At 46.8% G+C, this 144,179-nt stretch overlaps 4 protein-coding genes, 1 long non-coding RNA gene and 1 pseudogene across 5 annotated transcripts; 4 read left to right on the top strand and 2 right to left on the bottom strand.

Annotated features, from left to right (window-relative positions):
* The first annotated feature begins 22,735 nt into the window (after positions 1 to 22,735).
* Positions 22,736 to 25,005, top strand: LOC130386252 (zinc finger BED domain-containing protein 4-like; annotated as a pseudogene).
* Positions 25,006 to 51,952: 26,947 nt separating this feature from the next.
* LOC130385134 (interleukin-10 receptor subunit beta-like) lies at positions 51,953 to 66,797 on the top strand. The gene is made up of 7 exons (XM_056593457.1): positions 51,953 to 52,047; positions 52,707 to 52,830; positions 57,859 to 58,022; positions 58,366 to 58,523; positions 59,722 to 59,860; positions 65,645 to 65,790; positions 66,367 to 66,797. The coding sequence occupies exons 1-7, from the start codon at positions 51,993 to 51,995 to the stop codon at positions 66,598 to 66,600; spliced, it is 1,020 nt and encodes a 339-aa protein (XP_056449432.1). The 5' UTR covers positions 51,953 to 51,992; the 3' UTR covers positions 66,601 to 66,797.
* A 758-nt stretch (positions 66,798 to 67,555) lies between these two features.
* arl13b (ADP-ribosylation factor-like 13b) lies at positions 67,556 to 81,568 on the bottom strand. The gene is made up of 10 exons (XM_056595134.1): positions 81,035 to 81,568; positions 77,776 to 77,846; positions 76,253 to 76,502; positions 74,313 to 74,418; positions 73,438 to 73,640; positions 72,687 to 72,804; positions 72,239 to 72,419; positions 71,638 to 71,760; positions 70,829 to 70,897; positions 67,556 to 68,557 (listed from the first exon to the last, which is right to left on the bottom strand). The coding sequence occupies exons 1-10, from the start codon at positions 81,091 to 81,093 to the stop codon at positions 68,481 to 68,483; spliced, it is 1,257 nt and encodes a 418-aa protein (XP_056451109.1). The 5' UTR covers positions 81,094 to 81,568; the 3' UTR covers positions 67,556 to 68,480.
* A 10,262-nt stretch (positions 81,569 to 91,830) lies between these two features.
* Positions 91,831 to 95,963, top strand: LOC130385759 (gamma-glutamylaminecyclotransferase-like). Its single transcript, XM_056594438.1, has 2 exons — positions 91,831 to 91,990; positions 92,650 to 95,963. Exon 2 carries the CDS (start codon positions 92,693 to 92,695, stop codon positions 93,173 to 93,175), a length of 483 nt encoding a protein of 160 aa, XP_056450413.1. The 5' UTR covers positions 91,831 to 91,990; positions 92,650 to 92,692; the 3' UTR covers positions 93,176 to 95,963.
* A 127-nt stretch (positions 95,964 to 96,090) lies between these two features.
* LOC130386427 (uncharacterized) lies at positions 96,091 to 96,640 on the bottom strand. Its single transcript, XR_008896123.1, has 2 exons — positions 96,326 to 96,640; positions 96,091 to 96,213 (listed from the first exon to the last, which is right to left on the bottom strand). It is a non-coding gene; the product is annotated as an uncharacterized LOC130386427 (long non-coding RNA).
* Positions 96,641 to 99,481: 2,841 nt separating this feature from the next.
* On the top strand, positions 99,482 to 121,220 carry LOC130385693 (TSC22 domain family protein 1-like). The gene is made up of 3 exons (XM_056594338.1): positions 99,482 to 102,104; positions 116,991 to 117,042; positions 119,014 to 121,220. Exons 1-3 carry the CDS (start codon positions 100,234 to 100,236, stop codon positions 119,329 to 119,331), a joined length of 2,241 nt encoding a protein of 746 aa, XP_056450313.1. The 5' UTR covers positions 99,482 to 100,233; the 3' UTR covers positions 119,332 to 121,220.
* The last annotated feature ends 22,959 nt before the right edge of the window (positions 121,221 to 144,179 follow it).

The raw sequence follows: 144,179 nt of genomic DNA, 5'->3' as shown, positions 1-144,179 counted from the left end.
CAGAAGAAGGGGAAGAGTCTCTGTGTGATACAGTTTTATGCTGTCTCTTCCTCTCGATGAGGTGTGTGCGTTTAAGATGTGTATGGTTCTGTGTGTCTTTGCTTGACCTTGCTTCCCAGGCCCTAGTGTATGCAGGTGTATCTTCTTGTGTTCTTCCTGATGGGGGAGAGCCTCACAGAATCTCCTGTTTGTGGCCCTCCTGTTCTGAGGATGAAACGGTGCATTGTCTGAGTGTTTACCATTGCTTGGAGGAGAAATGGGGCCTTGGTTCTGGCCTTCACCTGACTATGTTATCCAGTATGTGTTATGTGTTAAAAGCTGAATATATTGTATCGTGACTGCCATGTGTTGTGCTCCTCAAGCTAGGGTGGGAGTTAGCTATATTTATATGTGCTCAGCAGGTTATTTTGCCCAACATATCCCCCTCAAGTCGTCGCAAGACGACTTTTACTCATTAGGGGTACGAGGGATAGGACTTCAGCGCGGGACTACCATCATAACACTTTTAGAAAAAACAGAAAGAAGGCAAAATTATCATAAAAACAAACAACCATGAGCATGGGACTAAAATAAGTCGCTGGACCGGGTGTATGGGGAACCACGTGGGAGAAACGCCACCCATGCTTCAGACATGGGTATGCCATACACACCCCACCTAGGGGGTGGCATCCACCCCGGCCTTACATCGCGAACAGACAATACCAACAATACTGGCCGCAGATAATACACAAAAAAGAGAAAAAAAAATAAAAAATAAAAAAAATAAAAATACAACAAGCATACAACAATACTAAAACAAATATCAAACGATACCAAAAAACAACAACCAACAACAAAACTAACACCAAACCCTAATAATAACAACGAAATGCAACAATAAAACAAACAGTAAACAATAAACAAAAATGCAACAATCACACAAATACTACACAATAACAATCACAGGAAAGAAATGCAACCATGAAACGTGTCCCTAAATAATAGTAATAATAATAGAAAGATATGAGGTAGATAACGAATGGCAATCCCCCTCAACCCATCCCCAGATGACCACACACTAAGGATGTGAGGAGGAGTTAGCTGGTCGTGTAACAATAAGCAATCACACGCATGGGGTATTCGGGGTAGGCCCGGGGCACGGGAACAACTAAGAAACCACGGAATAGTCCTGAGCGTCATCACGGGCAGGTGGTCGCAAGGCGCCACCTGAGCATTAGACCCTTTTATTCAACTGCGCTCAGGACCTCATCTGATAAACGGGCAATAGAGGCCCCTGGAATCTCGCCCGTGTGTATCCCCGAGCTCCATCTAGTGGGACAGCGATATAAACAACAACATTTATGTTCCCGGCGTCGGTTGCGTAGACGCGGGCATAGATATGGGAGCGGCTAAAAACAGTGAAGCGTACAGAAGCGAATACAGCCAGGGGCGCCCTCAAGCCTTAAGGGAACGGGCCGCAGCCCCTGGTACCGGAACGCAGATCCCTGGTCCGGGCGACGTGGGTGCATCAGGTGGGAGGGGGGGTGGTGCCGTTGGCGGGGACGGGAATGGGGCAGCCCACCTGGAGAGGTTACTAGCACGTCACAGGCGGGGGGGAAGGGGGGTGTGTTGGTGGGGTTTCAGCATACGGTGGTGGAAACAGGACGCCGGGACCGTGCACCTGGAGAGGCCACTAGCACTCACGGGTAGATGTCCGGCACGGCGGGGACGCAGTCGATGGCGGGGGTTGGGTTCCGGGGTTTGAGGCATGCGTCGATCCATTCCAGGGTTACCGTAGGGCGGACCGGGTCGCGGTTGACGATCATGTTGGTCGTGTTGCATCCCCGGCGGTCCCGTCTGGGGGCAGTCCTTCGCCCAGTGTCCTAGGAGCCCACAAACGAAGCAGGGGTAGGACCGGGTAGGGTTTGTGTTTTGGCCCCGGGCCCTTCCTCTCCATTTGGATCCGCCTCTATATTTGGACTGTTGGTTCTGGTACATCCCGGGCCCCGTCTGTGTCGCTGGGTTCGAGAGTGGGTATGGGTACGGGTACGGCGGGGGTTGGGGCCCCCACACTTGAGCGGAAGGGGCTTGCACCTGGGTCGGAGGAGGCCCGCCTGGCTGGACCATGGGGTTGGGGGTAGGTGGCGGGGCTGGGGGCGTTGGGGGTGTCGGCAGTGGGGCCGCTACAGGCATCATACTCATGGGTCCCCATGTCGTCCTTGGTCTTTTGTGCAGCTGGGATTTTTCGGCTAGCTCCTTGATCTGCATCCTCACGAGTTGCTTCTTCAATTCCTCGTAATCATCATCCTTTTCAAGTCGTTTGTCTTCCTCGAGTCGGTGGTGGTGATCAAGGTGATCCACCCATTCCGTCCATGGCTCGGAGTGCAGTGCCACCACTGTCTTCAGTCTCCTCTGGACCGTGGGTGGCAGTCCCTGTATTATTGCCCGCTGGAATGTCTGTGTCGCCAGTTTGCTACTGTGTGGGGGACAGTCATTATTATCCGTCCACAATCCTTCGGCCCTTTCTATGTACTGAAAGATAGATTCTTCAGGTTTGATGGTCAGGCCGGAGATTCCCATTCTGCCTGCGTCGGCTGGGAAGAGCGCCCTGAGACTCTTCCAGAAGAGGTTTCGGTAAGCGTCGAAGGGGGTGTTGTCAGGTAGGGCCTCAGTCTTGGTCAGTGTCTCCAGTTCAATGATTCGTCTGGCACCGTGTGCCCTGCCGATGATGGCTCGTATGTCTCCCAGGGTCAGGAGATCGCCAGACGTCTCAGTTTCAAATCTTCTGATCCAGGCCGAGGCTCCTGCCGTGAGCGTTGGCAAGTGGGCGACCAGGGTGGCCATGTCCCGGTGGCTCCATGGTGTGTATGCTGCTCTTCCCTCCGCATCTATCAATAGAGGTGCCATAAAAGCCTCTTGTATACCTGGCCGGGGGCGGCGGGGCTCGCTCTTATTGGTACGGGGGTCCCTTAAGTGATCTGGGTCAGGGCTGAACTGGGAGGGGGTCATTAATGGGGAAGGTAGGGTGTATGAGGCGGGGGCTTTTGGCTGGGACTGAACTGGTGTTGTCGATTCTAGGGGACAGAACAATCTCGGCATGGGTAGGTGAGCCCTCTCCGGGGAGGGTGGGGGTGAGTGGCTGTCAGTGGGCCGGGAGGCTGAGAATCGCTCTCTGTCTTGGCTTCTCTGGTGTTCGTCTTGCCAATCCTCTCCGGGGGCTCTTCGTCGCTCGTCCGACATGGTGGGCGTGTTCGCCGCTTCTTCTTACAGCAGCCTGGTATGGGGGTGGTCGGGGTTGTGGACGCCTTTGCACTGAAGGCCGGATGCGGGGAGGTTTGTCTTTTTAGCTTTATTAGTAACTGGGATAGTTCTTCTAACAGGGGGTGATCGAGAGTTGGGGTTGGATTGGTATTGATGCTGTCTATTTGGAGGCGATGTAGTTGGGGAAGGGCAGGGTTGTTGTTGTCCAGCAGGGGGCGGTGTAGTTGAGGAAGGGTAGGGCTGGAGTGGTCCAGCAGGGGGCGCTGTAGTTGGGGAAGGGCAGAGTCGGAGTGGTCCAGTAGGGGGCGCTGTAGTTGGGGAAGGGCAGAGTCGGAGTGGTCCAGCAGGGGGCGGTGTAGTTGAGGAAGGGTAGGGCTGGAGTGGTCCAGCAGGGGGCGCTGTAGTTGGGGAAGGGCAGAGTTGGAGTGGTCCAGCAGGGGGCGGTGTAGTTGGGGAAGGGCAGAGTTGGAGTGGTCCAGCAGGGGGCGGTGTAGTTAAGGAAGGGTAGGGCTGGAGTGGTCCAGCAGGGGGCGGTGTAGTTGGGGAAGGGCAGAGTCGGAGTGGTCCAGCAGGGGGCGGTGTAGTTGGGGAAGGGCAGAGTCGGAGTGGTCCAGCAGGGGGCGGTGTAGTTGGGGAAGGGCAGAGTCGGAGTGGTCCAGCAGGGGGCGGTGTAGTTGGGGAAGGGCAGAGTCGGAGTGGTCCAGTAGGGGGCGCTGTAGTTGGGGAAGGGCAGAGTCGGAGTGGTCCAGTAGGGGGCGGTGTAGTTGGGGAAGGGCAGAGTCGGAGTGGTCCAGTAGGGGGCGCTGTAGTTGGGGAAGGGCAGAGTCGGAGTGGTCCAGTAGGGGGCGGTGTAGTTGGGGAAGGGCAGGGCTGGAGTGGTCCAGATTTGGCGGAGGGGGAGGTGTGGCTTGGGACTGAGTGAGAGAACTCAAAAAATGGCGGCCGTGGTGCTATAACTCTGTGTGACCTGTCTAACACACAAGAGCGGATGAGAGGCTAGGGGGTAACTCTTGTCACTTTTGGAGGAGAAGAACGAGAAAAAAGGAAGAAAAAACAGGGGGGGGAGCAAAAAACAACAACAGGGCCTAGAGGCGTCATTCAATACATCCAGACATTCCTCATAGCCAATAATCGTTATCTATCCTTTATTGATTAATCTGCTTCAACAGACTAAACCGTCAACCAAGCGGCAAAGAGATGTTGTTTAGTATCGCATAGATATGCGACAGGTCCAGCAGTAATTCAAAGAAACACAGTAAAAGAGATATCACTTATCCTTGTCAACTTATCTAGGTCTAGTTTTTAACGGCTCCAACAGTAAATGGAAGCAACACAGTAAAAAGGTTATTTATCATTGTCAATTTATCTATTTCCGCAGGTTAAGCCATAGACCGAAGCAATACGTCAGAGAGACATTATTCATTATTATCAATCTATCTATTCTTTCCTTTACCCGTTTTAACGGGCGAAGATAGAGCGGACCACGCATACACTCACTGATTCACTCACAGATTCTCTCTTTCGCGCAGACGTACACAGACACATATCAACAGACTTCTCATTCTGTGTCCCGCACCCATAATCATCAGATACGGCAAAATAGCGTTGAGCATAACAAAGCAAGCAAGCGTTGCACACATAGCCGGGTTATCATTAATTGATTTATTTCTATATTTAGCCGGCCCACAAATACGCTTGTTCTCTTTCTTTCTCTCTCTCTGGGCCTCTCACACACACACACACACACACACACACACACACACACACACACACACACACACACAGTCTCTCCGTCTCAACCTCTCTGGGCCTCTTACACACACACACACACACAGCCTCTCTCACGCATACACACACTGTCTCTCTGTGTGTCACTCGTGCCCCAGGCATACGGTTTCCTCTGCAAAGGGACTCTTAACCTTCTTTCCACATAGAATTATTTAATACACAAACAAAGAGGGGGACTCTAACCCTCTTGATACACAGGTGGGGCCTCTAACCCTCTTGATACACAGGTGGGGCCTCTAACCCTCTTGATACACAGGTGGGGCCTCGAACCCTCTTGATACACAGGTGGGGCCTCGAACCCTCTTGATACACAGGTGGGGCCTCGAACCCTCTTGATACACTGGTGGGGCCTCGAACCCTCTTGATACACAGGTGGGGCCTCGAACCCTCTTGATACACTGGTGGGGCCTCGAACCCTCTTGATACACTGGTGGGGCCTCGAACCCTCTTGATACACAGGTGGGGCCTCGAACCCTCTTGATACACAGGTGTATTTATTACACATCCATTACTTGGCCATCGGTAGTCTCGTATCACTATGACCGATTCTTATAGGCCCTAGGGTCTCGTCGGTATTCTTTCACCATGCAACGAGCCGATATTCGATGTGTCACGCGTTTAGGGTTAATCGGGTTTATGGGGAAATGCTGAGATGCAGTCCTATTCGTCCCCACGAGATATCCCGTAGCGAACCGCTCTCACAGTCTCACCTCCTAATGTGGTTCCTATATAACTATGCAGAGTTTGGATTTTATCAACAGGTTCTGCCTACCTTTTGTTGGGCGCGCGCGAGGTGAGACTGCAGGAACCGGTCCGGTGCTCCGGGGTCCCGAGGTCGCGCCGCTCTCCGTCTCTCGTTTCCCAGTTGCGTGTTCAATTCAGAAAAAATCACGTCGAGGGTCACCAAATTGTTGGGAAAAACGGTCTGTCTAGTTACTGGACCAGATGAAATGAGACGGAGAGGTAATAAAGTCTGTCGGCACGAGGACCTTGGATTTATTAAGTAAAGTGGCAACGGTTATACAGAGTCATAAAGCGTGAGAGATCGAATATGTCTAAGTCCCTAATCAGCGCTGATGGTTCGTCCAGAGCTTCGCCTCCGTGGAAGGTCTGCTTCAGAAGAAAAGGGGAAGAGTCTCTGTGTGATACAGTTTTATGCTGTCTCTTCCTCTCGATGAGGTGTGTGCGTTTAAGATGTGTATGGTTCTGTGTGTCTTTGCTTGACCTTGCTTCCCAGGCCCTAGTGTATGCAGGTGTATCTTCTTGTGTTCTTCCTGATGGGGGAGAGCCTCACAGAATCTCCTGTTTGTGGCCCTCCCGTTCTGAGGATGAAACGGTGCATTGTCTGAGTGTTTACCATTGCTTGGAGGAGAAATGGGGCCTTGGTTCTGGCCTTCACCTGACTATGTTATCCAGTATGTGTTATGTGTTAAAAGCTGACTATATTGTATCGTGACTGCCATGTGTTGTGCTCCTCAAGCTAGGGTGGGAGTTAGCTATATTTATATGTGCTCAGCAGGTTATTTTGCCCAACACTCCCGATCTCACCAGACCCTTTAAGCTAGAGGTGGATGCTAGCGCCGTTGGAGCTGGTGCGGTACTTTTGCAGGAGGATGCTGATGGGGTCGATCACCCGGGTTGTTATTTTTTGTGTAAATTTAACAAGCACCGGGTCAGATACTCGACTATTGAAAAAGAAACCCTTGCCTTGCTGTTGGCACTCCAACATTTTGAAGTGTATGTCGGGTCCAGTCCATTACCAGTTGTAATATTCACCGACCAGAACCCTCTTGTTTTTCTATCTCGCATGTACAATCACAACCAGCGACTCATGCTGGGGGCGTTGATCGTGCAAGAGTACAACTTGGTAATATGTCACAAGGGTCAGAGAATCTGTTGGCAGATGCTCTGTCTAGTTTATAGCCAAATAACTGCTGTAGTTAATTAGGTTACAAAAACCTAATGGTTTGTGTTTTAAGCGGAGGGGTGTTACCCGGGGATTCCACCGGACGCGTTACGCCAACGTTACGGCTGCGGCACGTCTTGGCCGCGACTTTGCCCTGCTTGCATTTCCACCGGGCGCGTTACGGCAGCGCAACGCTGCCTTGCGAGCCAGCCGTATTCACGCGAGATCACGAGATCCCGCGATAATCCTAAACCTAATGTACTCACCTTCCACTCCCAAAACGACTGCAATTAAATGCCAGGCTTTGTCCTTTCTGACATTGTTCTTATAAAAAGGATGATTTGAGACCCTTTGATTGATTGACTGCTGACCTGGTGCCACCGGTCATGACGTAATAATGTTGGTGTTTTATTTATTGTGTTTTATTTTGAAAATTGACCTGAATGCTCTATGGCTTTTACTTTTTCACTTCCTGCCCTGATCGATCTGCTCTGTTGAAATTGACGCGGTTCAGCAACGGCTTGCGGCAAAAATAGAAATGCTACGGAATGATAGCGCTGCGGCACGGCGAGCCGCTCCTGGGACGTTCCGCAGCCGCGCCCGGTGGAAATGGTCTCATTGATTAGAGTGGAACCTATCTGCTGCGGTGACCGCGGCCAAGACGTGCCGCTGCCGTAACGTTGCCGTAACGCGTCCGGTGGAATCAAGCCTTTACGGTTGCGGACCGACGCCCCGCCCTCATGGGTAAAACCCTCCGTTTGTCGATGGCCATGCAAATGACCATGTGTTTTTCTCTGCATGTGATTTGTTTACCATTATGTTAATTTTGATGTGCCTTTTCCCGGACGTGATTGGTTGCTGCATCGGAAAGCCGAGGATCCAGGAAGACAAAAGACGGGCGAGCTCAACATTCGCGGCAGCTTGTCTCGGATTTGCAGCTTGCCATTTAGGTCTTCGAATGCTTATCGGTTATTTGAATGAGGCTCTTGTTAGCTACCTGGGAACTGGGCCAAGGTAAGTTTGTTAGAAATTATCGAAAAACCGACACGCAGTTACACCTTTGTTAAGAAACACTAGGGGCAGGGGTGCTGTTCGACCCGTGTATTTTGGGAGCTTTTCTTTGGTTATATTCATTTCTTTGATTTGAACATCACCCAATGGCCCTTTTCCTTTTGTAGTTGTGCCTCCTCTGTTTGGGTTTAATTGATTACCCCAAGATCCGGGTTAAATAAAAAACGTTAAGTTAACCAAAGACATCTGGTTTTATGTTGCCCCCCCTTCGCCTAGCGGGAGAAGTAACACGCGCCCAGAGGCATTATGGTTGCCAGAGTCGTGACACCTCTCTGGGGCGACAGGTGAGTCCCTCTCAAGATTGGGAACATCTCGGACAGCCCTGTCACGCTGCGGAGAAATGCCAAGCTTGCCGATGTCTACACCTGTCTGGTGTTGGAGGACATGGAAGAGATTTCTTTTGCCAAATTGCAATCATTGTACATTGTTGGATAGTCGTAGGCCGACTATAGAAGATAACCGTAGAATCAGGCGCTCGTCTCATTCTTTGATGATAAGAAATACGCTACGCATGAATTTTGACTGGAATATTCAATTTATCGTCATTCATCATTACTTTTTCAGTTAACAGCTATTATATATAAATTCAATTAAAATAAAAAACTATATACAACAAAATATATAAATATACATATACTAATCTAAATGGCCATGTGCAACAGAGTTAAAAATGTAGTGTATTATTATTAGAGCTGTCAGTTAAACACGTTATTAACGGCGTTAACACAAACCAATTTTAACGGCGTTAAAAAAATTATCACGCGATTAACTCAATTATTTTATTTAAAATATTTTTTTTTCTTTGGCTCAAAACAAAGAAGCAGTAGCCTGACTGCTATGTTCAAATTACATTTTTTCAAAGCAGTCGTTTAATTGCACTATAGGCTCTTTTTTTGTATCGTCCTGTTTTGATCAGTATATGCCAACGTTGTTATCAATAAAAAATCATTTGCACAAGGCAAGCCGATGCACTTCACCATGTTGATAAGAGAATTAAAATGAGAAGAATTATGGGACAAAAAAATCAAGGGATATTTAGCATAGAAAAATAATTTGCGATTAATCGTGAGTTAACTATGACATTAATGCAATTAATCACGATTAAATATTTTAATCGCTTGACAGCTCTAATTATTATATATGATTTTCGCCAAAATAAAACTGCCTTGTTTAATAAGTGTGAATGGGAGCCACCCTTGGCCATACTGCAGATCTGCTGCGTATGGTCCTGTTCTGCTCAGTGTTGCCAACTTAACGATTTTGTTGCCATGTCTAGCGACTAACCCTTTCGGAGGAGGAGGAGGGAGAGAGAAACCATTGAGTGTTTTTACTCTCGATCTGAACCAGCTAGTAATACTCTTTGGTGGAAAAGCCGGGTTCGGGCGTAATATGGCCGAACTGCCGTCTCCTTGTATTCTAAGACAAGAAGGGGCTACAGAGAGTGCAGACAGGTCGCTCACTCTCTTAGCTGACGTCAGGGCCAGCAGCAAAGCTGTCTTGGCTGACACAAACCTGAGGGGCACCCGGTCAAGAGGCTCAAATGGTGCTTTAACCAGTGCGCGCAGCACCAGTGTTAAATCCCATTGTGGAGTGAGAGAGCGTGTCACGGGTCTCTCTCTCCTCACACCATTGAGGAAGCGCTTCATTAAGGGGTGACTAAAAACAGTTTTATACCCGAAGCCTTCGTGGCATGATGAAACAGCAGCCGCGTACGTTTTAACCGTGCTAAAAGCCAGCCCTCTTTCCATCAGTGTCTGGAGGAAAGAGAGCACACGTGGCAAAGGGCAGGAGATGGGATCACAACCCCTCTCCGTGCACCATTTCTGGAAAGCCGCCCATTTAGCCGAGTAACACGCTCTGGTGGAGTCAGCTCTGGCACCCTGGAGGGTCCGTACGACCTCCTGAGAGAGGCCGAGACCCTCTAGGCGCTCGCGTTCAGCAGCCAGGCCCACAAGCGCTGGCCGATCTCTGGGTAACCCTGCCTGTGAGAGAGCGTCTCGCCGCCAATGGAGTCCCTTCGGCGGCCCCGAGAACAGACGCTTGAGGCAGGGAAACCACGGTGCACTCGTGCGTTGCGGTGCTATGAGAATCGTATACAGCCGCTCCTCTTGGACTCGGTCCAAGACTTTGGGAATCAGAGGGACGGCTGGGAAAGTGTACAGGAGTGTGTTCGGCCACGGTCTGTGGTGCAGAGTCCAGTCTCCTGGTTGGGGACCCCCCCTCGACAATATGTCTTCCCCTCTGTGTAGGACACCGGGGATGTACGCTGCTCTGATGGAGAGCAAGTGTGTGTGCGCCCAGCAAAACAGCTGTCTCGCTATGCTCAGCAGCTGTGCCGAGCGCACGCCCCCTTGGCAAATTATGTATGCTGCTGTCGCCTTGTTGTCCGTGCGAATCATTACGTGTTGATTCGTCAACATTGGGTGTTGAGTCACTTTCAACACCCAACACGTGAGGAGCTCCAATGCGTTTATATGCATGGTCACGGGGGGCGGCCAAACGCCGCCCACTACGTGAAACTCGCATGTTCCTCCCCAGCCCGATAGAGGAGCATCCGTGAACACTGAGATGTCTGACGTTGTTCTGCCCAACGGCACCCCTCTCGTGAGAGTTCGGGGATCGCCACAGTGGGTCAAATCCGGGCCCACTGATAGGGGAATGGTCACTTTGCGCCGCCGTTGGCGCACCGGGTCGATGCACAGGCGAGAAAAACATCTCTGCAGCTGCCTCAGGTGAAGCAGCCCCAGCGGCACCACCGTGTGAGCGGCTGACATCATGCCCAGCAGCTTCATGACAGAGAGGGCTTTCACAACGCTGCTCAGGGAACAGCGGCGGAGGAGAGACCACAGCGTCTCCATCCTCTGCTGTGAGAGCCGTGCTCTCATTACAGCTGAATCCAGCTCTACCCCCAAATACATCACACGCTTTGAGGGGAGGGGGGAGCTTTTCTTCCAAATTTACGGCTACGCCTAAATTCGACAGGTGAATTACCAGCTTTTTTGTTTAAATAGCTGCTTCCTCCTTGGAGTGAGCCATCAAAAGCAGATCGTCCAAGTAGAACAGTACTCTCATTCCTGTTGCGTGAAGCGGCCAGAGAGCCGTCTTCACACACTTGGAAAACGTTTGTGGGGCTAGAGAATAGCCGAACGGGAGACGGTTGTACTGGTAGTGTGACCCTTGGAATGAGAAACGCAGGAATTTCCTGTGTTTGGGGATCACTGTTACGTGGAAGTAGGCGTCCTTCAAATCTATTGAGGTGAACCAGTCGCCCGGTATTACACACTGTAACACTCGTCTGATTGTTAACATGTGAAACGGCCTCTCCGCGATGCATTTGTTGAATTGGGGTTGATCGAGAATCGGTCTCAGCCCTCCTGTTTTCTTGGGTACCAGGAAATAACGGGAATAGAATCCCTGCATTTCCTCTCCCTTCGGGACTGTGGAAATCACTTTTTTCGCTAGAAGCTGCTGGATTAGGACAAAAGTGACAGCTGTTGATCCTTGGATGACAGCGTTGTTTCCACAATCCCGTTGACTCGTGGCGGAATGGAGGTAAACTGCAGGTAGTGACCCTTGATGATCAGCCTGTCCATCCATTTGGCCAGGGTGCATGCGTTCAGCCATTCTGAGTAGTGCTCTGAAAGCGGCTGTGCAGCCTATTGTTTTGATGCGGCTGTCATGGAAACGAGCCATGCTTGAGCCCCTGCCGCCGCTGCAAGGGTAGGAGTCCTCCCCGCATCCCATGGGGGGCTCTGCCCGAAAGGGCTGGGTGTGTGTCATTAGCAGAGGCATGCCCTGCCTGCTCAGCTTGTGACAAGAGTGTAGCTTCCTCTCTCCTGAGTGTTGGGACACGAAGAGGAATAACACTGTGACTGGGCAGCAGACTGCTGACACAACGAGCTGCGTGTCATTGGTAGACAGAGACCTCGTTTTAGCGCCCTCTCGCCACATGTCATGCCAGGCCTGATGTGGTGAGGGGAAAGTAATGTTGGGCTGGCCCGATCAATAATACAATGTTTATTGACGGCCTGCCTATATGTTTTTGACTTGCCTTAGGACAACGGATGTAAATTAGCAACTAAGCTAACTCCGGCATATTTATATTGATCCTCTGGCTGACATGTTGATTAATGTGCAATGTCCTAATCAAATAAATAAATAATAATAATAATGTGGTGGGAGATGCGTGTGAAACAGTTACGGCCGAGCCAGTAGGCACCGGCGTTAACTGGGGTGTGGGGAGAAAACAGCCGTCTTTAGTAAAGGGGTGTTTCTCGCCGTCACACGCTTCTCCCTCGCCACGTAATTGCCTTCGCCGGCGCTTGTGGGGCGGGTCATCGCCCCATGAGCCCGCTGCCCGAGGCCTTGCTGGCCGCTCGCCGCGGCCTGCGATGGAGGCGGGCGGGGCTGGTAAGCCGGGCGAGGTTGCCTTTTAAAAAGCAATGGGCTGGCTCGATCAATAATACGAGGGGGGTCTGCTGCAGCCACAGGTTCCTCTGTATGAGGTGCTGCCATGCCGCCGTCCGGGCCGCTGCCACCGCGCCGGTGGAGCAGAGGCAGAGGAGGACGCCGGCGGTTTTCGCCACGTCGACTGCCTGTTAGGCCAGACGTTGAGGGTCAGCCGCCATGGTGGAGATGTTATGTTCCAGCAGGGCGATGTTATTCATAACAGCCTCTTGCTGCATCATACACTGATGCAGCTGGGCCATCCGCTGGTCTTATTGAGCCCCGGCTTCACTCCAAAGACAGCACTAAGAGCGGGATCCAGCTGCGGTACCGCCCTCTAACCCCGGTCGGTCAGACCCTCCCCCTCGCGACCTGGATAAATGTTTTCACCGGGGCCCCGAGCTTCCCGGGCTCCGCCGCAGCCCCACTGAAGTACGGTCTGATGGCGGGAAACATCAGCCAGATCGGGTCGAGATGGGCGGGGCGTGTCGCGGCCTCGAGCCCCCAGATACCATGCAGCTGGTCCGGGCGTTGGGGGGCCTGAGGCATGGGCACCGCAAGGCCAAGGTTTGCGGCTGCCCTGGCAATAATGCCCGGTTCCAACCACTGGAAGTGAGGTGGCGGCAGAGACGGGCAATGCTGCTGCCCCGGGCCTCTCCATTCGGAGAGGGGAAGCCTGGGGAGATGCCCCCTCCTCGTCGCGGTCGGAGTCGTCCGACTCCGAGCTCACAAGGAGAGAGGGCATCGTCAAGCGGGACAGTAAAGTCATCGGCCCATTCAGCAATGGCGGCTCTGCACTGTCTGGGCAGCGCAGCATAATGCCGACAAAGGCAGAGCGGCGAGAGCGCCAAGACGGCATGTTCATGCCAAAGGCAGCCCTCGCACACCTCATGGCCGTCATAAGGCAAGATGTAACCAGTGTTACAGGTCTTGCGGATCGTCTTTGAGTCCATAATATCTATTTATTTACTTCAGTATGCTACAGGATCGTCCTGAAGAAAATGGGAGCAGAACGTCTGCCGGCGCACCGTTATGTGCGGACTGCGGATGTGATTGAGGCCCATGCTGTTGGTGGACGGGGATTATAAATTTTTCAGTGCTACGGCTCATGCCTAGGGAAAACCCAATAGCGATAGCCTTAAAAGGGCTATTGTCAATCCATTGGTCCAATCCAAAGATTTTAGAAACTAAAATGTCGGCCCCACTGTGTGACGTTACTCTCACATTTCTATGTGCCTGTTAAATTATCTCCACTATGATGATTTCGCCAATATAACATTCAATATGAATAATAATTTCATAGAGAAACTTGGTGTACAGTGTAATTCAATTTGCATATGGTGAAGACCTGGTATGTAAGGTGCACACACAGTTCTTTAACCTTCCAGTAAGTTCCTCAGGCCTTCCATGATCTCTTGTGATGAGATCATCGAAGATGATGAGCGGGTTAGGGGTGGGTGTGGGTTGGAGTGCGGTGGGTATGGTGGGGACCTGATATGTCAGGTGCACACACAGTTATCTTAGCACTGACCACAAGTAGCAAAAACAAGTACACACACACACACACACACACACACACACACACACATTTTAGTCATTTATTTATGTTCACATTTTACAATAACAAATCTTGAACACAAACACTGGTAGATGCACTCATCAAGCCCAGAATCTCTTTGACATGTCTGATCTCATTCTATGGATACAGGAAGCAGCGTCTCCTCCATATGTGGCGGCTGCCTATTAATACAGATATGGAGCAGAATTTCGCAAGTGCTTTAGCTTTTGGCTTCGGAATTCCAGCCATCTGCAAACCCCTTATGACGAGTCTGTGGACATGGCCAAGGCTTCCAAATATAAACACAAGTAGTTTGCAGGTGTACCCCAGTTGTGCAATCTCATTTCTGAGAAGTTGGTATTTTGTAACCTTGGCAAGGAATGCCTCCTCCAGACTATAGTCAAACGTACAGCTTACTTCTAAGATGGTGACTTAGAAGTCACCATCACACACACACACACACACACACACACACACCCTCCCCATGTCACCCGTTCATCTCCACTGTTGATAACCACCAGGTCTGCATTTCTCTGCAGACAGTCTTCTCTACTGTCCATCCAGCTTTTCTCAGTAGTAGAAATGAGGTAGAAACTCTGGTTGAAATACAGCCAGCCCAGTCGGGTCAAATCACCTAAAATAAAATCCTTAACGAACAGCTTAGTTTAGCAAATAACAAAGACGAGCTCCTCTGTACTCTGCTGTTCCCCCTGCTGGAGAAGGAGACTAACAACAGCTGCAGCACCACCATGCTGCCAGAAGGGGGTGGTCCTTTATCTAGTTTTATTTATTTTATTTTTATTTTATTGAATCCATAAATCAATAAAAGTGGATTTTTTTTTTTTTGAAGATAGTTTAATGACATAATTGATTTAAAAACGTTCCTAAACTCACCCTCGCTAAGTTTAGGACAGGACAGAGGAGTACAGAAGAAATTAGCTCTAAAACAGAACAAAATTCTCTCCAAACATAACGACCCACAGCCAACCCCCCATGAAAGAAAACATGATATGATCATTATTATTATTAAAAAGAGTACTTATATAACAATAACTTTAACTATAATTATCATAATCATCATTATGATTCTTTTTATTATTATTATTACGACTATAATTATTTGCTTTTTATTCAGCAAATGATTTAGACTCGCAGAGACGCACGGATTTGGAGAATACACAATAGTCCGAAGCTCAGTGACAATGTTGTGCGACTTTGGATCTGTTCAGGAGTAGGACACACACACAGACACATACACACAGAGTAATGTACACACAGATATATTCATACTGTGCGGCTATCATTCACAGTCCAGACAGTCTCCCTACGGTCTGCAGAATCCCTCCCCTTCTAGAAGAAACATCAGAAGACCTCCAAAGATTTTAGAAACTAAAATGTCGGCCCCACTGTGTGACGTTACTCTCACATTTCTATGTGCCGGTTAAATTATCTCCACTATGATGATTTCGCCAATAGAACATTCAATATGAATAATAATTTCATAGAGAAACTTGGTGTACAGTGTAATTCAATTTGCATATGGTGAAGACCTGGTATGTAAGGTGCACACACAGTTCTTTAACCTTCCAGTAAGTTCCTCAGGCCTTCCATGATCTCTTGTGATGAGATCATCGAAGATGATGAGCGGGTTAGAGGTGGGTGTGGGTTGGAGTGCGGTGGGTATGGTGGGGACCTGATATGTCAGGTGCACACACAGTTATCTTAGCACTGACCACTAGGGTTGCACGCCAAAAAATACGTACACACTAGGGCTGCACGATATGGGCAAAATATGATATCCCGATATTTTTTGGCTGAATGGCGATATACGATATATATCTCGATATTTTCTATAGAGTAGGTTAGATGTTTTTTATGTAAGTCAAAAGCCACATGTGAGATGTTGCAAGCACTTTTATGCAAGCACTTTTTTTTATTCATATGACTGCAACATGTGATTTTGTATCGTTATTTTCAACAGAATTGAATGAACATGTTAAAAAAAAAAAGGGACGTTTTTCACCTTCTTCACAAAATAATCACCTATGCAAAACAATATAAAGCTGTAGGTTACACACATTAGCTACCATTAAGAGCATTGGCTTCGTCGCATTGTCCTGCGTACTACGGTGAGGGTTTCATTGCGCCGTAACTTTAATCCCCCGCCCCCTCCCTTCTCCGTTCCATTTGGGAACATGTTTGGTTTCATTTCGCTTGTTTCGTATATTTTAATTAATTAATTAAGAGCGTCACCAGAGGGCGCCCCCAACACATTTGCCGATCGCCGGCCCTGGTTTCGGGGCAGAAGAAACTGTCACGGCCGGTGATGCAGCAGCACAGCCACAGAGTTTTACGCATTCCTCATACTGCACTTTGTGCCGCTGCTGACAATGGTGGAACAGATTTGTCGTGCTTCCACTTTTAGTCGCAACGGTTTTGCTACACTCTACAGATGACCTGCAGCTGCTGCTCATCTGTTTTTTTTAAACCCAAACTATTTCCACATTATGGAGCCGTTGTTTCTCCTCTTTGAAACAATTTCGTCTCCCGCCGCCGTCTCGTTTTCTTTACGGGTATCATCCATGCTTGTTGTGTTGTGAGGGGGCGGCGGGGGCGGGAATGAGGCGTCTTTGCACACGGCACGTTCGGAAAGACAGAGTGAGAGGGGGAGGGGTCAGGCTCACAGTCTCCAAGGCAAGCGCTGTAGACGCTTGAGCGAGAAACTGACCATTTTAACGCATATCGATATAAACGATATTGTCAAATCTTGTATCCCCTTGGAAATTATATCGATATATCGTACATAGCCGATATATCCTGCAGCCCTAGTACACACACACAGATACACCCACACACTTTAAATTCGGTGAAACCTACCCGACGAAGACCTCTAGGGATTTTGAGGGGTACATTGCCAAGCATGTTAAAATTGTCTCATCTCATTTTCTCATTTTCGTCCGCTTATCCGGGGTCGGGTTAGGGGGGGGAGCAGCTCAAGCAGGGGGCCCCAGACTTCCCTTTCCCGGGCCACATTGACCAACTCTGACGGGGGGATCCCGAGGCGTTCCCAGGCCAGTGTTGAGATATAATCTCTCCACCTAGTCCTGGGTCTTCCCCGAGGTCTCCTCCCCGCTGGACGTGCCTGAAACACCTCCCAAGGAAGGCGCCCAGTGGGCATCCTTACCAGATGCCCGAACCACCTCAGCTGACTCGTTTCTAAGTAAAGGAACAGCGGCCCTAATCCGAGTTCCTCACGGATGGCTGAGCTTCTCACCCTATCCCTAAGGGAGACGCCAGCCACCCTTCTGAGAAAACTCATCTCGGCCGCTTGTACCCGCGATCTCTTCCTTTCGGTCATCACCCAGCCCTCATGACCATAGGTGAGGATAGGAACGAAGATCGACCGGTAGATCGAGAGCTTTGCCTTGCGGCTCAGCTCTCTTTTCGTTACAACGGTGCGGTAAAGCGAACGCAATACCGCCCCCGCTGCTCCGATTCTCCGGCCAATCTCACGCTCCATAGTACCCTCACTCGCGAACAAGACCCCGAGGTACTTGAACTCCTTCACTTGGGCTAAGGACTCATTTCCTACCCGGAGTAAGCAATCCATCGGTTTCCTGCTAAGAGTCATGGCCTCAGATTTAGCGGTGCTGATCCTCATCCCAGCCGCTTCACACTCGGCCGCCAGCCGATCCAGTGAGTGCTGAAGGTCACAGGCCGATGATCCAATGAGGACCACATCATCTGCAAAAAGCAGTGACGAGATCCTCAGACCACCGAACTGCAACCCCTCCCCACCACGACTACGCCTCGATATCCTGTCCATGTATATCACAAACAGGATTGGTGACAAGGCGCAGCCCTGGCGGAGACCAGCACCCACTGAGAACGAAACTGACTGGCTGCCGAGGACGCGAACACAGCTCTCGCTTTGGGAGTACAGGGATTGGATTGCCCTGAGGATAGACCCCCTTACCCCATACTCCCGCAGCACCTCCCACAGTTTCTCCCGGGGGACCCGGTCATACACCTTCTCAAGATCCACAAAACACATGTAGACCGGATTAGAGGTCGACCGATATATCGGTTGGCCGATGTATCGGGCCGATATTTGTCATTTTTTAATCTATCGGCATCGGCCGATTTCTGTGTTTAGTAGCGCCGATTTATAGTCAGGCATGTCCGCGGGCAGCCCCGTGTTATTGGTACCGGCAGAACGCATGTGAAGGACCCCAACCCAAAACTTGTAATCCTGGGAGATAAGGTAAGGCTTAAATAGGCTACTTGCACAAGCACTTCCTGATTCGCCGTAATACAGCTCATCAGCTTCCGGTTCCAAGATGGCAACGTTCTACCCCCGGTGTTTACAGGAGCTGCCGACAATAAATATCACAGATGTGCATCGTTTATGTCGGGAAACAAAAACTCCGACAAGCAAATTGTAGAAGGGGTTTAGGCTGTATGCTGCGACCTACATTCACAGCTACGAAGGTAAGAAAACGACGTCTAACAGACGCTAGCTACTGTCAAAGTCTAATCTGTCAGTTAACTGTCACTGTCGAACGTGTATTACGATGCAGAAACAGCAAACGCCAACAAGATTTCTTAACGAGTGTTATATATCAGCCTTGATGTTTGCCTGTTGTGTTGAGTAATAATAGTTTAAGTACAGCCACGGTTTTGTGTATATAAAAGTAACATTACTTAGCTACCTAACGTTTCTTTCCATGTAGTAACATGTTATATAGATGTGATGATGCGAGTAACCCAGTACAATTGAAGCTTAATGAATTTGTATGTGTTATTTCATTCAGTGTCCAATAAAGACAAGCTGACAGTGCAGGTCAGTGTGAGTGCCTTGTGCTACAGGTCGATGGGGAAGAGGGAGGCACCACAGTTTTAGAGTCTAGGCAGGAAGCTGTGTTCATCCCTGTTCAGTGGTGTTTGTTCGGTTAAGCAGTAGCTAAGTGTAGTCCTCAAGGGCCACCAACTTTAATGTTTTTCATGTCTCCCTGTTTTTCACACAATTTAATATAGTCAAGGTAATGAGTACAAGGCTACAACTTTTCAATAAACAAGATATTTATTGTCGTTTGCACAGCAGAAGTACAGGTACATTGGAATAATTGTGATTCTTGGAGTCCGCTTTAAAAAAAACCACATCTTTATTTTAAGAGGGAGAGAATATAACAGTAAGCATTCAGGGTGGTAGGCTTTTTCTAGCACAGTTGAAGTACTTACCTTCATAAGAAACAAGTTGTTTTTTACACCCATGATGCTGAGGTTATATTTCTAATGATTTACCTTTTTCTCTTAGATCAAGCTTTGTGATTCATCAGCCGAGGGATGAAAAAATAAAGTTAATCTATGGGCTGGAGCAGCTGTCTCTGAGAGGAAAAGAAAAAAAGGATAGCTCAAAAACAACAAATACAAATGCAATGGCATCACGTATAATTACATCTGTAACTACTGTTGATGCACGTGCAGGTGCGACCACTTCTTTTTTTCTGGGCAGCTGATTTGGCTCTGGAAACACGGACCATCTTGTAGAGAAGGCTCAATCAAAGACCAAAAAGCTATCAGATGGTTGTAGCTGGCAAATCTATTCACAAAAGACATCGCATAAAAATGTTCAATTAGAAGTGCACATCAAAAGTATACATTGTTACCAAAATAATGTCAACAGTAACTACTAAGATTAAGATTTGATCGTATATATATATATATATATATATATATATATATATATATATATATATATATATATATATATATATATATAAAGCAGGGTGACCTGTATTTCTCCCATATATCTGTTTCAGCCTCAGTCACCTCCCTTACCTGTATTGTGACTTGTGCCACTACGCAACGGTTGCTCTACCGGATGGCGTCGTAACTAATCCCTGGCACTCAGCTGACAGGTTTGTTTCGTTTCCTCTTTGGGTGCAGTTCAATAACTGCACCAACTTCCTGTAAGACAACCTGATGTGTGTGGATATCCAATGCCCTAATGTGTTCTCTCTGCTCTCTTTTTAGAGTAGTGTTCTTGTCCGGGCCGTATCTTTGGGAGGCGCGGTTTGGTGGTTTGCCGTGTACTTGCATGTAGATAAGTAGGGTGTTACCTGCTCAATTCATACATTTTTACAATTGTTTATTGATAGTATTTTGTTCTAGGACCAGCATTGGTGGAGTTGGAGACGGTCACATTCTGGCGCTGGCGCTTCAGTGCTCCTATTTTCATATCATAGAATAATAACATGACTTTTTTCAACCATTTAAAAATAAACTTTTGTAGACTTGAACTGGAAACACGTCTCTGTAAGTCTTTACACAAATCTGTATTATAAATGTTTGTTTTTGTACTATTGGTGTGGTCATTCATATATATAAATTCTGATAAGACATGGACATCCCCAACTCCAATTACACCATCTCTCAACATGCCACTACCTGTGTCCTATTAATCATTCACAGACCTATTAAGAAATAATTTGGTACAGTACTATAAATTAATCTGTAACGTAAAGCTATTTTCTAACCAACAATGTCCCTGACTGACACATATTCCCGTCACGTAGGGACTAGGCTAATAACAGACTAATACAAAAAATGTGACTGTGAAAAAGTGACTTCCCTTGTGTAAATTCGGATGTCTGCGTCGGAGCCAGCTGCAGTCCAAACTCTCGCTGGAGACGTAACTCCTGTAGCCTTTCTCAGCTCCTGTACTTCATTTGAGAGGCTTTCAGCAGCGGATGCGGACATATCCATGGCAGTCGGTTCAGAGAGAGCAGTAGTCTTGATCGTTGAATAGGAGATCAACTTCATCTTCCGGAGGGGCAGTTTCGACGAACCGATCAACTCTCTCCCACACGCCGCGCCTTGGGGTTTCGACTGTATACTGGTTCCACTCAAAAAGGGTCGCTACGGCACCTTTTGCAAGTCTCCTTCGACCCTGAGGAGTAGTTGGCTCAATCAACTTGTCAGGACTAAAGTGTCTGCTACAGACCTTGGAGTGAGTGGTGATGACATATGCATCCCGGCGTATGTTCACAATCCATCGACTCCTCACGTCAGTTTGGTTCGGAAAGCCATGAAAACTTAATACCCCGTTGAATTTTGCTGACGCTGTACAGTGGGGTACACAGCAGTGCTCTTCGTAGGTTGTCTCCTGCCTCTGAAAAGGTCCAGTTTTTAGATGTTTGCGGTCTTGATCCATGTTTACAGTATCAAAGTCACCAGGCTAGCGCGATAAACACACAGACCGGAAGCAACCGAGCTGTATTATTTGAAACAGGAAGTACGTCACACAGCTTAGTGCATACACCCTATTCTGCTATTTCAAAGTTGTATGGTGGTAACATATTTACTAGGTTATATATGTTACAAGTAAACTATGAAGTGTTGCTTCACTTAGTGAAAGGAAAAAAAAAACGAAAAGCATTGAACCGTCGAGAGCTGTAACCTAAGGCTACAGCTGATTGAGTTCACAGGCTCACAGTTAACTTGTCCTTGCTGTTAGCTTGAAGGACTTTACTCGAAATCTAGTAGCAGCTTGCTTGCTTACAGTAATATGTTGGCCCAAATGTTATGAGTTCTGCTTAAATTTTCCTGTATTGGAGTCGAAAAATGTCCCTCTGTTCGTGGGGTGGAGGAGGCGGCATTATGTTGCGCTACGTTATGCTACTCCGCCCCTCTCACAGACAGCTCCGTGTTTGGAGACACAGAGCAGCAATGGAGCAGCTCAGAACGGTGTATGACATTTGTTCAGAAGCGTGGTTTAGGTGACGCAGACAATAGCCGAGTTTCCAACTTATTTACATCAAAGAAAATTCACCTCAAGAACATGTGCAGCTGCGTGTGTTTCTATCAACGTGTTTGCGAATAAAAATGGATCGTTAGCCTGATGAAGTGACGTGTTCAGACCGATGTCTGTATATTAGGCTGACCAAACGTCCTCTTTTCCCCGCACATGTCCACTTTTTACGTCCCGTCCGGGGCGTCCGGTTTTTTTTTATTAATTGATGATAATGTCCGGTTTTCGGACATTATCTCGTCGCATATTTGTTTTTGCCTCGTCGCATATTTGTGTTTCTGGGTCTTTCACATAACCTACTAGTTATTACCATTGTATATGTCTATGGTTATTACGGCCTTCCAAGTTCTGGAAATGGTATCTCCCTTACGTTCCACCTTCTTGCGCGAGCTGACTGTAGAGAGAGTCTGTCATTGGGCGACCGATCTCAGGGTTGCCAGAGCCACGATAATTATCCTCCAAATACGACCATTTTGAGCCTTTGGTACGTTACTTTGCCATTTCCAATCTGGCAACATTGAGCACCTTGTCGCTTCCACTCTGTTTACAACAGCACATTACATCTGCAGCCATGCCTAAACGTAAATGTAAGTTCACGGACGAACTAAAGAAAAAATACCCATGTTTTCGCCTCGCCCCCCCCCCCCCCCGCGACGAAGTGTCCTCTTTTTCACAAACTCAAATCTGGTCACCCTACTGTATATAGCCACAGTAAAGTAGTATAACGTTAATAGTCAAGAATGTGAGAAATCACAAAGGGTTTAGCGTTGCCCTTGCAAGTCTGTGCATCATGAGTTATTTTGTTATTTATGTATTTATGTGATTACTGCTAGATTATGGTAATTTGGTTTTAAAAGCAAAAGGTTAAAAACAAAAACAACACATAAGGGAAGGTTTTGTTTCTTTTACGCATTTTTCTAAATTAGTGTGTAATTGTTTTAATGTGAATAGAATATTGGAGTTGTACACTGATTTGAGGATGTCTGTTTCTTCTGTGTAGAAATTGCTGTCTGATGGCAGAACAAAAATCAAATCCAGTGTGGCAGCATTTCACAGAGCCAACACCAGGGAAAGGCAAGTGCAATATCTGCAATGGACTGGTGAGCTTGGGGTCTCAAAAAGGTAAAAAGAAAAATACCACAAATTTGTGGAGTCACCTGAGGTGCCACCACCTCCAAGCTTACAAAGATGCACAAAAGGAAAAAGAAGAAGCAGCTGCCTCAGCCAACGTATCTCAGCCAACGATAATGGACATGTTTGATGCCCAACGTAAATGGCAGAATTCAGATCCCAGGTCAAAAAAACTTGACACTTTAGTTACAGAAATGATTGCCACAGATAATCAGCCGTTTTCATTTGTCTCAGGTATTGGTTTTCAGAGGCTGGTGGCTGCAATGGAGCCCAGATACAAACTAAAAACTGAGAAGCACTACCGCACTGATGTTCTAGATGGTATCATTACGAAAGTGGAGAAGAAAATAAAAACACTCATTGCAGAGGATGCTGGCCCTTTTTTGTCTTTCACAACAGACTGTTGGTCAGGGGACACTGAAGCACTGATGAGTCTAACATGTCATTTCATTGATGACAACTGGGAAAGGAAACAAGTCATCCTAAATGCCAAGGCAATCTCTGGCTCCCACACTGGGGAGTACATCAGCAACATGTTCATCAGCATGCTGAAGCACTGGGACATCAGCCATGACAGAGTTGTGCTAGTGCTCCGTGACAGTGGTGCTAACATGGTAAAAGGCCTCAGACTGACAGACGTACCTGATCTCAGCTGCAGTGCACACACTATACAGCTTGTGGTGAACAATGGGATCAACAGTCAGCGAGTGGTGCTGGACGTTAATGCCAAGTTAAAGACCATAGCCAAACATTTCAACCACTCCGTGCTGGCAAAGCAGCATCTGAAAGATATTCAAAAAGAACTTGGACTTCCCCAGCACAGTCTCATTCAGTCTGAACCCACTCGCTGGAACTCAACACTCCACATGATGCAGAGGATGCTGGAGCAGAAACGCGCTGTGAACATCTATGCTGGAGAATATGGAAAATTTGCTACTCCAACAGCAGATCAATGGGACATCATTGCCAATTTGATTGACACACTGGAACCAGTTGAGGAAGTTACCCTCTAGATCAGCAGGTCAGATTCTTCCATCTCCAGTGTCATCCCAAGCATTGCAGTGCTGAAAATGTTGCTTCAGTCAGAGGGTCCTAACACAAGGGGCATAAAAACTCTGAGGGAGACGATGCTGCAAAGTTTGGAGAAAAGGTTCGCAAAAATCGAGGAGACCAAATGTTTGGTTTTAGCAACGCTGCTGGATCCTCGCTACAAGAATCATGTCTTTGGCTTGGACACACTGGCCAAGGCAAAACAGTGGATTAAAGAAGAGCATGCCATTGTGTCTGAGCAACTGAACATAGCCACCACGGAAGACCAAGGACCAGATCCAAAACAGAGAAGGGTGGGAGAGGAAGAATCACCTGGTGCCTCCAGTGCTCTCAAACAGATGTATGCCAACATCTTAGGGCCTCATGGAAGTACTGCTGAGGAGACTGATGATGAGCATCACATCTCTGAGCAGCTGAAGCAGTACCTCCGTGAGCCTTTGATTGACAGACAGACTGGTCAGCCACTGGAATGGTGGAAACAGAACACATCCCGCCTACACCTACTTGCACAACTGGCTAGAAAATTCCTCTGTCCACCCCATCCTCTGTTCCTAGTGAGAGAGTTTTTAGTGTCATTGGGAATATTTATGATGATAAAAGAAGCAGATTAACTGGAGAACATGCTGAACAGTTGTGTTTCCTGCATGACAACCTACGGTTCTTAAACTGGGAGTACTGAAAGCACTTTCAGAAGTGAGGAAGACTCAGGCACTGCATGTTTACAATAATTTCCTTTAAAACTTCTTCAATGTTTTCATACATTTTCTTAAAAACAATTTGGAATATGCTGCTGTTTTATGCTGCTCAGGGAAGCTGTTTTATGCTGCTCAATTTTTTACTTGAGGTTCTGTTTTATATACAAATGTTTGTTTTACATGTTTTATGTTCTGTTTTATATACACATGCACTTTAAACTGTGTCAAATGTCATTTTCATTTTGTTGCTGGTTGCTAGTGTGTTTGCAGTACTACTGTTTATTTTTTATGTAACATATTTTTATATTTTCCAAGTTCATTTATTTTTATATTTTCCAAGTTAATTTATTTTATATATAAAATATTTATTTAATTTTTCTTTAAATGAATATTTCAGTTAACACAAAACTGGTATGTATGACTCAAGGTTCAAGTCAGAGTTCAATAAATGTTAAAAGTAGAGCTGTCAAGCGATTAAAATATTTAATCGTGATTAATTGCATTAATGTCATAGTTAACTATGATTAATCGCGATTAATCGCAAATTCTTTTTATATGCTATATATCCCTTGATTTTTTGTCCCATAATTCTTCTCATTTTAATTCTCTTATCAACATGGTGAAGTGCATCGGCTTGCCTTGGGCAAATGATTTTTTATTGATAACAACATTGGCATATACTGATCAAAACAGGACGATACAAAAAAAGAGCCATTAAACGACTTCTTTGAACAAATGTCATTTGAACATAGCAGTCAGGCTACTGCTTCTTTGTTTTGAGCCAAAGAAAAAAAAAAAAGTTTTTTTTTTTTTTTTTAATAAAATAATTGCGTTAATTGCGCGATAATTTTTTTAACGCCGTTAAATTTGGTTTGCGTTAACGCCGTTAATAACGCGTTTAACTGACAGCTCTAGTTAAAAGATGTTAAAACAAATTGTGTGCATCTACTTATTATTAGTGTGACGCTTTAGCATGCAAACTAATGGGAAAACTTTTAGATATCGGCCCTAAAAATCGGCCCAAAAAAATCGGCAGCCCATATCGGCTATCGGTTGACCCTGACCTCTAAGTATCGGCATCGGCATCGGTTATAGAAAAACCCATATCGGTCGACCTCTAGACCGGATGGGCATACTCCCAGGCCCCCTCCAGGATCCTTGCGAGAGTGAAGAGCTGGTCCGTAGTTCCACGTCCGGGGCGAAAACCGCATTGTTCCTCTTCAATCTGAGGTTTGACGATTGGCCGAACCCTCCTTTCCAGCACCTTGGAGTAGACTTTACCAGGGAGGCTGAGAAGTGTGATACCCCGGTAATTGGCACACACTCTCTGGTCCCCCTTTTTGAACAGGGGAACCACCACCCCGGTTTGCCACTCCTTTGGCACTGTACCCGACTCCCACGCAATGTTGAATAGGCGTGTCAACCATGACAGCCCCTCAACACCCAGAGCCTTTAGCATTTCTGGCTGGATCTCATCAATCCCTGGGGCTTTGCCACTGCGGAGATGTTTGACTACCTCAGTGACCTCCACCAGGGAAATTGACGATGAAACACCATCAACCTCGAGCTCTGCCTCCAACATAGAGGGCGTGTTATTCGGATTCAGGAGTTCCTCAAAGTGTTCCTTCCAACGTCCGACGACCTCCTCAGTTGAGGTCAACAGAGTCCCATCCTTACTGTACACAGCTTGGATGGTTCCCCGTTTCCCCCTCCTGAGGTGCCGGATAGTCTTCCAGAAACACTTTGGTGCCGACCGAAAGTCCTTCTCCATGGCCTCTCCGAACTTCTCCCACACCCGCTGCTTAGCCTCCGACACGGCAGCAGCTGCAGCCCTTCGGGCCTGTCGGTACCCTGCAACCGAGTCAGGAGTCCTCCAGGATATCATATCCCGGAAGGCCTCCTTCTTCAATCGGACGGCTTCCCTGACCACCGGTGTCCACCACGGTGTCCGAGGGTTACCGCCCCTTGAGGAGCCTAAGACCCTGAGGCCACAGCTAGCCACCGCAGCTTCAGCAATGGAGGCTTTGAACACCGCCCACTCCGGCTCAATGCCCCCAACCTCCACAGGAATGCCAGAAAAACTCCGCCGGAGGTGTGAGTTGAAGATACCTAGGACGGGGGCCTCCTCCAGACATTCCCAGTTCACCCGCACTACTCGTTTGGGCTTACCAGGTCTATCCGGAAATTTCCCCCATTCCCTGATCCAACTCACAACCAGATGGTGGTCGGTTGACAGTTCCGCCCCTCTCTTTACCCGAGTGTCCAAAACATGCGGCCTCAGATCAGATGACACGATCACAAAATCGATCTTCGGCCTAGGGTACTCTGGTACCAGGTACACTTATGAGCACCCTTATGTTCGAACATGGTGTTTGTTATGGATAATCCATGACTAGCACAGAAGTCCAATAACAAACGACCGCTCAGGTTTAGATCAGGGAGGCCGTTCCTCCCCACCACGCCTCTCCAGGTGTCTCCATCGTTGCCCACGTGGGCGTTGAAGTCACCCAGCAGGACTACGGAGTCCCCTACTGGAGCCCCATACAGGACTCCATTCAGGGTCTCCAAGAAGGCAGAGTACTCTGAGCTGCTGTTTGGTGCATATACACTGTGCGCACAGAGTCCCTCAAAGAGTACTGCGATTTTGTGGATGTGGAATACAGGAGGATGCTGTCACACAGCGGCCAGGTGGCTCTCTCTATTCCCCCTACAACCCTTAGGTGCAGGGAGGCGACCCTCTCGTCTACCGGGGTAAACTCCAACACCGCGGGGCTCAGCCGGGGATTTATGAGTATCCCCACACCCGCCCGGCGCCTCACGCCCTTGGCAACTCCGGAGAAGAATAGAGTCCAACCCTTATCCAGGAGTACGGTACCAGAGCTGAGACTGTGCGTGGAGGTAAGCCCCACCAGATCTAACTGATAGCGCTCCACCTCCCTCACAAGCTCCGGTTCCTTTCCCCACAGCGAGGTGACGTTCCACGTCCCCAGAGCCAGCTTCTGCCGCCCGGGTCTGGTCCGTCGAGACCCCTGACCTTCGCTGCCACCCATGTGGCTGCGCACCCGAACCCAACGGGTCTTCCCACAGGTGGTGGGCCCATGGGATGAAGAGAGGGGGGGTGCCACGTAGTTTGTTCGGGCTGTGCCCGACCGGGCTCCGTGGCAAACCCGGCCACCAGGCGCTCGCCATCGAGCCCTCCGTCTGGGCCTGGCTCCAGACGGGGGCCCCGGGCTTCCTCCGGGCCGGGTCACATCTCCTCTTCTTACGTTATTCATTGAGGATTTTTGAACCATTCTTAGTCTGGCCCCTCACCTGAGACCACTCTGCCATGAGAGACCCTACCAGGAGCACAAGGCTCCAGACAACACAGCCCTCAGGTTCACAGGGACACGCAAACCTCTCCACCACGATAAGGTGACGGTTCCAGGAGAGGATGTTAAAATTGTGTTTTCTATAATTTGCAATGCTTGTGCCTCTGGGGATATGGACTCAGGTCCTCACCGCACACGAGTTCCCACGAGTTTGGTGTGCAATCAGGTTCAAGTCCCCTCCAAGTAGCAAAAACAAGTACACACACACACACACACACACACACACACACACACACACACACACACACACACACACACACCCTCCCCATGTCACCTGTTCTTCTCCGCTGTTGATAACCACCAGGTCTGCATTTCTCTGCAGACAGTCTTCTCTACTGTCCATCCAGCTCTTCTCAGTAGTAGAAATGAGGTAGAAACTCTGGTTGAAATACAGCCAGCCCAGTCGGGTCAAATCACCTAAAATAAAATCCTTAACGAACAGCTTAGTTTAGCAAATAACAAAGACGAGCTGCTCCCCCTGCTGGAGACTAACAACAGCTGCAGCACCACCATGCTGCCAGAAGGGGGTGGTCCTTTATCTATTTTTATTTATTTTATTTTTATTTTATTGAATCCATAAATCAATAAAAGTGGATTTTTCTTTTTTTGAAGATAGTTTAATGACATGATTGATTTAAAAACGTTCCTAAACTCACCCTCGCTAAGTTTAGGACAGGACAGAGGAGTACAGAAGAAATTAGCTCTAAAACAGAACAAAATCATCTCCAAACATAACAGGACCTACAGCCAACCAAACACAAAGTCCATCCCCCATGAAAGAAAACTTGATATGATCATTATTATTATTAAAAAGAGTACTTATATAACAATAACTTTAACTATAATTATCATAATCATCATTATGATTCTTTTTATTATTATTATTACTACTATAATTATTTGCTTTTTATTCAGCAAATGATTTAGACTCGCAGAGACGCACGGAGATTTGGAGAATACACAATAGTCCGAAGCTCAGTGACAATGTTGTGCGACTTTGGATCTGTTCAGGAGTAGGACAGACACACAGACACATACACACAGAGTAATGTACACACAGATATATTCATACTGTGCGGCTATCATTCACAGTCCAGACAGTCTCCCTACGGTCTGCAGAATCCCTCCCCTTCTAGAAGAAACATCAGAAGACCTCTACTGAGAACAGCTCAGTAAGTGAGTAATGGTTCCTTGCATACTTGTTGTTCACTTATTATACACATATACAGTAATACATACATCAATACATATAGTAAAACAGAAATACAGTATTACCTGCAGACCTCTGTCTCTAACTGTCCTCGAGTTGGGATAAGCAAAGAATGGCCTTCTTTTGTGCCACAGTCCAACAACAGATCCCCAACCGACAGTATAGGGTTTGTGATTGGCCTTTTCTGTCTAACGGTAACCCAATAGGAATCAGGGTGTTGCACCTTTTTGTGTGTTAACATGCAATGATTGAAAGGCATCTGAGAGCCTCGCCCTTGTCATGTGTTTTGATATACTGATGTATGTATGAACTTAACAAGAACAATTACTGAAGGACTCTGGTGGCTGTTTGGGTGTCTCGCTTGAGCCCACAAATAAAGTGTTGAACGAGAAGTCTTGACTCTGTACTGGAAACTGAACCTTGATTTGAATGAACTTCTTTGTTTGGAGAGTCAGCCAGGAGTAAAGAAAAGCACTAATCAGTAGAATACTTCCTCATTTGACTAGCTGGCAGGAGTCTACTTCTCTAATTGGCTAGCTACACAGAAGTGTACTTCTTCATTTGGCTAGCTAGCAGGGAGTGTACTTCTTCATTTGTCGAGCCAGCCAAGTGACTTCTTGGAATACACACAATTAGGGATGTAACGGTTACCGGTGTAACGGTATACCCCGATAAAAATGTTGTCAATAACAATTACCGTTTTCATTTCAAATAAAATTATTATCTCGGTGGATAACCGCACCCGCGGTTTGGAAACCGCGTGCTTAAATCTTTCCCAGCGCTTCATCCGAGTATCCTGAAGTTGCCGCGCAGGCGCACTGTGTAGCCTACAACATAATGTTTTTACGTTTCTTGAAGTTTGAATTATGGCGGAAGGAGGAAACGACAGCGCTCAAGACATCCATCAGCTTTCTAATAGGGATGTGCATTTCTGGCAAAAATACTATTCAATATTCGCTGAGAAGTATTCGAATAATATTCGAAAATCGGTCAATCAAGAACCCCCCACGCACGCACACACAATGACACAGGGAGAGGCTTTTCTGATTTGTATGAAATCAATCCGTTTATTTCACCAAAATTATTTCAAAGGGGGCTTAGATCGCTATTTATTTATTCATCTTACTGAACACAGCCTGCATGACGGTAAACTACACATGTTAAAAAAATAACTTGGTGTGTCTTTCATAGTCTTGATCAGCAGAGAAATAGTCTGCCAAAGACGTTGACGTCGCTTAGCAACCGAGGACGCTTGGGTTGAAGTTACCGGACTTCTTGCGGAGTGATACGATAGAAAAAAAATAAAATTATATGCTGTCATTATATGTCATTATATGCTTAGCTATGGTGAATTATCAAAAAAGTAATTGAGGGGTTGGCAGTATGTGGCCTGCCTGTCACCTTGGTCATTCAAAACGTAAGGTGGGGCGGGGCGGGGGGGTTTAATAGTATTTTATTATTATTCATTTATACCAGTATATTATATTATATAGATAGAACAACATATTTACAGTTGGTTTATTAAAAATGCTTTTCAGTAAAAGTCAATAACAATAACTCCAATAACAAATGATAATTTTATTCAAAATGTATTTATTCAAAATGCTTGAGTCAACAATTCCTGTAATGAATGAACAGCACAATGAAAGAAATAATGTTGCATCTTAACATCCTTCACTTAACAAGTTAACAATAACTCTGAACTCGAAATAACACTCACTTAGCCTCAGTAATGAACAAAATAAAGTCTGTTTTGTAGGGCTATTGGGGGGGGGGGGGGAATTAACCAATAAGCTGATTTACAATCATTGAAAATAATTAAAATAAATAACAAATGAGCTAATTTACAATCAGGTAGCCTATTGGAGAAAATAAATTAACAAATGAGCATAATACAAAAAAAAACCTCTTGTATACTCGAAGAAATAACTTAAAATATACAAAAAAAATAAATAAATATCAACACACCATCTTAACTTCCCTGCTTAATCCTAGTCTCCCTCTTCATCTGTTTTGTCCTCTTCGTCTGGTTTTTCTTCCTCGTCCTTCTTTGCCCATTTGTATTTTGCTGTAGAGCTGATCTTCCTCAGCAGTGTCTTGTGGCCCAACATGTACGTGTGAAAGTCCTTGCATGACATATCTTTGAGATTGTATTGCACAAATAGGATCCCTTTCGAAGATGGAACTGAGAGCTGGTTCCTCTCCTTTGTCCACTGGCTCTGCATCAGTGAAAACACTCTCTCCACATTTGCATTATGTGGAGAAAGTGCGAAGACAAACTGTGCCATCCTCAGCAGCTCCGAGTAGCATCCGATGCTTTTGGCCTTCTCGAAGTACTTGACCCACCTCTGGTGCACCTGCAGGCCCATGAATGCTTCATCCTCACTGCAGCTTTCCACAAATTTCTTTAAATTGGACACTTGGTCAAAGCATTTCACATCGTCAATTGCCACCCCTTTCTCCTCAAGGTACTTGATGCAGGCCTCCACATCATCCCACTTAGGTGCCTCGCTCATGTCCATCCACATGAAAGGTGTGAATTCTTCCATGGGCGCCATCCATTTCTCCAGGTACTCCAAGCATGAGCTATACATGCCTAGCACATCCGCCATGAACTTGTCACATCCCTCTCCAAGTCCTTCTCTGCGGTGTGCGGCAAGCAGTCCCTTGACTTTCAGGGACATGAAATTATTGGTCTTCCGTTCAATAACAACGTTGTGGATGCTGCTCAATATTTTCTTGATTTCCATGATGGAGTTGTCCTCCCTTTCCATCTCCTGAATGTGGCAGTGGAAGATGGACATGAGGGAGTGCATGTGCCACAAATACACCTCACTAAAAGGGTTTTAAAAAAAAACCTTGATCATCACAGGTGGCTTTTCTTGGGATAAAAAGAATGCTTTTAGAGCAGGGAACATCTGCAGCATCCTCTCTATTCCTGGGAATAGAGAGAGCCACCTGGTCTTGCTGTGTGACAGCATCCTCCTGTATTCCACATCCACAAAATCGCAGTACTCTTTGAGGGACTCTGTGCGCACAGTGTATATGTGGAAGTACTGGTAGATTTTGAAAATGATATTTTCAATGTCCACATTAAGCCTATCTGCCCCGTGATGGACACAGTTGTTAAGGATATGTGCTGGGCATCCCACGCCAATCAATGTTTTGTTTTGTAGCAGCCTCTTCAAATGTGCAAACACATTATTTCCCCCTTCGTCACGCCGAGTTCCACCAAAATTGGTGTTGCAATTGTCCCCGTTAAATGCGACGCATTTGGAGGCCAAATAGTTTTTCGTCAATGTTTGCATTAAGTAATTGGCGATGGTCGTTGCAGTCTCGTTGGGTGTATCTTGCACTTCAATTAGTTTACTCTGAACACCACCCGCCTTCCAATCAAAATACTGAATAATGATGGGGAAGATTTTCACCGCACCATGATTGCTCCCATCAGTACTTACACCACAATAAGGGATATCTTTTAGTGCTTCGTGCGCCACTTCTACAGAATGCGGTGCCAGTACACTATCAACAATAGCCTCGGTCTTAGTTCGGGCACAACTAAACTTTTTAGCAGTGTCTGAATCGGGGAGGGTCTTTTTGAGCAATGCACTAGTGCAGTCCATGGATCTGTAACTGTTGTGGTGTTTCACTGTGTGAAATGACCATGCAGCCTCCGCTGCATTCACTGCATCCTCGTTCCCTGGTCTGAGAAAGTACTGTGTGATCGAGCTAGCACTACCCTCGCCTCGGACAGCTGTTTTGTGCTTCTCGGTGTCCAGGTGGATGTTCAGATCTCTTGCACCTCCATTGGACACCAAGACATATGTGCCTGCTTTGCACACTGTGCACAAGGCTTCCCATTTGTCTCGACCCGGTCTGAAAGCCGGGAAACTCTTTAGTAATTCGTCGGTAAACGAGCACTTGCGCTTCGGCATGTTGCTTGCGTATGACTAACAGTCACGTTGTCTACGTTCTGATTAATAGGGCTGACAGCATAGGGGCGGGGATTAGGCTACGTCGCACGCAGCGCCGTGGGCAGTGCCCTAGTGCATGTAAATGTAATGGTCCAAAGAAGGTAATTTTAAAAACCAGGACATTTCCTCACTTTCTAAAAATAACCCGGGACACCCGGGACAGGATGTGAAATACGGACATGTCCCGGGAAATACGGACGTATGGTCACCCTAGGTATACTAACGAACCAACCATCTCTAATGTAACGTTGCACTACCACTAATAATAAATAATGAAAATACTGAACTTGTGTTCTGCTGCCTAAAACTACTCTGCACCCTGTTCCACGTCTATAACAAGCATATGTCGTGAAACACACAACTACTTGATATGCCTAGTAATTGTCAGTAGCTCATGGGCGTAATCATAAATGTGTGCTTTTTGTCTACTACACACATGTCTATGTGTCCGCTTGTTCATCAGGTTGGTCACCTTAGCTAAAATTATTTGCTTTAAGATGAACTGAACAGAAATTTGAAGTTTAGTTGATATAACAGATGTATTGTCTGCCTTCTCATTGGTACATTAACTAAAAAGGGCTGAACTTGCTAAAAGGGATTAAATTGTACGGTGAAAGGGGTGAAAGTGTTACAGGGCGCCTCCATGTTGGATTTCAACAATCAACTACGTCACTGGCATGGTAACCTACTCCTACTCTGTGGCTCTAGCAGCCATAGCAGGTAATGCGTCAGGCTCTTGAAGGGAAAAACGGTCTGTCTAGTTACTGGATCAGATAAAATGAGACGGAGAGGTAATAAAGTCTATCGGCACGAGGACCTTGGATTTATTAAAGGTTGGGTACGCGATTTGCGAAACGCCAGCAGATTTTGAAAATACACAACTCAAATGGTCCTACCCCCTCTCCTTCAACGCTGACTCTGACTCCACCCATTCCAAGTACCTGGACGCGCAATCATGCACGAGCGCGAACAGAGATGCGCGAGAGCGAGCCAGGCTAGCGTAGGTTTTCGTTTAACAACATGGCACTACATTCAGCTGTAAATTGCACCCAGTACCGCGGGAAGTAGGGGTTTTGGGGGTGCTGCAACACCCCCTGTCCGAGGCCCTGTCTTATCACAGAAAACGATAATTTCTAAAAACTCCGGCCAAAGTGGAGATTTCTGAAAACGCCGGTTATGTGTTGTCGTATCAACGGGGAGAAACTGGATTTTAGGTTCTGAAGCGTCACATTATGCACCAGGAAATGCTTAACGTCATGTGAGCGTCCGCTGTACCGTATTGGTCCGAATATAAACACAAACCCCATTGTAATACGACCTGTATTTGGAAAAAAGATTTGAAGACCAGATCTTGATTTCATGAATAAATAAATTGTATTAATTGAAATAATATACGAAAATAAAAAGGCATAGAATAAAACACTGCATTGCCACTAAACAGTAGTGCAAATAGGCCGTACTGATGTGTACACCAAAGACTTCCTGACACTCCTCTGCCCCGCTGTGTTCGCTCTGGCTGTGGTCGCTCCGAACTGTTTCGGCCCGTGGCAAAGCGAGTCATCCTCGCTGATGTCCCAATGCATGTTGAGACGCAGCATTTATTTAATGCTCATAGTGCTGAAAAAAGGTTATATGAAAAAGTGTGAGGGTAGCGGTGGTGCGCTAAACTTGTTCTGTGAGCAGCTGGATGTGAACCATGGTGTGAAGGAAGTGAACACAACGATCGATTTTCAACTGTGCGCGCATGCACTGGTGTAATTGAGCTGCGCTGCTATATATCTTTTTTATCAATGTGACGAGTTGCGAGTCTAGTGCAGGCCGGGTTTTTTTTTCCAGCACCCCCTGCTGAGAATACGTTCTCGCGGCTATGGTTGCACCAGGTGTTATAAACATTAAACGGTCACATAAATCATTACTATTTTTAGAAAATGTATGTTTGTTTCATATAATTGTATTGGAAGTCCTGGTTTTCACTAGGGTTGCCGCGGTGTGGACATTTTCACACCGAGTAATACACTCGTCTCAACACCGGTATTACCGAGTATAAATGGTATAAACTTTGAAACTAGGTCAACCGCCACACAAGCATCGGTTTTTAGACCCTTCTCGTCCTTCAGTTGCCGCCAACGTTCAAAAGCAGCGCCTAGGATTATTCTTGATTTCAGTTTTTCTCTTTCAGCGTTTTTATTATCAATTATTCTCTGAAAAAGAGTTTTCCTTCTCTTTGCTGGTGGTGGTGGTGGGGATGGTGGCGTCTTGTCTGCCATGGAAATTGTCTTCTACTGCTAGGTCCAAATGTGGATTAACTAGTTCCAGTAGATACCGCAGGATAACAACAAACAGGAGCTTGCTCTGGGTCACGAGTACTGCACGAAGGGGTCGCGTGCGGGGCGCGGGGGAGGGGGAGTGCAGTACGACCGTTTGATTGACGTACTTACTGTCCAATGCAACGAGGTGGCAATCCAAATGATTGGCTGGAGTTTTTCGAGCCCTGCCCGTTCCACAGATGATTGACAAGTTTAATTTTCATGTCAGTACTTCTGACTCAGTGGCTGTAAGCGTGTTATGATAAGGATTTCAAGTAATTTTGCAAAAATGGCCAAAAAAGCGAATTCCGTACCCAACCTTTAAGTAAAGTGGCAACGGTTATACAGAGTCATAAAGCGTGAGAAATCGAATATGTCTAAGTCCCTAATCAGCGCTGATGGTTCGTCCAGAGCTTCGCCTCCGTGGAAGGTCTGCTTCAGAAGAAGGTGAAGAGTCTCTGTGTGACACACTCTTATGCTGTATCTTCCTCTTGGTGAGGTGTGTGCGTTTGAGACGTATGTGGTTCTGTGTGTCTTTGCGTGACCTTGGCTCTCAGGCCCTAGTGTATCTTCTCGTGTTCTTCCTGATGGGGGAGCGCCTCAAAGAGTCTCCTGTTTGTGGCCCTCCCGTTCTGAGGATGAAACAGTGCATTGTCTGAGTGTTTACCATTTGCCTGGCGGAGAAATGGGGCCTTAGCTCTGGCCTCGACCTGACTATGTTATCATGTGTGTGTTATGTGTTTAAAAGTTGAATGTGACTGCCATGTGTTGTGCTCATCAGGCGTTAAGAGTTGACTATTGTAAGGTGACTGCCATGTGATGTGCTGATCAGGCTGGGGTAGGAGTTAGCTATATTTATAATGTACATGTGATGTGCTCAGCAGGTTATTTTGCCCAACATATCCCCCTCAAGTCGTCGCAAGACGACTTTTACTCATTAGGGATGCGAGGGATAGGACTTCAGCGCGGGACTATCATTATAACACTTTTAGAAGTGACAGAACGAAGGCAAAATTATCATAAAAACAAACAACCATGAGCATGGGACTAAAACAACTCGCTGGACCGGGTGTATGGGGAACCACGTGGGAGAAACGCCACCCATGCTTCAGACATGGGTATGCCATACACACCCCACCTAGGGGGTGGCATCCACCCCGGCCGTACATCGCGAGCAGCAATACCAACAATACTGGCAGCAGATAATACACAAAAACATACCACAAGCAAACCATAATACAAAAAACAAATATCAAACGAAACAAAAAAAACAACAACAACCAACAACAAAACTAACACCAAACCCTAATAATAACAACGAAATGCAACAATAAAACAAACAGTAAACAATAAACAAAAATGCAACAATCACACAAATACTACACAATAACAATCACAGGAAAGAAATGCAGCCATGAAACGTGTCCCTAAATAATAGTAATAATAATAGAAAGATATGAGGTAGATAACGAATGGCAATCCCCCTCAACCCATCCCCAGATGACCACACACTAAGGATGTGAGGAGGAGTTAGCTGGTCGTGTAACAATAAGCAATCACACGCATGGGGTATTCGGGGTAGGCCCGGGGCACGGGAACAACTAAGAAACCACGGAATAGTCCTGAGCGTCATCACGGGCAGGTGGACGCAAGGCGCCACCTGAGCATTAGACCCTTTTATTCAACTGCGCTCAGGACCTCATCTGATAAACGGGCAATCAAGGCCCCTGGAATCTCGCCCGTGTGTATCCCCGAGCTCCATCTAGTGGGACAGCGATATAAACAACAACATTTACGTTCCCGGCGTCGGTTGCGTAGACGCGGGCATAGATATGGGAGCGGCTAAAAACAGTGAAGCGTACAGAAGCGAATACAGCCAGGGGCGCCCTCAAGCCTTAAGGGAACGGGCCGCAGCCCCTGGTGCCGGAACGCAGATCCCTGGTCCGGGCGACGTGGGTGCATCAGGTGGGAGGGGGGTGGTGCCGTTGGCGGGGACGGGAATGCGGGAATGGGGCAGCCCACCTGGAGAGGTTACTAGCACGTCACAGGCGGGGGGGGGGGGGGGAAAGGGGGTGTCGTGGTGGGGTTTCAGCATACGGTGGTGGAAACAGGACGCCGGGGCCGTGCACCTGGAGAGGCCACTAGCACTCACGGGTAGATGTCCGGCTCGGCGAAGACACAGTCGAGCTCGTACTCAAAGTCAGGGGTTGCAGGGCGAGGGAGGCCATACTCACAGTCAAATTTTTCAGGCACCATCTGGTCGTCCAGGGGAAGCTCGTCCAGGCAATCCAGAAGGGGCATGAGGGGGGCTGCTTCGGAGTAGGGAGGGGGCTGTTGTTTCTCCTTTTCGAGGGCCGTGGTGATGAGGCGTGAGCAGAGGGTGCGGGCACAGGGGATGCAGCAACACCCGCAGCAGACCACAATCCCGACGAAGCAGGCCAGGGATGTCAGGACGGCCATGAGAAGGCCCTTCCACTTGCCGAACATGTCGGTCATCCATTTCTCCATGGGGTTGTCGATCCCAGAGTCCTCTGCCATCTGGACGGAAAGAGCTCGAAGGCCGGCCAGGGCCCTTGTCACTGACCCGTCAGGGGCCGTGTTGTTGGGAATGAAGGTGCAGCACTGAGCCCCAAACATCGAACAGACCCCCCCTTTCTCGGCTAACAACATGTCTAGGGCTAGACGGTTTTGATACGCCATTAGAGAGGTGGCGGCCAGTTGTGAGGCCAAGCCTTCTACCGCGTCGCGAGTCAGGTTGGATAGGCGCTGGACGTTGTAGTGAATGTAATTAATGCGATCTACGTTTTTGTTGGGGGTGATTGGAAATATGGCAGAGATAAGGGGTATGTTCTCGAAACCCGCGGCGATCTGATCTGCTAACTTAAACTGGTTTGGAACGCCCCGGGGAACGCCTATGCTATCCATGTACGTGGGGGTGTTCTTGGTTAGATCAAAGTGGTCGGTCAGAGCGGTGTCGCAGCGGTGTCGAGGGGTAGTTTGGTTATTGGGCCCGGGCAAACCCCGGGTAAAGAGCGTGACGGGCATAAGTAGGCGCACTATAATGCAGGTTCCGGACCATTGTGCCGGGAGTGTAAGTCTAAGGGTGAATTTGTCACAGGACCAGAATAGGTCTTGGCGTCCCAGGCCCGGTTCGGTCATGTTGGGCCAAAGCGTAACGTCGCGATGGAGTGGCACCACGACGGCGGTACCGCCCCAACATTCACCGCACCGACCCTGGTGATGCAAGAGTGGGTGTACTCCCCAGGGGAGTACACCGGGGGAATTGAGTCGTTAAGGCCGGGTGGAAACAGAGAGCTAAGGAGGCCGCAGCCGGCCGGTTCGGGGGTAACAAACAGAGCTAACATGCAGTGAGAACCGATGGGGTCGCTGGTAAAATCGAACAGTACTGGGGTCGAGATTAGATGGGGGCGAGCTGACGCACAGGCTACGCAGTCGGACAGCCCCTGGAATCGGTTCGTAGCAGCAATCCAGCTAAGCCATGCATTATCGTCTGCGTAGCCGGTCGCGAGCGCGATGGAATCGTGGGTGGGGAGCTGCCCCACGGAATCTAAATCAAAAATCGTGACCGGGCCGTCGCAAGTCATTATGGGTCGGACGGGGGTTTAGGAGTTGTCGTGTTGGCCCTGGAGGCTGGTGCGGTGGGTGTGGTGGGGGCCTTTCTGATGTTGATCACGGCGTTGAAGGGGGCAGTTCCTGGTCCAATGTCCTTGTTGCCCGCAATGGAAACATGTCCATGGAGATGTTTGTGGCCCTCCTCTGCCTCTTCCTCCTCTTCCTCCTCTGTGTCCTTGGTTTTGGTATTGTGGTTGCTGGTATTGTAACAGGGGTGGTGCGGGCGCCGGCACCGGGGCGGCCATTGTGTACCCAGGGTAATTGGTGGGTTGGTATCCCGGCTGCAGCCATCCAGGTGGCGGGGGCCCTTGACACGCCGGTATCTGATACATTGCGCATGGTAGGGGCATTGGTGCTGGCGTTATTGGTGGGGTAGGCGTCGGGGCTGGGGATTTCTCGGCTTGCTCCTTGATCTGCATCCTCACGAGTTGCTTCTTCAATTCCTTGTAATCGTCATCCTTTTCAAGTCGTTTGCCTTCCTCGAGTCGGTGGTGGTGATCAAGGTGAGCCACCCATTCCGTCCGGGGCTTGGAGTGCAGTGCCACCACTGTCTTCAGTCTCCTCTGGACCGTGGGTGGCAGTCCCTGTATTATTGCCCGCTGGAATGTCTGTGTCGCCAGTTTGCTACTGTGTGGGGGACAGTCATTATTATCCGTCCACAATCCTTCAGCCCTTTCTATGTACTGAAAGATAGATTCTTCAGGTTTGATGGTCAGGCCGGAGATTCCCACTCTGCCTGCGTCGGCTGGGAAGAGCGCCCTGAGACTCTCCCAGAAGAGGTTTCGGTAAGCTTCGAAGGGGGTGTTGTCAGGTAGGGCCTCAGTCTTGGTCAGTGTCTCCAGTTCAATGATTCGTCCGGCACCATGTGCCCTGCCGATGATGGCTCGTATGTCTCCCAGGGTCAGGAGATCGCCAGACGTCTCAGTTTCAAATCTTCTGATCCAGGCCGAGGCTCCTGCCGTGAGCGTTGGCAAGCGGGCGACCAGGTTGGCCATGTCCCGGTGGCTCCATGGTGTGTATGCTGCTCTTCCCTCCGCATCTATCAATAGAGGTGCCATAAAAGCCTCTTGTATACCTGGCCGGGGGCGGCGGGGCTCGCTCTTATTGGTACGGGGGTCCCTTAAGTGATCTGGGTCAGGGCTGAACTGGGAGGGGGTCATTAATGGGGAAGGTAGGGTGTATGAGGCGGGGGCTTTTGGCTGGGACTGAACTGGTGTTGTCGATTCTAGGGGACAGAACAATCTCGGCATGGGTAGGTGAGCCCTCTCCGGGGAGGGTGGGGGTGAGTGGCTGTCAGTGGGCCGGGAGGCTGAGGATCGCTCTCTGTCTTGGCTTCTCTGGTGTTCGTCTTGCCAATCCTCTCCGGGGGCTCTTCGTCGCTCGTCCGACATGGTGGGCGTGTTCGCCGCTTCTTCTTACAGCAGCCTGGTATGGGGGTGGTCGGGGTTGTGGACGCCTTTGCACTGAAGGCCGGATGCGGGGAGGTTTGTCTTTTTAGCTTTATTAGTAACTGGGATAATTCTTCTAGCAGGGGGTGATCGAGAGTTGGGGTTGGATTGGTGCTGTCTATTTGGAGGCGATGTAGTTGGGGAAGGGCAGGGTTGTTGTTGTCCAGCGGGGGGCGGTGTAGTTGGGGAAGGGTAGGGTTGGGGTGGTCCAGCAGGGGGCAGTGTAGTTGAGGAAGGGTAGGGCTGGAGTGGTCCAGCAGGGGGCGCTGTAGTTGGGGAAGGGCAGAGTTGGAGTGGTCCAGCAGGGGGCGGTGTAGTTGAGGAAGGGTAGGGTTGGAGTGGTCCAGCAGGGGGCGGTGTAGTTGAGGTAGGGCTGGAGTGGTCCAGCAGGGGGCGCTGTAGTTGGGGAAGGGCAGAGTCGGAGGGGTCCAGTAGGGGGCGGTGTAGTTGGGGAAGGGCAGAGTCGGAGTGGTCCAGCAGGGGGCGCTGTAGTTGGGGAAGGGCAGAGTCGGAGTGGTCCAGTAGGGGGCGCTGTAGTTGGGGAAGGGCAGAGTCGGAGTGGTCCAGTAGGGGGCGCTGTAGTTGGGGAAGGGCAGAGTCGGAGTGGTCCAGTAGGGGGCGGTGTAGTTGGGGAAGGGCAGAGTCGGAGTGGTCCAGCAGGGGGCGCTGTAGTTGGGGAAGGGCAGGGTCGGAGTGGTCCAGTAGGGGGCGCTGTAGTTGGGGAAGGGCAGAGTCGGAGTGGTCCAGTAGGGGGCGGTGTAGTTGGGGAAGGGCAGGGCTGGAGTGGTCCAGCAGGGGGCGGTGTAGTTGGGGAAGGGCAGGGCTGGAGTGGTCCAGTAGGGGGCAGGGGGCGGTGTAGTCGGGGAAGGGCAGGGCTGGAGTGGTCCAGCAGGGGGCGGTGTAGTTGGGGAAGGGTAGGGCTGGAGTGGTCCAGTAGGGGGCGGTGTAGTCGGGGAAGGGCAGGGCTGGAGTGGTCCAGATTTGGCGGAGGGGGAGGTGTGGCTTGGGACTGAGTGAGAGAACTCAAAAAATGGCGGCCGTGATGCTATAACTCTGTGTGGCCTGTCTAACACACGAGAGCGGATGAGAGACTAGGGGGTAACCCTTGTCACTCTTGGAGGAGGAGAACGAGAAAAAAGTAGGAAAAAACAGAGGGGGGGCAAAAAACAACAACAGGGCCTAGAGACGTTATTCAATACATCCAGATATTCCTTATAGCCAATAATCGTTATCTATCCTTATTGATTAAATCTGCTTCAACAGACTAAACCGTCAACCAACGCGGCAAAGAGATGTGGTTTAGTATCGTAGTTTATCTATGCGACAGGTCCAGCAGTAATTCAAAGAAACACAGTAAAAGAGATATCATTTATCCTTGTCAACTTATCTAGGTTTAGTTTTAACGGGTCAAACAGTAACTTGAAGCAACACAGTAAAAAAGGTTATTTATCATTGTCAATTTGTCTATTTCCTACAGTAAAAAAAAAGGTTATTTATCACTGTCAATTTATCTATTTCCGCAGGTTAAGCCATAGACCGAAGCAATACGTCAGAGAGACATTATTCATTATTCTCAATCTATCTATTCTTTCCTTTACCCGTTTTAACGGGTAAGGATAGAGCGGACCACGCATACACACCCACTGATTCACTCACAGATTCCCTCTTTCTCGCAGACGCACACAGAAACATATCAACAGACTTCTCATTCTGTGTCCCGCACCCACAATCATCAGACACGGCAAGATAGCGTTGAGCATAACAAAGCAAGCAAGCGTTGCACACATAGCCGGGTTATCATTGATTGATTTATTTCTATATTTAACCGGCTCACAAATACGCTCGTTCTCTTTCTTTCTCTCTCTCTGGGCCTCTTACACACACACACACACAGCCACTTCGTCGCTTTCTCTCTGGGCCTCTTACACACACACACACACACAGCCACTTCGTCACTCTCTCTCTGGGCCTCTTACACACACACACACACAGCCACTTCGTCACTCTCTCTCTGGGCCTCTTACACACACACACACAGAAACATATCAACTCTTGCGTACACGCGCACAGAGACGCACACGGTCTTTCTCACTCTGTCTCCCTTTCACCCATGCTCTCCTATTCTTCCACCCACGCTGACTCTCGTTCTCGACTCCATACACACGCACTTGCTCTCTGGTCGTGAAGGTGGGGGTGAGAGGTCTCTGCTATCCCTAGTCTGCGTCAGTTCAGGTGTCTGTCCGTCAGTCCCCGCATATGCTATGAATATATGGTCAAGAAATGTGCGTTGTGCTTCTTCAGGCACCTCAGATTCACTTATCAAGGGCGGCGAGCCTTAGGCCTCGAGGGTGTTCTTTCACCACGCAACAAGCCTAGTTTATCTCTAACCTTCTTACCACATAGAATTATTTAATACACAAACAAAGAGGGGGACTCTAACCCTCTTGATACACAGGTGGGGCCTCTAACCCTCTTGATACACTGGTGGGGCCTCTAACCCTCTTGATACACAGGTGGGGCCTTTAACCCTCTTGATACACTGGTGGGGCCTCTAACCCTCTTGATACACAGGTGGGGCCTCTAACCCTCTTGATACACTGGTGGGGCCTCTAACCCTCTTGATACACAGGTGGGGCCTCTAACCCTCTTGATACACTGGTGGGGCCTCTAACCCTCTTGATACACAGGTGGGGCCTCTAACCCTCTTGATACACTGGTGGGGCCTCTAACCCTCTTGATACACAGGTGGGGCCTCTAACCCTCTTGATACACTGGTGGGGCCTCTAACCCTCTTGATACACAGGTGGGGCCTCTAACCCTCTTGATACACTGGTGGGGCCTCTAACCCTCTTGATACACAGGTGGGGCCTCTAACCCTCTTGATACACTGGTGGGGCCTCTAACCCTCTTGATACACAGGTGGGGCCTCTAACCCTCTTGATACACTGGTGGGGCCTCTAACCCTCTTGATACACAGGTGGGGCCTCTAACCCTCTTGATACACTGGTGGGGCCTCTAACCCTCTTGATACACAGGTGGGGCCTCTAACCCTCTTGATACACTGGTGGGGCCTCTAACCCTCTTGATACACAGGTGGGGCCTCTAACCCTCTTGATACACTGGTGGGGCCTCTAACCCTCTTGATACACAGGTGGGGCCTCTAACCCTCTTGATACACTGGTGGGGCCTCTAACCCTCTTGATACACTGGTGGGGCCTCTAACCCTCTTGATACACTGGTGGGGCCTCTAACCCTCTTGATACACAGGTGTATTTATTACACATCCATTACTTGGCCATCGGTAGTCTCGTATCACTATGACCGATTCTTATAGGCCCTATGGTCTCGTCGGTATTCTTTCACCATGCAACGAGCCGATATTCGATGTGTCACGCGTTCAGGGTTAATCGGGTTTATGGGGAAATGCTGGAATGCAACTCTATTCGTCCCCACGAGATATCCCGTAGCGAACCGCTCTCACAGTCTCACCTCCTAATGTGGTTCCTATATAACTATGCAGAGTTTGGATTTTATCAACAGGTTCTGCCTACCTTTTGTTGGGCGTGCACGAGGTGAGACTGCAGGAACCGGTCCGGTGCTCCGGGGTCCCGAGGTCGCGCCGCTCTCCGTCTCTCGTTTCCCAGTTGCGGTTCAATTCAGAAAAAATCACATCGGAGGTCACCAAATTGAAGGGAAAAACGGTCTGTCTAGTTACTGGATCAGATAAAATGAGACGGAGAGGTAATAAAGTCTATCGGCACGAGGACCTTGGATTTATTAAGTAAAGTGGCAACGGTTATACAGAGTCATAAAGCGTGAGAAATCGAATATGTCTAAGTCCCTAATCAGCGCTGATGGTTCGTCCAGAGCTTCGCCTCCGTGGAAGGTCTGCTTCAGAAGAAGGTGAAGAGTCTCTGTGTGACACACTCTTATGCTGTATCTTCCTCTTGGTGAGGTGTGTGCGTTTGAGACGTATGTGGTTCTGTGTGTCTTTGCGTGACCTTGGCTCTCAGGCCCTAGTGTATCTTCTCGTGTTCTTCCTGATGGGGGAGCGCCTCAAAGAGTCTCCTGTTTGTGGCCCTCCCGTTCTGAGGATGAAACAGTGCATTGTCTGAGTGTTTACCATTTGCCTGGCGGAGAAATGGGGCCTTAGCTCTGGCCTCGACCTGACTATGTTATCATGTGTGTGTTATGTGTTTAAAAGTTGAATGTGACTGCCATGTGTTGTGCTCATCAGGCGTTAAGAGTTGACTATTGTAAGGTGACTGCCATGTGATGTGCTGATCAGGCTGGGGTAGGAGTTAGCTATATTTATAATGTACATGTGATGTGCTCAGCAGGTTATTTTGCCCAACACTCTGAGGCTGAAATGGCTACGGAAAGCAAACAACCAGGTCTACAGGAGGATCATCTTATTGCATTTCCCCTTGCTGCATTAATGAATATATAGGGCCATGGCAGCTGGGGTAATCATACATTTCCACAGGCTATCTTTGAATTGGAAACCAGCCCTTAATACATGGCTGGCAGCCTTAAAACTGACTAACCCTCCGATGTCAATTAGCCCCTGTCATGTCAATCTCCACAAGCTAGCACGCCGACCATAAAGTGTATAAATTATTACTCCGACGATATCACAGATCTGTGTTTCCAAGCTGCTAATTAAACCACGGCGGGTCTGTTAACAGAAGTTCCACAAATGTCCCTTTCTACTCACCCTGTTGTTCGCCGACTAGACGATTGCTGATGCAGAGGGAGTTAAACTCGAAGAAGTAGTTTCATAGTATAGGCCATAAGGTGAACCCTGTTACCGTTACATCCCGCTCCTAAGGCGTGCATCTACACAATCTTTAGTTCATAAAAACGAGTTATGCTACGATACAAAAAAAATGTTTGTCGCTGAAATTCCAGTCGATTCTCCTAGTGGCTATGTTTTATGCAGAACTAGTTTCTTCAGAGCGTAATAAGATTATGGTCGCGAGTGGTGCCATGGTTCTACACTCACGTGTAGAACCATGGCACCACTCGCGACCATAATCCTGCTACACCAATGAGGTAGCGGCAATTTTGTCAACAGAATTGCAAGATGGAGGCCACCACGGCTTCAATCGAGCAGTAGCGACGACGATGAAAACGCACTAGAAAGTCTTAAAAAAATCTAAATACAAACACTGTTATATGCACATTACTTCTGTGAAGCATGAGGGGTTAGATGATTTCATCACCACACGATGGAATACATTCAGGACAAGCACACAACGGTGACTCAGGTTGAGGGGTGAGTCTCGGGACATGGCTGAAAACTACAAACACTGACTGTTTGAAGATATTCCCGAGGACACTGGCTTCCATACATGCTACCGTAGGCAGGGACGCTGGAAGTGGGGGGGCTGGGGGGGCTGCAGCCCCCCCAGCCCCCGGCGAGAGGCTGAATGTGAAATTCAAAAACCCCCGCGGAAATAAATAGTCCGATAGTCAAATGAGTCAGAAAAGAATTTCGGATTTTTTCAAAGATCCTGTGGGTCATGGTTCCACCAAAAGGCAAAACACTACTACGAATGTAGAATGTGTCAGCATTCAAGTGTCTTTACCATCAAAGGATCATCAGACCGGAGGAGGAGAGCTTGGATGAGCCGGCGATGCTAACTGCTGCGGCGCCGTCGGTTGATTCTGTTGCTTCTACTAGCGGCGGGGAAGCTAGCACTAGCTACAGTCTGATAGAGGAGCCTTTTCAGCCAAAAGATTTTTCGTTCCCAGCCAGGCGTTTTGCCAATGAAAACTTCTCCAGATCTTTCAAGGCAGGGTGGTTTTCGAAATGGCCATGGATTCATTATCTGAAAGACACTGACAGAGCTGTGTGTTTTGTGTGCTGTTCGGCGATGGAGAAGAAACTGTGCAGAAAGAATGAGGGAGGGGGTGTTTATGAAGGGGGGGTTTGGCAATTGGCGAAAAGCAGGGGACAAATTTCGGGAACATGAGAAATCCAGTTTCCACTTGGAGGTAGTCAGCAAGCTGTCAGCGTTAAAACAAACGCCTATCAACGCGCTCCTCTCACAGGCTATCGCCAAGGACCAGGTGACTGCCCAGACTGTTCTGGAGCTGGCGTTTCGTTCCATCAAGTTTCTAGCTCGTCAGGGGTTGCCGCTGAGAGGAAAAGAACATCGGGATGGCACATTTTGGCAGATGATGTTAGAGAGGACGTACGACCTGCCTGCTGCTCGTGAGTGGCTTCTCCGGAGGGACAACTGGATGGGGGACAACATCCAAAATGAAATCATTGAGCGTCTTGCCCATGCCGTTCAGCGCGTTGTGGTGAGAGAGGCTTTTGGTTCCCCATACTATGGGCTAATTGCTGATGGAACCACTGATATAACAGCGAAAGAACAGTTCTCTTGTCACTTGTTTTACACAGATGACAATTTTATCCAGCACAGTCGGTTTCTTGGTTACTATAACGCGCCCGACACCACAGCAGAAACTCTTTTTGTGTGCATCAAAGACGTGTTTTTGCGTCTCAACCTTCCGTTAGAGAAGCTGAAGGGATATTGTTTTGATGGCGCAAGCAATATGTCCGGACGATTTTCTGGAGTGCAAGCAAGACTTGGAGAGGTATGTCAGGGATCGTTGTTTGTGCATTGCTGCAATCACTCCCTTGACCTGGCACTCCAGGAGGTTGCGAGAGAGGTGCCGCTTATATCGGAGACTCTTCAGTTCGTCCAGAGCGCAGCCAACATAATCAGGGAATCCAACAAGCGACGGACAACTTTTGAGTCCTGTTTCGGTGATGAGGATGCGAGATGTAACATCCTTGGACTGTGTCCTACGAGGTGGTGCGTGAGAGCCCTTGCAGTATCCAGGATAATCCGTGCATTTGGCCCACTTCTCAAAACCCTACAAACCATCCAGCAAGATGTTCGCGGCGAAATGAAGGCAAAGATATCGGGGCTACTGAAACAAGCCAAAAAGGGAAAGACCATGTTTGGTCTTCTTTGCTCCGAGGCCCTCTTCACTCCTTGCGAAGCTGTGGCTAAAGTGCTTCAAGCTGAGAAGGCCACAGCTGCTGGAGCGCTGGAATGCATAAAAACGCTGAGAGAGCGCATACAGGCCCTGCGCAACGATAATGCTATGGAGGAGCTGCTGAATAAGACCAACGCATCAGCAGCTAAATACGATCTGAAGATGCCTGACCCAACCACCAACCGGATCACGAAAACTCCATCCAGATACCGTGACACAAGGCAGACTGAAGATGCTGTTACTTCAAAGGGAGCGGCATCATGGAAAATGCAGTTTTTTGAGGCACTGGACCTTGTCCATGCTGAAATAGAGCGCCGATTTGACCAGAGTGGCATGACAACTGCCGCACTAAGGGAAGCAACTTTGCTTTCTGCCACAAACGGGATGGTTGGAACAGAAGAAGACCTGGTCTCTCTCAAGCTGCCGGGTAATATTGATGTGCCTGGTCTGCATATGCAACTTCGGATGCTGGTGGGGCTTACACGGCAGGAGAAATTTGGAACGCTCTATGACCTCGCCACTTTCATGTCTTCCCTGCACGCCCAAACAAGAGGTCTTTTCAAGGACGTAGGAAATCTACTCCATCTCGCTCTTTCCTTGCCCATCTCCGTGGCCTCATCAGAGAGGTCATTCTCTGCACTGCGCCGCTTGAAGACCTGGCTGAGCAACACCGTCGTACAGAGAAGACTCACTCACCTGGCCCTTCTACATATGCACCAGGATATTCTGGATACACTGGACGTCCCTGCTCTGATGACGGAATTCATCAGCACCACCCCAGAACGAAAGACCACCTTTGGAGTCATACCATCTACTTAAGGTAAGAAAATGTCTTTTAACTGCATATCGGTGTGGGCCCTTGATTAGCGATATCAGATGGTTGGTTTGTGTTCTCATTATGTAGTGGCCGTGCAGCTGGATTAGTTGGGAAAAAAAAATGTTGTTGTTAGACCTTTTGGCTAATAGTACTAATTTACTTCTTTTTTGTGTGTGTTCTTCTGTAGTTCTTTGAATGGGAGCAAGAGGAGGATGGTTTGTAGTTCACCACTGTGTGCGTGCTTGCATGCGTGCGTTTGCTTCGGAGTTCGGAGGAAGGAGTTTCTTTTCTTAACGTTAAATCAAAATCAGTTAGCCTCATCTAGGCTGTTATTTGTTCATAACACTGTAATGCATACTATCAGTACCTTGTGCGTGTAATTAAATATTTGAGGTCTTAATTAAAGACATTCTGAGAAATACTTGCATTTCATGTGTGATTCAATGAAGCACATTCACAAGTTGGCCTTATGGTGTATTTCTAAAACCTCTGGTCTAATACAGGTTGGTTGTGATGACATCTCATTATAGCCTTTATCACATGATTACTAGGCATATAAATAACCAAGTGTAACACCCTATCGAGAACGTTATTTATTTATGTTTGACCTTTCGCATTATGACGTCATCGGAACGTTTCTCAGCCCCCCCAACTGTGAATTACTTCCAGCGTCCCTGACCGTAGGTTTAGCGACAAAAACGCCATGTCAAAGGTGGAAAGACGTCTCGCCCGCGAGAGAGAGCAAGAAGTTACGAAAGACCACGATGTCTTCGAGCCCATTCCATTGACGCATAGCAGCACGATTCCGAGTCCAACAAAGGAACTGATCCAGGTCAGGCCTGCCAATCGCAGGTGGTCCCCCGCCGGAGCCCCCATCAGAGGGTTCTCTCTATTTGATCCTCCTTGTTGGACCATAAAGGTCCAATGGCAATAAAAATGTTTTCTCTTTTTCTAACATTAATATGAGTTCCCCTAGCCTGCCTATGTTCCCCCAGTAGCTAGAAATGGCGTTGGGTGTAAAACGAGCACTAGGTATTAGGGCTGGGCGATATGGGCCAAAATGAATATCTAGATATTTTTTTACTATATCTCGATACACGATATATATCTCGATATATTTTGAATCTCCTCTAGAGCACATCATAAATGCTCGATTCAACCATGTCTGGTATAATGTTACGTCAGTAATAATTCTAGTATTCCTGAAATATAAGTCTGCATGTAGATTACATGAAACAACATATTGTTTAAACTCATTAGTGCTTTGTATTGGAACAATTTAGAACTTGCACTTAAGAAAAGGAAAATCACATCAAGTTAGATTTACCAACACAGCATTTATTCAAACCGTTAATTATTTATTAACTGTATGCATAATAATTATTATATATACACTGCCAGACGATGGATCCAATGCTATTCTTTTTCAAAACCAAATCCTCAGTTTCCATCCTTTTTTCTCTCTCGCTGTTCTCACTCACCGGTCGGAGGTACACACACCTACAGCAGCGCGCCGCCCAGTCTACGTCACACACGCGCGTCCATGAGAATCTCGCGGACTCGCAACGGGCGGGGGGAGTGAGTGAGTGTGTTTGTGCCATTGCATGTTTTTACCTTTTGTGGAAGAGGGAGAGACGTCGGAGGTGCACAGAGCTTTTGGCCGTGATATTATACAATTATATTATATTATATATAGAGCTGTCAGTTAAACGCGTTATTAACGACGTTAACGCAAACCAATTGTAACGACGTTAAAAATTTTAGCGCGCGATTAACGCAATTATTTTATTTAAAAAAAAATAAAAATTCTTTGGCTCAAAACAAAGAAGCAGTAGCCTGACTGCTATGTTCAAATGACATTTGTTCAAAGCAGTCGTTTAATTGCACTATAGGCTCTTTTTTTGTATCGCCCTGTTTTGATCAGTATATGCCAATGTTGTTATCAATAAAAAATCATTTGCACAAGGCAAGCCGATGCACTTCACCATGTTGATAAGAGAATTAAAATCAGAAGAATTATGGGACAAAAAAATCAAGGGATATTTAGCATAGAAAAATAATTTGCGATTAATCGTTAACTATGACATTAATGCGATTAATCACGATTAAATATTTTAATCGCTTAACAGCTCTAATTATATACTATTATATATAGAGCTCCGGGAGTCGCAAACGGCAAACAATCACTTTCTCCTCCATGCTGCAGTTCACCCCGGACTGCACTGCACTGAGTTTGACGGTTGAACGCTGATTGGCTGTTTACGTTACACATGTCACTCAGTGGCCACGCTGTTGAACGCTGATTGGCTGTCATCACGAGAAATTAAAATACATTTCAACTCGAGCGAATTTGTCGCGCCACAAATCCTCGTGAACGCGCTCGCGTGGCGTGACAAATCAAAACTTGTTGCCGGTTTTCTCTCGCGAAGAATTCACCCGATACGCGTCTACGTTCACTTTATATGGGATTTTGTCGCCCCGTCGCGTTTGGTGTGAACGCACAATGAGTATGCCGGCGGCGGCAAAAAGAAACAGATTACGTGCCAATTTGTATTTGATGTTCGTGACAGGGGCATTTTATACATCCCCTGGAGAACATCTCGCGATACATCGCATATATTCGATATATCGCCCAGCCCTACTAGGTATCTTGCTCCGCCTTTGAATTTTTTTTAATTTTCGACTCGCCAATTTTGAATTTGGCCCCATATTTCGTCATAAGGGTCCAGGTTACCCACAGTTTCTCTGCTTTGCCCGCCCAGAGAATATGGCCCACCAATGAGACGATGAGCTACGACGGTGCGAGCGCCACATGTGTGTTTGTGTGAATACACACAGTGTAACGCAAGTGTTGTACACTTCTTTGTTATTTGGATACCTGTTCTGCTGTTGGTGTTATGGCACGTAACACGCAACATAAGGTAAGGTTTGCGTAAAGCTCCCATTTGGTGAAAAGACTAGCCTTTGTCGGGTTCTCTGACGTCTCTGGTAGTTCCACAACGACACTCGTAGTGGGGGTTATCTCGGCCATGGTGGAGAAGTAATTGGGGGAAAGGAACTTTGGCTTTGACTCCCTGTCCAGATTGAACCGCGACATGGAGGAGAAAGGGATTGTTGCCCCGGATTATCTCCTGCCGGAGGTGGTGGTGCTCCGGCGCCGGTGCCCAGGCAGCGGGACAATCCGGGGCAACAATCCCGGCCTTTGTGCGCACAAATGTACTTACACGCACACACACACTCCCAAACCCAGCCATCTATTTCCCCCTACCCCTAAATGTCTGCCTCCCATATGTCCACACATTTCACCACAATACCTCCTCATTCTATTCTGCTTCATATAAAACCAACGCAAACGGAACTAACTTACCAACAATAAAACATCCCTCCACCTTACCGAGAACCAGTCACTTCTGCTTTATTTACGATCTACCTGCCCCCTCTCCCTACCTGGATAGAAAAACACTTCCACTCGTTCAGACGCCGAAAGAGAGCAGAGAGCTCGCTGTGTTCACGTTGCCATGGCAGCCAGGATCAGAGTCCTCATAGTCGCCGCGAGCTTACTCCAATTCACCGGTTCGTACCAACTCACCTGTTTCTCAGTATCGTTAGCCTCACAGCTAGCCGTTAGCCTCATTGCTTGCCGTAAGCTGTTAGCCTCATAGCTAGCTGTTAAGCTATAGCTAGACGTTAGCCGTTAGCCTCATAGCTAGCCGTTAGCCTCATAGCTAGCCATTAGCCTCATAGCATTGCCTGAGTCCTATTTTAAAGGTTTGTGGATGTGATAAGCTGGTATAAGCCGTTTGAAAATCATTACTTACCTGTGCCTTAGTGACATCACAAGTGGGCGTGTCCACCTAGATGTGTGACGGATAGATGAGAAACGTTTGCTACATTCCACTGGGTAGGCGGGTAGACTGATCTACCCGTCACACATCGAGGTGGACATGACACTTGTGATGTCCAGAAGAGGCAGATTTTCAAAAGGGCTTGTAGCGGCTAATCACACCCACACCTGGTGGTGTAATATGTACACAGTCAATCAGCAGCGTTAGGAGCTGATTTTGCACCAATGAGGACATATTTATGAATGACGACATTGATTTGAGCTAATACATTACTCAAAATGCCAGACGAATTTTTTAAAGTTGTCCCTTCAAAACAAGACAAAGTGTTTTGTTTCTTTTCATTGGTTGGTCTGTGTTTGTGTTGTTTGTTTGTTTGTGTTCTCACAGAGGTGTCCTCACAGCTGCCCAAACCGGACAACGTGATGGTGGTCTCCTTCAACATGGGGACCGTCCTCACCTGGGACATCCCAGAATACTCCCCCAGCAATCTCACCTACACAGCCCAGATGAGGTTCTCTCTCTCTCTCTCTCTCTCTCTCTCTCTCTCTCTCTCTCTCTCTCTCTCTCTCTCTCTCTCTCTCTCTCTCTCCATCTGTGTCTGTGTGACCTCCAGGAACAGGAGGAATATATTTTTTTACTCCAGGGGTACTGGTAGGATGCTAAGAGCATCGTTAGCCTACTATAGCCTCAGTGGCTTGACCAGCTGTCATTCCGTCACCAGCGGTCATTATAAAACATATTGGAAATGTTTTATTAAAACACATCCAATGCCACTGAATGTCCAGCTGGCGCAATTTCGCAATACCCCAAAAACAGTTGTTACCGCCGATATATTACTCATAGACTATTGTTAGCTTTAAACAGCAAAGACAGAGGCAGGTTAGAAGTCAACAACAACGTAATTTATTGTAGCAATTTTAAATTCCAAAAATACATGCGCAGGCGAAATGTACCGATCCAACGCCACGTCACAAGGCATGTAATAAAATCAAATGATTCCATTGCTCTTGTGGTGGAGGTTGCTTTCGAGCTCCACTTGCTGTCTTCCACTGATTTTAATTCAACCATCGTGGTTACATTTCCTCATATTGATCAATGACAGAAGACATACTGTACATGAATCATGCTGAGACCAGCGGGTGTCAGAGAATTTCTGCTGGCGATTTTTGTTGCGATTGTTTGCATTAAGCCCTGTAGGCGCTTCGGTGAGGCTGTTATGAAGTTCACTTGGAATTTATTGGACTGTGTCCGGAATTTGTAGAAGAAAACGCTATTCCATGTGTGAATTAGGGCATATTATTTGGCCATAAACTGAGCCATTCGAAGTTTGAAATTCATGTGGTCAAGCCTCTGTCTCATCGGAGACTGTAAACGCGCTGTCAAAATATCAACTCGTCAGGTTCAAATGCGCTCATGGCTCTTAAAGGGGGTGGGAGATGGCACTCGCATTGGTTTATTGCACGTTACGCCCAAACCACACCTATGGTTAATTAGGCTAGTTCTGGGCAACCCTTTTTAGATTTGCATCGGGCGCAAGAGTAGTTTATCCGCCGGTATAATCGCAACTACGGCAGAGCCCCGCCCACAAAGCTACCTCCGTTTTGCGCTTCAGACCGTTAAAATAGGGCCCAAAGTCTGCTCCCTTTGATGCGCAAAGCATGTTTCAGAAATCAGCACATTAAGATAAATCTTCCAAGGAAGATGGCGGCCGTGAGGCTTGCCACAGTACAAGCAGTGTTCCTGTCTGTCATTTTATTGTCTGCGTTATTTGTTTGTAAAGTGTCGTGCATAATCCAGTATACCCGATCGGAGCTTCTAAACCTCAGATCCACCTCTCACAGTGATCTGGGCCCATCTACATCCTTGCTGGAGGAGAAATTACTGGAATTAAACATCTACAGCGCAAGCCACTCAACACCATGGCTGCTGGCCCAAAAGGGCCGCCGCTCCGGCACCTTTGCCAGGTTCAGGAGACGCCCTTACCGGCCACCTTCTGCTGTCAAACGTAAGATCCCTCCGGCACAAAATGGACGAATTACAACTTATGATCCAAACCGACAAAGACTACAGTGACTGCTCTGCCATCTGCCTGACAAAGAGACCTGGCTGGATCAATCAGTCAGTACCAGACCAAGCGGTAACTCTTCCAGGTTTCACATTACATCGTTCCGATAGATCTTCCAAACTATCGGGCAAGGCAAAAGGCGGTGGTGTTTGCATCATGATAAATGAACGCTGGTGCACAAATTCTACTGAACTCACACATGTATGTTCCCCTCACCTGGAATACCTCACTGTCAAATGCAGACCATCATTCCTCTCACGGGGTGTTCGCATCAATTATTATGATCTGTGTTTACATTCCACCTGAGGCTAACGCTAACACCACCATAGCCGAGTTAGCCAACTACGTCTCCTCAGTGGAGAATTCACACCCGGACACAGCTTCATCGTCCTCGGGGACTTTAACCAGACCAACATATCATCTGAGCTCCCCGGCTACCATCAGCAGGTTAATTGCCCCAGCAGAGGGACCAACACGCTTGACCACTGCTACACCTCCATCAGAGAGGCTTACCATGCTTTCCCGAGGGCTCCGCTGGGCTGGTCCGACCACGCGATGCTGCTGCTAATTCCAAAATACAGGCAAAAAGTTAAATCCTCCAAAACACCAACAACCTTTCTCCGGTGCTGGTCCCCCGAAGCCATTGAACAACTTCGGGGTTGTTTCGCGTGCACGGACTGGGATGTTTTCCATGCCGCAGGTGACCTGAACAACGTCACTGAAGCAGTGACGTCATACGTCAATTACTGCGTTGACCCGTGCATTCCACTCAAAAAAGTCAAACACTACAATAATAATAAACCGTGGTTTAACAAGGACATTAAAATAATAAGAAAGGAGAAAAATTCAGCTCATTTGACAGGAAATAAAGAACAATATATGGCTGCCAAATACAAACTGAGATCTGCAATAAGAAGAGCCAAATCCAACTATGCCACTAAATTAGAAGAACAAATCACTAATAGTGACACCCGCTCTATCTGGAAAAAATTACAAAACATGACAAACTACAAAAAGAAACCCACCCCCACACCTGACAGCGACAATCAGCTTCCTGATTCACTTAACACTTTCTATGGGAGGTTTGAGCAGGCACCGGTTCCACCACCATCTCTCCCAGACCCCCTCCCTCCCCCCCCTTTCGCCATTTACGAGGAGGAGGTGAGGAGCACCTTCAAGGGACTTAAGAGGAATAAAGCCCCCGGCCCAGATAACATTAGCCCCTCCGTTCTCCACCACTGTGCTGCGGAGCTGGCCGGGGTTTTACCAACATCTTCAACTCCTCCCTCTGCCAAAGCTCAGTACCCAACTGCTTCAAAGAATCCATTATCATCCCAGTTCCCAAAACCAAGACCATCTCCTGCCTCAATGACTACAGACCCATTGCCTTGACATCAGCAGTTATGAAATCATTTGAGCGCATCATACTAAATCACTTGAAATCTGTCACCACCCCCCTCATGGACCCATGTCAATTTGCATACAGAGCCAACAGGTCAGTTGAAGACACCGTCATCTTAGCAACACCTCATCACATTCTGAACCACCTGGAGTCCGCCAACACATATGCCCGCATCCTGTTCATGGATTTCAGCTCTACATTCAACACAATAAACCCGGCCAAACTATTCAATACATTACTGGACATGAACATCGACCCATGCATCTGTCACTGGATTCACAGCTTTCTCTGGAACAGGCAACAAAAGGTGAATATCAAAAATACCACATCCTCCCCTCTCTTCCTCAGTAAAAGCACACCCCAAGGCTGTGTTCTCTCACCCTGGCTATTCTCCCTTTACACAAACAAGCTCACATCCCACCACAGCTCTGTCAACCTGTACAAGTACGCGGACGACTCAACCATCATAGGACTCATCACCAACAACCAAGAAACAGAATACCGTGCACAGATCAACCAAGCAGTGACCTGGTGTACAGACCATGATCTCATACTCAACTCATCAAAAACAAAGGAACTCATCATCGCCCCAAGACGCCAACCATCCCCCAAAACTCCTGTGCTCATTAAAGGTGAATCCATCTCCATCACTGACACATTCAAACTCCTTGGAACCCACATCAGCAATAACCTCAAATGGAAAATAAACGCAGACCACATCTACAAAAAAGCCCAGCAAAGACTTTTCCATCTCCGTCAGCTCAAGAAGTTCAGGGTAAGGTCCCATCTTCTGCTCCACTTATACACAGCCATCGTAGAAAGCATCCTCACCTTCTCCATCACAGTCTGGTTCGGCAGTCTAGACTCACTCTCCTGGAAGAAACTACAACGCATCATAAATAGAGCATCCAAAATTATTGGCACACCCCTTCCATCCCTTGATTCACTCTACCACAAACGGACACTACGCAGAGCACTGAAATTCATCTCCGACCCCACTCACCCTGCACACTATGCCTTCAAGCTACTGCCCTCTGGGGGGCGTTAAAGGACAATTGCCTCCAGAACAACCCGGTTAAAAAACAGTTTCATCCCAACTGCAATAAACTTTCTGAACTCTGAACGTTAAGGATTAATCATGGCCCTTATGTATTGTGTAGTGTGTATTCTGTATGTATATCTGTGTTATATGTTTTTTAAGTTGGAACCTGTACCAAGCTGACAACAAATTCCACCATCCTGGCTGTGTGGTCATTAAAAGAATCAATCAATCAATAAATGTACTTGTCACACAAGCTATTTTTTGATTTTTGCAACATGGAATTATTTCAGGGGGGAAAATGCAGTGAAAAAAATGGACTCACAGTGTGTTCAGGATTAGGACTGATATAGCATATCAGTCCTATCGGCCTAGGCGTAATCAATTGTGTTTTAATATTAGCATTAGCTAATTAATGTTATATCTATCACTTCGTAGGCTACTCTGCTGTTGGCCTTGATGTGGTGATATTTGAACCCTTTTTAAGCCTATTTTCCTGAGACATTCCTGCGTCTCCCCCTCCTACAGAGCCCATTTCAGCACCGTTACAATCCTACGAATGTCGTTAGAGCAGTGCACGCACGTTCATGTTAAGAGGAGTTTCGGAAACGCTCCAAAGAAATATAGGAAGGTTCGCAAGATCCTCGTTTTCCTATCGGGAAATGAGGCCCTGGGCTATACCGCTCCCTCACTACTGGGCGCTGTCTGTCTGTCTGTCTGTCTGTCTGTCTGTCTGTCTGTCTGTCTGTCTGTCTGTCTGTCTGTCTGTCTGTCTGTCTGTCTGTGTCTCTCTCTCTTTATCTCTCTCTCTCTCCTATTTACTATTTTTTTAATATCAAAGCATTATGTATTTAATGTATATGCCTATACAAAAATAAATACAAATTAAAGTAACTTAGAAAAATAAAAAATGTTTAAATAAGTAGCAGCATAGATCACAATAAAAAATGTTATTAATACAACTAAAATAAAGTAGGTAATTATGAGAGGGGTATCTAAACTGAAGTCCCTGTACTGTTCTGTCGCCCCCTAGGGGCATGGAGGACTTCCAGACAGTGTGTAACCACACAGGGGACCGGCACTGTGACATGGGGCCCGTCCCCAGCTGTCTGGGGGTCTTCGTCCTGAGGGTCCGGGCGGAGGCCGGGACCGCGAAGTCCTGCTGGGTGAAGGTCCTCCACAAACCCTCGGAGGACAGTGAGTCCACCGGCTCCCCCCCCCCCCGCACACACACACACAAACACACACATACGACTACTGATAATGACAAGCATACACACACATTGCACCCACACATTGCACTCACACACACACACACACACACACACACACGCTAACACACACACACACACACGCAAGCTTGATCAACACAAAGAGATGTTGGGGTCAAGAAACAATCTTTTGTCCTCAGTTTTTTAAATTGTCGGCCAATGAAGCCTAAACCAATCAATGAACTCCCTCCCTCTATCCCCTCCTTCCTTTCCTCCTTTGCTGCTTCCCTTCTCCTTCCCGCCCTTCTCCCCCATCCCCCCCACCCTAGCCGTCATCGGGGCCCCCACCCTGCAGGTGGAGTTCAAAGCCGAAGAGGTGGAGGTGGTGATGGCGGACCCCGTGCTCAGGGTGCTCCGCCCGCTGACAGACTGCTACAGCAAGGTCTCCTACGTGCTGCAGTACTGGAGGAAGGACCGGCCTGACCACGTAATGACCACAAGGGGGCGCCAGGGGGGAGGGGTGGTCCGGTCGGCGGCACTGGCTCAGGAGGTAGAGCGGGTTGGCTGGTAACCGGAAGGTTGCTGGTTCGATCCCCGGCTCCTCCTAGCGGAGTGCCGAGGTGTCCCTGAGCAAGATGCCTCACCCTAACTGCTCCTGACGAGCTGCCTGTCGCCCTGCGTTGTCGACTCCGCCGTCGGTGTGTGAATGGGTGAATGAATGGTTGTTAGTCGCTTTGGATAAAAGCATCTGTTAAATGGAAGGGTGGTCCTGAGAGCTCTCTCTGTGTACGAGAGGGTTTGATGGACGTTGATAGATGTGCTATAGTGGTGGTGGGATCTGTTTGGTGGTTGTCTATGGGTTTAGACACACAGATAGACACACAGACACAGATATAGGGACACACACACAGACACAGACAGACTCACACACAGACGCACAAATAGACATACACACAAACATACACACACACACAGACAGACACACACACATGCACAAATAGACATACACACACACACACACACGTGAATTTGTGCTGTCGGTTGTAAAAGGGGAACCCCTGAAGTCCTCTTTGTGTTTTATTGTTGATGCAATCTGATTTGGGCTGGAGGGTTCTGGGAAACATTAATTAATTTCCTCCCATGTGGTTTCTCATGTCCGAATCAAACTGGCCCTGGGGATTAACCGTCAGTCAAAAAAATAATAAAGAAATAACAAGAGAGGAAAAAAATTACGTCACAGGCCTGTGATATCGTTAGCCTGAAGTCATATTTTTTCCAAAATGTTGATATCTAACCTACCTCTACTCTCCTAACGCTGCTGACTCACTGTGCCTCATCAGAGTGCTTTTTATATCCCATCATCATTATCTGCCTAAGTCATCTTTTTGGCATCTTTGACGCAAAATACAAGATCAACTTTAAAATACGACTTTTATGGCAATTATATCTCTCTCTCTCTCTCTATCTCCCTGTCTCTCTCTCTCACACACACACACACACACACACACACACACACACACACACACACACACACACACACACACACACACACACACACACACACACACACACACACACACACACACACACACACAAACAGCTCCTCAATGACCTGCATAACCTGGTCAGTTGTTATGGATACAAAAGAAAATATCTGTCCATTTTCTAACCAACATCCATCACAGGTGCTGGAGAAGAAGGGTGTGGCAGACAAGAGGGTGCGACTGAGGCTGAACGACCCTGGGAACAGCTACTGCATTCAGGCTCGTGTGGACCCCTATGGGCGAGAGGGCCTCTTCAGCGAGCCAGTATGTGATCAATCAGGTTGGTTTTGTGTTACAGTGGTCCTCAAATATTTGTCTAGTTTATAGAAGTTATAGTGGTGATTGAAGCTGTGTGGTGGTTGGTTATGGTTTTAGAAACTCAGATGGACACACAGACACAAAGACAGAGGCACACACACACACACACACATATAGGCCCCGTCCACACGAAGCCGAAACGGGCGAAACCGTTCCGGTTTCGATCTATCCGGTTTCGGAGTATCTCCGTAAAGACGGAGTCAAGCGAAATCAGGAAGAAAATTAAATAAGAAGAAGAGGCGAACATGCGCATAAAGGCTGCCCCCCGAACCACTAACAACACAAACAAACGGTCAGTCAACAGTCTCAATAAATAATGGCTTAGCCACCCAACAAGGGACATGGTCTACTGCAGAACGATTACAAGTCTGTAGTCCGCCATCATCTTTGTTGTTGGGAGTTCTGAGACTCCGCGGGCTTAACAGTCATTGGCTAGAGGGTCGAGGGGTGGGGCGATGACGTCATGGTTTACGGTTTCAGTCGGTTTCAGACGTCCACACGAATCCAAAACGAAACCGGGTAGATTTGAAACCACCTCCGAGGGTGGTTTCAGAAGTTTACGGTTTCGGTCAGCGGATTCACCGGCTTCGTGTGGACGGAAGGCCGAACCGTACAAGACCTTTGCGGTTTCGCCATGAAATCGGCTTCGTGTGGACGGGGCCATAGACAGACAGAAGCACACAGACACAAATAGACCCTCACACACACACACACACACACACACACACACACACACAGACACATAGACACAACCAAACACACACACAGAAAGAGACAGAGCCACACGGACACAGACACACACACAAACACACACAGACTCAGACATACATAGACACAACCACACACACAGAGACACGGTCACACACACACACACACACACACACACACACACACACACACACACACACACACACACACACACACACAAACACAAAGACAGTTACACACACACAGAAACACACACAAATAGACTGAGACACACACACAGAGACACAGAGAAAGACACACACACATACTCCACACACAAACGCACACAAAACTGCTGTGTTCAGGATCGTGTTCACATCGCCCCCTACAGGCCGAAGGGCCTCTTCAGTGAGCCAGTACGTGAGCCGTCAGGTGGGTTGCGTGGTAAAGTGTGTTCTGCCTTCGACCCCTGGCGCCTACCCAGGGTCGAAAGATAGTTAAACTCCTCTCCAACAAACCACGCAGACGGCACATGTTCCATTTCACTCTCTATGGTGTGATGCAGGGCCGTGGTTATCCCGCTTTCACACCAAAAAGAACCGAGAGCCAGTTCCGGGCTGGTGCTAGGGCCAGTTCCAAACTGGTTCCAGCCTTACCCCAGTTAAGAACCGGTTGGTTTCACACCGGCTAGAGCCAGCCATGGAGCCGGCGTGAGCAACGTCATGACGTCACTACAAACGTCTCCGCTAGTGAGCTTGGACAGAAGCATACGGCCGACATCTTTCTTTATTCTGGGTGGAAATAGTAACATAGTTACGCCATTAAATGCGTTTATGGAAACATTTTTAGCGAGAAATGTGCATTTTACTTTCATAATGTTCGCTCGGTGAATGTGAAGGATGTTTGGTTTGATAGTTATGACGAAGAGGGAACGCTCCGTTCACTTGCATGGACATGGAATCATCTAGCTGCGTTGGCGCGTTGACGCGTTGAACCACCACACAATGATCAAGCGTCAGGTTAGGCGCGCAGAAGAACCCTCGCGCCAGTTTCAAACACAACAACAACAATTTCGTCTTCGATTCAATCCGTGTATGGTTCGTTCTTTGAATATTCCGATTTAAAACAAAATCAGAAAAAACAAAAAAGAACCATACACGGATTCACGTCCATTGTTTATGCCGGTCTTCGTTGGTCTTCCTGTTTATGAAGGTACGGATAACTCCGCCCCCTGCCCCCGGCGTAAAAGCGGTTCTAGTTCTAGCCCAGCTCTAAAGTGGGGCCAGAGTTGAACCGGTTTTTAGGGGCCGGAGCCGGTTCTTTGGCGGTGTGAAACCAAAGCCCTGGCCCTTGCTCCGAACTGGCCCGGAACCGGCCCCGATTTTGCGGCGGTGTGAAAGGGGCAATGTGCCCCTTTCACATGAGGGCATGTGGGCCCGTTCCCAGGGGCCCTAACCACTGACAACCAGTGGGGGCACCACATGAAACAAGCTTTACAAATATTTTTCGTAAATTATTATATTTTTCACTTGAAATTGGAAGTTGAAGGACCATACATTACTCGTTTATGAATATGAGGCCCTGTTCACACTAACCCTTATCTAGACAGAGAGGCGTGGCCGGAGTCGCGTAACCATGACAACCACTGTTTATCAAAAGAAAATCTGTTTGGAACGTGGATGCAAAACATTCCATAAACTATGAAAACGATAGTGTGGACGGAGATCGTTTTCATTGAGAATGTCTGTTTCTATATTTACCCGGGTTAGTGTGGACAGGGCCTTAATTTCACAAAAAATAACAATAATATTAATAACTATTCCTGCAGAAAATGTAGTGAGTGCTGTGGTACAAAGTGAGGAATAAAATATGTTTTAATAAAACCACATAGATTTAGACGTAAAGAAACGTTAAATGGCTTAAATCAAGTCAAGGAATTTGAACAGAGTTCAAAAGTCTAAATGGAGTAAACAATGTTAACATGCACACAATTAAAAAAATAAAAGAATTGTTGGAAACAAATAAAGTGACAGCTGAATGAAAAGCGCAAAGCATTGCTTAAAATGCAGAAATGTAAAATAAATTGAACTGAAGAAACTGAAAGGTAAAATGTATTGCCCTGCACTGCTGAAAAATCTGAAAGGTCAAATGTTTCGAAGTGCGATGCTAAAAACCTGGAAGCTGAAATCGAAAACTGACAGACGCTGAATTGCATTATCTGAGGAAGCAAAGTGCTGAAATACATTGTTACAAAATCTGGAAGCTAAACTGTGATACTGTCGAAGCTGGAGGATAGTAGTAGTAGTGGTACTAGCTGTAGTAGGAGTAGTAGTAGCTGAAGTAGTAGTGGTACTAGATGTACAAACGATATGCCTTATGGAAGGTATGGTATTGATTGATGTTTGTAGAAAGAATTATAATAATCCCGCCAGTTGTTTTTTTTGGAACGGAGTCTTTAGGTGAAAAATGGAGGATGGAGAATACTAAAGAAGAAAAGAAGAAAGAAAGAATAAAACTTAAACGGGACATATTATGAAAACAACACTTTTCCTAGGATTTGGGGTGTTGCTTTGGGTCTCTGGTGCTCCCACACGCATACAAACTTTGAAAAAAGTCTGTAGATGATTTTTTGAGTGAGATATGCATTTCTGAAAGTACCCCGCCTACAGTTACCAAAGTTACCCTCCTACGTAGGAAGGGGGCACAGTTGAATATTACCTCCCACTTCCCCACCCCCCATCCGATTAGAGCATAGCTACGATTTTGTGGACCAGCGGACGAGCAGCTCCGGCGGGGGGAATTCGGCGGTAGCCCGGCAGCTCAGCTCCGGGAGTCTCTGCCGGAGCTGAGCTGCCGGACTGCCGCCGAGCTCCCCCCTCCGGACTAGCCGTTTTATTTATTTATTTTTTGCAGGAGAAGGGGGGGTGGGCAGCTGAAAGGAGTCGTAGTGAAACAAATGTCGTTTCGGCCCGGCCTCCGAGAGAGCTCAGTTAACTTCTCGTGGCCAAGGTTTTTTTCCTTTTACTTAACATGAAGGACGTTGATGGTTTTGAGGCACTGTGTTGACTTTTTATCACTTAAAGTCGCCGAGGGATGTGTAGACAAACCTCTCGCTTATGATGCTACAAGGCTAACAATGCTAACAATGAGAATATTTCTGCATCCGGCACGTCATGAGTAGGGCGTGGCTGGCTCCCATGATGCAGAAGCAAATCTCTCCTTGATGTTGACCTGCGCCATTGAGCAGGGATCTCTACGAATTTTCTTTTTTGCATAGGAAATTTCCTTTCCTAAGGAGATGACCCGGAAGTGCTTGAAGGAAAGGTGGTTCGAATTCTAAAAATGCTTAGTGAAGGAGCCTCGATGCTTCCTTTAACCCTCCTTTAGCATAGGTTACTCCCGAGCAACCTTTGCGAAAGGAAAGGAGATAGTGGTATCCCATAATCCTTTACGGTGGCAATATTTAAAGCAACATGCCACAGACAAAAGCAAAAAAAAGTAAAGCAGAAGAATAGAAGTGAAGAAAATACAATTGATAATAATGGATACCAATTCCAGAAATGTATTATTTGAATCGAAATTAAATCCTTTATTGCTGGTTATTAAGCAGACAATATACACTGTAAGAAAGTAAAATGCTGACTTCACATTTAAGAAAGACTACTGGGGGCAGTTAATTTCAACATCAACACAAGTTGAGCCTCCTCTTTTTTCACATGTGAATTGGGTTTTCAAATGGCATAAATATTTTCGTTGGCCAAGTTCGACCTAAGTGATTCCCACTGTTGGCGACAACCTGATTGTAGTCAATACGAAAAGAACGCATGGATCAAGAGAGCGCTGGTTGTAGACAAACTTCGGAAAACTGTAGTTCCACCGTAGAGACGCTCGAGGTCAGCAATACTCCCCGTTTTTGCAATGACGTCGGATAAGAAAAGTGGAGTCGAATTCATTTTAAACAGTGATGTCTTTTCCTATGTTCAGTTCCCCAGTTTTCATAGGAATGAATGGGTGCCATTTTTTTTATCTGCTGGCCTTTTAATCCTCCATGGGAATAGCGGTAGGCGAGATTTTTTTTTTCCTAAAAGCTATTTCCAGCAAACAGCTTCAAAAACATGTTTTCTGGAAATCATAAACTATGTTTACTTGTTGGGAAAACACCATAATATGTCTCCTTCAAGAAAAACAATAGTTGAGCGCTGCATGCAGCACTCAATAAATAAATCAAGATGACCACTATCACTCCCCCTCTCCGATTAGTTGGTCCACAAGTGCACGCAAAATGCGCAAACGGGCTTTGAGGTATAGTGCCCAGGGGCACCACATTCGGTTAATACGGGCCTGGTGTGATGAAGTACGGTAAAACAACAATGTTTTCAAAGCCAAACTTGTAGATAGAGAAGAAGCATAATAAAGACGAGTGCGGAACGGTTATGGAGCGTGCCGCTGCTTACCATGACAACATCAGACGAGACGTTACAAGCGTTACCAACTTTCGCCAGTAGATGGCGTCAGTGGACCGTTAACAAACTTAAAACGTTCAAATACATTTGTGTTCAGAGGAAACATACATGAAACACACAGAACACAGTGGTTCTCAAACGTTTTCTACTAGTGTACCCCCCCATAAGATATTATTTCAGCTCAGTAGGCTACCCCCTTCCCCGGCACAAAGAACTTTTTAAAAAAAGAATAAAAAGAAACACGCATGCACATACAATTCTGAATCCGATTCCTCCCTTTTTGTACTCTTTATTTGTCTTTTATGTTTAAATATCTCTAGACGAGTGGTTCTCAAACATTTTCTACTAGCGTACCCCCTCTAAGATATTTTTCAGCTGAGTACCCCCTTCACCGGCACAAAACATTTATTTTATTTACTTTATCTTGTATTGTTGCTGCTATGTGGATGTTGAGTACTCTTGTGTACCTTTGCAATATGATGTATTAAAAGTAATTCTGATTCTGAATTTGCGATAACCAGTGTGTACCTCAGTTCCTAAACCCCGGTTTGCCCCTTTTGTGACAGTAGCCACTGGTGTGAATGGTTCCAAATCAGGTGATAACAAGCTGCCGGGACGTTTGGTGGTCGGTTTGGCGCTGGCGTCATTGGCCCTCCCTCTCTCACTGCTGGTTGGTTGGTTGACCTACAAAGCAAACAGATTCCTGAATCCTAAGACTGCTCTTCCTTCCCTGCTCCAGAAGGTACCGTCACTTGTTTCTGTCGCCGACCGATGGTGAAATAAACACATCAAAGGGCCTAATGTTAGCCACCGGGTGGGAGGGTGATTAGCCAGTACAAAGACACAAAGACAGACACACACACACGCAGCCAGGGACACATACAAAGACACAGACACACACACATAGACACACAGACAGGGACACACACACAAACTCACAGAGAGAGAGACAAAGCCACACAAACACACAGACAAAATCAGCTGATTCCTGTTTTAGTGACATCCTAAGAAGGCGTGACAACCTAGATTTGTGCTGGATAGATCAGTTTATCCGTACATCTAGGTGGACCCTCCCGTTTGTGACGTCCCTAATACAGATTTTCAACCGGCTTGTAACGGCTAATCACACTCACACCCGGTGGCATCCTAGAGTCCCCTTAAACGTTATGTTGTTGAATTTTCGGCAGCTTGATCCAAGCAGCGTTCATGTTTTAACTCGTGACCTTTGACCGGCTGCTCTCACTCTTTGTATTTTCGATAGAAGCAGAGTTCATATTTTAACTCGTGACCCCTCTCTTTATCCGGCCATCGTTCTCAGCATCTGTCCCAGGCCAACGCTACCACTATCGACTCAACCAACCAGCGGGCCCCAGCTCTGACCCAGGAGCAGTCGGAGAAGATCAGCTTGTTCTATGAGGAGCACAGCATCTGTGAGGTGGTCCTCAAACAAGACCAAGGCTGTGATGACAACGGGAGTAAAGGAGAGGGTGAAGGGCTGAAGAGCTACTGCAACTTCCTGCAACTGAATCACTGGTCCTATAGAAACCTTTAAAGGCCTTTTTGACATATTATACCACCAGGTGTGAGTGTGATTAGCCGTTACGAGCCGTTTTGAAAATCTGCCCCTACTGACATCACAAGTGGGCTTGTCCACCTAGATGTATGCTGGATAGATCAGTCTACCAGCAAGCCCAGTGCACTGTAGTAAACGTTACTCATCGATCTGTGAAACATCTAGGTGGAAACGCCCACTTGTGATATCAGAAGAGGCAGATTTTCAAAACGGCTTGGAACGGCTTATCCCACTCACATCTCTGGTGGTATAATATGTCACTTATGACATTTAGGAGGATGGGGAAGTTGTTTCTGTAATTTGGGAAGCGAACTGGCTGTTCTTCTGCACAACAAATTTATAGAGGAAAACAACTTTTCAACTTAAAACTTGCATTTTTTTCCGAGCCATTTCATAATTTGGGATACATTTTTATTGCACATACCAATGCACTTTTGTTTTTAATTATTGTACACGACCAATGAAAATGTTCTAATTGCATGCTCTATATTTCTTTAAGGGTATCTATAAAGGATTTTGATAAATTTAAAATAAATATCAATATTCATTTTTATCTGTAGGCCTATATTTAAAAGATATAATATAATAAATTGATTCAATCTCACTGATTCAATCTAACTGTATATTCTCCAAGTAGTAATGTGTGAAAGTCAAAATTGTGATTCATCTAACAATACCAGGAGCAAACCTTTAACAGATGTTGGTATTCTGCCGTAGATGGCCTTTTGCATAAGCTGCAGAAACGCTGGATGTGTCTGGCATTGGGGATGTAAATTATTCTACTCGCTTGAGGTGATGAATCTCGAGAATCTCAGCATCAACACAGAGGCCAACTAAACTGCAGACATTCTGGGAAGCAGAGTACAGTGTGACAAAGAGACGTCATCAAAAACATTGAATTAATAAGTGTTGAAAAAGTGAAAGTGACAAATTAACATTTTACAGGTATGTTTCCGTAGTAAATACACCGAGACTGAGATTTATACTTTAAAAAAACCTTTATTGTGTTAATACAAAATACATTCCAGGTAGAAAAAAAAGGATACGTTTCCAAAAACATCTAGGTTCCATGATATATTCTGCTTCATCGACATAATATAAAGAAAAATTTTACATGATTTTTTATTCGAAAATATACCTAATTTTTCAGGGTGGCAATCTAGTCTACTGTCAGCCGTTTTAAGTCAATTGAACAAGTCATACTCAATTTAAAAATAAATCAATAATACCAAAGTGGAAAGGGTTGCCTTGATGGAGAAATAAACTCTAGGCAGTAATAAAACAATGAAAAGTGTGGACCTTTGAAAATGACTTGACCTTACATGTCTATTTGAAAACAAAAGCTGTGTGCGCGTACACACAAATCAACATTAGCATTCGTGTGTGTGCGTTTCCGTGTGTAGCTGCCCATACATTTAAATCTTCAGCCGCTAGTCTCTCTATAGTCATATAAAGTTTTTTTCCCTGGCACTCTTTTGCCATCTAATTTCAAACAGTCTTTGGAGCCAAATTTCAAAATAAAAGCCTCTGTTTAAACAGCATCATACTTTCCCCATATCGATGTACAGTATATACTATATTGTATCCTTAATATGCCGTCTGTAAAGTATTGCACGTTACGAGGAAAAATAAATGAAAAAAATGAGTAGTGCGTTAAAAGTTTCCGATAAAGGTATAAATCCCTTTTTCCGACATTCCCGTCGCGTTGGAAATCATCTTGATATTTCAAACAATGGCCGACAGTCGACGAAAAAATTAACGTGACAGTTATGGTAATACAAGTATTTACATTCGTTCTCCAAATAAAAGGGGGTAGGGTTTAGAAGGTCCGATAAGAAGGGGGGGGGGGGGGGGGGGGGTTAGGATATGATGTCGTGCATGTCGCCGTTGGGCTGCTGGCGAACCAGGACGGGCGGGAGGGGTTTTCCGAAGAATTCTGTGCGAGAGGAGCAAATAGATATCGGACATTAGCACCGCTAGCACGTTAGCATGAGACACAAACCCGCCCACATCATCTGTATGTGGAGAGTACTGATGACCATTGATAGATCGGAGTATGGCTTTTATTTGAACAATAACGAGAAAAGTACAAAGTATGCGTTATAAGCGTTGGAATATTTTCTGCTACGGTAAAGGCTCAGTTATGGTTACATGTCGACGCAACTGAAGGACCACACAGACTCTTCGACGCAGTCATGAACCTCTGCGTCGGGTTTTAGTGAGCGGACAAATCACAGCCCTTGCTGCTACTTCTCCTCGATGCAAAGGTTACAATTTTCAGGAGGCGCACGTCAGGCCCTTGGGGTTGACGCAAGGAGAGTCCGCAAGGACGTAACTTGAGGTACATCGACAGTTGGAACCATAAAGAAGCCTTAACTCTTTGTAGCCAAGCGTAAATCAAATCATTCAAGAACAAGAAAAACGGACGTAGCATGACTTTGATGTTCTGTCAAGTACCCATCATGCATGGATGACATACATTTGGGTGATGAACAAACACAAGAAAACATGGTTGCGTTAGCATGTTAGTTGGTTACGATATTGTGCACTGCACTTTAAATGTGTTCTAGAATTGCACTTTTAACCTAATCTGTACCAGCATTTTTAATATTTACTAGCACTCTAATATCACTTTATTGTGCACTGCACATTAATTGTGTTAGCACTGTACTTTTGACCACAAGGTAGGACAAATTGGACAGCTCAGATCTTCTTGCACTCTGGTCACTATCTGGTTACCAGTTATGTACTTTCTTTCTATGTTGGATGTTGGATGTAACTCTGTTCCTTGTTTGTGTATGCAGCACTACCCTGTCTCTAAACCAAATTTCTCTCATGGGAGATGAATAAATGAACTTGACTTGATGTTGGGAAGTGGGCCGGTGACCCAAACCTGTTGCTTGCGCCACCAGCCGCCATCTTTGGTGTTCTGGATGCTCTCTACTGTCTCTGAGCTTTCTCACTACCATCAGGATATGGGGAATGAAGCCAAATGGATGCACCTCCATTTTTCGAGGATTATCATCCACTACCCATTACCTTCAATAGGAAAAGTAACAAATAGACTGTAGAGAAGGGCTGAAAGATTAATCTAATTCAAACCGATATCGCAATGTAATAGAACGCAATTCTCAAATCGCAAAGGCTGCGATTTTGAAGTATTTCTGCACTTTACTGTTTGATTTGTTACTGTTACGGACTGGAGAGCTGAAAAATAAGTCCTGTGAGAGAGAGATAGCGTTGGTACATGCACACACTTCATGCCAGGCCGGACAAGACACGGGGTTAGGTGATCCCTGGTGCTAAATTAATGAGGTGGAGACACCAGGACAACACACGAGAAACACTACAGTCTCAGCTAGAGTGGACTGTCCCTGTCTCATTCCCCCTACCAAGAATAAAAGACAAAGAGTCATGATTTGGGACTATTCTAGTTCTTAAGACTTTCATGCTTGCTTGAGCTTTCTGCTAAATCTTAAACACATTGCACTTTCATGTATTCCTTAAATTTGCTATTAAATTTGACTTTCATTTTATTTTATTTTAGACCTTTTCTAACCCTGCCTTTGTTTTCTGTGATTATCAATTTTATTCAATTATTTGAGTTGGCCTCGTATATGAAAAGTGCTGAATAGATAGAGTTGCCTTGCCGTCGCATTAGACAGTTTTCCCCTCCTTTAAAAGGGGACATATTATACCATCAGGTGTGAGTGTGATTAGCCTCACAAGCCGTTTCGATAATCTATCAGGCTAATCACACTCACACCTGGTGGTATAATATGTTCCCTTTAAAGGGAAGCCTGGAGGGTGTTGTAGCGAGGGTGTTAAACATCCTAGATAAAGTGTAGTGTAGCATCTTACCCTAGCTATCTTTGTTGCGTGGAGGGAATGGGCTAACCTAGTGATTGTTTGTGCTTGGCACTTGGTTCTATGAACATCCTTATTGAACCGACAGCGATATATTGTCGTTTCACTTTCTTCTGACATATATACTTATTATACGTCGCTTAGGGCTATAAGAAGCTCCAAAATAAACGTTGGGGCCAGCTGGTGCTGTCTCTCTGCTGCCCGTCACTCTAGTGGGGAGTGTAGCACCTCAGAGCCCCATAAAGCACTTTAAAACACCACACGGGTTGTCATGCATGGAGTGGAGGATTAAAGGAGCAGTGCATGATTTAAAGGAGGGGTGGGGGGACGGCGGGTTTACCGGAGCGTCTGGATTCGCCCAGAGGCTGCAGCTTGTGCAGCCTGGAGGCCTTGGGCGTGGCCCAGCCCACTAAAACAACGGGGAACAGTTCACAGAACGTCAGGGGAATAACCAGGGGTTTAGGGAGTCATGGAGGATGGAAGACCTTATATGGGCTTTCTAGAAGGGGTGTGGAAGAGGATGGAAAGGAGGATGGAAGATCATATATGGGCTTTCTTGAAGAGGTGTGGTGGAGGATGGAAGAGCTTACATGGGCTTTTGGAAGGGATTTTGTGGAGGACGGAAGACCATAAATGGGCTCAGGGTTGACGAAATATAATTTGACATCATCAGCTGTCTATCAAATTAAAATAGTCTTTAGTATGTTAGAGTTATTAGACTACATTCGAAGAATCTTCCCAATACATCATAATATAATTATAATAATTTAATAGTAGTTTTACTTCCACCACATCATACTGTAACAAATTAAAATAATTATTATTTATACACTTATTATTAAGTGTATTCAAGGTCAGCCCAACACACTACTATCCATCTTCTTCATGATATGAAGATGATTTTTAGCGGGGAAGACCATTTCAGGAACAACAGGAAAGGGATTTGAAATTCAACAAGAAAATTAAAATAAAAAATAAAAAAATCGAAAATAATTTGACAAATTAAATTTGAGAAATGACTGAAAACTTCTTTATCTACATTCACTAAAAACAAAGCAAAGGAGTATACACTCCAAGTTACTTTTATTTGGACATCTCCGTGTTGCTCTATCGGAGAGAGCGTTGGCCCGAGCGGAGGCGGGGTCTAACCTGGCGGGGGCGGGGGGGAGGGGCCCTCGGCGGGGGGGCCCTCCGTCTGAAGGGGGTCGACGCGGTTCTTCCTCTTCAGCTGCAGCTTCCTCGTCTTCTTCCGCCCCTGGTCGCCGGACGCCGCTGTGGATGCAGTTAAACAAATCAATCGGGCAATTAAGAAACAAATTGGGCAATTGAGGATCCTGCCTGCCATTTTGCGAGCCAATAAGAAAGACATTTCGAGCGGTGAGTGAGTGAGACAGAGTGTGAGAGTGAGACTGACAGAGTGAGTGAGAGTGAGTGAGTGAAATAGAGTGAGTGAGTGAGTGAGACAGACAGTGAGTGAAATAGAGTGAGTGAGCGAGACAGACAGTGAGTGAGTGATTTTGACAGAGAGAGTGAGTGAGTGAGACAGAGGGAGTGAGACAGACAGTGAGTGAGTGATTGAGACAGGTTGAGTGAGTGAGACAGAGAGAGTGACATAGTGAGACGGAGCGTGAGTGAGACAAATAGTGAGTGAAACAGAGTGATAGAGAGAAAGAGTGAGTGAGAGAAACAGTGATAGAGAGATAAAGAGAGTGTGAGAGAGGGAGAGTAAGACTGTGTGTATGCAACGAACCCGAGCCGGGCTGCTCCGGCGTCTGCCTAGCGGCCGTGTCCATCTCCTCGCCGTTCTCCTCTTCCTCCTCCTCCTCCTCGTGTCGACCCTGATCACCCGCCGTGCCGTTAGTCCCGCCCTCCTCCTCTTCCTCTTCCTCCCGTGTGCGGTGCCTCTTCCTGTCCTTCGCCTTTTCCTCGTTCTGAGACAACGTTCACATTGGAGCCGTCAGGCCAAAGCCAGTGCTAAACCTTCATGCGTACCAAACACTGCGGCCTACTATAACATTTGTTCTCAAAGGTGCCACGCGTACCATTGAATTTTTTCATTTTTTTTCATATATCATCATGAAAAGTTAACATTTTGTAAGCATAAATTGTTTAGGACATTCAACGTTTTTTGAGGTGTGTTTGTCGTCCTTGAACCATTGGATGACACGTGACGAGTGACGAAGGACAACGACGCCTACCTCGGTGATCACGTTCCCTATTGGCTGGAAGGGACTGGTCATCATGATCTCGTCCGCAGGCCCCGCCCCCTGGGTCTGCGTGCCCTCTCGCTCCGCCTCCTCTAGCTCCTCCTGCTCCCTGGGGTGAAAGAAACACGTTCACATGACAAGGGAGTTGAACTTTAAACTATCATTTTATATTATATATGATTATAGATATTTTTTATTATATTTATTTTATTCATTAACATTTTTATAGAAATTGCTGGATACATTTTTACACATTATTTTCTATTTGAACATTTTCTATTTGAACATTGTGTTTTTTTAAGGGGAAATTTCCAAATTCATGTTTTCGAACATGATCGTTACAATAATCATGATTTCAATATTGACCAAAATAATTTTGATTAATATTTTTTCCATAATCGAGCAGCCCTACAATGACGTAACAAACTGACAGCGAGGATTTAAATGGTAAAACGGACTGCGTTTATGTTGCGCTTTTCTAACCATTGGCCACTCAAAAGCGCCTTACATTTACCCCTTCATGCACGCATTTACACACCAACGGCGGTGCGAAATGTAGGCTTAGGAGCCTCGCTCAGGGACACAGGAGCAGCTAGGAGGAGCCGGGGATCGAACTAGCAACCTTCCGTTTACCAGTCAGCCCTTCCCGCCGGGGGCCGGGTTGGGCCAGCGAGTCCTCCCTCCCCTCATAAGGAGAGCCCCTCCAGAGCCCCCCCCCCCCTATCCCCCGGGGGTCTCGTACCTCTCCTGGCGGATGCGCCGCACCCTCTCGGCCCTCTCCTTCTTGTCCTGGTCCTCCTGGGCCCGCTGCTCGGCCGTGTCCTTCTGCACGCGCTCAGAGATGGCCTCGTAGTCCTTGGCGATGTTGCCTAGCAACCACTTCAGACCGTTCTTGATGGACTTGTCCATCTTCTTGCCGCAGCCGAGGATGGCAGAGCACGGCTCCTTTGTATGGGGGGGGGGGGGGGGGGAGAGAGCGAGAGAGAGAGAGAGAGAGAGAGAGAGAGAAAGGAAGGGAGAGAGAGAGAGAGAGAAAGGAAGGGAGAGAGAGAGAGAGAGAGAGAGAGAGAGAGAGAGAGAGAGAAAGGAAGGGAGAGAGAGAGAGAGAGAGAAAGGAAGGGAGAGAGAGAGAGAGAGAAAGGAAGGGAGAGAGAGAGAGAGAGAAAGGAAGGGAGAGAGAGAGAGAGAAAGGAAGGGAGAGAGAGAGAGAGAGAAAGGAAGGGAGAGAGAGAGAAAGGAAGGGAGAGAGAGAGAGAGAAAGGAAGGGAGAGAGAGAGAGAAAGGAAGGGAGAGAGAGAGAGAGAAAGGAAGGGAGAGAGAGAGAGAGAAAGGAAGGGAGAGAGAGAGAGAGAAAGGAAGGGAGAGAGAGAGAGAGAAAGGAAGGGAGAGAGGCAGAAAGAAAGAAAGGGAGGGAAAAAGAAGGAAGGTAGGGAGGATGGGAGGGAGAGTAAGGGATGAAGGGAGAAAGAAAGAAAGAAAGAAATATTTTTAGATAGTTAGTGAGCCTCTTCCAACAGCCACGCCAAACAAGGATTAGCCCCAATTCAATCCAAACTCTTCATGTCACCAACTGCAGTTTCTGGTCTGGGGGGGGAGAGGGGGGGAAGGGGAACTCACGATCTGACAGAGACACTTGTTCTCGTTCACCAGCTTCTCCAGGGCCAGGCTCTCGATGATGTCGGCCTCGGCCAGAGCCCCCTCCTGGTCCTGCTTGTTGGCCAGCCTGGGACACCGGGGGACAGAGAGAGAGAGAGATTGAGTGACTTTGTAGAAATAGTGTTATTGAGCTGAAAGTGCCCTTAAATTAAAGGACTTTAAGACGGGGTCCATGGTTTGTAGGCCTGCACGATTCGGGGAAAATATGAATCACGATTTTTTTAGCTTAGAATTGGTATAATGATTCTCTGCCACGATTTTTTTCTCACAAGTACCTCACAGGTACCTCCGTACTAACTTGGCAAGCCGGGGGAACCGTATTCCATTCACTTTCCACCAGCCTGTATTGTATTGGGCACTTCTGATCTGATTAGAAGTGGATGAGCAGCTCAAATTTGAATAGAAAATAATCATATATACGCCTCAATCAGAATACAATTCTCTGATCGGAATAGAATTACATGCGGAATAGAAGAGGTGGTGTAGTCCGCTATAATCAACGTGTATACACTTATTCCGATTGGTTTGGGGTGGGTGCGGCTACTTCTTTAATTTAGAGAGATGGCATCAGCAGCTGCAGTAGTTCGCAATAGGTCCCTCTGTACTTTTATGCACACCGAACTCGACCGCTGTCAAGGAAAGTGAATTTTCTTAGCACTCCGCAAGTAGTCTGATAACTTATCAACCCCAGCGTTTCTGGTTGATAAGCAACGTCAACGTCTGTGGCAGACTATTTCTCTGATGAACAACACTAAGAATGGTAATTGTACACACGTGTAAAGATATTTCTTAGCATTAGTTTTATCAAAAAAATATATATATATTTGAAACTTATATCCACACAGGGGTGAATCGAGATCGCGATTTTATAACGATTTATCGTGCTGGCCTAATGGTTTGAGAGACAGAGACAGACATACATAGTGACATGAATAAGAGATGCAGAGATAGTGAGAATGACAGAGAGAGAGACAGAGGAGATACAGAGAGGAGGAGAGACAGAATCATAGACTTAAAGACGACCATAGTTTGACTTAGTCTTTCATCATTTGAATTTTCAGAGAGAGAGAGAGACAGAGACAGAGACAGAGACAGAGAGAGAGAGAGAGAGAGAGAGAGGCAACAGAGACAGACAGAAAGAGAGACTGAGACAGAAAGAGAGACTGAGACAGAAAGAGAGAAAGAGAGGCAACAGAGACAGACAGAAAGAGAGACTGAGACAGAAAGAGAGAAAGAGAGAGAGAGAGAGAAAGAGAGGCAACAGAGACAGACAAAGAGAGACTGAGACAGAAAGAGAGAGAGAGAGAAAGAGAGCGAGAGAGAGCCATAGACTTTAAGATGGTGACCCTAGTTTGACAGCAGTTGTGTAACAGCCTTTCAAAAGGTTTTCTGTCATGTAATCGTCCTTTGAATTCTGAGAGACAGAGAGACAGGGACAAATAGAGAGGGAGACACACACATACACAGAAACAAACAGGCAGAGAGACAGACAGAGTCACAGCCAGCCTCCATTCCCACCACCAAACCACACACACACTAGGACAGGCCTGTTTTAGATAGAGAGAGAGACATAGATACAGAGAGCGAGACAGACACAAATAGAGACAGAGAGAGACACATAGAAAGAGCGAGAGAGAAAGAGAGAGAGAGAGGAAGAGAGAGAGAGACACACACACACAGAAACAAACAGACAGAAAGACAGACAGCGAGAGCGGAGACATTGAGAGAGACAGACAGTCACAGCCAGACCAACAAGACAACACACACTAACTCAGACTAGGACCGGCCTGTCTTAAGATACATAGAGATAGAGAGAAACAGAGAGACATGAGAGAGAGAGACAGAGAGAGAGAGAGAGAGAGAGAGAGGAGACAGAGACCCCCCCCCCCCCCCCCACTCACACGAGGACAGGCTTGCCGGCGATGCGGGGGTGCCTCAGCACCTCGGCGATGGCCTCCCTGGTCTCCTGCAGCCGCCGGGCGTCGCTCGAGTCGACCACGAACACCACGCCGTATGACTCCGAGTAGTAGTTCTTCCAGATGCCCCGGATCCGCTTGCCCCCACCCAGGTCGAAGATGGTCACCTCGAACTTGCCCTGACGCAGGGAGACCTTGGAGAAGCCCACCGTGGGTGCAACGTCCTGGGGGCTCTCTGTGAGGGCGGAGTCGGGGGGGAGAGAGGGGGTACAAGATGTATATCTTAAGTATATTAAAGAACACCTCTCCCCCATGTTGATGGATACGATTAGAGATGGGGTGTGTGAGAGAGAGGAGATACAGAGGTGGCAGGGGGACGAGAGGGAGAGAGAGAGGTTTTACAACGGAAGTAAACAAACCAGTTCCTTTTTGTTACGTATTGTTACGTATTGCATTTAGCACAACAGTGGTAGGTGCTAGCGCTGTCCTCCCTTCGTTGAAAGGACACTTTTGTTCGTTTGCAAGCCATTGAGTGTCTACCATGCTCGTTTGTTTACTTCTAGGATCTTTGCTTCCGGACTGGAACCGGGTCTGTAGAGGCATTCGGAGACCAAAGCGGAAGTGTTGCATGTATACATAGTGTGTTGCATGCATACATAGAGCTCATTTACACTAGAAAACCGACTGCCTTTTCATGATTGGTCAATGAGCAAAAGGTGTGCAGCCCCAGCCCCAGATTCTGATTCGGCCGTCTCACACCAGGTGAGCCTCTCTCCCATACACATAAGCTGTGTGGTCGAAATCGTTCTCTATCACGGATATAGTGCACTATATAGGGTGCGCGCCGTTTTGTAGTGGTGTTCGAATTCTCAGTGGTTCATTTCATGCACTATGTAGTGCACTTAAAATACCCCAAATTTGAGTGTACATACGATGTTCCCTCCATGTTACTCCCGTATACCACAATGCAATGCGTCGTGTTTTTCTGGAGGAGAAGAAGAAGCTGAATAACTGCGAAAACGAATACATTTAATGATGGAGTCTCCGGCTTTCGTTTAAAAATGTCAAAAATCTATTTGCGATTTAACATAGAAAATGTAACATTCTAAATTAATAAAATAAACTTTATCAAGGAAATGTAACATTCAACATCAAAACAACCTCCAGCTTTCCTCGCGAGTGCCCGGTTTGTTTACATGATGTGGGCGCATCTGTCTGCGTCACACAAATACCCGGCGCATTTACTGACGCAAATGACGTTTAGAAATATTCAGCGTAGTGTCCGAATTCTCGTTTGTTCGTTCCCTATATAGTGCACTATATCATGAACACTATATAAGGAATAGTGAGTGAGTGAATAGGGAACGATTTCGAACACAGCTCAAGAGAGAGACATACCAAGAGAGATAGAGAGCCATAGCGAGACAGACAGAAAGAAAGAGACAGAGGGAGATAGAGAGAACGAGAGACACAGACAGAGACAGAGAAGGACGGACAGAAAGACATACCTCCTTGAATCCCTCGAACCGTCGCCGTCTTCCCAGCATTATCAAGTCCCACCATCACTAACGTCACCTTCCTGTACAGAAAATAAATCAAAATAAACCACTGAATGACTGAGTGCTTCCTCAGATACCATTGAGGGGTTATGGAGTTGATTAAACACCATTACAAAAAAGACACAGTTGGTGCCATGACGAGTAGCAACTAGCTTTCCACTAACTTTCTACTAGCAAGCTACTAGCTTTCTACTAGCAAGGTACTAGCAAACTATTAGCTTTACACTCGCAAGCCCCAAGCTTTCTACTAGCCAGCTACTAGCTTTCCACTAGCAAGCTACTAGCTTTCTACGAGCAAGCTACTAGCTGTGTACTATAAATACTTAACTATGACTCTTGCGTCGCAAGCGATACATCAAGCAGGTTATCCAGGGTTCGGTATAGCTAGCTTGCTAGTAGCTAGACTGTTGGTGCAATGGCGACTCAGGAACCATTACAACTAGAGACCGTTGATGAGTGGCCTGCTAGTAGCTAGCAGGCTACTAGCTTCCTAGTAGCCAGCTACTAGCTTTACCACTACCCTAGCTCCTTCCATAAACCATCCCAACACTAACTAACACTTAGCTGGTCTCAACAAAACAGACAGAAACGCCAACAGGTTGCCTCAGCAGCCCGGAGCAGGGGATTAGGCTAGGGGATTTTCAGCTAACCTTGTAGGATAATATGCTACGGGTACTGCGGTACAACAAGTTGTTGGTGGATGGTGTCTGAACCCTTGTTTAGGTTTGACGTTCTGTGGGAGTGAGTGAAGGGTAGTTGTAGCTGTAAGCAGTAGGGATGAACGTAATCAAATTCAAACCAACATCGCAATGTAATAGAACGCGATTTGTAAATCCCAAAGGCTGCGATATCCTTCCATCCTTCCTTCCCTCTCTCTTTCTTTCTTAGTATTTGTTACTGACCGGAGATGAGTAAGATTTGTATTTGTTTTCCACATGCATCAGTTCATCTCATTTAACTCTCTAATTTTGCGTTGGTCATACTATAGAATGATTTATTGCTTCTCTAGTGAATATTAACAGAACATAAGGAACTTTAAAAAGAAAAATCGTATACTTAAAATCGCAATTCGATTATTTCCCCAATTCGTTCAGCCCTGGTTAGCAGGCCTTTAAGCAGCCAGAGCAATGATCCTGACTTGGTCTTGCGTACCATTGTGCTTAACATAGTCGCCTGGTTTTTTCAGTTGTAATATGTAAGGTGATGAAAACAAAGGTCCCATATTGCAACAGTAGGATTACCTTGTCTGATGTAGTGAGTGAGTGTGTAATATGAATCTGTGCATACTATGCTACACTATTTATTACACAGCAACATTCCATTCAAGCCCTCAGTAAATAACCCTAACACATTAAAGTCTCTTATGCAGCTAAGAAGACATTTTCTTGCTTCCCATCTTTGATTCACATTATGCCTATTCATCAAAACAATTAATCTAATAACTGGCATCAAACGACTCAGAGTGGTCTATAAGCAGTCACTGTGGATTGAACTGAAACTGGATTTTTACTTCAATGTCTTAAAGAGGATTAAAATATGCAATTGTTTACGTCTTGACCCCTTATTGTTTTTACTTACAGGAAGGTGAAGGCAGAAACTGAAGAGGGTATTTGAAAAACAAATAACCTGTCCATCATACATGGCTCTGGCTGCTGGCTAGTCTAACATCTCCATCTCTCACTTTGACTCCACTAACCTTCAACTGGGTGAATAAAGTGTCCATTTAGGTATGGGCATGATTAATCGACGATCGACTAATTGATCATTAAGAATTTCGTTGATGACGTACATTTTTCATCGATAAAAACTAACGCTAAAAAATATATTCACACAGTGTGTATTTTTACAATAACCATTCACCTCCGAGGGTGCGGTTTCGGGCACCGGATTCGCCAGCTCCGTCTGGACGGTCGGGCGAAACGCACGAGACTTATGCGGTTTCACCAAAAAATCGGCTCCGTGTGGACGGGGCCCTAAGTGTCGAGGTGTCCCTGAGCAAGACACCTCACCCTAATGCTCCTAACGAGCTGGCTGTCGCCCAACGTGGTTGACTCCCCTGTCGCTGTGTGAATGTGTGCATGAACAGTTGTAAGTCGCTTTGGATAAAAGCCTCAGCAAAATCATGTAAATGTATGCATGCTGAATGACTCACAAGGAAGACAACACGATGCAGTATGCCCCTCTCATCCATTGCACTGTAGGTTAGCTACTCGCTCTGGGAGGAAATCCCCCTGGACAGGATTATGTATGAAGCTTTGGCTCTTCAATCCCATGTAAGATGTGTGTACCATAAATTCTCCCACCTTTCGATTTACAGGCTTCCATTTTTACATATAATATGGAGTGGGATGGTAATATACAGTGTGGTTAGTCAAATGAATGAGGATTAAAAAGAAAAATTGGTTTTGGAACACACAAGACAAATATCTAACAATAATATGATGGCTACAATTCAGGTTGGGTTATGTTGCGCAGAGGTTGCCAAAAATGCAATATACAATCCTACAACTGCATATAGACTTATGGCATGCAAAAGAGTGACAGTATTGCGAAGTAAATTGAGTTTATTAAGTTTTTAAAAAAAAAAAAAAAAAAAAAAAAAAAAAAAAGATAAATAAATAATCTTTCTATGCGGACCGGTACCAAATGACCCACGGACCGGTACCGGTCCGCGGACCGGGGGTTGGGGACCGCTGGTCTACTGTACCTATTTGATTATATTATTCCATGACTAGGACCTCTACTGTACCTATGACAATATGATCATAGTATGTCACACACACATTTCACTGCATATGCTGTATGTGACGAATAAAAACCTTTGAACCTTTGACTCTTGATTCTGATATGATCATATGAGGACCCATGACAGGACGGGGGTCTACTGTACTTGTGATCATATTATTACAGTACAGGCTCTACTGTTCCTTGCGGTCTATTATAGGATCATATTATTACATAACACGACTGGATCTACTGTACTTGGCGGTCTATTATAGGATCATATTATTACATAACACGACTGGGTCTATTGTACTTGGCGGTCTATCATAGGATCATATTATTACAGGACCTGAGGGGTCTACTGTACCTGGCGGTTTAGTATATGATCATATGAGGACCCTGACAGGACTAGGACCTATACTGTACCTTGCCGTCTATTATAGGATCATATGATGATGACATGACAGGACGGGGTTTACTTTACCTGGCGGGTTTACGCCATCTCTTCAACCAGCTGCAGCAGTTCGCCATCAGGCTAAACATCTCAGTCCGCGTGGAGGAGAAGTCATTCAACAGTTGTCATCTGTCCACTTTTAGTTCAGTAGTTCAGTCGTAGTAGCGGACGTGAGCGAAGACACCAACGTGAGCTTAAGGGCACTTGGAGAGCTGGCTGTGTTAGCTTAGCAACCTAGCTAAATTAGCTAGCTAATTAAGCTTAAATTAGCTTTGTTTAACACGGATCCCGTCCCTCCGACGTGATACGTGCCGTGTAACGTTCATGTTTGCGATGTGAAACCGCGTCCGGGGATATAATATAGGGATATGTCCTTTCCTTCCACGTAAATTAGGTAATTTTCTAGAGTGGTGGCTACTGCTTGCCGAGGCGCTGTTTACAGCCGTCGCTGGTGGTAACGCGCTTACGTCTCTACGTGCGTGCTTACGTAACGGATCTGAGTGACGCGAGGTGCGCTCAATAAGTCCCGCCTCCGAGGCTCTTGCTGCCATGTTTAAATATCTATGGAAAATAACATGGTTTTGAATGATCGTACGTGACAAACTCTGTAGGGGGCGAATAAGTAACGGTACGGCCACACCAACCGCGTTACTCGCGTTAGGGGCGTCCAAACTCGGCATTTTTGCATAGGGAACCATTGGTATAGGCGCGTAGACGCGTTAAGGCCTCTTTCACGTTAAAATTGTACCGGGGCGAAAATTGTACCGGCCTACGTCATCGTTTGTTTACATCCTGACAACCTGCCCGGCAACAGACGACGCGATGCAGAAAACATGTTTCCAAACGACGAAATAACATAATACAGATAGCGGATCGCTATCTGTATTATGATAGATAGTGATAACACTTGTTTTTACTTTATATTTGTATTGTATTTAATTGTTTAATCGAAACAATAAAAAAAATTGCGTTCGCGTCAAATGACAAATGTTTTGCCCGCGAAACGGGCGATCGCGTCAAATTACGTAGGAGGGTTCTTGAAACATAATATAGATATCGGATCGCTAGAAAACACTTGTTTTTACTTTATATTTGTATTGTATTGAATTGTTTAATCGAATTTAGCTAGTAAACTGAGTGTTTTAAGCAGGTTTCATAGTCTAGAATGTTCAAGAACCTTCCTACGTGATTTGGCGCGTCATTTGACGCGATCGCCCGTTTCGCGGGCAATTTTCTTTATTGTTTCGATTAAACAATTAAATACAATACAAATATAAAGTAAAAACAAGTGTTATCACTATCTATCATAATACAGATAGCGATCCGCTATCTGTATTATGTTATTTCGTCGTTTGGAAACATGTTTTCTGCATCGCGTCGTCTGTTGCAGTGCCCTATACCACAAAGCTCGCTGAACATACCCAGGCTTTCTTGGGAAAACCTGGCTCGACAGAGCCGCAACTCGCAATCAGAGTTAAATGGTACCACGAAGCTCACTTTAGATTCAATTAGTTGAACCAGGTTTTCCGCTTTAGGTTCAGTGCGCGTTCACGTGAAAGGGGCGTTTTTTGCGTCATTTTTCTCACCTTTACGATAGATCAAGCAGTCTATATGCGTATAAGTGAAAATATTCTGCATATTGTCTGTAAAATAACTATGCCAAATGCAGAATTGTTCGCCATTAATCCAAATAGAATGATGATGATTTAAAAATGCATAAGCAACGTCCATCCTGCCTTATTCTATCATTTAGGGAATTCACTTTAAATACACCCTATGTAAGAAATGTTTTTACCCCCATAGATGTGGTGCCAGCACGGCCTTTAAAATATGGGTTCAAGTTCGAAATAAGCACAAAAATATAATTCCATAAGCTTTAGTGAATAAGCATTCCATATGCATGATAATTGGGACTTTTTAAGCTTCACATAAATTCGCGTCACTTGGGAGTCGAACCCCCCGCGCAGATATTCAAGACTGACGCGCTCCACCTCCACTCTAGCACTCTGTCACGGAGACACAATGCGCAACAGTAAGCATTGTCTACATAAGGTCCAAAAGGACGATCAAATAACGAACACCCTCTTATGAGAATCTGTATCTCTCATGAAGAACCCCAATTTCGTTGTTTGCACAATGACAATAAAGTCTGAAATCTGAATATCGTCAGACAATGCCAGGGGATCGGTTCTGTCCCGTAAAACCCTCTGTCTCCGGAGAGACGCCTGTACGAGAAGTGCGCAGAGGTCCACGGGAACACCCAGAAATGGTGACGCCATTGTCAGAGGAGGGGCTAGGAAGCTGCGCACGCCGATTTAAGTAGCCGATCTCCGGCTAGACTAAAGGTAAGGCCACACCAGACGCGTATCTCGCGTACTTCGCGTCTAAAATCGCCATTTTTTCCATAGGGAACCATTGGTTTAATACGCGTATTACGCGTTTCACGCGTAATACGCGTATAAGCAACATTTTACGCGCGTATAGCGCGTATGTGGCGCGTATATTTACGCGCAATACGCGCTATACGCGCGTATATCGCGTATATCGCGTACATTTCAAGAGTTCAAAAAATTGAACTTTTTACGCGAAGTACGCGAGATACGCGTCTGACGATTAGCCGCGTTGCCCAATCAGCGTTGAGCTTGACCCGACGTCACTGGCAGAGAGTAGTGAGCTTGGACAGAAGCATACGCCGACATCTTTCTTTATTCTGTGTGGAAATAGTAACATAGTTACGCCATTAAATGCTTTTATGGAAACATTTCTAGCGAGAAATGTGCATTTTACTTTCATAATGTTCGCTCGGTGAATGTGAAGGATGTTTGGTTTGATAGTTATGACGAAGAGGGAACGCTCCGTTCACTTGCATGGACAGAGTCTCTGGTTACTAAGCAACCTCAACGTCTTGGCGGACTATATATCTGCTGATCAACACTACAATGCTGGAATGCTCGCAACCAAACCTGGTCGGGAGCAGTTTTTCGGCTAAAAGAGATCGACTTTCGTGGTACAACTAACCCAGGCTTGGAGCTCAACATACCTCGCTAACCCTCTAAGCGAGCTTCGTGGTACAGGGCCCAGGTTGTCAGGTTGTCAGGATGTAAACAAACGATGACGTAGGCCGGTACAATTTTCGCCCCCGGTACAATTTTAACGTGACACCTCCACACACCGGCGCCGCAGCGGCGCGTCAAAAACTCCGCCCCCATTATTCCGGGTGGACTAGCCCACACCGGCGCCGACTAGCTGCGCGGCAGCGTTCCGCGCCGCGCCGCCCAACTACTCTTCGAGCCAATTTTCTATTCCCGAGCGTCGCCGCCCCTGAAAAAGCGCTTTGTAAAAGCTGGTTTGTACATCCCGGGTCCCGTAGGCACCTCCATATCTACCCCTCACCACTGGATGTCGCCCTCTTTCGTTTGTGAGAAACAATGAATGGACGATGAGAGACTGGTCGTCGAGGTGGAAAAAATATGTCGAATTGTATGACCAAAGTACCCGTCATTACAAAGACAACTCCAAAAAGTTCATTGCCTGGCGAGCCATAGCTCTGGAGATGGGATCTTCAGGTGAGAAATCAACAATGTTGGACTAAGTACCCAAACCATTAACCATAATGGGAAATAGACGAAATCAAGTCACATATAATCACACCATGTAGGTAGAAACCAGATTACTTGTAATATATATATTTTTATTTAAGGCAAGGCAACTTCATTCACATAGCACTTTTAATGCATGAAGCAGACTCATAGTGCTTCACATAGAAACATTCTCATACAATAAAATAGATCAGTAAAAGAAAACACAGGCAAAGCTCAAAAATGCATTGTCATGTATTAACTGTCTCTCTGGTATCAGATCATGTATTACGTAACTGTCTCTCTGGATTTAAGGAAAAATAACATTAAGTGTCTCGAGCACTCAAATAAAATACACTGGCTACTGAATCCAGCACAGCAATAACATCACTGTATTTAGGGATAAAAAAAAAGTATATATATATATATGCAAAAGAGTATACCAGAGAGGGATAATAACTAGATTATAGGTCATCATATAGGCTGCACCATATGGTTCTGCCATTGCACACTTAGTGGCGAATTGAAATATTGGCGTGCCTCTCAGGATCTGCACGGAGCTCCTGGACCAGATTGTGGCATACCCCCTGTTCTTGTCTCTGTTCATTGATGGGGTGCACCCAAACCCTTCGTCTTCTCCTTGCCCGCCTACAGCGCAGGAGAAGAAGGGCAGCCCCCCTCTGTCTGGCAACAGTTATTTATTCTGTTGAAATAAAAAAAACTCAATAAAATGTAAAAGCTTGCTCAATTAAAATGGATAACTACTGGCTGCATACATGTAAATGTGTGGCTATGTTAAGGCTATATAGATGGATAGATAGATATATACTGTATTGGTCCCAATGGGGATCAATAAAGCCATCCAGGAGCTCAATACAATAAATACACACAATAACAATTGGCCTTAAAAGGTGACTGCACTATATACTAAAAAGGCTTAATAGAAGGTCCTGCAGTTATTGAGATTGTTGATGCAGTTGCAGTTGAAATCACAGAGAAGTAAAACAGATGGTGAGATTGAGGAGAGTGCGGTGATGAATTCAGAGAGTTCTGGTAGAAATGATGGATTGGGTTTGGGGGGGCGGTAGATGATTGCAATGATGAGAGGTTTTGGGCCGGGTAATTTAAAAGCCAGGTGTTCAAAAGATGGAGCAGCAGGGATGGTGAGAGGGCGAGGTTGGAGGTCTTGTTGGTAGATGACAGCAATGCCCCCTCTTCTGCCCTCAGAGCGTGGGTTGTCCAGGTAGGAATATCCAGCAGAGGTGGTTTGGTTTAGTGAAAAATAATCCAGGGGTTTTTGCCATGCTTCATTAAGGCACAGGAGGTCAAATTGTTGGTCGATGATGAATTCATTGAGAATGAGACTTTTATTGTTGAGGGATCTTGTGTTGAAGAGGGCGATTTTTAGGTGCTTTTGTTTTTAAATTGATGGGGCGGAAGTAGGAATTGGACGGAGGTTGAAGGTGTTCACTCTGGTTGCGTTCTGATGACGTGTGTTGTTGTGATGACGCGGAGAGGAAGCGCGGGAGCCGGTGGGTGAGCTGCGGTCAGACCACAGCGCTGGGATGAAGTTTTTAGGGACCCTTGATGAATGTAACGGGAACGGAGGAGAAGTCGAGAATTTTTTAGAGTGGTGATGAGTTCGGTGGAAGGAGGAATTTGGGGAATGAGCTGGCGGAGCTGCAAGGATGAGTAGCGAAGTGCCATGGTTGAGGCTGAGGACAGGTGGACACCTGCCCCGGATCTCTACCCTCAGCTGAGCGGCGATGGAAGATGTCCACTGGATGGGTGCAGGATTTGTTTGATGGGAAGGCAGCGGTCTTGGCCAGGGCAGAGGGCCGAAGCATCCGCACCGGTACAGGTGGAGATTCTTACGGGTTTACCTTCGACCAGGTTACGGCGATGGATCCTGTCGCGGAGAGTCCTTCGACACTGGCCGGTAGGTGTCCAAGCTAACGCACTGCACAGAACACTGAGAGGAAGTTCGAGGAAGATACAGGTAGATTAGCCGAGAAAGTAAAGAACGTAAACAACGTTTTTCAGAGCGAGAAGCGGCAGCCAAGCGCGCCAGCGTCCTCTCGTCCGAATCTCCGGTATTCTGATGAGACAGTAGTTACCCAGAGTCTTCGACCAGGTTACGACCAGGTTACGGCGAATTCACTGGAGAATGGCAGCCGGTGTCAGTCTGGTAAAGTCACAACCTGGTGCAGACACAAGGAGGGATGCTGCTGGCCAGACAAGCGATAACTCCAGGTACTGGAAGGTGGTGGAAGGTGGAAGGCGAAGTAGATGGTTGGTACCAGAGGGCTCTTTCCCGGTGGGGCAAAGATTGCCAGTTGGAAGCAGCTAGGTGCCTAGCTACCCCGCTAACAACGCCGGTGAGTCTTAGGATCAATGTCCCGTAAAATGGTTAGGGCTCGTAACAATAGCTTGTTAAAAAATGTAAATACTAAAAGTGCAAAATCACAGGAAAAACACATTTTAACAGTCACAAAATTTATAAAAGATTGTGGGCAGAGAAGCGGCGAACAAACAACGCCAGCGTCCTCTCTGGTAGCCATGACTTCCATAAAAAAAAAGGTTTTGGTTTCTGCTTTTGGTTGATGTGTTCCCATCATGTTTTGCGGTGCAGAAGTTAGGGGAGGAGTTAAAAAGACGGTTGAGCATTGTTGTGGTTACGGGGTGCTCGTTGAGCTTTGTTGTGGTTACGGGGTGCTCGTTGAGCTTTGTTGTGGTTACGGTGTACTCGGGATTTTCAATAAAGTCACTGAAAGAATATAGCAGAATATTTTGATATTCGCCACATTGGTGTCAGAAGTGGGATTCTATAAAACGACTACCCCCTACGAAGATGGCGATGTCAAGAAGCTATTTAGCGAAGAAAATGCACAAGATTGATGTTCTTCTTCAGCGTCTCGGCGAAGATCTTCCTGCAGAGATGAGTGATCGACCCGACGGTGCCAGTGCTCCCCGCCGCCATGCAAGACGGGTGTCAGCCGAAGTTGAGCATGCTGACTGCCGACGAGTGACTAGCGCAGAGAGACTGCCACCACTGACCTACACCGCCGAGGAAAGGGCGTCGCTGACCACCGCCGTCAGGAGGACGCCGCTGACCGGAGCTGAGAGCTTACCGCTGCTCACCGCCGCCATGGAGAGGACGTCGCGGACCGATGCGGAGAGCTCGCCGCCGGGAGGACGCCGCCGATTGCCTCGCTTACCGGCCGCTGCTGCCAGCATGCCCATCGCTAGCCCAGCACCACGGGACACCTTCAAGCTCCCACGATACGCCGGCATTACAGCCCTGGAGCCGTACCTAGCGCAAGTTGGCCTGGCTGCAGCGAATAACCAGTGGAACAACCAAGCCACTGCTGCCCACGTTGCTCTAGCACTAGAGGGGAAGGCGCAGCAGGTCTTGCTCAACCTTACGCCCACCGAGAGACTAGACTACGCGATACTGGCGGCTGCGTTGGAACTGACACTATGGCAAACGGGTTTCACAGGACAACATGCGGGAACAGCTGACCCGCCGGCGCCGCCAAGAGGGTGAGATGCTGGGTACTTATGCCGCAGATGTGCGCTTCTATGCATGTCGGGGCTACCCCACATTTGAGGAAGCAGCCCTTGAGGAGCTAGCCCTGGGCGCCTTCATCCATGGCCTCACACCAGAGAGACTGAAAGAACACCTCCGCATCATGGCACCGACCAGCCTCAACGCTGCGCTGGATGAAGCAGAGAGGGTGGAGGCTGTTATGATCCCATGCAAACGACCAGGTCCCCAGGTGTGCCGGGCCGACGTCAGCGATGAAGAAGGGAACGTCGAGGGAAGGGTCGTCTTCCAGGCTCATCCGTCGCCAACTCGACCAGACCGACGTCGACCAACCCACGGGTCCCGGGAACGCAGTTTCAACGACCTGTGCTGGCGCTGTGGAGAGGTGGGGCAGTGGGCCCCGGACTGCCTCGCCCCTGCACCAAAACACCATAGAGCCCCACAGTCGGGAAACTAATGCGGGTAGGCACCCTGGGGAGACTGCAACCCGTCCAACCGACCATAGACCCCATTGAGAACAACGACAAGATTGGTAGAGTGGGCCACGCACACAGCCTCTACCTCCTCTGTTCCATCAAGGGACACCCCTGCTGGGCCCTCCTGGATACGGGCTCCTCCATTGTGCGCCCAGGGGTGCTTCCAGAGACAGGTTGGACACCCACCGACTGTAAAATCTGAACAGTGACCGGAGAACTAGCTGGGATGCTGGGGAAAATCCCGCTGCCAGTTATGATGGGGAACACCGAAACCACCCACAAGTTTTGGGTGGCCGAAATTCTACACCCCTGCATCATCGGGCTGGATCTACTGACTCGTTGGGGGGCTAGGGTGGATGTGTCGAGGAACACCATTCACTTCGGCACGGAGACGCTGACCCTCCAGCGCCCTCAAGGGGGGAAGATAGGGTGTACACGAGCCCAGCTGTGTTTACAAGGCGCCGCACTATCGCCGCCTCCATAGCCACCGCCGCCATCCCCTGAGACGACAACAGCGACCTCCGTGGAGGCTACGACTCCTCAGCCCCCATCGTCAGATGTTGACAACGCGATCCAGGAACTGTACCAGCGGAGCAGTGAAGGACTCGATGCTCAGCAGAGTCAACAGCTGCAAGACCTGCTCAAGCAGTTTACAGACATTTTTGCTGCACGAAATCAGGACTGCACCCAAACTAACCTGGTGCAGCACTCAATTGACACTGGCACGGCCCTGCCCATTAGACTGCGAGCCCGCCGACTAGGGTTCGCCAAACAAGAAGCAGCAGAGCAGATGATAGGGGTGATAGAGCCATCCAACAGCCCCTGGGTGCCCCTGCCCTCCTAGTCAAAAAGAAGGACGACACCTGGAGGTTCTGTGTGGACTATCGTCATTTGAACGATGTAACCAGAAAGGACTCTTATCCCTTGCCCCGCATAGATGACGCCTTGGACAAAGTCGCAGGGTCTCAGTGGTTCAGCTCACTAGACCTGCAGAGCGGCTACTGGCAGGTGGAGCTGGCACCAGATGCAAGACCCAAGACGGCTTTCACCATCGGCCAAGGGATCTGGCAGTTCAGGGTGATGCCCTTTGGTCTCTGCAATGCTCCCGCCACGTTCGAGAGACTTATGGAGAGGGTTCTGGCTCACATCCACGGAAAACAGTGCGTGGTCTACCTTGATGACCTTCTGGTCCACGCCAGGGACTTCGAGCTGGCCATGCAGAACCTCCGCCAGGTCTTCCAAAAAGTGCAACCTACTGCAGCGCGAGACCAGGTTCCTTGGCCATGTGGTGGGGCCAGAAGGCGTGGCTACGGACCCTGCCAAGGTGGAGGCGGTGAGGAATTGGCCCATCCCCCGAAATGTCGATTTGTCCGTGAATTTGCATCAATTGCCGCCCCCCTGCACAGCCTCACGGACAAGGGGAGGGAGGTCAGCTGGGAGGAAAACTGTGCAGCCGCCTTCGCCCAGCTCCGTGCTGCTCTGACAACTGCACCCATCCTGGCCCTTCCTGACCCTGGCCGCAGCTTCATAATGGACACGGTTGGCTGACTGCAATGGAAGACCAGGAGTGGCAGGCGGCACAGGACAGTGACCCCACACTGGCCAGGGTGGGACAGTGGGTTGACAACCAGGCATTCCCCCCCCGTAGCAGGCTGTCTCTGCCTTGTCTGTGGAAACGAAGACCTACTACTCAGAGTGGGCCACCCTGGCACGGTGTGATGGACTGCTTTACAGGGTCTGGCGTGCGCCAGGTTGGGGGAGAGATGTGTGGCAGTTACTGTAGCCCAAGGACTGGCACCAACGGGTGCTACACGCGGTCCATGGTACGGTGGGGGCAGGACACAACGGGGTGGCCAAGACCCTCAACTCTGCGCCAGCGTTTTTACTGGCCTGGTTGCAGGAAGGACACAGAGCTTTTCGTTCACTGCTGTGACTCCTGCACTGCTAAGAAGGGGCCGACTGGACGTTCCCATGCCCCTTTGCAGCAATATCAGATGGGGGCCCCCATGGAGCGTGTTGGGGTGGACATCCTGGGCCCATTCCCCATCACTAGGGATGGGAATCGAGAACCGGTTCTTGTTCAGAACCGGTTCCGAGTCAACCGATTCCTTGGAATCGTTAGCAAGCCTGCTTAACGATTCCGCTTATCGGTTCCGGTCGCGGCAAATGCGTCGTGACGTCACACACACGCTGCTTTGATTTGGTTAGGAACGCAGCAAACATGTCGCCGCCGAGGAAGAATGGCATTGTGCGTTCACACCAAACGCGACGGGGCGACAAGATCCCATACAAAGTGAACGTAGAGACGCGTATAAGGGCGAGTTTTTCGCGGGAGAAAACCGATGACAAGTTTTTGTCGTGATGACAGCCAATCAGCGTTCAACAGCGTGATAACTGAGTGACATGTGTAACGTAACAGCCAATCCGCGTTCAGCCGTCAAACTCAGTGCAGTGCGGTCCGGGTGAACCGCGGAATGGAGGATAAAGTGATTGTTGCAGTTTGCGACTCCCGGAGCTCTATATATAATAGTATATAATATGTTATATACTATATTATAATTGTATATATAATATCACGGCCAACAGCTCTGTCGCCTCCGGATGGCCGTAGCGTGGGGAGCTCTCATAGGGATTGGGCTTCTCGGGGTTTGTTTACCGGCATTGCTATGGTTTCCGGTCTTGTGTGTTCCAACGGTTTATTAGGTAGGCCCATCTAATAAATCTCTGTCTAATCAATGCTTAATTTTGTTTATGTCAGTTTAATTTTGTTACAAGTTGAATGCAAATGAGCACTGTTAGAATTCCAAAAGGCACAAGCTCTTACTTGGCTGTTTTCAGTCTGTGTTTTTAGTTGTATGGCACATAATGATGGCATTTGGGCTTAAAAAGCGAAACATAAATCTTTTCGTCTAGACCAATTGATTTGAAAATGTACAATTTCCTAATACTAGAAGCACTTCTGATCAGATATTAAAGAGATGTAATGCAAACAAACACATTTATACTTATTTTCTCACCCAATGAGAATCGATAAGAGAATCGATAAGGAATCGGATCGATAAGCAGAATCGGAATCGGAATCGGAATCGTGAAATTCTTATCAATTCCCATCCCTACCCATCACAGACAATGGGAACCGCTACGTCCTCGTGGCCATGGACTATTTCACTAAGTGGCCGGAAGGAACATTCCTGTTCCCCACTTGAACGGCAATATCTACTTGGGCTCCATGAATTTTTGGACCTTTCCACAGCCCGCTAAAACGGCTGCAATACCAGACTTGGCCGCTAAGCGGAAGTATGCACTGTCCCTAGGCGCTCTGACGGAAGAAGAGGACGGAGAAGAAGAAAGGGAAGAAGACGCAGCCCGGAATCTCCACTACTAGGTAAAAAGCCTTTTACCTTTGCACCATGGCTGATAACATATTCTTTAATAGGTCCATGGGTTGACAGCTTGTTGCATTATGGCTGCGTTCCAAATCGCATACTTTTTTATAATCTCTGTATCCTGGCTGGCAGCATGTTGCATTAGGGCTGTAAATATTAAGGGTATAATAACACACACACACACACACACACACACACACACACACACACACACACACACACACACACACACACACACACACACACACACACACACACACACACACACACAGCTGATATATATGAAAAGGGTTTAATGTCAAACACACACACAGCTAATATAATAAAAATGCTGTCGGTTTAACATCAACCACACACAAATACGCACACACACACAGCAGAAGCATGCACGCACGCGCACACACACACACACACAGCACAAACACACACACACAGACACAGTACTGTACATCTACGGTTAATATCTATAATAAATGTTAAGGGTTTAACGTCACACCCATACACACACACACAGCTAATATATAAAAAATACTAAGGATTTAATCAACCATACACAAACACATACACAAATCATACACAAACACACACACACAGCAGAAGCATACGCACACACACACACCCCCCCCAGTAGAAGCCTAACCCCTCCCCCCCTTCACAGATCAACTCCCACCCTGCGGCCCCCCGCCCGGCCCCTGCTCCTCATGGCGAGGGTCTTCGTCTACGGCACCCTGAAGCAGGGCCAGCCCAACCACCACCGCATGTTGGACCCCGCCCACGGCCACGCCCACTTCCTGGCCCCCGCCCGCACCCTGGACCGCTATCCGCTGGTCATCGCCGGGGACAACCACATCCCCTACCTCATGAACCTCCCCGGGGAAGGGGTGCGGGTGTGGGGGGAGGTCTACCGCGTGGACGAGCGCATGCTCGGCTTCCTGGACGCCTTCGAGTGCGTTCCCGCCATGTACCAGCGGACGGTGGTCCGGCTGGAGGTGGAGCGATGGGAGAAGGGGGCGTGGCCAGAGTCGTCCAATGAGGACATGCCGCCCGAGGGGGGCACGGTGGAGGCGCACATGTACAGCACGACCACGTTCGAGCCAGAGTGGCGTGCGCTGCCCACCCACGAGAGCTACGACGCGCACGGGGAACACGGGCTGGTGTACGTTGACCGCGAGTCAAGGCAATGAAATTAGGCATGCCCCCCTGTTTTGTAACCCCCCCCCCCCCCCCACACACACACACACCCCCCACGCACACACCTTCATATACTTTGTGATGTGTAGTATGTACTAGTGCTGATTGATTAATCAAATTCATACCGCATTCGCAATGTAATGGAACGCGATTTGCAAATCAGGAAGGCTTTGATTAAAAAAAACGAATGTTTTACTTTTTCTTTTACAATTTTACTTTTTTCAATAGTTATAATATAGTTATAATATCAATTCATCTCAACACATAGGCCTGGCCTAAGGGAAAGAGCAGTTTATATGTTGACGGCTTCCAATGTTATGTTGGTCATACTGTAGAATGATTTATTGATTGTTTACTGAGTATTACAGAATATAAAGGAACTTTAAAAAGAAAAATCGTTTGCTAAATCGCAATATTGGTCGGAATAATCCCAATTCGATTATCACCCCAAATTGTTCAGCCATATGGTCCAGGTCGAAGGGATTCAAACATGGACTCCTCTCTGCTCCTTCTGTGTGTGTGTGTGTGTGTGTGTGTGTGTGTGTGTGTGTGTGTGTGTGTGTGTGTGTGTGTGTGTGTGTGTGTGTGTGTGTGTGTGTGTGTGTGTGTACTTATGTATGTACAGTATATGTAATGTGTGTGTGTGTGTGTGTGTGTCTGTGTACGTAAACATGTAATGTGTGTGTGTGTGGGGGGGGATCAACCGTGGAGTGTACTGGACTCTTCTCTGCTCCTTGATCAGAGTGGTGAAAATGGATAGAAAAGAATATACCTCTACTTTGTTATAATGTAAAACGTTGACCAGATAAATGCATTGGATAATAATTAATTAACCATTAATAACCAATTAATAAACCAATAATGGTTTGCAATCATGCATATAGAGGCAGCCAACCTACCATATCTAAATCTGTCGTTTTTGAGAGAGGCCTTACTCCCAATGAGCCAACTGGGATTTACCGTATAATAATCTTAAATACACCAGAAAAGACAAGCTTGTAAAACCTTGCTTGCACATTGTGCATGTTTGTGTGTGTGACAGTAAAATATATTTTTTAAAAGCCTGAAACAACTACAATCTAGAAGGTGTGTGTGTGTGTGTGTGTGTGTGTGTGTGTGTGTGTGTGTGTGTGTGTGTGTGTGTGTGTGTGTGTGTGTGTGTGTGTGTGTGTGTGTGTGTGTGTGTGTGTCAGCTGTAGGGCTATCAAACAAGGTGACCGCCTCACTTTTTAGATATATTATGGGCTTTGAACTTTTTCATTTTAATTTAAAAAGGATTCATTAATGAAGAATTTCCTGAATCGAAGCTTCAGTTGACTGGTGGATTTAAACTGCAACCATGGTTTCTCTATCGAGCAGTAGAGTACAGGACAGCCACCATATTTGAAGTCCAATGTCTGGCACGAAAGAAACATGGACGCAAACATAAATTATATTTTGGAATTTCTAAATGTTTGTTCCTCTAAGGATGACCAAAGCTAACGTACCGGACTCCTAAACAAGTTACAGGCATTTAAAATGCATTTTAATGCATGTACATCCAGAATCACATTGTAAAATCCACTCTGAACCCATCAATATGTGAAATGCCATAATGGTCTACCTCAATCATCGTTATGTACATGTAGTGTATTACCTGAGTACACACAGGACTTCAACCAATCAAATGGGATTTTGCGGGAAATAGTTTTCAAAATAGGTGACAAATAAATCAGAATCACAGTGATTTATAGAGGTGTATTTAAACCGAACAGACAAGTTCATATTTGTTGATTTGAAAGTATGCTTTTAAGACATTGAGGGTGTGATTTCATTCTGATATACTGGAGAAATTTAATTTAATTTTTCATCTGTTTTTTCTGTATGTGTAGCCCCCCAAATAAATTAAACATTCCACTGGTTATAAATCCTGTTGTGCTGTAATCACTTGTGTGAAGTACTGGTTACCCAATTAAAATATTCACAAGGCATTAGGAGGCAATGTAAACCTCACACATTCTGACTCTGAGCCCTGTTTCAGGTAGCTGGTTTTGAGGCAACCCCGAGTTTGTTCGCTCTGAGTTAGTGGAAACTCTGGGTTTTCCGTTTCAGGTAGCAGGTTCAGCGCAACCGAGAGTTAGTTGCTGCGGCAACATACGCCGTGGACCTAACCTGCTCGGGAGGTGGTTAGACCTACTCTGAGTTTGTTGTCTATAAGGCTGAAGGCAGCTCTCCGACAGAAGGAAGTGTTAGAAATGGCATGTCCTTTTCTACGAGAGCCTGTGGACGTAGAGGCTGCGATCCTCAGAAGGAATCTCCGTGAGGAACGATTATTAAGACCCCGGTTGGATATACTTTATTTTCCTGATAATTTTCTTCACGAGCGCTATCGTTTTTCAGCGCAATCTATCATTTATTTAGACCACCTTCTCAGCCCCCATGTTAACTGTCAAACGCACCGGGGGCATGCTTTAAGTTTATTTTTTATTTTTTTATCGCAATTAACGCATGTGCAGAATGATCCGCCCCGTGCATCCCACCCGCTCTGTACTACAGTCACTTCAACGTTGTGGCTTTCCCATGATCAGAGTAGCTGACTAACCACGGACCTATAACTGCTGCAAGTCATGAAACTCATTTTAAGAATGCAAGGCAGAAAAGACCCTGGTACTGCTTTTAACCAGATGCTGTTCTTCTCTACATGCACATGCTCAGCATAATCGTCTGCATTGTTCACTGAAGTAAAACCCTTTGAGTAAACTGTTCAACAAAATAACTTGTCCCACCACAGCCCGTGTTCTAATAAAGAAAATCTACTTATTATGAGGATTTTTTATTTCCTGAAAGCACAAAAAAAAAAAAAGTCATTTATATTGGATATGTTTTTAGAGCAGGGAACAGTAGCCTATCCCAGTTTGCACCTCACCCACCTATAACTTATGTTCCAAAATTTGGATCTCCAAAGCATCCTTTTGCATCTTTTGAATTGTTACAATTGCATGGAGGTTGGTGAGGGCATCTGGTTCAAGTAGGGCGATGACGCCATCAGTAACTGGAAGAAGATGATTAGACAGTGCAATTATTACTTGAGCCAGAATATTGCCCCATCTAATTTGCAACGCGCTGGGTTGCGTGTACATATTTAATTATTTTGAATAACCAACCTCTTATACTGTAAAGGTGCACTTCTATCCTGGGGGGTGGGGGGGATCAGAGGAGCTCCCCCCAGGGATGCCCTCAGCCAGGACGCATACTCTGTTGGCTGAGGGCCATCTCCTCAGCCTCTGTGAGGGCTGCAGGTGGTGGACCCCCTCCAGTCTGCCGGGCCTCTGCATTTTTTCGATTTGCTAACATGGAGGAAAATGTTACCCTAATATTCAGTAAGCGCTATTTTGAAGATGCATTTTATAATGCATTTTATAATGCATTTTGCCTAGGTGTAGCCTTCTAATATATCTAAATCCTATTAAATATTGGCAGTGTTGGGGTGGCTGGGAAATGTAGGCCTACTACTTTCATTTACTGCTTAAATATAGTATACAAATATATAATACATGTTGAACATAGTTGTTAAATTAGGTAGAGCAGGCAAAACAGCACTATTGATTTGATTTCAATTAAACATTAGTTTACCTGTTTAAACTATATTTTGGTACTTCATTTGCTGCCAAGTCCTCGTGGGGCAACTCGGGGTGGCGTAAATTGACACACACACACACACACACACACACACACACACACACACACACACACACACACACACACACACACACACACACACACACACACACACACACACACACACACCACACACACAATTTACATATTGAATAAGTGGAAGATATTAAACTTTCCTCTTATTTTATTTTATTTTACTAATTTATTTGACTCACGCATTGACTTGTTCCGCTATTTCCTGCCAAGCTCTCTCTCGCGCTCTCACTGCCGCGGCGGTATTGCTTTTTTTGGTTAAAATGGGTAACTGCTCGGCATACACGTTCATTCGAATTTCCAATTCCGTGGGGGAAAAGTAAGTGGATCTACGCTTTTGGTCCATGTTTGATCATGTTATCAGAGATCCATTGATGATGGCTCTTCATAGTCAACAGGCACGCCCTCAACCCAGAGTGAACATACTCAGAGTTGATTAACCCAACGCTGATCACCTGTTCTGAAACCGAAAACCCAGAGTTGCTTTTCAACCCTGAACTCTGAGTCAACCAACTCAGAGCGCAGGATTAAACTCAGAGTATGTAAAACCAGCTACCTGAAACAGGCCTCTGATCATCTCTAGGTCATTTAAATGGTTCAGTTGTAAACAATGACCTCGAGTAAGTTTGGCCTTCTAACGCGGGGGTAATATATGGTTGGCCACAAGGTGTCTCTGTTCAACATATTGTATTTTATACAAATGCCTCCTCACTGTAACCCCTCAACAGTTGCCAACCAGGGGGGCAAAAACTACCTTCCGTCTGCCTGCTATAACGTGGTTATGTCATCAACTAACAGCAGCAGTGGATATAAAATATATAGGCCTATATACGGTTACATTACACGGAATGCACGGAAAACATTTCTGCCATCATGCCATGCGGCGGCATTGATAAAATTATAAAAAAAATAATGCAAATAAATAGTAGCCTAATAGTAATAGTAGAAGTCTTTGCCAATGTTTAACACATGTACGAAATTAAGTCTGACCTGTGATATTGTTGTTGGACTAAAAACGTACCAGTCTTAGCCTGTCTGTTAAGAATTATGCACAAATTAAATCTGTTAATTTAGTTAAGCTTCCAGAACTTTGCTGGGGGCTTCCCGGCTTTGCATATCTGAATCGTTTTTCTGTGTTTTTTAAGATGCTTTTCCGGCGTCCGTGCGTGTATGTGTGCATGCGTATACGTATGTGAATGTGTGTGTTTGTGTGTGTGTGTGTGTGTGTGTGTGTGTGTGTGTGTGTGTGTGCGTCCGTGTGTGTGTGTGTGTGTGTGTGTGTGTGTGTGTGTGTGCATGCATGTAGGCCTATGTATGTGCAGGCGTGTGTCTGTCTTGTCTGTGTGTGCATGTGCGGCGTGCATGCGCGCGTGTTTGTGTGCACGCATGTACAAGTGTGCATGTGTGTGCTTGTGTGTGTGCATGAAACGTTTTTAGTGCTGACAGACAGGTCTGTTTTGGAGTTTATCCATAATTCACCCGACATTGTGGACCCTTTTCGTGACAGATACCTCGCCTCCCTTCCTGGCACCTGGCCAGCTGCACTAGAGCTTTTGCCCGAAGTGTGGGAGGAAACCACACGTTATCATGTGCCAATGTCTTTGAAGGACAGGCTCGGAGGCATTCCGACATGTGGACAAGACTTCGATGTTCTAGTTGCCTAACAGGACCTAACATAGGGTGACCAGATTTGAGTTTGTGAAAAAGAGGACACTTCGTCGCGGGGGGGGGGGGGGGGGGGGGGGGGGGGGGGGGGCGAAAACATGGGTATTTTTTTCTTTAGTTCGTCCGTGAACTTACATTTACGTTTAGGCATGGCTGCAGACAGTGGCGATCCTAGGTCCAATTGCGCCCCGTGCAAGATTGTTGACCGGGGGGGGGGGGGGGGGGGGGGGGGGGGGGGGGGGGGGGGGGGGGGGGGGGGGGGGGGGGGGGGTTTGTATCGTGAACCTACGGACTTCAGTGGGGGTTTCATTCCGTCTATACACGGCACCTTCTCAACGAGCACATGAGATCGGTCGCCCAATGACAGACTCTCTCTACAGTCAGCTCGCGCAAGAAGGTGGATCGTAAGGGAGATACCATTTCCAGAACTTGGAAGGCCGTAATAACCATAGACATATACAATGGTAATAACTAGTAGGTTATGTGAAAGACCCAGAAACACAAATATGCGACGAGGCAAAAATAAAATAAAAAGATAATAATAACAATAATATATATATTTTTTTTTTTTTGCGACGAGGCAAAATACCGGACGTTTTTGGAATCCCTGCCGGACGCATTTTTTAGGTCTCGAAAAGAGGACATGTCCGGGAAAAAGAGGACGTCTGGTCACCCTACCTAACAGGATGAATCCGCTCAGATGACAAGATGTGTATGTTTTGCATAATATGTCATGAAGAAGCATTTTTCCAAAGTCATTTTACCTTATTTAACACACCGCCAGAGCCAATTCCTCCTATGCAGACCACACCTGACCTGATTGAATTGTCACTATAAAATTCCGGGAGGGAGTGCGGGGGTAACGAAAACACTACAAGTGCGCATGCGCGTAGCTTGCTTCTGGCTAGCCGATGGAGGGAGGGGAGGGAATGCAAACACTACGAGTGCGCATGCGCATAACTTGCTGCTCCTGGCTAGCCGAGGGAGGGAGCGAATGCAAACACGACGACTGCGCACGCGCGTAGTTAGATGCTACTGGCTAGCCGCTTCTCGCGTTTCACCGGCAATGATACGGCAAACGTTGGACCGAAAGGGGGACACCGTCACGCATCTAGCGGACCTCTCAGTACCGCGGATGGATTGCTAGCGGCACGGCGACACCACGGCCGTCCGCGATTATTCGTTACCTTTCAAAACCCGTCAAAGTAGCCATCCGAATTCGGGCTGATGTGATGATTTCGTTCAGCGACGCACACCGGCTCGGCTGACGCCGGATGGCTTCGGCGTACGCACGAACGAACGTACGAACGTTTTTTTTGCGTGTTTTAAGGTCTCATTGACGGAAATAAGCCCGAATTCGGATTGTAACTTCTTTGGAAAATCGCAATTTTTGGGTCGCGTGACCCGATCAGCGATCGTTTTAAAGCGCTTGCTGGCGACCCTACGCTAGGCTAACGCTAAGCTAGGTAACGTCCACTCCACGTCAAGGTACACCTTTAATTCTTTGTTTATTTTTGTGCAAAAACTCAAAGCAGCAGCACTTGTTCAAAGGGCCAAGGCGCACACGTCGGTCTGAACCATTATCTGACTGTCCCTCTTGTTTTAATGGACCATTCCCCTTATGGGTTGTTAGCATCGCCCCTGCTAGCTCACGTTTGTAGCTAGTTCTTCACGCCGGTAGCCTCGTTCTCTAGGAATGCACCACCAGGACTTCGCGGGGGAATCCACCGGGACTGGTGGCCGGAAGATGTCGCACCCGTCCGGGTTCCACCATCGGAGGGGAAGCAGCAGCGGTAGCGGAGGCGCGTCTGCGCCTTCTTCCGCGGCAGCGGGAGGCGGCGGCAACGCGATCGCCGGGGATGAGGGCAGCGGCGGCGGGCCCCAGGCCGGGGGGTCGTCCTCCCCGGGGCTCCACCACCACCAGCTCCAGTCACAAGCCGCGGGGGCCCAGATGAAGAAAAAGAGCGGCTTCCAGATCACCAGTGTCACCTCCGCGCAGGTCAACGTCAGCGCCAACAACAGCCTGGCGGACGACACGGAGAGCTACGACGACATGGACGAATCGCACACGGAGGACCTCTCCTCCTCGGAGATGCTGGACGTGTCCGTGTCCCGGGCCACGGACACGGGCGTGCCTGAGCGGAGCTCCTCGGACGAGACGCTGAACAGCCTCCACGGCGTGGATACGCCGGGGCTGGCGTCGCCCAACGAGCCGCTGCAGCCCCAAGGCGCGCTGGCCTCCATGGTGAACGGGACCATGCACCAGCACCAGCCGCCCACCCACTTCCCCCATCACCATGGTCACCAATCGGACCTTTCAGAAGGCGGGACCCCCTCTAGTGCCGCGTTAGCCCACCCCAGCCCGGCTATGATTCCTAATTCCGGACCGGGATCTGGACCTGGGAAACCCAGTAGGATATCTGTGTTGAATACCGTTGCCGGGACAACTGCTCTCCCCCCCGCCGCCGGTGCTGAGAACCGAACACAGACTCAGATGGTGAACCCGGGCCCCCTGTTCGGTACCGTGGGAGTGAGCGCTACGGGCCCCACAGGGTACGACGGGGCCTCCTTGGTGGGAGGGACCATCCCCGCGGCCCAGGCCGCTGCCCCCAACGGCCAGATTCAGGCCCCGCCTGCCCCCGTGCCCACCCAGCAGACCCAGGCCCCCACCGGCTCGCGCTTCAGGGTGGTCAAGCTGGACACGAACTCGGAGCCCTTCCGCAAGGGGAGGTGGACTTGTACAGAGTACTACGAGAAAGAGGTCCCCCACGCGGCCCCCGTCGCCGAGGCGCCGAAGCCGAGCGAGGTGCCTCCGGTGGCCGATACGGAGGCAGGAAACCAGGGTGTTGCGGGGCCGGGTCAGGGCCCCGTGGGGCCCCAGCCCCCGCAGACCCTACAGCCGCATCCCCAGGGGGGCCAGGACTTCTCCAGCCCCGGCGCCATGCAGAGCCCCCCCCAGCTGCTGGGCCTCACTGCGCTCCACGCCCAGATGCCCTTGCAGGACCTCGGTAGCGGGGGGCACCTGATGGCGGGCCAGGGGCCGCAGGCGGGGGGCCCAAGCCATGGGATACCCCACCAGGCGCCATCCCAGATTGGCTACTCCACCGCCGGGGTCCCCGGGCGACAGCCGGACTTCATCCAGCCCACGGCGCCGTTCCAGACGCAGGTGCCGCCCCCCGGCGTCGCCATGGCGATGGGGCACGGGGGCGGGGTCCAGCCGCAGCTGCCTCCCCCCCAAGGCCAAGGGCCGGCCTTCACCCAAGGCCAGCCCCAGCGGCTCCCCGCCCAGCCGCAGCACAGGCCTTACCCTGCCGCGCACGGGGCCCCCTACGTGCCCCTGACGGCGCTGCAGGCCGACCTGCAGCCCCTCCTGGCCCACGGCTCGGTGGGGGGCCGGACCAGCCACCTGGAGGACGCACAGAGGCTGCTGTTCCAGCACCGCCTGGAGCAGCAGGCAGCCGGGACCCTGGCCCACATGGGCATGGGCATGGCAGTGGAGGCCAGCGCCCTGATGGTGGCGGCGGCGGTGGGGCTACGAGGCCAGCCGGTGGACGGCGACGACGACAGGTGAGTCCCCCCCCCCTCCCCCTCCTCTCGTTGGTGTCCCCCGCGCTCGTTTGGGTCTCTGTCTGTGATTGGCCGGTGAGGGTTAGTCTTCTGTGATTTCCCTTTTCGAAAGGGTAAAGCAGATTTTACAGTTTATTTTCATTTGTGGTTTTCATTGTTTGTAAATATTTCTCAATTGTAACTGTAAATTTGTTACATCATTTTATTTATTGCGTATTTTTTGTTGAAAATACAAATATTTTCAATTAAATTGGCCGTTGAGGGTTAGTCCACTGTGCTGTGATTGGCTGTTGAGGGTTAGTCTTCTATGTCTGTGATTGGCCGGTGTAGGGTTAGTCTTCTGTGATTGGCCGCAGAGGGTTAGTCTACTGTGATTGATCCGCGAGGGCTAGTCTTCTGTGATTGGCTTCGAGGGTTAGTCTTAGTCTGGTCCTTAATGTGCAAAGTAAATAAGGTGCAAAGTCAAACCGGAGAAGTGATTGCGGAAATGATTTTGTTAGAGGACCAATCACAGCCCTTGCCTTCTCCGTTGCATCGACGGATAGTTAAAAAATATTGGATGCACACGTAAAGCTACGGAGAAGTTCTCCGACAGGTTGTCCGGCGACGGAGAGGACTCCGTGTCTACGTACAGCACTTTACGGAGGACTGTAGACCGGCCTTTAGGCTTCTGTGTCTGTGATTCGCTGGTGAGGGTTATTCTGTGATGTGATAGGGGTCTGAGGGTTAGTCTTCTATGATTGGCCGGTGAGGGTTAGGGTGCACTCACACTAGGCCATCTGGCCGTGGCCGTTGGCCGTTTTCACACCTAACCGTGCTCAACTGGCCCCATTGTTCTCTGGCCTGCACCCACTCTAGGCCATCTGGCGGTGGCCGTTGGCTGTTGCAACTGTGGCCTGGCCACGGTAGGCTCTACATACGTCGTAACACGTCATCACCAAGCGTCCGCTGCATGGACCATAATAAAGTCTGCCGCCAGTCAGAGTTTTAACAACAATGGACAACAACACAGAGAACACACCAACAGTTGAACCGCTTGACGCCATGTTTACCGTTTCATGGGAAAGAAGGCTCGTCGCCTTTATTATGTCCATGGTCGTCGCATGGACTATACGTCATCCAGCTCAGGTTGCGTAGCCGTGCGTGTGCGAGTGTCTGCTCATTAGCATCTGTACCGTAGCGGCCCGGACCGTAGCAGCACACCTCTCCCAAGTGGCCAAATTGGCCTGGCCTGGCCAGACTGGCCACACTCACACTGGCAGATTTGAGCACGGTTAGGTGTGAAAACGGCCACGGCCAGATCTGTTACAAACTCTCAGTGTGTAACACATTGCCAAACACTTTGCCCAACACACTGCCTAAAAGACTGACAATTAGTCTGTTGAATAAGTGAACCGGTGAATAATCAGATGTGTAACGGAACCTTGCTCGTATCAGTGCAGTGGGGGGGGTTCAATGTGCTGGTTTCGGGTTCCATCCCCCCTAACAACGTTCGATTCCCGAACACACACAATCCCTACCTGTTAGCATACTGTAATATTGAAAAAACGATATATAAGCCCCTACTAATGAGCCAGAGGTCTTGTATTCGTTTCCCGAATACACACCACCGCTACCTGTTAGCATACTGTAGCGCAAAGGCAGTTGTAAGCCTTATCAGGATTCACTATGTGGCTGAATGGTAAACAAGCAAGTCTTTTCCACTCTGCCATGTCTGTTTTGTCGGGTAGTTTGTTTGTGTCGTTTTTTCCAATAAAGAGAATAATAAACATGCGTGTTTGTGTGTGTACGGGGAAGGCACGGAGCGTCTGACGCTAGGAAAACCCAAACGTAGGTCGATAGCCATGCGGATGGAATCAGGAGGTTCACACACCGTTCACAGGACTCTGAGCTCGCTTGCAGAGGCCCAAGGTCAGCAAGCAAACTAGCTAACCCCCCAACCCCCCCCCCCTCTTCCCCAAGACCACATCATGTGACTCAGCAGGCAGCCCACAAGCAAATCCTTAGCAGTGTGTCGTGTGTGTTCGGTTGCGTGACGTTTTGTTGTGTGGGTGTGCGAAAGTGCAGAGTCACTGAAGGGTACTGCTCCAGTAATGCTGACTTATGAGCGGCTGTCGTCGTAGGTCGCCGTTTTGTGGTGCAAACCGCTCTCTCTCTCTCTCTCTCTCTCTCTCTCTCTCTCTCTCTCTCTCTCTCTCTCTCTCTCTCTCTCTCTCTCTCTCTCTCTCTCTCTCTCTCTCTCTCTCTCTCTCTCTCTCTCTCTCTCTCTCTCTCTCTCTCTCTCTCTCTCTCTCTCTCTCTCTCTCTCTCTCTCTCTCTCTCTCTCTCTCTCTCTCTCTTTCCCCCCCCCCCCACCTCACTCCCGCTGCGAAGCTCCAAGCTTGCCTGGAGGTTTGTGTGGTTCTCTCGTCTGTGGTCTTTGCTGCTTCCTTCTCTCTCTGTCTCTCTATCCCTCCCTCTGTCTCTCTCTCTATGCCTGGCACTGTCCTGGCACTTCCTTCCTATAGGACATTGTTCATTATAGCACTCCAAAAAATTAAGCACGATCAGTGTTTTTCCCCTGGGCAGAAAGTAAGTTAAAATGAATGATGTCAACTTGTTCACTTTGATTCGCCACTTCACCCAACAGCATCGCCGTCTTCACATCAGCTGAGAATTCTCCAACCAGGGCTGATCGTGAATATGTCTGGCGCAAAATCAATGACATCCCTTGAAATGGCAATGTTATCTCTTGGCAGAGAAGGTCTTCCTTCGCTGTTGGAGAGGTTTCTTCACGTTGGTGGTCGCCTCAGTTCGGGCGGTAGAGCGTGGTTGACTTGTAACCGGAAGGTTGCCGGTTCGATCCCCAGCGCCACATAGTAGGGCTGAACGATTTGGGCTAAAAATCGAATTGCCATTACTTTGACCAATATTGCAATTTAATAAGTTATTTTTTTGAATCTATTAAGTTCCTTATCTTATTCATCATTCTCTAAGCAAGCAATAAATCATTCTTGAGTATGAACAACACAACATTGGAAACTGCTCTTTCCTGTAGGCCAGGCCGATGTGTTGAGATGAATTCCTATTATAACATCTTTATTTAACTGTTAAAAAGTTTTTTTAATATTTTAATCAAAGCCTTTGCGATTTGCATATTGCGTTCTATTACATCCCCATTTCAATTTTAATTAAATTAATCGTTCAGCCCTACAGTGACGAAGGCTGTGTAAAGTCGTGACGTTGGATTCTACGAAAGATACTCGTGCGATGCGGGCCGGTGACGACTGGCATGCGTCTCCGTTTTGTTTGGGATACATAACCTCCAAACACTATGACCCCCCCCTCTTGCCAGCTGCTGCGGTGTTGCTCGTCAACACAAGGGCGCTGACGCACTCTGCTGTCGCTTAGGACGGACACCATGTGACCAGGCCCGGCCAATCAGGTGGCTGGCATCAGGGAGGCGTCTTGATAAAAGCCTGGGCTCCATGGCTTCATAACAAACAGCCAAAGTGACCCTTGGTGAAGTTTCTACGGAGCATGGAGGCTTGTCGCCTTGACTACAGGCGACGGGGGATGTCATTGAACCCGGTGCCCTTTCAGCTGTGGTCTTTTAAAGCATCGTCGTACTCTGTTCTGTTCGTCATGAGACAGACTAGTAGCGTAGTCATGGTGTCGCTGACACCATGGGACACAGCTATGCGCCGGTTTAATGCTAATCTGGCGTGGCGGCTAACCACCCCCACCAGTCAGCTGTGATCTCGTCTGCGGAGAGCCAGGGGTCATGAAAAACGGGTTTCACCCTCCATGTGATTTGCTGCAGGGGTGCGGCAAGCGTGTGTCATAGCTGATTAGATCACTTCCACCAATTAAAAAAAAAAAAAAGGCAGTCAGGTCATTATCTAACAGGTGTGTGTGTGTCCGAGCTGATTAGGATCATTAGTTTCACTCTCCGGGTTTCAGCTATTCATAAAAACAGTGAGGTCCCGATGCAGCTGTTAGGTAGAACACTGTATGGGCCGTTCTTGTAAATGCAAACTCAACATACGAGGGTTCTCTGCGCTGTGCCCTTGATTCTCTTTCAAAGCTGACGAACAAACCACACATTACAGTAATTGGGTTATTTTGACTGCAAGGTAGACTGCACAAAGTACTAGATTCATCCACATGTTAATATTTTTCTTATGAACCGGGCAAGTCAGAGAACGCAGCGGGCCACGGTGCATTTTTGGCAGACCTGTTTCCTCATTAATTCGGGCTGAAAGATTTGGGGAAATAGTCGAATTGCGATTATTTCGACCGATTTAGTATGCAATTTTATTATTTTTTGAAGTTCCTTGTGTTATAATAATTTACTAAACAAGCAATAAGTCATTCTATAGTATGACCAACACGACATTGGAAGCAGTCAACATATAAACTGCTCTTTCCTTTAGGCCCGGCCTATGTGTTGAGATGAAGTGATGCATGAATTAATATTATAACATCTTTATTTAACTAACTGTAAGAAGAATCTGACAGATCTCCAGTCAGTAAGAGTTCCACAAGTTACTTTTTTTTCGCAGCCCTCGCGATTTGCAAATCATGTTCTATCACATTGCAATGTCGTTTAATCGTTCAGCCCTTATTTGAATGCGCTAAATGTGGGTAAAGACAAATCGGTGGTGGGTTTGGTGTGAAAGGTGGAAGCCTCTGGGAACAACTCGCTCTATTCCACGCTGATTTGTAATCAGGGGACGAGACTTCAACACACTGACAGTTCCTGTGCATAGTATCAGAGTATTACATTTACATTGAGGCATTTTGGTGATGCTTTTATCCAAAGTGACTTGCAACAGTTCACACACTCATTCACACACTGACGGCGGTGTCGACCACGCAGGGCGACAGCCAGCTGGTCAGGAGTAGTCAGGGGGAGACGTCATGCTCAGGGACACCTCGACACTCAGCTAGGAGGAGCCGGGCATCGAACTAGCAACCTCTCCGGTTACAAATCCAGCCGCTCTTCCTCCTTAGGGTAAATCGACCCCTAGAGTTACGCACTCATCGTGGTGTGCTGGCACCGAGCACATGCCCTCATGTTATTTAGACGGGGATCCGATGGCATTGCCATTGTTGTCAAAGCAGAACCCTTGCTGTTATGGCGAAGAGGATAACAAATGCAGGGTATGGATAACCTCTAGAGTGAGAAGGCTTGTCCTGTTGAAGCCTTGACACAGCATTGACCTCACAAGATTCTACTACTAAAGCATGGGTTAAGAATCCTTCTGGCACGTTAAACAGTATGATTATTGACTTCAGGGGGGTGTATCAGACCAAGCAGAGAGGTAGTGATGTTGGATCATGCTACTTGAGTTGGATATTGACGTTCGAAAAATTACTAATTTGAAAAGGCTTTGGCGATATCTTCTTTTACCGTGGTATTTCTCGACGAAAACTCCCACTTTTATTCAAGTTTTCAGCTATGCTAACATAATTGCATAATTTTCTAATCATCAATTAGCCTTTTAACATGATTAAACAATGTACCTTTACAACACAGGGGTGATGGTTGCTTGAAATTGGCATCTGTACACGTAGATATTCCATTAAAAATCTGCCGTATCCAGCTAGAATAGTAATTTACCACATTAACAATGTCTAGACTGTTCTAAAAAATTAAATGTTAGCTCAATGAAAAAAATTGTGCTTTGCTTTTAAAAATAAGGAAAAAAATAAGGAAGCCGTTTCGGCTTCGTGTGAACGGGGCCTGAGTGCTATGCGATCGAATTGAATATAATTAATGTCATACATATTTAGCCTATAAAGCCCTTTGAGACTGTACCGATGATTAACATTTAATTAACGTGCTGTAGGCCTGTGTCTATGGATGTTTATCGTCAAATAGCTATGTGATATGAGCTTTCAAGCTAGAGACCTCAATTCCAGTGCCTTGTTGTTGCAGTGTCCCCCGTTCCGCCACTAGATGTCACTGTAGGACCATGCAAATGCCTACTGTCATTCTGTGGGAAATGAGTGCGTTCTCCTTTGGTCATGAGAACAGCTCTGTGCCTGATTCTCAGTAGAGCGTGAGGCCTTCCTGTGAAGAACAACACAGGACGACCCAAGGAGGTCCCCCGTTCTCTACTACTGTTACAGAGCGTGGATAAACAAAAACAGGGGGCCTCATCTGTCTCTCCCTCTCTCTGTCTCACTTTCTTGCTCATGTCTGTCCAACTGTCTATCTCTCCATCTCGTGCTTTCTCTCTCTGTCTCTGTCTCTGTCTCTGTCTCTCTCTCTATCTCACACCCCCCCCCTCCCTCCATGGGATCTCATAGCCACAGCCTCCCTCATCACCGTGGGTCGGCTTTGTTTATTCTGAAAGCAGAGCCATATGAGAAACACACACACTGCAAGACCGCCTAGCGAGCCTAAAGCCAAGACCTAAACACCGCCATGTTGTGTGGCTGTTGCATCGTTGGATGCTGAGGTTGCATCATTCGGTTTGTACCATGAGATTCACCTTGGTTCACTCCTAGAGGACGCTGGCCCGGAGGGTACCGTGTGGGCACCTCAACCCGACTGCTCCCAGACGGAAGGTTGCTAGTTCGATCCCCGGCTCCTCCTAGCCGAGTGTCGAGTTGGCCCTGAGCAAGGCACCTCGCCCGAACTGCTCCCAGACGGAAGGTTGCTAGTTCGATCAGCGGCTCATCCTAAGCGGAGTGTCGAGGTGTCCCTGAGCAAGGCACCTTGCCCGAACTGCTCCTGACGAGCTGGCGTGGTCGACTGCACCGTCGTTGCGTGAACCGTCGTAAAAGCTCAGTGATGGTTCCACGTCGACGCAACGCAGGGACCACGCAGACGCTTCGACACAGTCCTGAACCTGGTTTGATTCTGCATCGGGTTAACGCCAGTGGACCAATCACAGCCCTTGCTGCTGTGTTGCCTCGACGAAAGGTGACACTTTTTGGGAGGCGCGCGTCAGGCCCGCAAGGACGGTATGGGTCAGTAAATCCCCTTGCGTTGCGAAAAACGTGGAACCAAAGCTACGATTTAAGTCTCTTTGGATAACAGCGTCTTAGAAACGACCTCGATGTAAATGTGGATGTTCATGTTCAGTCCTGTGTTTCTTTGGAGGAACACGGGGCCGTTCAGAGGGGTAATCTCTTCATCTGTGATGTTTGCTCCGAATGAGAAACGTCAGCCCGGCATCTCTGCAATCTCCGCCCACCGCTTCCTGAATGATTTATTTAGTTAGGCTGCGGCCCCTCCTGTGATGATGATGATGATGAAGCCGCTGAGGTTGTGATGTGTGGAGGGAGGGAGAGAGGGAGAGAGAGGTTATTTTATATATTGTCAAAATGTTGACATTGGGCGTCGTTGTGTTTGGACTTTTTCCATAATTAATGTTGGTTCTCAGTCTGCTCTGTGTGGTTGTAGGAGGGGGTGAGATAGGGGGGAAAGAGGGGGCGAGACTATTGTACTATACTGCTACTCTACTATTGAGATACACTGAGGAGAGAAAGAGGTACTGAGGAAAGGGGTAGAGAGCGAGGGATATGCTGAGGGGAGAGGGAGATGCAGTAGTCAGTTAAGAGACTTGACTGTTATGCTGTGAAAATAATAAGATGTGATGTGATGGCGAACGTTGATTTGATTACACAAGGCTTTGCGTCTCGGGGTGACGACAGATTCACACGGCCTGTCTTCTCCTGTGTGGTCTTATTAACTTGCGTTTGGCAAAGAGAATATGTCCTATTCCGAAACATGAACAGTTTGAGCCTTTGTTCGGGTGTCTCCGTGTTCCCCGGCTGTTACTATGAGGTCTGGCTGTTACGAATCAGGAAATGCAAGGAGCCACTTTGCATTTGTCGAGTAGCTCGGGAGGCAGAGTAGCCTGGTTCTACCAGACTCAGTACTTCACTTCATTTAATTTCATTTGTACAGAGAGTCTGGACCTAATCAATTGACAAACATTAACTCACTTGAAGGCGGGTGTCTGTTGAAGTTTAAAATGATTGGATCTGCCCAGTGCCACTCTGGATCTGCCATAACCAATCGCTAACGTTTGGTTGTGACGTATGTCATGCGCCGGGAATCACGCGCAGGTTGTACACAAACCAAACACCTTGCGCGTCTGCACGAAAATGTCCGTCAACGACAGCTGCAGGTTTTGTTCGTCGAATTTAATTTATCAGGGAAAAATTGCACATTGTAAATCAATATTTTATAGTAAGGCCAGAGATGATGTATGCAGTCAACTTTCGAAGCTGGGTCTAATCGTTGACAACACGCCATCGTCATTGTTCTCAGACACGCCCTCTGTTCACTGATTGGGCGCCGCTGTGGCGGCCCCAGAAAACCAAATTACATACAGCAGGTCCAGACCTAGTACTGAAGGGAAATTCAAATTGAGCGGAAGTACTTAGGCGGGCGGAGCCAGGCTAGAGGCAGAGCAGGTTGGCTGGTAACCGGAGGGTTGCTACTCCTAGTCCAATGTCGAGGTGCCCCTGAGCGAGACGCCTCACCCCGACTGCTCCTGGCGAGCTGGCTGTTGCCCTGCATGGTTGACTCTGCCGTCGGTGTGTGATTGAACCGTTGTAAGTCGCTTTGGGTAAAAGCCTCTCGGTTTCAAAAGGCATCTTGTAAGGGATATTAAAAGATTGATTTTCTTTCGGTTTTCACTTTCCTCAAGGATTTAATGTGGGTGGGAAATTAGCTAATTGCCAACAATTTCATTAGTAAATGTGTTGTTGAATATTGATTGGTTGGTTCTTAAAACACGGATTCATCGGGTTAGTGCCTCTCTCTGGTTTTGAGCGGAAAGAGACAACCGCTCACACCACTATTGGCATGCAGCCGATTCAGAAGGAAGCAAAGCCAATACGACAATTCACCATGACGTCACTATACGTTCTTCCGGGTGGCAAAAGCCGAAGTGTTCTCCAACCACTAGTAAACAAACTCTTCCATGTCATTTGACCAGGGCAGAGAGATCGAGAAAATAGAGTAAATTAATGATTTGTTCTTGCGGGCTGCTACGGGTCGTCTCATTAATGTATATATATAATATATGTATCTTTTTTGTCATCGTTTCAACTTCAGATCAACAACAATGTTTTTAACTATGTATCTATGTTAACAGTAGCCGGCCAGAAGGCTTCAAGTCAGTGGAAGCCGCTCGCGTTCTGCCACCCGGAGGTATCTTGACGCCTATTGTTTACAAACATCCGGAATTGCCGAGTAGCCATACAGGAATCTGGCGTACAGAGCGAGACGGAGAGGAGAAATAGGCCTTGCACGCCCCCTCGTGAGCAACAAAAGTGTGTGTGCGTGTGCGTCTGTCTGTGTTTTTTCCAGGTAGCGGTCATTATTGTACACCTTGTTGAACGCTGGTGAACTCCCCATACCCCGGGCCTGCCACTAGTCATGTGGCGGTCAACACTTTCAGTCTCGACCACAATGCGATGGTGAAGACTTTGTTTATGGCTATTTATTTGATTATACATCCTGCTTCAAAACTTGGCCCCATGGTAACCCAAGTCACACGTAATTTTTTGCTCGATAGATCGAACCCTAGATATTGTAGGCACGGCAACTTTATTTATGTTGCACTTTTCAAACATCAGCAGACTCAAAATGCTTTGTTAAATAAAATAATAATATAGTAAAAGAAAACAAAGGCAAAATAAAAAAATGCATATAATGAAACGTATAAAAAATAGCAATGCAATGAAATATTGTAATTCATCTGAAAATGTTGATTTGATATATTAGGATTGTTCAACCATACCCCTCAGTGAAAAACTACTGAGTCCTAGAAAAGCTTTTATTATTGTTATTATTAGTTACTATGGTTGATTTGGATGAGGCTGTTGATTGGCTCGTCCTGTCCGTGGTCATCGCTGGATGCAGTCTGTATGGGCGTAGCGTCGTGTGCTGCTATGTGCTTGGCGGTTATCCAACCATCGCTCAGAGCATTCATACGTGTTCGAATGAACGGGTTAGATAATATCTGGGTCACCCCCTCCATTGGATTCACACACATGCCTGCACACACTTACACACGCGCACACTCACTCGTGCACACTCACTCACTCACACAAACAGGGCAGCTTAAGGAAGCTGGAATCAGAAGCTGATCTACAATGAATGGACACTTACTACTACTATTGAGCACCATCTATGATGTACCGTCTTGATGTCACATTGTCATTGGTCGTGCAGAAAATTAGGAAAAAATTATAATAAAGTATTCAAGGTCTCAAACCTGGAAAACCTTGAGATGGAACGTCTTACCTAGAGTGTGCAAAATAATAACAAAAAAGATCTTTAGTTCAGAATATTTTAAAAGATTAAATTGCACACTTTTTCAATGTTCTTGTTTCCCTTGACAATTTTGTTTAGCACTTGATTACTTTTTTGATATTTATGGTTAAAATTGCACAAATTAATTCACCACTCTGGTTCCAGGTGTTATTTTGAGAATCTGCTTGTTTATCAATTCTATAATAATATAGTGTTTAATAAATGATGGTTCAATGTAGTACAGAGTCTGTACTACTAGGATTATAAATTATCACATGCGGCATGTGGCTCAGGAGGTAGATCGGGTTGACAAGTATCCAGGAGGTTGCTAGTTCTATCCCTAACTGCTCACTGACGAGCTGGCTATCGCCCTGCATGGCTGACTCCGCCGTCGTTTCAAAGTGTGCGTGAATGTTCGGCAATATTGTACAGCTCTTTCAGTGGCCACTGGTTAGATAAGCGCTTTATAAATGCAACCATGCAGTCCATTAATACCTAGCTAGGTCCCCCCATATTTGACTTTCTTTCTATCGTTCATTCATACTGGCAATATGATCCGGACGGATCAGATAACATAAACCTTGTGGGTGTTCTCCCCAGGTCAGAGGCGTCACTGCGTGCGTACGATGCAGAGTGACGTAGGTCACATCGTGCCGCAATTTAGTCCTAGCCTCACACGGCACTCTTACCGATTGGTCGAACGAGGGGAAGGGTGGTAGATTCTTCCCTCTTTTCGACAGCGTCCCCTTGCCTGACTTTGGCACGGTCTGTGCTCTGCTGAGGTCCACAATAGTGTGTGTGTGTGTGTGTGTGTGTTAGGGATGGGTCCGAATATTAGATTATTCGTTCCTGATGGTCAAAGCCGATTTTTAACAATGGGCCGTTACGTTTTTTTTCCATTCAAATAATCAAGAATTAACGGACGGAACCAATGTTGGATACCTCAAAGGGCCTTATCCCGCTTATACCACGGTCACTTGCCAAAGAAAATAAGACCATTCATTTATTTTTTCATGCGTTTTACAATCCAAATATACATTTTTTCCCAAGTCATAAGTAACTTTGTTTCACTAGTAACGCCTGAGGGTTTGACTAATACCTGGAACAACCATTACCCTCCTGTAAGGTTCTTATGCGACGGATACTTTGTTCACTCCTCCAGTAAATAGGACAGACCTTATATACGAATTGGCATGGGAGGTATTCTAGTCTGCTCAGCTATGAGCAGAAGGGGTTGTTGCCACTATCTCAACAACCCCTGTCTGGGAATTCAGAAATGCAAATGCCATAACCAAGTTTATTGGTGTATTCATTGCTGCTGATTTACTGCCATTCTCCGTTGTTGACAAACAAGCAGTTTTTTTTTAATTTTACCCTTTAACTATAAACTGTACCATCCTGTACCGTACCGTGACCTCAAAACAGAGGTACATACCGAACCCTGACTTTTGTGTACCGTTAAACCCATAGTGTGTGTGTGGGTCACCACGTTTGCCGTTTCATGTTGTTTGCGTGTGCTGCTGCCTCTCTGTCTCGTTTGTGTTTAGTCCTGTGTGCGCATTGCATTGTGGGTAACATGTTGACGATGTTGGTGTGTCGTTATGCAGTCACTGCGTCGGTGTATGCGCGTCGATTACCGCGTAGGTGTGGGAGGGAGGGAGGGTGGGGACATGGTCGCAAGTATGGCTTCACAGCATCAACAATTCTCGTACACCATCCACACTAGTCGCTTGGGGTGGGGGCGGAGGGGCGGAGCTAAGACGCCTTGAGCCAATGGGAGATGGAGCGGAGGGGGTGTGTAGGTGGGAGGGTCGATTGTCGCAAAGGGGGGAGCGGGACGCACACAAAGAAGCCAGAAGGTGAGCCGGACACGAGCAATTCTGATTGGATACGATGGAAGGAAGCCCCTGGATGCTCTCGTCCCTGATTGGTCAGATTATGGGCGAGGCCGGGCTTAACGAGGCGTGCGATGGGGTGTGTGGTCGCAGACAACTCACCCCATTGGACGGATTAGCCTAATCTCTGCTGACGGTTAACACTACGACCGGCGGTGGGAGGGAGGTGGGGCGATCTCAGCCAATCAGGATGGAGGATGGATGAGACGCATGGGCGAGCATAGGGTGAGACCGGGCGAGACCGGGCGATGAGAGGCGACATGCGCACAAACACACACACTTATGTACACACACACATACGCACTCCCGAACACATACAAAAACACACGCATATACTTGCACACACATACAGAAAAACACGCATTCACACACAGACACTTACACACTCACACAAAAATACACACTTACAGACTCGCGCTTGCAGAGACACGCAAAAAGTCACGTGCAAAGTATGAATAGTGTAAGCCAATCTGGGTGCTTTTTACATTCCATAAGTACTATCTCCCTGAGTCATCCATTGTTATATATTTGACTGTAAATTGAAACCAGGATCAGAATCGTCCTGAAACCGCCTAATCGGTGCATGCCTAGTTATGATCACATGTAACAATGTGATCATATTGTAATGTATGCTGTTCACACCGCAACACTCTTTTTCCATCTAGTTTCCACTGTAGTTTTGGATTGTCAGTGCCGTTAAAGTAGCATTAATAATGGTTTATTAATTTAATGGCACCGACAATCCAAAACCCCAGTCGAAACTAGATGGAAAAAGTGTGTAGTTCAAAACGTGACGCAGCTTTTCTTCTTTGCCACCTACAGAGTTTATTGAGATCATTAAAAGAAAACGCCATTTTATTTCCCGTAGACATTTGACAAGGGATCCGGAGCCTCGGAGGCGGGACTTATCTTCAGAGGTCTATAGACGGGCATTTGTCAGTGCTCGGAGTATACAAAGGCCTTAGCGTGCTAGGGTCCTAAGCATGTGCGTAGCATGTTAGCGCAGCCTGCCAATAAAGATGATAGCACATCGGCGTCAGAAAGCCCGCCCCCTTGATCTGAACTGGACTTGTTAGCATTAAGGAGACTATATAGACGTTTGTGAGACACACACACCTGTCATAAACGGACACATGTACGTAAACACACACACACGCGTACACACAAATTACATACATATACACATTTACGTATACACAAACATGAACATACTTGTATACACACACACACACACACACACACACACACACACACACACACACACACACACACACACACACACACACACACACACACACACACACACACACACACACACTGTGCATTTAACTTTTCCAAGGTTGTCTGTTTGGGATGCAAGGGTTTATTCTATGGTAATGTTAAATCACAGTTGGTTCATTTGGAGTGAGGCATCTTTCTTAAACTACACGTTCAGATATGGTTGTCTGGCTTCCTCTAACTTATATCATGGCAACCCATTAATATAGTTAACGTTTTACGTTATTAATATGGTTTTAAATAAAATAAAAAACGTTACTATTGAAATTAGTAATGTATAATGTACAATGTATTAATACAACGTATGTATTAATACAATACATTGTATTAATACAATACATTGTATTAATATAATGTATTAATACAATGTATCAATACAACGTCTAATGTATTCATCTGGGAATAAATAACAAACGCACAAATGACCGTATACGCCGCAAATATTTAATTATTAGTTATTATCAATCATCTCATCCGTGTGACGTTCCGGTCCAAAGCGGTTGAAAGGAACTGCAGGTTGTGGGAAACGAGGGTAACGCGCACGCTCCTGGGCAAGCTCACGCGAATGCTCCTCGGGTCACGCGCAGGCTCCCTGGCTCAGTCAGCCAATCCGGTGGCGCCGTGGCGCTGTTGTCGTGCATAAATTATGCACTGAGCTCGCGCTCGCGCTCTGCAGCTCTCCTAGGCTCGCGCCGTTGCAACCGCTTCTCTCCAGTCTTTGTGTTCAAGCGGTGCCCAAGAAGGCTGTTCCTGGGGTCGCGAGCCCTGTTATTTTTTGCGTCTCGCCCCGGAAAAAAAACCGGACACACAGGCGGAAGCAGGCAGCAGTCCGCTGCGACGCCTCCCTGCCCACAAATAATGCGTTTTATATTCCGCACCTCGGAAGGTTTCTACTTTTTCGACGTTCTTTTCGTGCGGGTGTTCATGGACGGGGCGGCATGAGTGCCCGATGTTACGCGGCGTCGGCTATGGACCTCGGCGTGTTGCAACTGAGGAGTTTCTCTATCTCGTTGCTGTCCTCCGTGCTGGGGAAGGAGAGCGGCGCGCTCCGCCTCGAGCACAGGTAAATGACCGACGGGAAAGAGACGCCCGCGAGCGACGCGCGTGAAGGTGAACCCGCGCCGCGAGACCCTCGCGGGGAGCGCCGTGTCATTCATTCGATCAATCATTCGTTCATTCGTCCTCGATTCAGAATGTACATCCCGAGATTGACTGAGCATAACAATAAATGTTACACGCACGCACGCGCACACACACACAGCTGCGGTTCTCAGGTCTATTGACAAAGGCAGAGAAAAGACCCCAAACGTACACTGTGTCCCCATCGCAATGTCTACGTGGGTCGTGGACGGAGATCGGCCCGTTGTCATGGGTTTCATAACCTGTTCATAAACATGTTAATAAGGATATGGATTAAAGATGTACTTTTTGTTTTTGGTGTTTCAGTTCATCGGGAGCCAGTGTGGTGGCCATTGACAACAAGATCGAACAGGCAATGGTGAGTTGTTGACGTGTGTGTTTTATCGTCATTGTGTGTGTGTCTGTGTTTATCGTCATTGTGTGTGTGTGTGTGTGTGCCCCTCGCTCAGCCGTTGGATGCTATGAACATGATGGATTCAGTGTTATGTAACCACATCATGTATGATTCCTACATAGTCTTAACTCTTTCGGATATATATTTTTTATCTTACATTATTGGATCCTTAAGTTTAGCTTTCTAGTTTCCCTACCCAAAAAAAGGCAAATCTTAGACCAGAAGTAATTTCTGTGCCTGAATAGAAACGATTCTATCAAATATATTATTAACCACGCAAATAAAAATAAAAATGCAATCTTGTTCAAACTCGCGCATTTCTTGTCCCATCTCGCGTATTTTTTTTTTGTCTCACAACGATGTTGGTTTCCACTCCGGATGTGATTCCCTTTTTCTTTTTTTTGGTGGTGGTGAGTTCGCACCTGTTCAAACACCGCGAGTCCTAGAGATCTCTCTCTCTTTCGCTCTGTCTCTGTCGCTCTGTCTCCCTCTGTCGATCTGTCTCCCTCTCTCTGTCTCCCTCTTTCTCTCCTCGCTTGTTGCTAGGCAAGCCGCAGCCTCGCGACGGCGCGGTATAAATAACTCGACGGTTGATTTGCTCCTCCCACCCGGCTCAGGAACATTTTGTTCCCTCTGCGTTCACCCGGCGGGAGAGAGGGAGGGAGGGAGTGGGGCTTGGTCCCGGCTGAGGGGAGAGAGAGGCGCTCACATTATTATACGCAAATCCTCTCCTCTGGCGCGGAGGCTCTAGAAGCAGCAGGAGCGTGCGGCAGACCTATAATGTCTGGTTCAGCCTGTAGGACATGGACATCCACATCCAACCGCTTAATGTGGATGTCCATGTCCTGGGGGCGATTATTTAAATAGATACTGAATAGAAATAGAATTGAGTAGAATATACACATCTTTTCCTGTCATCGGCCACCCTTTTGTTGAAGGATGAAGGTGACTTAATTTGAACAGATTATTGGTCATTTTGTGCGCCATTCCGCTGATTCAACACAACGCTGAATGAATGAATAAGTCAGTGATGAATGAATGAGCTAGTCCGCTAACGCCAACATCATCACTCATCGTTTCCGCACAGTGCTAAGAAACACTAGATGAGCACCACACTGAAAGAATGAATGAATGGATAGCACGCTAACGCTTACTCCAAACCTGACGAGTACAACACTGAAGGAATGAACAAGCTTGCTAGCATGCTAATGCTAACGCTTACACCATCGGTCATCGTTTTCTCCACAATGCTAAGAAATGCTAGATGACCACTGAGTGAACGAGCTAGGTATCTAGCATGCTAACGCAGACATCATCCCGACGAGCAGAACACTGAATGAAGGTGCTTGCTAGCACGCTTATGCTAACGCTAACACCACTGGTCATCGTTTTACTAGCTGGCTAGCACTAAAACGCTAACACGAAACCCGAAAAGAAAATTCACTGAATGAATGAGCTATCATGCTAACGCTATCATTGGTCCTCATTTTTATGCAGTGTTAAACGCCGGGTGAGCACCACACTGAATGATTGAATGAAAGAGCAAGCTCAGCTAACACTACTGGTCATCATTTTTTTCCGCACGGTGCTTAGAGATGACGGACGGGCACAGCACCGAATGAATGAATGAATAATCGAACGAACGAACAAGCTAGCCTGCTAACTAGGGATCGACCGATATGGATTTTCTTAGGGCCGATGACGATACAGATTTTCATCAGCCTTAGCCGATGACCGATGCACGATACCGATTTCCTTTAGCGGATACTGCTTTTGCTCCCTAAGAAATGCTACAAGTCTCTATTTAAATAGGAGCATTTATTGAACCCGTGTGCCGAGAAAAAATATATATAAAAAGAAAAAGAATCGGCTGATGCACATATATCAGTTGATGCCTAGCGCTAACCTCCACCCTCCCTCTCTGTCCCCCCCCAGGACCTGGTGAAGAGCCACCTGATGTACGCGGTGCGCGAGGAGGTGGAGGTGCTGAAGGAGCAGATCAAGGAGCTGCTGGAGAAGAACAGCCAGCTGGAGACCGAGAACAGCCTCCTCAAGACGCTCGCCAGCCCCGAGCAGATGGCCCAGTTCCACGCCCAGGTTCAGAGCGACTGCTCCCCCACTGGGGGGGGGGGAGGAGTCGGGGGCGGGGCTGGAGGCGGAGTTGGAGCAGGGGGTGGGGTCTCAGCCGGGAGCTTGCCGCTGGTGCTGCCACCGCCATCGCCGGCCGTGCAGAACTCAGGCCCGTCGGCATAGCAACCGTCACGTCGTTGCCTCGTTCCGCTCCGATGAGGAAGGTTAACCAGGAGGAAGAGGAGGAGGTATGTGTGGGGGGGTGGTGCAGTGATCGAGCTAACCCCCCCCCCCTCCTCCCGAGAAATTATTGGACGAAGCCCATCTTTCAATTTTTGGGATTATTATTTTTGCACATTCGTGGTTCGTGACCTCTCCCCCCCCCACCTGATCATGTTCAAGAAACTCTTGGTGTCGGACAGACAGACAGACAGACAGACACACACACACACACACCAAAAATACGGGCTTGTGCGCAAAGCTTAGCCGTAAAGTGTGTGTACGTTTTGTGATGCGCTCCTGACAATCGGCATGACGACCTGGGAGGAGGAGGGGGGATGCTGGGGGGGGGAGAGGCATCGCTGTACCAGTCTCGGGGAACAACAAGACGATTTCTTCTTCTGATTCTCGGGGGGGAGGAATTGGCCGTCTTGTCGCCGATACCGTCGTTAGGAAATCCTCCCCGCAGGCAAGGACTTTTGCATGGGCAGATGCTGCAACCGGGGCCTAACCACAGCCCCACCCCCCTTTCCTTGGATGCGTTCACCCCTCCCTCCACCCCGACCTCGAAGCTTTTACCTAGCAACTTAATTATTTTTTCTTTCATACTTTTACGTTTTAGCACTTTTTGTCATCGACACTAAACCGACCAATGGGGGACCAGTAGTAGGGGCTTTTAAATAAATAAATAAAGAAAGGCCTAGAACAAACGGAGAGGACACTCTGAATACCACCCATCTGGTATGGGAGGCGCAGGGCCAGCCATCTCAACGTACTCTTATTTTGAAAGGGCGGTCAATGAGGAGCTTTTATTGTGAATTTTTACTTTTTTTCGTTTGAGGTGGAGGTTTGGGCTGTACGCACATCAGTCACTTGTTATCAATCTGTCACTTTCTCCCCGGTTTGAGTCTCCCCATCGACGACCATTTTGTCCCCTTCCCGCCTTTTTGACCCCCCCACCTCCATGTCCACTGGAGAAAGGAACCGAAACGACGTTGGGACAATTACTTTGGGAATCGCATGTATTTGGTAGGGCAACACCAAGGACTGGTATCGGACTGCACCTCTTCTTTCCTGTGTTGCGTTATGTCAAGTCAGTCAGTATCGGATTCGGTTAATATTGGAAAAAAACTGACTTTGGATCGGATTCCACGGGACTGTTTAAACGAATTCAAACCGTACGATGTCCGATGGACCTCTGCCAAGTGCCTGGTGCGACACCATAGATGCATATATGATATTTTTTGTTTTGTAAGTATTATTATCATTTTTTTGTTGTGTATGTATGAGGTGACCCTCCTTTTGTGTGTGTATGTATCTCCTTTTGTGTGTGTATGTATGTTTGCGTGCGTGTGTATATATATCTATGGTTTTAGCCAGGTGTCGAACTACTACCTGTAAACTCAGACTAGGTGGAGATAGACCAGGAAAGGCTGTTGTCGTCGTCGTCGGCGACACACACACACAACCCAACGAAGACTCACTGTAATGTGAACATCGTCCCATCCCGAACACTCTGAACAATGCTGTTTTTTTTGCCCCCGTTGGATGGTATTTTTCTGTCCTTTGTACGACTCTGTCTGCGTGCTTCGGAGGCGGTGGTGGAGAAGGTGGTGGTGGAGATAGGAAAGCAGTGGTTCTTGTGTGCATGCTCCTCAGACCCTTCACAAATGTGACGTTCGTTTGCACTACACAGTTGCACCTCAAATAAAAAGAATACCCTTAAATTACCCAACGTTTCGGATTGTCTTTCATGCACGCTCCTTCATTAAAAAAAGGTGTTAGTGATTTGTTTTTACACAAACCTTTTTTAATCTTTTAAAAGCACCGTTGGTTTTGGATTTCAAACGATGGACGGTTTTTAACTTCCTGCTCAGGTTAACCTGGGGGGGGCGGGGGGGGTTAACAATATATCTCTGTAGGTACAGTAAGGATGGTCATAGAACCAAGTGCCAAGCACGAACAATCGCTAAGTTAACCCATTCCCCGTCTACAGGTCGATAGCTAGGAGAAGATGGGACATGCCGAGTACTATGTTGGTGCCGCGCAGTGAAAGGGAAACGATTAAACCGGATTCAACCGCTTCCATCCGGTGCTCCATCCTCGGTTCGACATCGATTGGCCCCATCGCCATCGCCTCAGTGAAGGGCTGATTATGGTTCACCAACGCAAGGACCCTGCAGACGCTTGGACGCAGTCGTGAACCTGTTTTGGATTTGCGTCGGGCTTCAGTGAACGGACCAATCACAGCCCCCTCCTCCCCAGTGGGCCCAGGGAGGAGGGGGGTGGGTCACCCCTTACGGGGGGGATTCGGACCTGAGGGATTCAACAACTAGGTGACCTGCTTTCCCTAGCATGCTCGGGGGGGGGGGGGGGGGGGGGGGTCGGGTTGGAGAGAACAGGATATTCTGGACCAAGCGATTTTTTTTTTTGGGTGACAAGTTTTGTGAAAATAGAAAAAAATGAAATCTGAAAAAATGCAAATATGCAACAAAGAATAAAAAATATAATGCCATGGGTTTGGTGATTTGGGTCCTAAAGTATCAAAAGTAAATATTAAGTTGAAACTACTTAAACATGCATTGTATTCACATGAGGAATACACCACACACCATATTTAAAGATTGACATTTAAACACCCCTACACACTGGTTCATTCACATTTCAATGCCCTTTGCTGTGCATGTTTTCCTGGGGGATGGAGCAGCAGCAGCAGGCTCCTCTGATCACAGTACGTCCTGTCCTCAAGCTCGGACCGGTTTGTGGAACATTGGTTTCATGCGCTGCCATTGGCTGAAGCAGCCTTCTTTCCCGGGAGGGGGGGGGGGGGTGTTGAGTTACACCCCCGACCTCAACAGCATGCATCAGTAGAAATAACAGGACCCCAGAGACTAGTATAGAGGAGGGCTTCAATTAACTTAAAATGACTTAAAATAACAGCTTAGTTATGGTACCGCCGGAGCCAAGCTATTAGCATCTGCGTCCGGAGTTCTTCCTGAATTAATCCCGGGATGGAACAAGATGTCCTTCCAGCTTTGCTTCTCCGACAGATGGGAAAAGCCGTGATTATTACAGACGGCGGAAGACTTGCAGCTAATTACGACAAACGTTTAATCCTTCATAGCTCTGCCACGATGCTAATGTTAGCCAGGTGATTGTTACTGCTTGGCATTTGTTTCTATGAACATCCTTAATGTACCGACAGCGATATATTGTCGCTGTCGGTACAAATCGTTATTTTGTCATAACGATATATTGTTATGACAAATGTGCTTATTGTAAGTCGCTTGATGTAAATCCTCGGCTAAACACCCTGATTTTAAATGTAAATGCAATATCCTGAGACAGTCGGCCCTTCACTAAGCCTTCGTGAGCTCTGGATCTGTGATGCTTGGCTAGCTCTCTTCAGATGCTGATTCAGCATCGCCAACAGTATTTGCTTTCCCAACCACAAGGACACACCTGAGGGACCGCACTCGGGTCAAGTCAGTCAGCTTTATTGCCAATTACTTCACATGTAGACATACAAAGCAATTGAGAAGACATTTCTCACTATCCCACGGTGAACAGAAAGTGCACATGCACAACAGATCAGACAACACTAAAAGTAAACATTGAAGTGCACAATAGATAAGGACATTTACTAATATTAAAAAGATAGACAATAAAATATAAGATCAGTTAATGGGCAGTAATCCTTCATAAAAAGAGGGATTCAGGAAACAACACATTGGTACACTCGAGGAAATAAATGGAGCATCCAGGGTTTAGCTGCTAACACCTGACCGAGGCTAAAGCTCAAAGGTCAGTCTAAATTTAGACGAGTTAGGCCTACCTGTCAGCAAGTCTGTTTCCTCGAAACTCCCGTTAGTTTTCTCATGGGGAAGAAAATCAATGTTTAGATTCATATGTTTCATCAGGGCTGTCTTAAGTCATGACGGATATTAATCGCTTTCATATTTTTTTCTTTTTATTAAACCTTTATTTAACCAGGTAAAAGTCTCATTGAAAATGTTTAGCTATTTTCCAAGAGATACCCTGCTGAGAGGGCAGCATAAAACAAATAAAAGTACTTAGTTGTGTAGCATCTTCTACCTATCTTTGTTGTGTACGGGGAATGGGTTTACCTAGTGATTGTTACATTGTTGTTATTGGGGGGGGACAACAACAGAGGCTGTGTGTGTGTGTGAGAGAGAGAGAGAGAGAGGTCCCATCGCCTGTTGCCCTTGGCGACCGTAGCCCCCCCCCAAAACTGTGTTGTCTGTGGCCCTCCTGGTTCCTCCGAGCGTCGGTGCACTCAAGGTGCAGGTGTGAGCCAGAGAAAAGGAGTAAGAAAGCACTGGCTGCTTGCTCTGGATCAGCAGCTCCGGCCTGAAAGCTCACTGTCTGTCGCTCTCGCTCAGTCTGTGTCTGTCCCTCCATCTCTCTGGCTCGCTCTCTCTCTCTCTCTCTCTCTCTCTCTCTCTGTATCTGGCTCTCTGTATCTCTCTCTGTTTCTCAAAGGCTGCATCCGAATACTCATACTTGTCTGCTATATAGTAGGCCTTTTGTAGTACGTCACAAATATAGCGTCAGAATGCTCAGTACGCATTGTGTATTAGGCAAAAAGTTTCTGAATGCGTACTACCGCCACAGTATACAACGGTAGGTCACTAGGCTATCCCACAATTCAGCCGGAGTCTGGTAACCGAAGAAGAACGTCGTCGTAAAAATTATCGCAGGTGACTTTAATTTTGCAGGTATCTGATGTGCAGCGCACAGAGGGGAAATACGCCACCAAACATCTGGTGGCGTTTCGGTGGTGTTCAGAAGCGTTCGGAGGCGTTCTACGCTGTACTACATTAAGGGTCAAGTAGGAGTAACTGCACAATAATACTTATTACTTAGTATTCGGATGCACCCTTTGTCTTTGTATATCTCTGTCTCTGTCAGTCTCTCTCTCCCTGTCTGTGTGTGTCTCTCTCTCTCTGTCTGTCTCTCTCTCTGTGTGTGTCTCTCTTTCGTACGTATGCGTGAGTGAATGTGAGTGATTTTTCTAACTTCATTATTGTCTATTTGTTTGTTTTTGCATGTTCTGTTTGTTAATTAATAAACTCCTTAGTTTGGTCGGTTAATTAGTGTTTGACAACTTTGTTTGGATTGATCGTGTAACTTTGTTAACGTTAACGTTGTTCCGGCCTGGCAGAGCACGAGTTCGGAGGCGGGTGGGGAGAAGTTTTCACGGCAGCATGGCGTAAAGCTCTCCCCCGCTGCTCAGGTGTCCGTGGAGGAGTGTTGCTTGGCGATTGGGGAGAAAGTGGGGTGTAACTCCATTAAATTTGGCTTGCGAATGAATAGTGCACGGGTAGTATTTCTAGATAGTGTGGATAAGGTTAATAGTGTTGTGGAGAGTGGAGTAGTGATTCGTGATTTATTGACTTCTGCCGCTTGTAAGCCCAGCAAGAAGGGTGATTTTGAACGTTCCTCTGAACGTAAGAAACCAGGCATTAGGGAGAGGACTGGGCCGGTACGGACACCAGAGGTGCGTTCAAAATGGGCGAACATAGGCGAACATTTGTAGCGAGCGCGTTGACTTTAAACAATACATTCTGAACGATTGTGTGAGTTCTAAAAGTTTGTTTTTAACTGCAAACGCACTTTAAAAAAATCTAATGGCGACAAGAAAGGCCATTGTATTAGCTGCAGCCTCCATGATAATTGACAAGTTTACAGAAGAAGGTCTAGAAGTTGTCGATCTCGTAGAAAGTATACTGCAGACAAGGAATTCGGACGATTCAAGAATAGAGGGCTACCGAAGTTGTGCCCACTTACTGCGATGTCACGATCAGATCACATTTTAGGATGCAAAAGACCATCTTCAATTACTTTTTAGTTATGTCCGTGGGCAGGACAAAATTGCAGCATTAACAAATGAAAGTCGCCGGCAGGGGGTGCATTTTTCAAAGTACACTGGGACCATCCAAGCAGACCATTAAAATACATTGAAGGACCATTGCGGCATGTTAATGCAATCATTTGGGGGGAATTCAGTTGAACTAAGTAATTCAATTTGACATAATGTAAGATACCCAACTCTGTATTGTAGGATGCTCTCTTGTCTACTTTCAAGACTCCAGAAAGTAAGAGTTTGCTTGGATGGTCCTAGTGTAGTTTAAAAAAATGCACCCCCTGCCGGCGACTATCATTGGTTAATTCCGCAGAGCGTCCGCCCACGGACGCTCTGCGTCATACGGATACAAATCACTTTCGCTACACTTGCTACACCAAATAGACGTGTTGCAAAAGTATCCGCAAGAAAAATACCTGAGGCCCCGTTTACACGAGGACGCTTGCAGGTAAGAACGACCAAATATAATATCGGAAGTGCCTTTCGTTTAGACGGTGACAGCGTTTTTGGGGCTTAAAAACGCAAAAATCTGAAACCACCCTCCAGAGTGGAAAACTTGAATACGCTCCCTCGTAGCGCTTTCGTCTACACTGCCAAGACGCAAAACTCTGCTCACGTCGTATACGCGTTTACGTCACATACAGCGCCAGTACAGGGAAATAAACAAACATGTTGTATTATTTCCATGCGTCGGACCGTCAAGCTGCTCTGGCAGCTCTAATAAACTTACAGGAGTCTTTCCACGAAATGTACAGGATATGTACAGATAGCATTACTGAACAGAGAAGATCTGTAATTATGTTTGGTTTTCGCGGCGCAGACAAGAGAAGGAAGATTCTACGCATGCGCTCAGACATGGCGGTGTTGTGTGATAGTGTATCACAGCACCACCTAGCCGCCTGACATGCATACCCAATTGAAATCCACACACTTTTGCGTCAGCGTATGCACGCAGATTTCCTCGATATTTAAAAACAAAGTAGTTTTATTATTCCTGTTGGTTTAACTGACCATTGTATGGTACACTGCTCAGTTTTAATCAATAACGTAAAAGCAAAAAGTGCTTTTTGGCATTTTAATACTACTCTTCTAGCTGATAGGAATTTTGTAATGTTTTTAATTTTTTTTGGGTTGAGTACAGGAAGCGTAAGGGGGATTACAACTCCTTACAACAGTGGTGGGATGTGGGCATGTGCCGGATCCAGGGCTCTACAGTGCGCCCATTTCACTCGCATTTGCGAGCGAATATTTCGGCATGCGAACGAGAAAAACAAAACAGGAGCACGCGTGCCAGTGACTACTCCACAGCGCACTATACTGTGCGTTCACACCAAACGCGAAGGGACGAAACGATTTCATACAAAGCAACGATTCCATTTGCAGCGAGACACTTTTGCCCGGCACGGGCGAGCGCGTTCACGTGGATTTCAGGTGAATTTGCAGCACGCCACTTTTGCTCGAGTTGAAATATTTAAACTTTGCCGCGACATTCGCGTGATGACAGCCGATCAGCGAGGCCACTGAGCGACGTGCGTAACGTAACAGCCATCAGTTTTCAACCGGCCAACCGTTCCCTGCAGTGCAGTCCGGGGTGAACCGCAGAATGGAGGAGAAAGTGATTGTTGCCGTTTGCGACTCCCCGAGCTCTATATAGAATAGTATATAATATTATATAATTGTATTGTATACATAATTTCACGGCCAAAAGCTCTGCGCCTCCGGCTGGCCGTAGCGTGGGAGGCGCTACGGGAGGGTTTAGCGGGGTTTGTTTACCTACGTTGCTATGGTTACCAGTCTTGTGTATTCCACGGTTTATTAGGTATCTAAATCGCTGTCTAATCAATACTTCATTCACTGCCTCTTCCGTGGTCATTACAATATTGAATAGACTGCGTGGAGAAAGTTAATGCTGTTACTGTAGTCGATAAAGCCTCCAAATTCACCCCCGACTGGTTGAAGGATTTCGGGTGGCTAGTTTATGATGCTAAGAACATGAAAATGTTCTGTACATTTTGTAAGGAAGCCCATTGGCAATGGCAAGCTCCTCTCTGTTTATAACGGGGAACCCTAATCTGAAACGCGATGCTGTGGTGAAACACATCGAGTCCACTAGGCATTCTCGCTGTCCCGATTTCTATATAAATCGCACCCAGCCCAATAACCCTGGTACGGTGGAAGCCAAAATTGGTGCTGTTTTGTGTAGCATAAATGTAATCTTGTGTATTTATTTGTCTTAATTTTGCTTTAGTAAGTTGTTGCTGTTGGTGTGTGCAATTTCTGCACGCTAATAAATGTTCTAAACAAAAACCTTTTGTGCCCCCATTTTTTTCCCCTGTGCTCCTAAATGTTTTAACTTAGGGGCACGAGTGCACCTGAAAAAAAAAGTTAGTGTAGAGCCCTGGCCGGATCAGACAACTATGTCAACAGTATACTCTCAATATTAGCAGGGACAGAGCCAGGTCAATGAGAGAACTGAAGATTGAGGTAGTGGATCTGCTGTCTCTTGCAGAGTCCACCGGAGATCGAGGCCATATTGAGGCACTCAGAGCAAAAAAGACAGCTTTGAGCAGTCTGCTGGGCGTCCAAGCACAGGGGGCGCTGGTCAGGTCCCATTTTATGGATGCAATGCACATGGACGCCCCAACAGATTATTTCTTCAGCCTTGAGCACCGGAATGGTCAGAGGAAGATCTTCTTTGCGCACTGACACAGGAGCAACTGTGTCTGATCCCGATGGAATATGCAGGTATGCAGCAGGTTTTTATAAGGAGCCGACAAAAATAATGTTTTTTGAGGGTCTCTCTCAGGTCCAGCCCAAAAAAGCCCTTAAGGAAGTACTAACTGCCGAGGAGCTGCAGGCTGAAGTTTTTGGTTTGAAAAGTGATAAGGCTCCTGGCATTGATGGTCTGCCTGCAGATTTTTATAAGTCTTTCTGGTCTTTTGAGCTGCAGCAGGGCTGTCATCACGCTGCTTCCCAAGGAGGGAGATTCGCAGCAGCTTAAAAAATGGAGGCCAGACTCTCTGCTGTGTACAGACTACAAGTTGTTGTCCAAAGCATTGGCTACAAGGATGGGGAAGGTGATGGCGGAGGTCATTCACGTTGACCAGTCCTATTGTGTGCCTGGCAGGCTGATCACTGACAATGTCATGTTGATTCAGGATTTTTTGGAAGTCTTTGGGAGTAGACTTGTCTTATTTCCATAGATCAGGAAAAGCCTTTTGACCGGGTTGAATATCAGTACCTGTGGCCCACGCTGCAGGCTGTTGGTTTCAGCCCTGGTTTCATAGCCATGATCCAGGTTCTGTACCGTAACATTGAGAGTATGTTGAAGATCAACGGTGGTTTGAGTGACTTTTTTAAAGTACAGAGAGGTGTGAGGCAGGGATGCAGTCTGTCGGGGATGCCTTACTCCCTGGCCATAGAACCCCTACTCCATAACCTAAGAAAGAAATTGTCACTTGTAGTTTTCCCAGGGGGCAATGGTTGTTTTAAGATTTCTGCCTATGCTGATGATGTTGTGGAGACGTTTCTATCATGGAGGATATTATAAACAACTTCAGCGTAGTTTCGTCCACAAGGGACAACTGGGCTTAGAGTGAGGCATTGGCAGTCGGCGAAGGTGTAGCCACAGGTGTAAAGTTGCCAGGTGGGTCAATGCAGGGGCATGCGCACGCAGCGACCGGCAGTGAGTGTGGCGAGCACTCAAAATGTATTTTGAGTGCTCCTTATGCTGCTAATCTAAGATGGATCTCTTTTACTTAACCACACTGTGGATCTTGCTTTCTTTATTATTTGTCCGCAATGTCAATGGCGCTGTTGACCGACTGAGGATACAATACAGCAGAGATGCGCTGCTACATTTGAACTTTCTGAGTGGAGCTGACGTGACAGATGCCAAGATACAGCTACCAGAATGTATTCGGAGGAAACCCGATCAAAACCGTGGCTTGATCAAGGAGAAGAGGAGGAAATGGGGCAATCCCTCTGCCTTCCATGATAATGGGGAATGGCCAATCGCTGCGAAATAAAGTGGAAGAACTCCAGGTTCTAGAAAGACTTCAGAGAATGCAGCATAATGGCCCTCAAGGAGACATGGCTCACCAATCGTGACAGGGACTGCGACCTGTTCGTTGTCGGCTTCGGAGCACCTGTTCGCCTGGACCGAGAGGCTGAAGCGACAGGCAAACGCAAGGGGGCGGGGTATGTTTATATGTTAACAAGAAGTATTGAAGCCCTGTGACTGTCAGAGAACACATCTGTACATCGGACATTGAACTCATATCTGTATCATTGCGTCCTTTTTATCTGCCACGCGAGTTCCCACAAATCTTTTCTAACAGCAGTCTACGTATATACATCCAAAGGAAAATGCTGCCTCTGCCTCCAGTACTATCTTTGATGTGATGCAATTTCACCAGATGCGCCCAACTTCATTCAAGGTGATTTTAACCTTGTGTCCCTTAAAAAGACACTTACAAACTTTCAGCAATTTGTGACCCGTCCAACCAGGCGGGATAAGACACTTGATCTCTGTTATGGGTCAGTAAGGGATGCATACAAATCACTGCCACTTCCCCCGCTGGGCTCAGCTGATCACAATTGCGTGCATCTATTGCCGACATACAAGACTGTTTTAAAGAGAGAAAATGAGGGTAATAAAGGACTGGACAAAATAAGCTGTGGACTGTCTAAGAGAGCACGGACTGGGACATGTTTAAACAGTCCTGTGATGGTGACTTGGATGAGCTGACTGATGTAATATGTTCATATGCTGCCTTCTGTAGAGACACAATTATACCATCCAAGCAGGTTCATTTTTCCAAACAATAAACCATGGGTGAATAGTTCTGTTAAATCTTGTGTACAGAAAAAAAGGCTTGCTTTTAAGAGTGGAGCAGTCTGAGTTACATGTGGCTACTAAAGAGCTGAAAATTGAAATTCTTAAAGCAAAACAGAAATGTAAGACTGAACTGGAGAATAAGATGGCTGCCAATAATCTGGGCTCAGCCTGGTCCAGCATGAAAACCATTATGGGCCTCCAGAATCAGAGACACAGCAACCATCTCTATCCAGTGGACTTCAAGTCGGACACTGAGTTTGCTGATGCTCTTAACCGCTTTTATAATAGTTTAGATACCCTTGATTTAGGCTCTGACGATAAGGCCCCCAACTACTTAAATCCTGTGCAATAGAGCTGAGCTCCATATTTCATTACATTTTTAATAAGTCCTTGCAGACAAAGCATGTCCCCCAAAGCATGCCCCATGTCCCCTCCCCAAATCGAGTGGTCCAAAAACCCTTAATGATTTTAGATCGGTGGCTCTCATCAATTATAATGAAAAATTTGGAGAAGTTGGTAAGGTCAGAAATCATACGAAAAACTGAGCATTAACTGGACCCCATGCAGATTGCCTACAAGCCACATAGGGGTGTAGAGGATGCCACTGTCCCTTTGCTCCATTCACTTTTTAAACACTTAGAGGGAAGTGGGTCTCATGCTCGACACCTTTTTGCTGACTTCTCATCTGCTTTCAACACAATCCAACCCCACATCCTGGCGAGCCGGCTTTTAGAACAATTCAACCTAGATTTGAATCTTGTGGGCTGGATTGTGGATTTTTTAACTGAAAGGACACAGAGAGTAAGGGTAAATGGAGTACTCTCTAGACAACTCTGCTCCTCTACTGGTTCACCACAGGGAGGGGTGCTGTCACCCTTACTTTTCATCCTTTACACCAACATGTGTCAAAGTAAATATGAAAACAGGCCCATAATTAAGAATGCAGATGACTCTGTTATGGTAAGTCTCCTCCAGAAAAATTAGACTAGTCATGGCCCGATAATTGAGGATTTTGTGAAGTGGTTAGAGGAGTCACATCTTCAATTGAACATATCTATAACAAAATATATTATCATTGATTTTAGAAAACATGCTTCCCCTGCCGATGTCACAACAATAAAAACACAACCAGTGCAATATGTGGATTTTTATAAATACCTTGGAATAATAATTTAATTTAAACTGAATTTTGAAGAAAATTGTATTGCTGTGTGTAAAAAGGGACACCAGCGTCTTCACTGTCTGAGGAAACTGTTCTTCTCCATGTGGATGAAACCATAATGACCTTGTTTCATCGTGCTTTTATCAATTCAATTGTATCCTTTTCTTTGGTTTCATGGTTTGGAAGTCTTTCTGTCAAGAACAGGAACTCAGTCAATCAGGTGGTGAAATGGTCCAGTAAGCTAATTGGAGAAACTCAGCTGAACCCGGCCTCCCTGTACACTAGACAGGTACAGCGGATAACCAACTCCATTTTAGATTACCGTTTGCATCCTTTGCGTAACTCATTTCAGCTTCTCCCTTCTGGAAAAAGGTTTTCAGTTCCAAGGTCTAAAACCAAGCGTTTTAAAAACAGTTTTGTTCAAGCTGCAATCACGCTGATGAACAAGCTGTAGAAACTGCTACACTTGCACACCATTTAATTTGTATGATTATTTATTTATTTGTTGATTTTTAGATAATTTTATCGGGTTTTACTATATCTGAATTATGTTGGTCAGCTTTAAGTGTCCAAATTTGGATTAGCACTGGAGCACTTTAATTGTTTTACCTATGTAACTGTCCCACTTGTGTTTGTGTGTATGTGATGTCTTAAACTGTGCAATGGAAGCTCACTTTTAAAATGCAAAACAAGTTTACCTATGGGCTAGTGTGGAAAAGGGTTGGGATAAAGTATTTGGGTGTATTTGTCGGAAACAAGGATTATAAAAAAAAGTAATTGGGAAAACGCATTGGAAATAGTTGAGGGAGGGGTCAGGAAGTGGAGATGCTGTCTTATAAAGGCCGGGTGCTGGTTTTAAATAATCTGGTATCATCCATGTTGTGGCACAATGTTTGGTTGTAGTCTTTTCGCTCGGTTCTCCATATCAACAGTAGGGCTAGAACCGAGCGAAAAGACTACAACCAACCCCCCTTGCAATGAGCAATGAGTCTTCCAACCGAAATCAATAGATTTACAAAATGCCAAATAAAACACGACAGAAACTGTATTTCGCTACCATAGTTGATGAAAAAAAGAAGATGAGGATGTCTGCATTTCATGTGGGAGAGTGTAGATTCAAAACTCTCCCCAGGCTATGCAGACATCCTGAATTGTAAATCCAGGGTTAGGGATTATTTACTATCCATGTTAAAAAGAAGCAGGAATAATGCCTCAGATTGCAATTTTTTAAATATTGACTATGCTTAAAAGGAAGCAGGATTATTACCTAATTTTTCACTTTATTTAGTTTTTACACATTTGAAGATTTTATTTAAAGTCACATTTGTCTGGTTATCTTTATTGTTGTTGTTGATCCGAAAATGATCCGACCCGTGACTCAAAAACCGTGACACGATCCGAACCGTGAGTTTTGTAATCCGTTACACCCCTAGTCACACGTCATGAAAACCTTCGAGAGGATGGTCCTGGAGCACCTCTGGCCCTTGGTGCGTGACTGCCTGGACCCACTGCAGTTTGCGTACCAGACCGACATCGGCGTGGAGGATGCCATCATCTGCCTGCTTCACAGAGCTTACACACACTTGGAGAGGTCGCAGAGCATGGTGAGGATCATTTTCTTCGACTTCTCCAGTGCTTCAACACCGTCCAGCTAGTCAGGCTGGCGGAGAAGCTCCAAGTGATGCAGGTGGATCCTGACATGGTGGCATGGATTACAAACTACCTCATGGACAGGGCGCAGTATGTCAGGCTGCGACACTGCTTGTTAGACGTGGTGACAAGCAACGCCGGCACACCCCTGTACTATCACCGTTTTTGTTCTCCCTCTACACCTCGGATTTCTGCTACAACTCCCGAACATGCCATCTGCAGAAGTTGTCTGACGACTCCTCCATTGTTGGATGCATCACAGACAATAGGGAGGAGTACAGGAAACTAGTTGAGAACTTTGTGGGATGGTGTGACGGGAACCAGCTTCAGCTCAACACCGGGAAAACCAAGGAGCTGGTGGTGGACTTCCGGCGCACAAAGAGCACCCCAAACCTGTTTCCATAAACGGGGAGGAGGTGGAGATGGACTGGTCAATAAACTGGACAATAAACTGGACTGGTCAGACAACACTGAGGCCCTCTACAGGAAGGGACAGAGTAGGCTGTTCTTCCTGAGGAGGCTCAGGTCTTTCAATGTGTGCAATAGGCTACTACGGATGTTCTACCAGTCTGTGGTAGCCAGTGCCACCTTCTTTGCTGTAGTGTGCTGGGGAGGAGGCATCGGGAGCGGAGGTGCCAGCAAGCTGAATAAGCTGGTGAGGTAGGCAAGCTCTGTGGTTGGGATGAAGCTGGACTGTGTGAAGGCTGTGACAGAGAGGAGGATGAGGGGAAAGCTGGAGGCGATCATGGACAATCCCACTCACCCTCTCTACGCCGAGCTGAGGCAACTCAGGAGCACATTCAGCAACAGACGCACTCAGCCACGTGCCTCAAAGCGCTTGGGGGGCTCTTTTATCCCATCAGACTTTATAACACCTCAACCCCCGCTCCCAACGTCTCCAAAGCCCCAACAGCTCCTTTTTTCCCGACCTGATTAAAGACTAAACTCCAGACCTCAGGACTGACCGATGTTAACCTTTTTTTTTTTTTTTCATTACCTCTGGAACCCTGCACATTTAGATTTTTATTATACATCATATTTCATATTTATTTATTTACTCAACACACAGGTCTCCTACAACGGACATTTACATGTATATAGTATGTTTATTTTATCTTATTCAAATTGTTTTGTACTATAATTTTATTTTAAATGAGTAGATTTATTGTATATATACTGTTTTCGCACTTATCTTGCACCTGTGAATTTCTCCAAAGGGGGATTAATAAAGGAGTATCTTATCTTATCTTAGCCGAATGCAAGGCTTCAAGATCTCCCAGACTTTTCCGTGCTCGGTGGAGGACTGCTGTTTGGCAGTAGGAGAGGTGGTCGGGTATAGCAGCATTATGTCCGCTGCCCGGATGGATGGAGCATTCGTGATTTTTGTTGACAGCGCAGCGAAAGCAAACAAAGTAGTGGAGACCGGCATAGTGGTTAAGGATTCCTTTGTGTTAGTATTTCCGCTAACTACAACTGCGGCACGGGAAAATTGTGTCCGCTATAAGGAAGTTAACGTCAACTTTCAAATCTCCCCTGATGAGATATGTTGTGGGTTACAGACGGCAAGTCCATAGGATTTTAAAGGTCCCATGGCATGCTACTTTAAGGATGCTTCAATATAGACATCAGTGGGCCCCTAACACAGTATTTGAAGACGTTCCCAAAATTCAGCCGTGTTGCAGAATTACAGCCACTACGAGCCAGTCGCACATTTCGGTGTCTGTAGCTTTAATGCAAGGAGGAGGAGAGATCAGGGCGGGTCAAGAAGGAAGGTGGGGGTGTTGCCCTGAGCAGCTTGCGGCCACGGTACCATGCACTCAGTTTACAGTGGATGTATCGCAATGGCGAGGCGCATACAGCCTTTGGCCATGTTCTGTATATATTCTAGAACAGCCGTTCTCAATCTGTGGTACGCGTACCACTGGTGGTACGCGAGCGCCCTCTAGTGGTACGCGGAGTATGAACGATTTTTTCAAGCAATTTTTTGAAGATGAAGCAACCGTTAAAAAATGTTTTTGCATGTACCCATCATATGCAATGATCTTAAACCTGCATTGACTAACTGCTGTGACGATGAGTAGGGGAAGCAAAAAATTTACCAAATCGTCCTGTGACGAGACGTTGAAGTCTGCCTTCAGAGGCCAGACATTTCTGGACTTTTGGATGCAGCGACGCAGCGAATATCCTGCGCTTTCAGACAAGGCTGTGCGCTTTCTCATTCCATTTGCGACCAGGCTTCTCTTGGTCGCAAATGGTCGCAAATAAGAGCGATGACTACTGTCATGTCATCGCTCTTATTTTATCCCCAAAAACGCAGCTGATCGGACGCATCACACGATTCGGAGGCATGCTTCACATTTAAGGATTTTAGAAACGGATTCTTATTCTTTTTTTTCAAAAATGCATTCGGAAGAGAAGGGAGACTAGCGTTGCTCACGGGTTGGAATGAAAGGGAGAAAAGGGGACAGAGTTGCCTGCGGAAGCGATGTCTGAGATGCAGAGACTGCTTCACGCTACCAGTGTCTGTTTCGTACGGTGTGGAATGAGAGCTCGTGGAGGCACTATTGCGCAAGTACGCCTGCGTGCTTGCGCAATAGCATGCTGCCCGAGAATGAAGTATCGCTGTCAAATCTGTCCCTGGGAAAAGTAACGTTGCTTGCGCCGAATTGAAAAAGGAAACCGCTATAATGAAATAGCGGTAATATTTCCACATGAATTGATAAAATAACAGGGGATGGGAAGGGGGGGATGGCTGTTTCAGAAGGGGGATGATTTTGATCATTTTAATTCCAAGGGGGGATGCCTTCCCCCTCAACTTGTGTGCTGGAAGCAGGTTGGATACTGAACCAAGTCTGAGGCTAAATCTAACCTCAATCGACCCAGACATCACTCCCCTCCCACGAAGCATGATAGGCCTAATTTTCAATGTGTGCCTGAGTACATTCTCCTTCAAATCTAAACATAGTTTATATTCTGACCTTATGGCACTTACTGCAGTATTTTTTAATACTGAATACATTGTTTTTCTATGATACACTTGTTCTTACTCATGATAGTTGATTACAGTGTTTTCGCAGTACACATGATTTCTCTCTTTGCTGTGCATGATTGCTTATAACAGGATTGTTTGACTCCAGTATTTAAATATTCATATTAAATTCTTTGAATGTTTTGATGCAGTAAAATTTACCTCACATGATTGGTTGACTGCAGTTGTTAAAATTAATATTCAGTGCTGTGAATGCTTTAATGCAGTATACTTGTTAATAACCTCACTAGATTGACTGGTATGTTATATGCCAGATGATATCCCCATTTGCTGGGTAGCCCTATTGAAGCAGTTGTTCAATTGTTAGTATTATCCCGTTGCAAGTGTTTAAATACAATACATGAGTTATAGACAGTTGGTTGCTTCAGTCAGGTAAAGTTATGTGAATAATAAATCGTATTATTAATATTAATGCCTTCTGTGTAAACTCTATGTAGTTATAGGCCTACACACTTTATTTTAATTCCGGTGGTACTTGGAGAGCCAAATCATTTCTAAGGTGGTACTCATGGTAAAAAGTTTGAGAACCACTGTTCTAGAACACTCCGGGTGCCAAAAGCTGTGTGCGTCTCCAGACGTTATTATGAACTCAAACGATTATGCGGGTTCTCCGACATCTCTGGTTCTTCCACTTCCTCATCAATCTGAGTAGACTGAAACGCGACATGGAGGAGAAAAGGATTATTGCCTGCGATTGTTGACAGCGATTGTCTCCTGCCGGCAGTGGTGGATAGTAACGCATTACAAGTAACGCAAAGTTTCGGGTAACGAGTACTTTTCACGTTGCTTTTTTAAGTATGTAATTTTACTCTTACTCAAGTAAATATTTGATTTAGAATTCTACTCTCTACTCAATTACTTTTTCCATTGTGCCTTCATTAAAATTAGTATTTTGATAAACACATTATCTTCGTTGACTGTACAAGCGTACACGTAAGCGATGCGCCCTCCCTAGGTTGTAACATTGTTCGCGATTCCATAGCTGAGACGAGTCGAGTCGATGCTGCGTTCACACCAAAAGACACATTTGTGGCCCATTCGCGTTGTCGCCCAAGTTTTGTCACGGGACAAATCATAAACTGTCGCTGCGCAACTTTTATCAGGCAAATTTGTCTCGCCACATCTTATGCCCACCAACGGTGCTTCATGCCAATTCCTTCTCAACCATGGCTGAGATAACCACCATTGCATGTCTTTACCTGTTGTGGAAGAGGGAGAGACGTCAGAGAACGCAGTCTATTCATAATATTGTAATGACCATGGAAGAGGCAGTGAATGAAGTATGGATTAGACAGCGATTTATTAGATACCTAATAAACCGTTGGAACACACCAGACCAGTAACCATAGCAACGCCGGTAAACAAACCCCACGAAGCCCAATCCCTACGAGAGCACCCCGCGCTACGGCCATCCGGAGGCGCACAGAGCTTTTGGCCGTGATATTATGTATACAATTATATTATATTATATTATATACTATTATATATAGAGCTCCGGGAGTCGCAAACGGCAACAATCACTTTCTCCATGCTGCGGTTCACCCCGGACTGCACTGCAGGGAACGGTTGGCCGGTTGAACGCTGATTGGCTGTTACATTACACACGTCAGTGGCCACGCTGTTTAACGCTGGCTGTCATCACGCAAATTTCGCGTCAAAGTTGAAATATTTCGACTCGAGCAAAAATGTCGCGCTGCAAATCCACGTGAACGCACTCGCCCGTGCCGGGCAAAAGTGTCGCGCTGCAAATCAAATCTTGTCACGGGTTTTCTCTAGCGAAAAAATTTGCCCGATTCATGGCTCTACGTTGACTTTGTATGGAATCTTGTCGCCCTTTCGCGTTTGGTGTGAACGCACGACTAGAAACGCCGGGGGGGAGTACAGTCCACATAAAATTTATAGAATTCTAAAGATACAATGTTACATAGGATCTTTATTCTGCCGACCACTCTAGAACTTGTTCGTCGTTGTTGTGTATGGCTGTGAGTGTGCATGCATGCTATGCGTAGGCTGAATCGCAATCGCGTCAAGACAAATCTGATTGGCCAATCAGCTAACCAAGCCATCCTGGGTAGTGTTCCTACAAAGCTCTTGCCTTTTGTCAAATGAACAGAGCTGAAATCAATTTACATTTTTAATGCGTCAATTTGTGTGAAAATACACAAGTTTTATTGTATTCTATGTATTGTATGTTTAATGAACAATACACACAATGAAGAAATGTTTTAAGAGTACATCTTTCTCTCTCTCATTCACTAACTCACGCGCTATGTATTTTTCACTGATCCAAGCACTGCAATACAAAAATGTGAAGTAACTTGTAATTTGAGTAACTTTGTAACAAAGTACTTTTTTACGCTTACTCAAGTAGGGTTTCCAATTGGAATCTACTTACGTAGATTTTGAAGGAAGTAAATGTACTTTTAGTTGAGTTTCGTACCCACCACTGCCCACCGGAGCCTCGCTGCCCGCTGCCGAGGGACCACCGCCTCGGCAGCGGGTTTAGCGGGTTCAGTGGGAACCTTAGCTTCCATTTTTTCCAAAGGCGAGCGGGATACTTACTGCTCGTTGTACACCAAACCAAAGTGTTAGCCACTGGGGGACCATAGGCGGGCTAGGGGAACTCATAAATAAACGTATAAAGTCAGGTGTTTATGCTATGGGACCTTTAAATAAGAAAGATGCTGAACTGAATTTAGTTTTCAGTATAAAGGTGAATGATTTTGATTATGCAGTGTTTGTCAACTCTGGCACTCTGAAATGTTTTGGATGCGGGAGGTAGGGGCATCTCGTGAGACTTCACCGGAGAAAACCCCTGGAAAACAAGCTGAGCCTTCTGAGGTGACAGCAGGGACCTCCACCAATGTTTAAACGGTGAAACAGAGGTTGGCAAATGTGGAAAATCACATTCAAAGTGCTAAAAATGTTGAAGGAAAAAAACGAAATGTATGAGCAGTGTGGTGAAAATCCTAAGAAAGCAACTCAAAGTGTTGAAAACGTGGAAAATGAAAAGCAGTGTGGTAAAAATCCTGAAGATACAAACCTGGCTGTGAATGTATTGTTCAGGAGGAGGGGAATAATGCAGTCAAAGAGCCAGCAGAGAGTGTTGAGGTTGGGCCCATCCCTGCTGCAGCAGAGGAATGCAGTGACATTGAGGAAGGGTTGATGGAGGAGGAAGATACTGTGTGTAAAATCCCTCTCCTTAAGAGAAAACGGGCTAGAGAAACCTGTGGCTCCAAAGCCAAGAAATCAGCGGCTAGTGGAGGGCAGGGGGAGGAGACAGAGTAACTGTCTCGTGAGGAAGAGGAGGAGCGGGCAGTCAGTCTAGTGAGGAGGAGGAGATGAAGGACAGTGCAACAGACAGTCCCTCACACACTCACCGCTGCTTTCTGCTTCTCAGTTGGATGAGTTGTACACAGTACATAGTATAAAAATGTTCTCTGAGCAAGAAGTTTATAGATTGAAGAAAAGCAGTTGGCCTGCTGTTTCTCCTCATCTGTGTGTCTCTCCTCACATTAAAGGTAATGAGTTATTTTAAGGTTTCAACACTTAATTTAAACAGGGCTAGAGATATGAGGAAGAGGGCTTGCCTGTTTGAAACTTTTAAACTTGAGCCTCCAGTCCCTCCTCCAGACTGGAGGAGGGAGTTTGAGGGCCAAGTCATTTCAAGCCATTTTAGCAGCATGAGTGCAGGAGTGGCTCTCCTTTTCTCCAGAGATTTTGTACCCTTATTTCAAGTCGGCACACCAGAGACATCATGAACCAATGGATTAGCAGACTGAACACTGAGGAGCAAGAGATGCTGCGGTACTACTTTAAGGGGGGGGATGTACCGGATGAAGGGGATCCATTTCCAGAGCTCGGTCTGTCGTTGGACCAGACCGGACTGGTGAAACCCATGGGCCTTTCCAAGTCCAGGATGGAGCTACAGTTACTTTCAGGGAAAAGTATATATAAGTACTGTGTGGTGGCTACACACAAACACAAACTGAGCAATAGGAGGGATACGGTTTGGAAGGAGAGGCTGCAGGGCTGTGTGCCTGTGTGGATGCTCCTTAAAAGCCTCCCCAACAAGAGAACAGGAGACCTGCAGTGGAGGATCCTGCAGGGGGCTCTGGCTGTGAATAGTTTCATTGCAAAAATCAACCCTACAGTGTCCGAGAACTGCCCATTCTGTGACAAAATCCTTTTCCTTATTTTAAAAACAGTGTTTTTAAATTGTGGAGGGGTTTAGTCAGAGGCTGTTTTTATCTTTGGTGCTGGTTACGATAAGGACAATTAAAAAAGATTGTGTTTGTTGAATTTTGTGGTCGGTCAAGCAAAAATGGCTGTTTATAAAATCAGGAAGAACCAGGTAGAGGGGGAAGCAGGCCTTGCGCTGGCAGAAATGTTTGTAATTCTGGTGAAGGCCAGAGTCAGGGTGGACTTCAGGTACCACTCACTGATGGGCACAAGAGAGGAGTTCAGAGACTTATGGTGCTTCACCTCAGCAGTGTGCTCTGTTCAGGGGGGGAAGCTCTTTTTTAACTCTGTGTAGCCCTTTACCGTGTCATCGGCACGACTTAGCCATCAAAACAAGGGATCACAACAACTGCAATGCTAGCATCTAGCAGCAAGTAGCTACAATCAAGCAGCTAGAATCTAGCATCTAGTAGCAATAATTTAGCAGGTAGCATCAAGTGGCTATAATCTAGCAGATAGCATCTAGCAGCTCGTAGCTAGATGTTATATAGTAGCTGGCGTCTAGCAGCTAGCATCGAGTAGCTCGATTTTAGCTAGTCGCTAGTTTCTAGCATGAGGGATCACAGTAGCTTCTGAATCGTAGTCTATTCTTGCAAACTGTCCTCAGTGGTCGGTCATTTAATGATATTTTACCCTAACTGACCAAAGCCGTTGTTCGGGAAAACACTGTGTGTGTGCCAGTTCAACTGTAGTTAGTCAATGCTAGCTAGTAGCTAGCAGCTAGATGCTAACTAGTAGCTATATGCTCGCTAGTAGCTAGCATCAATCCTAGCTACTATCTAGTTACTACAATAAGATGACACTTCCATTACATTTAGGGCACTAGCTAGGATAAAGCATTTTCGGAACTTGACGTCATCGAACTCATCCGAGATTTATGGCGGCAAATCCACAAAAGGCCTATCTTACATATTTCTTTTTTGCGTAGCCTGTTTCTCGTCCCCCCTAGAAAAGACCTGTCTAAAAATGCAAGAGCATAGGGTGTTCCCAAAGTGCCATCTCCTGTGTGTGCGTGCCCTGTGCTCACACACCCACGCACCACCATGGGTAAATATTGGTTTGAACGTCTGCAATCGTTCTTGGCGGAGAACTCTGTTTTCCCTACAGTGTTTACAGTCACTCATGTGGAAGTTATGCAGCCTAGCTTCGCCTGCATAACGGTTCACACACACACTGTAGTGGGTGAGAGAGTGTGGGTGCATATCTCAAAGAAAGCAAGGAAACTATATTGATACAGCACTTTTCATACACAGGGCAGACTCAAAGTGCTTCACATACGATAAAATGAAATAATAAAATAGATACGTAAAAGAAAACAAAGGCAACATAAAAAAATACAGAATAAAATACAGCATCAAAGATACATTTTAGGAAAACAATGTCAAGGCAACATTGAATATTGTGTTGTATGCCATCCATTTTCTTCTTATGGTCTTCCTAAATTTGACGAGGAGCTCTCTGTTCATCGTGCTGGAAGGTGCTGCTACGTAGACTAAAGCGATTGATATTGTGAATCTCTTTCAATTGTCAAAGGGGAGGCTTTGACAATTGGCTCAGGAGATGGAGTGGGTTGGCTGGTAACCAGAAGGTTGCTGGTTCGATCGAGTGTTGAGGGGTTCCTGAGCAAGACACCTCAACCTTATTGCTCCTGACGAGCTGTCTGTTGCCCAGCGTGTATGACTCCGCCATCGGTGTGTGAATGATGGGTGATTGTTAGGCCATACTGCCATATTGTTAGGCAGTACTGGCGGTACTGTGATATTTTATATTTACATTGCGAAAAAGATTCACCATTAAAACTTGAAATCTCCAAAACTATAATTTAATTGTGTTTAAATTTTGTGTTTTTGTGTATTGTCAGTTCAATGCGGCCTTCTTGGCTAGGTCTCTCTTGGAAAAGAGATTTTAATCTTAATGAGACATTTACCTGGTTAAAATAAAGCTTCAATAAAAAAATTCCAATTCAAAAGTTAAGCCCAATTTCGGTGTGAGATCTATGAAATGTCTTCATTTTCAAATTTCCAATTCTATCGCAATAAAGAAATAGGTGATTGATCACAGCATTTCGTACATTAGGTGCCAGGACGTACAAACGTACAATATGTGCGTACATTATGGGACAGGACGTACAACATACAATAAGTGCAGTAGCGTACCGTGGGGTTTAAGTCACCGCCTTCAGTAATGACCTCCACCAACGGCCAACCCCCAAACACTCAGACATGCACACAAATTTCATATCAGGTGGCAATACAGCCACAATATGCGCTACTGCATAACATCCACAACAAGACAGTTGATCTTCAGCAACAACAACAGCGCACACGCACACCACTTTGCATTACCGCAGAGCTAGAGTAATGCAGCAGCATCACCATCAGATCTTCCCTTATGTCACTCCGCAACCAGATTGCACATCACACACATGACCCAAAAACAAGTGTTTATAGTTATTGTTATTTTCACCGGATGCTTTCGCAACTTCAACGGATTCAATAAAGTAGCCTATAGCGAAAATATTAAAAGTGCAACGCCAGTTCATTAACAAAAATGAAACATACAATTAGGCCTTTATGCCACATATTTTACAACAGCTATTCCAGCCAGAATATTAAGCCCAAAGGAGTAGTAGTGAACGGGTTAATTTAATATGCTTATTAAGCGGCATCCACACAAAGCATTACCATAAGCCTACTGCCCAAATTCCAGCAATATATTTGTGTTTCAAACCATTAAAAAAAATGCGTTATGAACTAAAGTACCACAACAACATTATCACTCCTACACAGTGCAAAGTAAAACTCACCCATCACTAGGGGTGGGAAAAATAATCAGAATTATTATTATTTTATTTTTTTTTGCCTGCATGCTGCGGGATAATTTTTGTAATCTAAAAATTAGTGAATTTATCTTCAGTGTCTATTGGCCAATCTGATTTGTCTTGACACGATTGCGATTCAGCCTATGCATAGCATGCGCGCAAACTCACAGCCAGACACAAGAACTCCTTCTAATTCAAGAGCAGCTTTTTCTTTAATGACATAGAAAAGAAAGATTAGAAAGAAAATAAAACTGAAACCTATTTTTTGCATGCTTCCATATTGTGTTATAATGCAAGCTGTATTGATTATTGCATTGTTCATAGAAAGTCATATTTGTGACAAAATCTTTCTCTCTTATAGAATATTAGATAAGGTAATTCATCTGTTGATCATCACAAAAGTAGGAAGTGATTAGCAAACTCTGAGTAGCAAACCCAGATGTATATATTTTTGAAAACCACGCATGGAAATGTAAATAAAAAAAATTGTTCGATAATCGCTTCAGAATCGAATCGTTGACCTCAAAATCGGAATCTAATCGAATCGTGAGGTGCCAAGAGATTCCCACCCCTACCCATCACCCATGGCCTGATGTTTTAAATCTGCCTTGGTGAAGCTGTTAAGTCTGCTGTATCTGCCGCTGTTCCATGTCCCCTCACTGATGTTGAACAGCAAACACGGCGAGTAGAATAGGTTGTTCTGAACGGTGCTAGCCGTTAGCCAGTCATAGCGGCTGTAGTTGCACTCTGTAAAGTGCCGCATAAAACCTTTACCGGCCTGGGTCAGCCCATCAGGCTTCGGTGTAGGTCTTCCTCTTGAAATTAAATTTGTTATCTCTCCAAACGATCGCCTTGAAAAAGGCAAACGAAGGAGATCAGAAACAGGATCACTAGGTGCTGTGAAGGCGGTGGCCATAGTAGTTCACTATCAACTCTGTACCGCCAACGATTCAAAATTCGCTGATGACATCACCGGGGGCCAGCGCCAGCATATTGCTGGGCCCTGGGGTCGTTCTATTACTACACATCAACATTTGATTGCCTGATTACACACGTCAGTCAAATTTATTATCCAATGGGAGGTGGCAGCTTCAGCGAAAGGGTAGCAATATTTTTAGTGCTGGCCCCGCCGGTCCATGTAACCTAGCTGTGAGGCGTTAT

This window comes from Gadus chalcogrammus, chromosome 7, assembly GCF_026213295.1.
Source record: "Gadus chalcogrammus isolate NIFS_2021 chromosome 7, NIFS_Gcha_1.0, whole genome shotgun sequence".
In the NCBI taxonomy this organism is placed as follows: domain Eukaryota; kingdom Metazoa; phylum Chordata; class Actinopteri; order Gadiformes; family Gadidae; genus Gadus; species Gadus chalcogrammus.
The sequence above is the reverse complement of the archived record's forward strand: the minus strand, read 5'-3'. Positions and strand labels throughout refer to the sequence as shown.

Bases quoted from the DNA above. Each gene is read 5' to 3' on its own strand.
- LOC130385134 (XM_056593457.1), top strand. From the start codon at position 51,993: ATGGCAGCCAGGATCAGAGTCCTCATAGTCGCCGCGAGCTTACTCCAA. The intron at 52,048-52,706 runs GTTCGTACCAAC...GTGTTCTCACAG, and splicing joins GAGCTTACTCCAATTCACCG to AGGTGTCCTCACAGCTGCCC. The intron at 59,861-65,644 runs GTTGGTTTTGTG...GTTCCAAATCAG, and splicing joins GCCAGTATGTGATCAATCAG to GTGATAACAAGCTGCCGGGA.
- arl13b (XM_056595134.1), bottom strand. From the start codon at position 81,093: ATGTTTAGCCTGATGGCGAACTGCTGCAGCTGGTTGAAGAGATGGCGT. The intron at 72,420-72,686 runs GTAGGCGTCGTT...ACGTTGTCTCAG, and splicing joins TAGGGAACGTGATCACCGAG to AACGAGGAAAAGGCGAAGGA. The intron at 71,761-72,238 runs GTTCGTTGCATA...CTGCATCCACAG, and splicing joins GCCGGAGCAGCCCGGCTCGG to CGGCGTCCGGCGACCAGGGG.
- LOC130385759 (XM_056594438.1), top strand. From the start codon at position 92,693: ATGGCGAGGGTCTTCGTCTACGGCACCCTGAAGCAGGGCCAGCCCAAC.
- LOC130385693 (XM_056594338.1), top strand. From the start codon at position 100,234: ATGCACCACCAGGACTTCGCGGGGGAATCCACCGGGACTGGTGGCCGG. The intron at 102,105-116,990 runs GTGAGTCCCCCC...TTGGTGTTTCAG, and splicing joins GTGGACGGCGACGACGACAG to TTCATCGGGAGCCAGTGTGG. The intron at 117,043-119,013 runs GTGAGTTGTTGA...GTCCCCCCCCAG, and splicing joins ACAAGATCGAACAGGCAATG to GACCTGGTGAAGAGCCACCT.